Below are 130,855 nucleotides of genomic sequence, written 5' to 3'. Positions count from 1 at the left end.
CGGAGTGGCCGCATCTGCCCCTTCCCCAGTCATTTTGGCATTTTTCACCAGACTTAGGGACGTTGGGTACGGCTTGGCGCTTCTGGAAGCCCGACAGTGGGGATTCGAGGCTCAGAGGAGTTTTCTCTGCAGTCCCCCTCATCAACCTACCTACTAGGTACCTGGGCGCTGATACTGGTGCTGGGGAGCTGGCTTAGGGCCTTCGGAGCCTCGAACCCGCGGACTTACATTTATGGAATATTTTATGCTTTTCAGGCTGTCTGCATGTGCATTATCTCTTTTAATAATCGCTAAATTCACTGAGCTCTTACTATGTGTCGAGTGTTTTGCATCTTTTATCTGCAAGCTGGATGAAGGAGGCAGGTTTAGAAAGGTTAAGTAACAAGCACAAGGTCACACTGCTGATTGGGAGTGGATCTAGATTCTATTAGCTTCGAAATCCAAGCTATATGTTACCTCACACTACCTCCAACAATCTTAGTGTCAAAGACATCAAACTCTTACCTGTGAGTAATTTGCAGAGTGGTTCTACCCATTTATTCGTGGGAGTTTCCAACCAACCTGGAGATGGGACAGGGATTTTATTGATGAGACTGAAAGTCAGGGGGAAATCTGTCTTGGTGCATTTTTGGAGATTGACAGAATTGGAACTCAAGCCACCTGTCTTCCAATCCAGTGCTTTAACTTGAATTCAAACCTGCTTGTGGAGGGAGCAGACTGGGGAGACACAGAGTCTGAAAACCAGGGGTCATCCCCCAAACTTTGATAGCTTAGGAAACTTACAAAAAGCAGGAGCTTGAAAAGAAGAGAGAAGAAGAGTGAGGGAGGAAACAAGAAGACCAACACTTAATGGATGGGTCAAGAGGGAGAACTGAGAAGAAACGTAACAGCAAAAGACATTTCTCAAAGTTATAAACAAATGTTAGACTAGGGGAAATATGGATCCATCAGTACATTAAAGGGGAAACAGTTCATTCATGTCAATTGATACATAAAAAATACTCGAAATATTCATCCGTTGATATTAAAGACTACCCTATAACCTGATAAAGGACATCCTCAAAAATCCTGCAGCACACATCACAATAATGGTGAAGTGTTGAAAGCATTTCTCTTAAGATGAGAAACAAGCCAAGGCTGCTTGCTCTCAATAACCCTAGTCAATGCAATAATGGAAGTTTAGCCAGTCCAATAAACAACAGCAACAAATATATAAGGATTGGGAAAAAAACAAGAATATCAGTATTTGTGGATGAAATTATTGTGTGTGTAGCAACCCCAAAAGAAAATTGAGATAGAATTGGTAAGTGAATTTAGCAAGGTTGCTGGGTACAAAATCAATATAACAAAAATCAATATACAAAACCTATTGCATTTCTAGCATCAGCAACCATCATAGAGCATAACTTTTAAAAATATTTGCCATTTGAGGGGCACCTAGGTGGCTCAGTCAGTTAAGCGTCCCATTCTTTTTTTTTTTTTTTTTAAAGATTTTATTTATTTATGTGACTGAGAGAGACACAGTGAGAAAGGGAACACAAGCAGGGGGAGTGGGAGAGGGCGAAGCAGGCCTCCCACCGAGCAGGGAGCCGGACGCGGGGCTCCATCCCAGGATCCCGGGACCACAACCCGAGCCAAAGGCAGACGCCAAACGACAGCCACCCAGGCGCCCCAAGCGCCCCACTCTTGATTTCAGCTCAAGTCATGATCTCAGGATTGTAAGGTTGAGCCCTGCGTTGGGCTCTGCACTCACTGGGGAGTCTGCTTGAGATTTTCTCTCTCCCTCTCCCTCTGCCCCCCTCTCAACACACATGCCTTCTCTCTCTCTATCAAATAAATAAGTAAATAAATCTTTTTGATTTATTTTAAAACATTTTATGAAAAGCTTTAATTAATTAATTTATTTGATAGAGAGCACAAGCAGGGGGAGAGGCAGAGGGAGAGGGAGAAGCAGGCTCCTGCAGGGAGCCCGATGTGGGGCTCGATCCCAGGACCCTGGGATCATGACCTGAGCCGAAGGCAGACGCTTAATGGACTGAGCCACCCAGGTGCCCCTAAATAAATCTTTAAAAATATTTGCCATTTGGTTACATGAACATATACATATATAAAAGTCAAGGTGTACACTTGATTTGTGTACTTTATGTTAGGTTGCGATAAACATTTTAATAAAAATATACCATTTGCAATAACAACAAAAATATAAAGTACTTGAGAATAAATTTAACAATAGGTGTGCAGGCCTTTGTGGATAAAATGATAAGGCTTTATTGAAAGATATTGAAAAAATTTAAATTAATGGAAAGAGGGCACCTGGGTGGCGCAGATGGTTAAGCATCTGCCTTCAGCTCAGGTCGTGATCCCAGGGTCCTGGGATCGAGGCCCACATCAGGCTCCTGGCTCAGCGGGGAGCCTGCCTCTCCCTCTGCTCATGCTGTCTCTCTCTCTCTATCTCTGTGCCTCAATTGAATAAATAAAATCTTTAAAAATTTTTTAAAAAAATAAATTAATGGAAAGGCATACTATGTGCTTACAGAGAAAGACTTGATATTATAAAGATGTCAGTTCTCTCCATGACCTTGGTGTTGGGCTAAGGGGAACAATAAGAGTTCCCCATGCCTAGTCTTGGTAGAGTCTCACCCATCTGCTCATCTCAGGAGCAGGCTGAGTGGAACTGCCTTTGGTAGTCCTTTACTCCTCCTCTGAGATTTCCTCCTGCAAGCTGGGGAGGATTTCTTACCTTTGAAATCACATTCCTGAAACCCTCATCCCTTCCTCCCCGTGCTTCTCTTTCTGGCTTGTCTGGCAGGTTCCTTTTTTCTTGCCCAGCCCTTTGCAAACCTCTCCACGGATGGCAAGGTGTACAGTAAAGTTACCTGGATTGTCTAAAAGATGTCAACCCTTCATCCCCCCATCCTACCCTAGCAAATTCTTGTGTTCACTCTCCGGGAACGTGTATTACTTGGGCCCTGATGCAGGTATTTTGCCTCTGTTACCTTCACCCACAAAATTGGTTGTCACCACCTTGATCCTCAGACCCCTTGTTCTCAGAGTAGGGTGATGATTGAACAATTCTGTGACTATGCTAAAAACCACTGATTTGTACACTTTTTTTTTTAATTTTTTTTTTTTTTTAAGATTTTATTTATTTATTTGACAGAGAGAGACACAGCGAGAGAGGGAACACAAGCAGGGGGAGTGGGGGAGGGAGAAGCAGGCTCCCCGCAGAGCAGGGAGCCCGATGCGGGACTCGATCCCAGGACCCTGGGATCATGACCTGAGCTGAAGGCAGTCGCTTAACCAACTGAGCCACCCAGGCGCCTTGATTTGTACACTTTAAAAGGTGAATTTCACTTCTTAAAACTATTATGAAAAGCTTTAATAGGTCCTTCAGTTTTCAAGTACAATTCATTCAACATTTCTGAAGTGCCCACTCATGTCATACCCTGTGCTAGGCTTTGATGAAGACAAACATAATCTCTTTCTGAGCTTCCAGTTTGGGAGTGAAGGGGAGACAGACAATAAAATATTACCATATGGTAAAAGGAAGACAAGTGCTGTTAGATCACCTTTCTCAGAAGTGAGGAGTTGAAGAAAGATTTCCAGAGAAGGAGTTCATCTCGGCTGTGAGCAATGAGATAAGTACGCATGCGGAAAGAGCAGCTTCCATCTTGACGGGAGTGGAGATGTGGTTACATGCCAGGAGCTGAGGTCCCAAAGGTTGGGTCTAGTTCTGTGGGTCTGAGAGGACCCAGCCAGAGGTGGTTTATTTCCCCCAAAATTGTTCTCCCTTTATCCCAGAGTGTTATTTGGTAACACAACCAAGACATAGATAGTTACCAGTTCTATTAGGGGGAGACCCACTCATTTCCACAGGAAGTCATGGGGAGGAGTAGGTTTTGTGGTTTATTCTGGAGAGGAAGGCCTCCAGTTTTTCCCAGAGCATTCCAGCACTGCGGTGACTCCCGGGTCCTTGTCTACAGGCTCTGGGGGAAAGGGTGCAGAGGAGCTCTCCAGGGGCCCTTACACACTCACCTCCTGAAAACACAGTGGAGGAGGAGCCCTATTCCAGGCCACTTGCCCCAAATCCACAAGTGACAATTATGGGTGTTTCTTCAGGCACAGAGATTTGAGTAGCCCGTGGTAGAAGAACATAACTACCATTAGGTCTGAGGTGCACTATCAACCTTTTGTCCTCCAGGGAAAGAAGTACTTGGAGTCGGAGAAAAACCTCCATATTGTCTGGACTGAGCAGGAAGTGAAGACCAGGCAATTCAAAGCGGTCCAGGGCAGGGGAGAGTACTTTTACATTTTGTACCATACAAGTACCTTACACAATAAGATAAAAAGAATGAAAAGAAAATGAATGAAATATGTGTCAAAATGGCACCCCCATACATAATTGCTGGGAGTATAAATTGGTACTTCTTTCCTAGAAGTTTAGGAAACTCCAAAATACCAACACCTCTTAAAGTAACACTCCAATTTAAGAATTTAGTTTAAGGAAATACTCGGAAATGCACACAAAAATTTACAAAAATAAAGTGCTGCCAACAACCAAAATTTCCACCAGTGGATGATTTATTTTTTAATTTCTTTTTTAATTTTAAGTAGGCTCTACACCCAGTGTGAGGCTTGAACTCACAACCCTGAAATCAAGAGTTACATGCTCTGGGGTGCCTGGGTGGCTCAGTCATTAAGCGTCTGCCTTCCGCTCAGGTCATGATCCCAGAGTCCTGGGATCAAGCCCCGTATCTGGCTCCCTGCTCAGCGGGAAGCCTGCTTCTCCCTCTCCCACTCCCCCTGCGTGTGTTCCCTCTCTCACTGTCTCTCTCTGTCGAATAAATAAGTAAACACTTAAAAAAAAAAAAAGAGTCACATGCTCCACCAACTGAGCCAGCCAGGCACCTCCCTGGTGGGCCCCTGGCCCCTCCCAGCCAGGCCCCTCTGCCTATGGATGATTATTAAATAGAAGATGACAAAGCTATATTACATGACGCAAATATAATTTACATATACTTCTAATAACATGTATCTATTACATATAGTATACGTATTGGGGCAGTGCCTCTTCTATGTGTGCTGTTGCCAGTGATCCAACCCCGGGCCCAAACAGACCTAGCACCGCCCTCAGGGAACTTAGAGTCAATTGAAGAGACAGACCTTAAACACAGGACCATACCATTTGAAGACTCTACAGTAACAGGTGTGGCATAAAAATAAATTATAAATTTTAAAAGACCGTAATTCAACTTTGGTTCAAATCAGTTACAAGTGACGTGATACCTAATGGGAAGCGTTGCAAGAAAAGAACTTCGTTGACATGAGGTCTTTCAGTGCAGCTTAGGTTCAGATATAGGTACAGACAGTAGGTATCAAGGTTACAACAGACCAGCATCTGGCCAAGGGGAAGAAGTTTTTTTGAAATTAGTTTTAGGCATGCTCTGTCTCTAGTCAAAGAGTAACTATTATTTTATTTTATTTTTTATTTGTTTTTTTCCATTCCATTTTAAAAAGTGGGATAAATGTGGAATTTAAGAAACAAAATAGAAGATCATAGGGGAAAGGAGGGGAAAATAAAACAAGATGAAATCAGAGAGGGAGACAAACCATAAGAGACTCTTAACAATAGGAAACAAACTGAGGGTTGCTGGAGAAGTGGAGGGTGACGGACATTAAGGAGGGCACGTGATGTCATGAGCACTGGGTTTTATGCGCAACTGATGAATAACTGAACACTACTTCTGAAGCTAATGATACACTATATGTTAATTAATTGAATTGAAATAAAATAAAATAAAAATAAATAAGTAAATAAATAAATAAAAGTGGGATAAAATCAGGTAGCCTCTGTGATAAGCTACTTCTTTATTTTATTTTATTTTATTTATTTGACAGAGAGAGATACAGCGAGAGAGGGAACACAAGCAGTGGGAGTGGGAGAGGGAGAAGCAGGCTTCCCGCGGAGCAGGGAGCCCGATGCGGGGCTCGATCCCAGGACCCTGGGACCATGGAAGGCACCATGACCTGAGCCGAAGGCAGACGCTTAACGACTGAGCCACCCAGGCGCCCCTGTGATAAGCTACTTCTAACTCCAGAAGTTATAACCTAAAATTTAAGGCTTTTTTTTTATTATTATTATAGGAAATTGCATTTGTCAGACTATTTGTTATGACAAATTGTGTTTGTTCACTTCAAGTTAAAATTATATTTGTTATATGAAGCTATATTTGCACATCAACCTTATGTTGATAGCCCCCTGTTGGAGACCTTGCCGATTTTGTTATAATCATATCTGCATATTATCTTGCCAAGTTAGATTCCAAATCTAGAGTTTCCCTCCTTGTGAGTTATTCAAGTAAAAAAAAAAATGGTATTATAGCACATTTGCTTTCAAAAACACATCATTGCTTCTGGATCCTCCACAAAGGAAAGCATTTAGGATGTAAGGTACATGAAGAAGTCCACCCCCCTTGCATATACACTACATTCAAAATTGTGTTTGGAAAAAAGAGGATGCACAAGAAAAAGAGTAGGGAAAAATAATCAAAATGCAAAAGTTTTCACTATTTTCAAATGTCATGTAACATGGTTATGATACCTAGTTACCCCGAGATGGAGGATTAAACCTTGCCCTGCCCCCATGATATCCGTTGAGATGTTTTTGAAGACACAAAGATTGGATGGGGAACATTGGAAAATTCCTGTTTGCATTATTCTACCCAAGGACTAATAGAGATTTTTAGTCCATGTGGTAATTATTCCCCCAGTGACTTTCCAGTTCTCAGAGAGATAAGAGAGCTCCTGACGTTAACTACAAACAGATGGCCGGATTCTCTTTTGCTATCTCTTCTTCTCCCTGCTCTTCCAGACTATCCAAACACAGCTAACAGCACAGATTTGGAATAGCAACGGAAGCAATATGGGGGATGAGAATGCCCCTGTGACACTGGGCCTGAGGGCACTTTCAGAGGCCAGGCACCATCTAGGCTCCATCTCAAACTGCTATAGGAATGTTCTTTTTCACGATGTGTCCGGATCACAAAATTCCACTACTACAAACCATATGGAATGAACGTCCTAGAATTTCTCATAATGGGAATTTTCATATCCAGACTGGGAAATAACTGGTCATGTAAGTAGGGTAGAGATTGGGCTAGAAGAAGGAAATGTGGCTTTCTATTTTTAAAGTCATTTCTTCGATGGGAATTGAAAGGTGTTAAATAAAAAGGGGGTGAATGCACATGGTCCTTGTCTTGAGAGGGGAAGAACTCCCTCTCCAGTCTCCAGTCCCAGTTGCCAAGGAGGCATCACTTACCACCACCACACCCTCCATCTGCATGGATAGGCCTCCCGGGAGATAGCCTCTCCCCAAGTAAGGTTCATTATCGCTCTGAAAAGCAATGTCAAAAATCCAGGGAAGATACACCCTTTAAAGTAGGTCTAAGAAACCATCATCTTCCTTTCTTTGGTCAGTGCTCCTCAGAAAAAATTAGTCATAAAAGAAATAAAAAAGTGTTACTACACTTAATAATGTCTTGCTTCATTTTTATGCAGGATGCAAATTCAGTGTAAGAAGCACTCTGATTAGTAACTGCTTCTTCAGCAAGGCAGCAGTAAGTGGTCTCCCTCCCCCTGGACTTTGAAATGCATTACCTGGTCAACTTGGGCCTGGGTGATGCCAAGAACATCAACATCCAAGGGTCTGGAAGTTGTAAGACACTGCACTCAAGTGTATCTAGTAGGGAAGGAAGTCCTGGAAGAGTTTTATGGAAGAAAATTGATTCTCGATCCTAGAGAAGAAGTGGCACAAGAAGCAGATAATATTCTGAAGGATGCTGATATCAATGGTTGTGGTTGATGATCCATTTGGGGCCACAACATACAGTGCTCTTATTCTGAGAGCAACAAAACTGGGAATCTCTTACTGAGTTATTCAAAACGCTTCCATAATAAATGCAATAGGCTGCTGTAGTTTACAGATGTATAAATTTGTAGAGACAATTTCTATTGTTTTTTTGGACAGACACTCAGAGACCAGAAAGCTTCTTCGACAAAATGAAGAAGAACAGACAGAACAGCATGCACACACTGTCCTTACTAGACACCGAAGTAAAGGAGTAGTCTTTGGAAAATCTCATCAAAGGAAGACCTATGAACCTCCTTGGTAGATGAATGACAACCAAGCAGCACAACAACTTCTAGAGATTGTTCAGAATCAAAGAATATGAGAAGAACCAGTGGTCACCAAGGGGGTGCTGTGTTAGCTTAGCCAGAGTTGGAACTGAGGGCCGGAAAATTGCAGCCAGCACTTGCAGCAAACATGTACTATGGACTTGCGAGGACCATCACATTCCTTAATTATCACAGGGAACAACATGCATCCGCTGGAGATGGAGATGCTAAGTCGGTTTTCCATTCTAGAAAATAGCTCAGGATCCCGAAGTGTTGATGGACTCTGAACATAGACATTTTCTATTGTTAGATGGTTAATTTCAGTCATATATGCCTCTACACATGTTCATATAACAAACTGAACAGTTCTTTTGGTTTATCTAATAAGTATAAAACAAGTGACCAAGAAGAAAGCTGTTGACTCAGCCATTAAAACACAAAAAAGAAGACTTTATTGCAGGCCAGTTGCGGCACGGAGCCAGGGGCACAGCTGTGCACGTGCCACACTGTGCTGGATGCTGGGCACACAGCAGAGACAGGACGGACACGGTCCCTGCCTTTTTGTTTGTTTGTTTTTTAAGATTTGATTTATTTATTTGAGAGAGAGAGCGAGTGCGAGCATGAGCAGGGGGAAGGGCTGAGGGAGAGGAGAGCCCAACTAGGGGCTCAATCCCAGGACCCCAGCATCGTGACCAGAGCTGAAGGCAGACACTTCACCGACTGAGCCACCCAGGTGCCCCAGTCCCTGCCTTTTTGGAAGTGCTCACCCAGTGAGGAGTGCAGATAGATGAGGCAATGACAAGAACTAAGAGATCATGGATGTGACATCCTCAGCACAGCATATACAGTAGTATGCATTCTCTTCCCTTTGGATGCCAGAATCTTGAGAGCACTAAGTGCAATGTAAAAATGCATTCACTTTGAGATTTGTATTTAGCTTTTTGAAGTTTTCCAAATCTAGTTAGTGAGCCCTTCACTAATTAAAAACAGGCTTCCATTCTTCAAAGAAAAATTCATATCTGATCTTATATTTTCTTTTTTAAGACTTTATTTTTAAGTAATCGCTACACCCAACTCACGACCCCGACATCAAGCGGTGCTAGCTCTACCAGCTGAGCCAGTCAGGTGCCCATTATATTTTCTTTATAAAGAAAGCCTTTAAAGAGGTACCTGGCTGGCTCAGTTAGTAGATTAAATGACTCTCGATCTTGGGATTGTGAGTTCAAGCCCCAGGCTGGGTGTAGAGATTACTTAAAAATAAAATCTTAAAAAAAGAGAGAGAGAAGTCCTTACATATGTTTGTTTTTTTTCTCTAAGTGAGGGCTTTAATGAACTGAACATTATTCGTGACATCAAAACCAAGCATAATATATATGAAATTATCATTTTAGGTCAAAAGAAAATCCAAGAGGAAGGGGGTGATGGCCGGGTACCCTGCGCCGCGGGCTCAGAACTTGAGCGGAATGACCGGCCAGTACTTGGGCTGCTTCCTGTCACCGTGCTTGTCGAAGCTCAGCTGCACGGCGGCCTCCATGGCCTGGATCTTCGCGGCACTGTCCCCATACAAGCGCTTCATCTCGGCCTTGCGCCGCTCGCCAGGCCTGCGGGACGGGGGCTCCCCCGAGCGGCGGGTGCTGTAGGACGGGCCGTGGTCGGCGTTCACGGAGCCGTCCAGGCGCTGGGCGTCCAGTTGCTGCTGCCGCCGGCGCTCTTCCCTGTGCCTCTTGGTCTGTACTGGCGCGGCCCCTCGGTGATCTTCTCCATGTTGCTCAGGTCGCCCTCCACGCCCCCATCTGACTCGGACTCCGCCTCCTCCGTGGCGGGCCAAGCTCGGCGTTGTCTTGGGCGGGCTGGTGGCTGCTGCCCAGGCCTTCTGGAAGTACAGAACCGCAGTGCGAGTCCGTGGAAGCCGGGAGATGGTCACGAGAGGGCCGAGGAGATTTGGCCTTGTTAGTGTAAGAGCTTTGGGGAAGAGCTGCAAGAGGGAAGGACCACGGGCAACTGAAATACGATTCCACGGCCTTCCTGTGGGCACCATGGTGGCTTCGCATCCAGGCCATCGCCTGATGATAGTGTCGCCAGTATCTTGCATATACTGGATGAAAAGACCAAGGCTCATTAGCTTTCCAGGATGCCACCTCTGCTGCCATCTCTGATTGTGGACGTCCAAATGGGCACTGGAACTCTTTGGGAGTGTCTCCTACTCTTGCGGCACATGTCTTCATGGACTGAACAGCAGCTTTCCTCCTAATGGGATGGCGGAGCTCGTGGGCTCGTCGCTCGCGGATCTCGGGCGGTGGGCGAGCAGGGGCCTATTTCCCGTGAGGAGACAGAAGGGGCGCGGGAGGGAGGGGCTGTTGCCCGGGAGACCAGACCTTACATATGTTTTTCTATCACCATGGCTTAAACGGTCCAGTGTGCTGCCCATGTCCATATGGCCAGACTTCTCCAAGGCAAACCCAGCTACAAAGCTTTTTTAAATTCCTCAAAACTGCGGGGCGCCTGGGTGGCTCAGTCGGTTAAGCCTCTGCCTTCCGCTCAGGTCATGATCCCAGGGTCCTGGGATCGAGCCCCATGTCTGCTTCTCCCTCTCCACTCCCCCACCCCGCATGTGCTCGCTCTCTCTCCTGCTCACTCTCTCTCTCTCTCAAATAAATAAATAAAATCTTAAAAAGAAAAGAGGGTCCCTATTGCCCCATAGAGGCACCAACATTTGCTATACCAGACTCATCTTTGCTAATTTGATGGATGTAAAATGTTATCTCATTGTTACTTTAATTGCAGTTTTTGTTTCTTCTTTGAGGAGTTGTCTTTTGTACTATTTTCACTTTTTCTGTTGAGTTTATTGTCTTTTTCATATTGATTTGAGGAGATTCTCCATAAATTCTAGATAGTAATTCTTAGTTATATGCCTACATATGATGTCTCCTATAACATGCCTTTTGTTATTACTTTAATTTTTGTAATAGCAATATATTCACCTGTATTTCAAAAGGCACACAAAGATAACCAGGGTTCTTTCAAAAGTTAAATACAGAATTACCATATGACTGACCAAACTCCAGCCAGGTTCCTCTAAACCCTTTCCATCTAGCCCTATAAAGACTTAAATACCAGCATCGTTTCTAACAGCTCAAGGCCACATCTGAGGATGACCCTTGCCCTGCTTAAAGTGCCTGCCTGAGAAAACTCAAGGCTGCCAAAGAACTTACTGTTTGTTCCAGCCAATGCCTGAAGGTATGCCCCTGCCTCCCAGCCTCTGTGGGAGGGTAGGAGCCTAACTTGGATAAGCACCAGTTAATAAACCCAAATGGATGTCACGTGGACCAACTACCCCGCTTCCTGCTTTTTGTAATTCTTCACTTCCACTCTACAAAGTCGCCACTCATCCCTCCTCCCTGTTCTCTCATTCTCCCTTTTAAATGCCCAATTACCTCTGTCCAAATCAGAATTAGTTTCATTCATGCTGGCCTCTCTTCCTTACTGCAACAGTATCCTACTGACTAGACTTTGTCCTTACCACTTTAAGTAGGGTCCAGTTTTGTGTACGCAACAGCAATTTTACCTGAGAAATAAAAGCGTATGTCCACACAGAAAATTGTACAAGAATGTTTATAGGCAGCACTATAATAGTCAAAAGGTAGAAACCCCCCAAGTGTCCATCAACTGATGAATGGATAAACAATTTACGATATATACATAGAATGGAATAGTAAGGATTCAGCCATAAAAAGGAATGTAGTGGGCGTCTGGGTGGCTCAGTTGTTGAGCGTCTGCCTTCGGCTCCGGTCATGATCCTGGGGTCCTGGGATCGAGTCCCACATCGGGCTCCTTGCCCAGCACAGAGCCTGCCTCTCCCTCTGCCTGCCTGCCACTCCCCCTGCTAAAACAAACAAACAAACAAAAACTTTTTTGAAACTTTGGTTACTTTGATGAACCCCGAAAACATTATGCTCAAGAAGCCAGACACAAAAGATCACGTATTGTGTGATTCCTTTTTTTTTTTTAAGATTTATTTATTTATCTTAGAGAGAGAGAGAGCATGAGCAGGGGGAGGAGCAGAGGGAGAGAGAGAAGGGAAGCTGACTCCCCACTGAGCAGGGATCCCAATGCTGGACAATCTCAAGACCCTGAGATCATGACCTGAGCCAAAACCAAGAGTGGGAGGCTTAACCGACTGAGCCATCCAGGTGCCCCTGTATGGTTCCTTTTTTTTTTTTTTTAAAGATCTTATGTATTTATTTGGGAGAGAGAGAGAGCGTGTGCATGAGCAGGGGGGAGGCAGAGGGAGAGGGACAAGCAGACACCCCGCTGAGATCATGACCCTGAGATCATGACCTGAGCCAAAGTCAGACCCTCAACCAGTTGAGCCACCCAGGGGCCTATGTGTGATTCCTTTTCATAAGATATATACAGTCTATAGGCAAATAGGCAAATCCACAGACATAGAAACCAGATTAGAGGTTACCAGCGGATGAAGTCAGGGGGAACGTGGAGTGATTACTTAATGGATATGGAGTGGTTTTATGGGGTGATGAAAAAGCTTTGGAAACTAGAGAAAGGTGGTGGTTACATAACATTGTGAATATGCTAAATACCTCTGAACTGTACATTTTAAAATGGCTAACTGTATGCTATGTGAATTTTACCTTTAAAAAAAAAGGTAACCATGGGGCGCCTGGGTGGCTCAGTTGGTTAAGCATCTGCCTTCAGCTCAGGTCATGATCCCAGAGTCCTGGGATCGAGCCCTTTCCCTGCTCAGCGGGGAACCTGCTTCTCCCTCTCTCCGTGCTGCTCCCCCTGCTTGTGCTCTCTAGTGCTCTCTGTCAAATAAATAAATAAAATCTTAAAAATAATTTTTTAAATTTTTAAAAAGTTAACCAATAAAAAGTCTCCCTCATAATCCTATTGTTTGGCTACTCTGTTATCCCTTCTCAGGGGTAATAAATGCTTTGTTGTTAACTTATAATGACTTATTTATTTTTATTTTATTTTATTATTTTATTTTATTTTATTATTTAATTTTATATTTGACAGAGACAGAGAGCACAACAGGGGGAGCAGCAGGCAGAGGGAGAAGCAGACTCACCCCAAGCAGGGAGCCTGATGCGGGGCTCGATCCCAGGACCCCAGGATCATGACCTGAGCCGAAGGCAGATGCTTAACGACTGAGCCACCCAGCCACCCTATTTTATTTTTAAGATTTTATTTATTTATTTATTTTAAAGATTTTATTTTTATTTTGCAGAGAGAGAGACACAGCGAGAGAGGGAACACAAACAGGGGGAGTGGGAGAGGGAGAAGCAGGCTTCCCGCGGAGCAGGGAGCCCAACGCGGGGCTCCATCCCAGGACCCTGGGATCATGACCTGAGCCAAAGGCAGACGCTTAACGACTGAGCCACCTAGGCGCCCCAAAAGATTTAATTTTAAGTAATCTCTACACCCAACATGAAGCTCGAACTTATGACCCCCAAATCAGGAGTTGCATGCTCTTCCGATTGAGCCAGCCTGGTGCCCCAAGAGAGTTCAATTTTAACACAGACAAATTTATCAATCTTTTCCTTTTGGCTTGTGCTTTTCAGGTATTTTATTTCAGAAATTCTATTTTATCCCAATAATCTACTGTCCTATATTTTTCTCTGAAAGTTTAAAAGTTTTGCTTTTCACATTTAGGAATTTAATCCAGCTGGGCTTCCTTTTTCTGTATGGAATGAGGTAGAAATCTAGTTTTATTTTATTTTTCATATGGATAACCAATTGTCTCAGTGCAATCTATTGAATACTCAATTCTATCCACAGAATAAGGACAGCGTACTTGTGTCAGTATATATGCATGATTATCCGTATCTATGCGTAATTATCATCTTTAAGCTTTCTATTCTGCTCCACTGCTCTATGAGTTTATCCCTGTATCAATACCAGACTGTCTTAATTACTAAATAATTGCTGTAATTCTTGACATATGGTAAGACAAATCTTCAAAGTTATCTTAGTTGTTCTTGGCTCTTTATTCACCCATATAAATTTTAGAATCAGCTTGTGAAATCCAGAAAAACTGTTAGTAAGGATTTTTATTAGAATTGCATTAGATTTACAGATTAATCTGGGGACAGTTGTAACATTAAATTGTAACATTAAATCTTCTCATCCATGAACATGGTGTGTCTCTCTGTTTATTTAGGTCTTCTTTAGCACCTTTCAAGAAAATGCTATAGTTTTTCTCAGAAATTTCTTGAATATTTTTGTTCAATTTATTCCTAGTTATCTTAAAATTTTTATTGTAATTATAAAAGGGCTTTTATAAAATTATATTTTCTTACTACCTGCTGCTCATTTAAAGAAAACCAATTGTTTTGCTTATTAATCAATTCTAATAATGTGTTGGGTTTTCTAGTAGACAATAAAATCCTTATAAACAATACAATAATTATTTATGCGTTCCCCCCTTTTTTATTGTCAGGTTAGTAGTACACACACACACACACACACACACAGCTTGGTTAGATTTATGAAAATCTTTTCCTTTTTAAAAAGATTTTATTTATTTGAGAGAGGTAGAGAGAGAGTGCGAGCAGGGGGAGGGACAGAGGGAGAAGGAGAAGGAGGCTCCCCGCTGAGCAAGAAAGCTGCTGCGCTGGGCTCAATCCCAAGACCCTGGGATTGTGACCTGAGCCAAAGGCAGACACTTAACCGATTGAGCCACCCAGGCACCCTGATTTATGAAAATCTTGTTTAGGATTTTCCCAACTGTGTTTGTCACTGAGATTAGCCTATAGTTTTCCTGTCTTAGACTGTCTTTGTCTAATGTTGTTAACCAAGTTATATTAAGTATTATAAAATAGTTTGAAAATATACTCTTATATACTCTTTCTCTTCTCTGGAGAAGTGTATGTTGTTTTTGTTTTAATGTTGGTTATAATTCTGTATCCAAGTAACAGTTTCATGGGGCACTTTTTCTTTTTTTTTTTTTTAAGATTTTATTTATTTATTTGAGAGAGAGCACGAGCCAGGTGAGGGGCAGAGGGAGAAGTAGACTCCCCACCTAGCAGGGAGCCCAATGCAGGGCTCGATCCCAGGACTCTGGGATCATGACCTGAGCCAAAGGCAGATGCTTCACTGACTGAGCCACCCAGGCACCTCTGGAGCATTTTTTCTACCATAAGAAACAATTTATACCAAACAGTGAACCCCTCAGCCCCCAACTCTTTAATTTTTTTTTTAAGTAAGCGTTATGCCCAAGGTGGGGCTTATGCTCATGACCTGGAGATCCAGAGTTACATGCTCTACTGACTGAATGAGCCAGGTGCCCCTAATTTAAAAAAATGTTTTTTAAGGCCCCCCACTTTTTTACTGGGTTGATTTCCACTCATCCTTCAGTTCTCATCCTTAGGAAGCTCTTTACTGCATCACTCTAGATTAGCTGTCCCTGTTCCATACTTCTCATAGCACATTTTATTTCCTCTATCATAACTTACTTCATATTTCATTGCAATGTCTTAATAAATGTTAATATTTTCAGCTGCATGAAGGCAGGGACCTAATTTTTTGTTAACCACTACTCCAGTTTTTTTTTTTTTAAGATTTTATTTATTTATCTGACAGAGATAGCGAGAGAGGGAACACAAGCAGGGGGAGTGTGAGAGGGAGAAGCAGGCTTCCTGCTGAGCAAGGAGCCTGATGTGGGACACGATCCCAGGACCCTGGGATCATGACCTGAGCTGAAGGCAGACGCTTAACGGCTGAGCCACCCAGATGCCCCACTACTCCAGTTGTTAGCACACTGATGGCACAAAGTTGGCCATCAATATTTGTTGACTAGTTACGTGAATGAATAAAAGAAATAGCCTCAAAATGGGACATGTATCAAGTTATCCTTAGATATGGGCAAATTTGAGCTCCCTATGAAGGCCTTCTGCTTCAGAGCAAGTAAAAGATAAGAACTAAGAAAGACCATACAGCCCCAGCTGTGGAAGTAGAGGTCTGTGGGTGGAGGCGGATGACCCATCCTGGACGCTCTGTGCAGAAGCCCAGTATAAAAAGATAGTGATAGCATGGACGTGTCAGCACCAGAGACCCCAGCATCACTGGAGGTCTGTTAAAACCCTGGGCATTTGGGGCGCCTGCGTGGCTCAGTTGGTTAAGCGTCTGCCTTCAGCTCGGGTCATGATCTTGGGGTCCTGGGATTGAGCCCCACATTGGGCTCCTTGTTCAGCAGGAGCCTGCTTCTCCCTCTGTCTGCTGCTCCCCCTGCTTATACTCTCTCTCTCTCTCTCTGTCTGATGAATAAAAAACAAACAAACAAACAAATAAAAAGACAACCCTGGGCATTCATCATGCCACTTGAGGGCCAAGTGCTATGTAGGGTCATGGGGAGATACTCTCACAGACAAGACACTGGGGATTGGACAGGGGTAGATTTCTCTTAATAGGAGAAGGAGTCCTTCAAAATATCAGTTTAAATTTATATATATATATATTTCACTGTGTGACAAAATTGCATCCAAACCTGAGAAATTAGATTACACTTTCAAAATTCCCAAAACCTCTCAAGTCAGAGATGGCTCACTGTCTTCTGTGGGGAGGTAGGGAAACCTCACTCACCATGTCCTCACCCATCTGACTCATGCTCAGTGACTATCATGTTTATTCTGCATCTATATGTCAATACTAGGAAGTGCCTTGGACAGAGGTATGAGAAATCTACTTACTGGAAAGACATGATATCCTGGGTATCCAGGCTGATCTGTCTCACATGACTTTGACTAGCTTAGTTAGCCCTTTGAGCTTCAGTTAGTCTAAATACACTGACCAACAGACCTCTAGACTTGCAGTGAGAATCATCAGGCTCTGATCCTAGATTGTGGTTTGTTCATTCATTCAGTAAACCTGCCTGAACACCTCCTGTGTGGGATATAATTGTTGGGTCAGTCCCTGGTATCTACCTAGACAGCTCTTTCCGTGTGACCCAGAAATCTTGATCTATAGAATAGATTTGAAGATTGATGGTTTAGGCCTGCTATTTACCAAATTTCCTTTTCATCCTTTCAAAGAAGAACAGGGGGGTGAAGGGAGCAGGTGCTTGAAAAGGCTTGTTTTAAGTGTGTAGGTTGATTAAGTCGTTGCGTGGGGTCACCATCACATAACATCTCTCCCTGCATAAAACCCAGGGAAACCCCAGGACTAGCCCTCCATCTGAGTAGCCTCTGATGCCTGGTCCTGACTCTTCTCTGAGTTGTATGGCCACAGGGCCAGACCAAAGCCATGTTCGTATTTTTTTTTTTAAGATTTTATTTATTTATTTGACAGAGAGAGACACAGCGAGAGAGGGAACACAGCAGGGGGAGTGGTACAGGGAAAAGCAGGCTTCCCGCCAAGCAGGGAGCCCGATGTGGGGCTTGATCCCAGGACTCTGGGATCATGACCTGAGCCAAAGGCAGACACTTAATGACTGAGCCACCCAGGCGCCCCCCCATGTTCGTATTTTTTACTGCTACGCCCAGACTTTCTCCGTTTTCACCATGGAGGCATTTAACTGCATTATCCTTTGAATCAGCTGACATGTATGTTAGAGACTTCAGACTCACACAAGACTTGGAAGGCAAGGTATCATAGTAAAGTAAAAGCATGTGCTCTGTAGACAAAGCTTGGATTCAAATCCAACCTCCAGCACTTACTTCTCTAGGCCTCATGGAGAAATAGGACTAATAAGAGTCCAGTATCAGTTTGGATGCACTCAGCTGCAATAAACAGAAAACTCAGCTAACAATAAAGACATTAAATTGTTTCATATTACAAAAAGGTCTAGAGGTAGGTGTCTGCTAAAGACCTTCAACTATATCATCCAAGACCTAGGCTTTCCTCATCCTCCATCATGCTTCATATGCTGGCTTTTTGGGTCCTCTGTGATGCTCCACTGATACTCTTCGCACAAGGGAAACTTTGCTCCTAAACTGCCTAAATTAATTTGGGAATATTGCTGTTTGGGGAGGGCGTGAGGAATGGGCAGGGGACAATGGTCCTGTGGTGGTTTAGATTGTTATTCCCCATTCTTTGCTTCCTCTTTATTTAAGTATACACTCATGCCCTTTGCTATGTGACTTTCTTGGGCCAATAGAATGTCATAAGACATGATAAAAGCCGATAGTTTAAACGTGCTTTTGTGTTGGGATGCCTGGGTGGCTAAGTTAGTTAAGAGTCTGCCTTCGGGGCGCCTGGGTGGCTCAGCTGGTTAAGCAACTGCCTTTGGCTCAGGTCATGATCCTGGAGTCCCGGGATCGAGTCCCACATCGGGCTCCCTGCTGAGCAGGGAGTCTGCTTCTCCCTCTGACCCTCTTCCCTCTCGTGCTCTCTATCTCTCATTCTCTCTCTCTCAAATAAATAAAATAAAATCTTAAAAAAAAAAAAGAGTCTGCTTTCGGCTCAGGTCATGATCTCAGGGTCCTGGAATCGAGTCCCGCATCAGGCTCCTTGCTCAGTGGGGAGCCTGCTTCTCCCTCTGCCTGCCCCTCCCCCTGCTTGTGCTCTCTCTCCCTCTCTGATAAATAAATAAACAAAATCTTTTTTGGGGCACCTGGGTGGCTCAGTTGGTTAAACGACTGCCTTCGGCTCAGGTCATGATCCTGGAGTCCCGGGATCGAGTCCCACATCGGACTCCCTGCTCGGCGGGGAGCCTGCTTCTCCCTCTAACCCTCCCCCCTCTCATGTACTCTCTCTCTCATTCTCGCTCTCTCAAATAAATAAATAAATCTTTAAAAAAACAAACAAAAAAAAACAAAAACAAAATCTTTTTTTAAAATGTGCTTTTGTGATTTGACTTGGCCTCTTACACCCCTGTGATGTGTCAAGAGAAAAGCAAATTCCAGATATCCACTGCCCCTTCAGCTTGGGCCCCAGATTAAATAACTGAACATAACCAGGAGCTTGAAGTTCTACCACTTCCGGTTAAGCCCAGCTTGGATAAGCCAAACCATAGTCAATTTCTACTACCAAAAGCATGAAAATAGATCGTTTCTGTTGTAAACCATTGAGATCTTGGAGCTGTTTGTTGCACAGCAAAAACTGACTATTGCAGGCCATTCTGAGGACTCCACCAATGTCTAAGCCCTTTAAAAGAATCAATGATCTTACCCCACAACTCAGAGATGTGGAGAAATAGTTTATTTGTAAGTAATGTGGTTTTTCTTACAACCTTCATCTACTGGGTAGCATTAAAAGCTGGAGTTGTTTCAGTGCAATACCATAGAATAAACAGGCTGTTCAGATACTTTTTAGTCTCTATAGGTAAAAATGCTCAGAGTCTCAGATCTCTCACAGGCCTTCCCTCCTCTCAGGCTTCTTGCCAAGTAGCTGTTGGGGGTGCATGGAGAGAGAGATGAAGCTTAAGTGATATCCTCAGGATGGGTATAAGAGAAGAACTGGGATCCTCATGCTCTCAGTGCGCCCTTTGGTTTCTCTGGTTTATGGGCCATGGTCATGTTCACCCTACTGGCCTTTGGCTAAAGTCACATCTCTCTTGTTTAGGTCTGATCTCACTGGTACTCTCTAGCTGACTCAACCTCCCATAGCTCTGCAAAGCCCAGGGGACCCCTTGAATTTCTACTATGTCCCTCATCCAGCCCCTGACCCAAGCTGTCCAAACTACATGCTTCCAATTCCCCTTTGCCAACTTCCTGCCACACCATGGCCCCATGACAGGCCCATGGCTCTCAACTGAATACTCATCACTGGGGAAGGACAACAAACTAGACCCTATCTCTCTGACAGTTCACCCTGCTTTGCCCACTTATCAAATTGGGCACCAGTTTGTGCCAACTTCAATGATTTCTTCTATTTGCTGGATATTTCTGAAGCCATTTCCCCAATTCCAAGTTAAACCTCTTTGATTCTTATCTCACTCTCACCTCCCAGCTATCTTCTTCAATGTCCAAGACAGGAAATGGCAGGCTTCTCTTTTTTCCTTTCATATATCCTTGGCTTCCTGACTCTAGTTGTCACTTCGGAAGACAGAGTTCCTTTTGGAAACAATCCTTTGATATAGGTGTGGTCATCATCATCATGGGTAGACGAGGAAATCAAAGACAATAGACTAAATTAGCCCCTCCTTTGGTAGAAATTTGAATCTAGGTTTGGATCTTGATCTTAAATAAGAACTAAGTGAATATAGAAAATTATTTGTCTCTCACAGAGTCTAGTTTTCAAGCCTATTGTCTTGCTGAAAAATCCTATTTTGAATTTCAATGCATATTAGCTTTTTCTTTCCTTTTCTTCTTTAAGAGGCAGGGAGGGTCAGAGGGAGAGGGAGAAAGAATCTGACGCAGACTCCACACTGAGCGCAGAGCCCGATGCAGGGCTCAGTCCCATGACCATGAGATCATGGCCTGGGCCCAAACCAAGAGTCTGACACTTAACAAACTGAGCCACCCAGGCGCCCCTCTTTTCTTTTCTTTTAAAAAAAGATGTATTTGTTTATCTTAGAGAGATAGAGCAAGGGAAGAGACAGAGTCCCTGATGAGCACAGAGCCCAAGACGCATGGGGCTCGATCCCAAAACCCTGAGATCATGACCTGAGCTGAAATCAAGAGTTGGATGCTTAACCGACTGAGCCACACAGATGCCCCTCTTCTCCTCTCTCGGTATTCCTGCTGAAACAATCTGAACCTCCTCACAAGCAGATTGATGCCATAACCAAATAAGGAGGAGGTCATTTCATTGCCAAGGGCAAAGAGAAAAACACATTAATAGTTTCTAAGGATCGAAGCCAACAGTGAAACTCATGCCAGCTCCCTGCTCTACTTGACTTCCCTACTCTGAAGTCCAGTGAAGTTTTGTCCAGCTCTTTGAGTGTGGACATGAACACATGTGTCAGTGTGTGTGTTTGCTTATGTGTGACAATGTTGAGAAAAATCAACTCTCCAATTATTCTTTCTTTTTTTTAAGATTTTATTTATTTATTTGAGAGAAAGCGAGAGAGAGAGCACACAAGCAGGGAGGAGGGGCAGAAGGAGAGGGAGAAGCAGACTCCCTGCTGAGCAGGGAGCCCGACACAGAGCTTGATCCCAAGACCCTGAGATCATGACCTGAGCCAAAGGCAGACACTTAACAGACTGTGCCACCCAGATACCCCTCCAATTATTCTTTCAAAACTGTTCTTATGCCAGAAGTCTGGCTTTTAAAACCCCAAAGCAAAAAATTTGACTCATTTATAATTGGTATTAACTATTATCATTCCTTTCTTGAGATAAAACCAGAACCCTTGTCTTCTGTGTTGAGAATAGGAACAGGGGTTACAGGAAAGATAGGATAATTGGTTATATTTTGAAGATCTTTTATCTCTAGGATCTAAGTCAATGGCAATAGAAAGAAGAGAAGGCAGTAATGGTGACCCAACCAAACTGCCACTGAGCTGTCTAGCCCTCTGGTTCCTCTTTCAACTTCCTTGAGCCATAATCCTGGATCCAATAACCTCTGAATGCAGCAAAATGAAGTCAAGATATTTTTGAGTCTTAACCATATGCCCAGCAGTATGCTATGTACTTTCATACACATTACCTCATTTTATTCTCAAAGCAATCCTTCAAGGTAGATATTAGCATTCTCACTTTTTAATGATGAGGGAACAGACTGAAAGAAGTTGAATAACTTCTCCAAAGCCTCACAGCTAAAACATGAAAGAGGTGGGATTCAAACCCTATCCCCTGTGATTTCTAACCTCATCATCCTTTCCTTATATTAAGGTACCTCTTGAGAGAATGTGCCAGTACCACATGGGGAGGATTCTATAAAGATGAGCATTTTCTTTCTTGTAAGAGTTTATTTTTAAAACAAGTATGAAAGTGAGTTTACTTAACCTGGCTTTAAACTAAAGGCATCAGATTGAAGCCACTGTTAAAAAAATATCACAAGTGGAGAGGAACCAATGTATTAGAGGGAGCTCATACTGGGATGTGTCAAAAAGCTACCCAATCTGGCAGTAATGTTTGGCATATTTCCCACTCTTGTTAGGCTTTTGAAGCCTAACAGTAAGTAAAGAAAACAATTCCTAGGTTCATATTTTTTTAGAGATTTTAAAAAATTCTAAAATGCATATTTTCTACCAGACCAGTCTATGCTTTTAGCTGCCCTGCATGTTTAGCTCTTTTTGAACACAGTCTAAATGTCATCAGACCTCCTTGGTGGGTAGAGGAAGTCCCTCAAACATCAAGAACCCAGAGTTCTTCTGGTTCAGTTTGGTTATCTATTGATGCATAATAAACTGCACCAAAACTTGGTGTCTTAAAATAGTAATTGTTTTATTGTTTCTTACAGTGCAGTGGGTCAGGAATTCTGGCAGGTCATAGCTTGTTTCTGATTCATGTGATGTCTGCTGGGACTGGAATGTCCATGAGGGCTTCTTCACTCACATGCCTTGAGCCTCAGCTTGGAGGGCTCAAGTGGCCAGGGGATGCAATTGCTCAACTGGGGTCATACATCTGAGGCCTCAATTCTCATTGTTCCTGGCTTCCTCAGTTTTTTATTGTGAAATCTCAGGGTCCTTCCCTCTCTGTGCAGCCTTTCCACACAGTCACTCCAGCATAGTAGACAGACTTCTTACCTAGAGACTCAAACTACCAAGGTTTCTTTAGGCTTAGGCTCAGAACTGGGTCATAGTCACATCCACTGTAACTTATTGGTTACATCATGTGACAGGGCCAGCACAGATTCAAGGAGAGGGGACCACATAATGTTGTGAATATGGGGAGGCATCCTTTAGGGGTCACCAATGCAGCAGACCACCATAGGCCTTGACCTATGTCAGCCAGTCTGGCAGAAATTTCCCTCCCTTGGTGTTTTTAGATGAGCCCACAAGAGGCATTATGTGTGTGTGTAAACATCAGCTGTAGCCACCATGAAGTATCTGCCATGTTCCTCCTCTCCTTTCTGGTTCAGTGCTCATAGTTTCAAAGCTGCTAAGGAAGCTTTGCTGTTAATACGACTGATACCCTACGGAAAATGCCATCAACCAATCCTCAGAATACCACATTAATGCTGGGGTGTGTGACAAACTGGGACAATAAGCCCTACAGAAGTAGGACTGTGTCTGGAGTCCCTGACATCTCTCAGGAAACAGCTCCTTCTGCTGATGAGCTGGGGCCTACGAACCACTGGCACTCAAACTTGTATTGGGGCTTGGGGTGATGGTGAGCAGACATCACATTATCCCTTTCTCTTTCTCATAGATACCAAGCAAAAGTTCAGTCAGTGCTCTCAAGCTTCTAAAGCAATAAAGAAAGACAGTAGAATAGGAAGACATCTTCACCAGCTAGACAAGATGCCGTTACTCACATAACTTTGTGATAATCTGAGAAGTTACTGAAGTGGAGTTCTCCCAGTCAGCTGGAGGTAAAATGTCACAAATGTCTGTAATAAAATAGTAGGTTATAAAAGGACACAGAAAGAATTCTGCTAAAGAATTCTTTTTAATGACCAAAATCACACAGCAAAGAGAATAGAAAAGGAGACAACAGGAAAAAAATGTTGGAAACTGGAAAGCTGAAAAGCAAGTGGTAACTAATTTAGCAGACCAGAGAGAGCTGGGGAAAGCAGAGCAGCAACCAAATTTACATCACAGCAGCTGCAAAAGGAATCAGTGACACAGTCACCTATGGAGGTGAGTATGGGGCCACTTAAGAAGCAGCTGAACCCCAATACCTCTCCTCTGAGAACAGGTATGTGATTTCCCCTCCCAAACTAGTAGAAGTCTAAGAATTTATATCCTAGAAGTTACCAAGTAGAGAGTCTCTAGACTAGAGGGCACCAGACAGCAAGGGTGTCATCCTAAAATAGGAGAATGTGAAAGTTTAGAGTTTTCCACTGAAAGTTGAGATTCACAGCCTTTTCCCCCACTTAGGTCACAGAACTCTGGCAGCCAGACTGGAACCCTCCAGACAAGAGATTGTCTAAAAAATATGACAAGGACAAAAGAAAAGACCTAAAAATGCAGATGGGTGTATCCAAGAATAGCCCAGGTAGGTCACTACCCCCACCCATATCCCCTGGGCAGTTCTACTTCAGTGTACTTCTGCTGACTTCCAAGTGCCAGCGTCTGAGTCTCCTTGCCTGTGGTCTCTCTCCAAAGCCAGGGAAAGCTACTCTGCTTAGGAATATGGCAGGCCAGAAGTGTTAGGGAATTAATAACCTCCCCACCGGGAGTGGCTCTCAATCAATGACTATCAGGATTTGTTGTATGAATACCCTATTTCCCTCACCCTTGCTTGCAATAATTCTGAGGTGTGTGTTTTACACCATTTTCTCAGAATTTCTCCATAGGATTAAGCCATAGTCATTCTCAGTTATAGCTAGCATTGTGGCAGCCTTCTCTTCTCTGTCTTAATTCCTTGCTCCCTACTTGTGTTTCCACTGAGTACTTCCATTAGAATACATGTCTCAGGGTCTCTTTTGAGAAAACCCAAACTAATACAGTCACATCAAAATTGAAAATGCCCGTGCAAATTGAATAGAACTTCTAGTCAGCTTTGTAGTGCCCCCTTCTAAATATAAAGTCAAGGATGACCAGAAATTTAAGAAAAAATTCTCTCTTGAAATATGGAGATCAAACAAAACAAAAATAAAATAACGTGGAGGAAACAAAGACTAAAAAGGGGGAAAAAAACTTACCAAAAAATCTATTATTAATATCTTCAAGAGAATTAAGAAATTAGATTCATGAAATAAGAACAGAAGATAATAAAAAATAGCATTCAGAGAACAAAACAAAGCTCTTGAAAATAAAAAAAAAAAGGGATAACGGAAATGAAAAACGTAATATGGAAGATAGACAAAAAGAAGATAGGGCACCTGAGTGGCTCAGTCATTGGGCATCTGCCTTCGGCCTGGGTCGTGATCCCAGGGTCCTGGGATCAAGTCCCACATCGGGCTCCTTCCTCAGCGGGAAGCCTGCTTCTCCCTCTCCCTCTCTTGCTGCTTGTGTTCCTGCTCTCGTTATCTCTGTCTCTGTCAGATAAATAAATAAAATCTTAAAAAAAAAGAAGATAAAAAAAAGAAAAAGAAGATATGAAAGATAAAGTCAATGACATCCCCCAGAAAGTAGAATAAAAAGAAAACAAAATGAAAAATGAGAGAAAAAGTATAAAAAATTAGGCAGTCCAAGAGGTCTAATATATGATTTGGGGAATTGTATAAAGACAGAATAGAGAGAACACTTGGAAGGATATCATCAAAGAAATAATTTAAGAAAATCTCCCAAACTGATGGACATGAGTTTCTAGAGTGAAGGTGCCTGGCATTTTAAAGGAAAATATGCCAGTTCCAGAGCTACATCATTTTAAAAATTCACCAGTGAGGACAAAGGGGAGATCCTAAAAACTTCTAGAGAAGATAAAACAGGTTTTATACAAAGGATCAAGTTCCAGAATGTTGTCCACTGGAAGCTAAAACACAGTGAAGCCATGGCTTCAAATTTCTTTTTTTTTTTTTTAAGATTTTATTTATTTATTTGAGAGAGTGTGCGAGAGAGAATGAGCAGGGTGAGGGGCAGAGGGAGAAGCAGACTCTCCACCGAACAGGGAGCCCAATGCAGGGCTCGGTCCCAGGACCCAGAGAGATCATGACCTGAGCTGAAGGCAGACACTTAACCAACTGAGCCACCCAGGCACCCCAGGAGATCTCATTCTTAAGAACTAGAAACTTTAGGGGCTCCTGGATGGCTCAGTCAGTAGAGCATGCAACTACTGATCTCGAGAATCATGATTTTGAACCCCACGTTGAAGGTAGAGTTTAGTTAAAAACAACAACAACAACAACCAACAAAACAACTGGAAATTTTAGCACTTGCCTTCCTGTCTGGCCTACACCAATAATCCTGATGTTACTTTTGCATATGGCCTGGACTCCTTTGCTACTTTATTCTTTTCCAGTATTCTTGGCAAAGCTCTAACTCTGCCAGCTCTGCCACTTACTCATGTGGCTGGCCATATCCAGGGGGAATTAAAACCACGCAACCATGCTGGCTGATCTCACTTTGAATTTATTGTAAGCCTCAAGTAGACCTCAGTGCTGTCTGACAATCATATTGCCCTTCACCCTAGAGTGTTCGACACCCAAGGAGTACACAGAGACCTTACAAGGGTCTGAGGGCATGACCAGTTATGAAGGTACCCATTTTTGCATTCTCTATTGCCATATGTCCTTTTCCCTAAAACTGGTTTGCCTGAGAACTTTTCTGCAGATTCTCTTTTCCCTCCTCCTCTTTTACCATTGCATATATGCCATTCTCTCAAGGTGAGGAAATGTGAAAATATCTGGGTTGTCAAACAGAAGTACAATTTGGAATATTTGGAATATTGTTTTTGAAAGAAAATGACTTTAATGATTGAGTAATGAATCCTTTAGCAAGTCAGGTGGTTTCCAATTCTTTGCTTTCAACAAAATTAAAAGAGAATATAATTGAGTTGTCAGCTTGAATATCATTAAAAATATTTTATTTTTATTTTTTTTATTTAAAGATTTTATTTATTTATTTGAGAGAGAGAGAATGAGAGACAGAGAGCATGAGAAGAAGGAGGGTCAGAGGGAGAAGCAGACTCCCTGCTGAGCAGGGAGCCCGATGTGGGACTCGATCCCGGGACCCCAGGATCATGACCTGAGCCAAAGACAGTTGCTTAACCAACTGAGCCACCCAGGTGCCCCTCATTTAAAATATTTTTAATGATGGCTCATTATGTGATTTTTGACATATAATTCAGAAGGGGTTCAAAGAAGTGAGTGTTACTGCTATAATAAAAGTATTTCCCTTCCCTTTTACTTATTTATGTGAACAAGGACTCTCAGCCCTTACTCTGATGAAAAAGAAAAAATAGAAAAGGAATTGATAACTAATGCTGCCTCATTCCAGCAACATGATTCAATGACACATGAACTAGTTGAAAACTCATTTTAAAGATTTTTATTTTTATTTATTTGAGAGAGAGAGAGAGCACATGAGGCGGGGGAGGGTCAGAGGGAGAAGCCGACTCCCTGCCGAGCAGGGAGCCCGATGCGGGACTCGATCCCGGGACTCCAGGATCATGGCCTGAGCCGAAGGTAGTTGCTTAACCAACTGAACCACCCAGGCGCCCCGGAACAATCATTTTAGAGATGCATTTTGGATAACATTTTATATTAATATTTATTAATTATCAAATTTTATGATATACTTATGTGATTTTCATCTGTTTGTGCTCCTGCTAATGGTTCAACCCAGAAGAAAAATTGAAACATTTAGAATGTTATAGTTAAAAAAAATAGAAGGAACTAATTTTTAAAAATATATTTTGTTGCAGAGAAATATAGGGAGATCATTACAAGACTTTCAGATATCACATTTATTAAATTAAGATAAAATTCTGTGGTGGAAGTGAATGAAATAGGAATAAAATCTCCACTGCTGAAGAAGAGTTTATTCATAACTTTTTTTTTTAAAGATTTTATTTATTTTTATTTGAGAGAGAGAGAATGAGAGAGAGAGAGAGCATGAGAGGGGGGAGGATCAGAGGGAGAAGCAGACTCAGCAGGGAGCCCGATGCGGGACTCGATCCCGGGACTCCAGGATCATGACCTGAGCCGAAGGCAGTCGCTTAACCAGCTGAGCCACCCAGGCACCCTATTCATAACTTTTTTAAAAACATGTTTTCTAAGTAGGTTCCATGCCCAAAGTGGGACTTGAACTCATGACCCTGAAATCAAGAGCCACATGTTCTATCCACTGAGCCAGCCAGGCACCCCTATTCATATCTCTTTTAAAAGGCAGATATTGGGGCACCTGCATGACTCAGTCGGTTAAGCATCTGCCTTTGGCTCAGGTCATGATCCTAGGGTCCTGGGATTGAGCCCCTCATTAGACTCCCTGCTCAGCAGGGGAGTCTGCTTCTCCCTCTACCCTTCCCCTCTGCTTGTGATCTCTCTCTCTGTCTCTCTCCCTCGAATAAATAAATTCTTTAAAAAAATAAATAAAAGGTGGATGTTGAATATCAAATAATGGTGGCATTTTAATTCTATTGGATACATTAAAAGAATAATATGAACAGTTTTACTTTATTTTTTAATTTTTTTAAAAAGATTTTATGTATTTATTTGAGAGAGAGAGAATGAGAGAGAGAGAACACATGAAAGGGGATAGGGTCAGAGGATGAAGCAGACTCCCTGCCGAGCAGGGAGCCCGATGCAGGACTCAATCCAGGGACTCCAGGATCATGACCTGAGCCGAAGGCAGTCGCTTAACCAACTGAGCCACCCAGGCGCCCCTGAACAGTTTTACTTTAAAATGTCAATATTTGGGACACCTGGGTGGCTCAGTCAGTTAAGCACCTGCCTTCGGCTCGGGTCATGATCCCAAGGTCCTGGGATCAAGTCCCGCATCAGGCTCCTTGCTCAGTGGGGAGCCTACCTCTCCCTCTGCCTGCCCGCTCCCCCTGCTTATGTTCTCTCTCTCTCTGACAAATAAATAAAATCTTTTCAAAAAAATCTTTAAAATGTCAATATTTATAAGGCATCAGAATTTTTATACTCTTTGTAGTTACTTAAACTCACAAGGGAAACAATTAGATATAAGGTAAAAAAAAATATGGAAAGGTCACATAGTTTTCCAAACTGTTTTAGGAAACGTGCAAGCAAAAAATTTGAAGACTGATGGACTAATCCTAGCACCATTTTTATACCCACACAAGAAGGGACTCTGGTGTGAGCTCCACATTTAAGAGGTCCCCACATGTCATAATACAAAAGGAGTAAGTTTGGAAAAGTTATATGGATTTCTCTGTTATTAAGGATCTGACACTTATTTCTGGCACAGTGTATTAGTTATCCATTACTGTATAAGAAATTACCCCAAAACTTAGCAGCCCAAAGTAGCACACATATTTATCTCATGATTTCTGGGGAGCAGAAATCTGGGAGAAGCTTAGCTAGATCCACTGCTTCAGGGTATCTCACAAAGCTGCAATCAAGGTGTTGCCAGTGGTCTCATCTGAAGGCTCATCTAGGGAAGGACCTGTTTCTAAGCTCACTCCAACAGTTGTTGGCAAGATTTAGTTCCTTAAAGGTTGTTGGACTCAGGCCATCAGTTTCTTATTGGCTGCTGTCCAGAGGCCACCCTCAGTTTTTTGCCATGTGGGCCTCTCCAACACGGCAGCTTGCTTCATCAAAACCAGCAAGAGTGCCAGCAAGATGAAAGTCATGTCTTTTATAACTCGATCTTAGAAGTGACATCCCAGGCTAAGTCCCAGGCTGCTCCAGCCACCCTCCTTTAGGGCTTGCAGCCTTGATGTCCTTCCCCCAGTATGCCCTGTTGTGGGCTTGGCTCCCGGGGCAGCCGACTTCTTTGCCCTTTGTGCCCATATTGAACCCCTTCCTGGGACTCTGGGGCATGTGTGCTGTTGCCTCTGTCCTCTCCTCTGCCTCAGAAAGCTCCAAAGCTCAGAATACGTCCCTGTTTGTGCAGCCAACTGTGAAACCTCAGGGACCCCGCATGGATGGCAATGTTGGGGCCCAGCTAACCCACCCTCTGGACAAGCATGAAGTAAAGAAAGTCTTAGACAAGTTTTACAAGAGAAAAGAAATTCAGAAACTGGGTGTTGATTATGGACTCAACGTTAGTCTCTTCCACCAAGCTTTCATAAGCTTTAGAAATTATATCGTGTGGCCTCATTCCCTGGATGTGGATATTCACATTATTTTGAATGATGCTTGCTTCAGTGCAGCTCCTGTGGATGATTTATTTCCATTTTTCTTGAGATGTGAGAAACAGGTATTTCCTGTGTTGGAATGTAAAGATGATCTAGGTAAGATCAGTGACTTAAAAATACCACCTAACTGGGGCGCCTGGGTGGCTCAGTCGTTAGGCATCTGCCTTCGGCTCAGGTCATGATCTCAGGGTCCTGGGATCGAGCCCTGCATCGGGATCCCTGCTCTGCGGGAGGTCTGCTTCTCCCTCTCCCACTCCCCCTGCTTGTGTTCCCTCTCTCGCTGTGTCTCTCTCCATCAAAAAAAAAAAAAAAAAAAAAAAAGGAATACCCCCTAACTGATACCAAGAAGTCAGAGCCATACAATGGAAGAGAATATTCCATTAAGGCCCACAAATGGTGGAAAGACTTACCATGAAATCCAGAAATACTTGCCAGCAAAATCTGAAGTATACTGTGGCCCTTCAAAATTACTGGCACATTGGGGTCCCTGGGTGGCTCGGTCAGTTAAGCATCTGACTTTTGATTTTGGCTGAGGTCATGATTTCAGGGCCCTGGGTCAGGCTCTGCCCTCAGCGGGGAGTCTGCTTGAGGATTCTCTCCCTCTCCCTCTGTCCCTCCACCCCCTCCCCACCTTGTGTGAGCTCTCTCTTTCTTTCTCTCTAAAATAAATAAATAAATCTTAAAAAATAAAATTACTGGCACATGTGATCTTCAAAAAGAGTAATACTGCTGTTGGTATATTACCAAATATTTGCTCTTTTTCTTGTTAATTTTGGGGGGCTGGGCAGAGTGAAGGTGGGAGGTGGGAAAGGACATATATTGTAATTTACCATTAATAAAAGTCCATTGCAAAAAAAAAAAAAAGTGCCATACCATCACTTTTGCCATATTCAGTTCATTACAAGCAAGTCATTAGGTCTAGTCCACACTCAAAGAGGGGGATTACACAAAGGCATGAACATCAGGAGGTGGAGATCACTGGGAGCCATTTTAGAAGGCTGCCTACTATACACAGCATGACCATAAGCCTAAACATCTGTTATAATTAACACTATTCAGGTTCCAAGGAAATGTGTTTCCATACCTCTTATCCTCTATCATTGACACAAAAGTTGATGGTGACCAAATGCTGTGAAGATTTATGGGTTGTGCTGTTGCTGACTCTAAAGATGGACACTTGTTTAGAATGCAGGGAGAATTTAGCAGTGATAGTGGTTAGGTAATAGAAAAGACAAATTAATGAACTTGTCAAATCTTCTCTCTCGGTCAGTATGAAAGCAATGTTTTCTCACATAATGATGTTTCATTTCCCAGTAGGGCCACAGTTGCACATGGTGGCTGAGGAACATTTTCCTGTACTAAACAATTCATATTACTCTTAGATTTGTATATATGTATATGTAGGTAGAACAAACATGACAAATGAAGTTACACTGGCAACTAAACAGATAGCCAATACTTGAAGTACATATAATTTTATTTTTATAAAAATATTTAAGGGGTACCTGGGTGGCTCAGTGGGTTGAGTGGCTGCCTTTGGCTCTGGTCATGATCCCGGTGTTCTGGGATCGAGCTCCACATAGGGCTCCCTGCTCAGCGGGGAGTCTGCTTCTCCTTCCCCCTACTCTTGTGCTCTCGCTTGCTCTCTCTCTCTCTCTCTCCCTCTCAAATAAATAAAATCTTTAACAAATATTTAAGAAGACTTAATTACAATTTTAAAAAGTTAAATTTTAGGGGCACCTGGGTGGCTCAGTTGGTTAAGCGACTGCCTTCGGCTCAGGTCATGATCCTGGAGTCCCTGGATCGAGTCCCGCATCGGGCTCCCTGCTCGGCAGGGAGTCTGCTTCTCCCTCTGACCCTCCCACCTCTCATGTACTCCCTCTCTCTCATTCTCTCTCTCTCAAATAAAAATAAATAAAAATCTTTTTAAAAAAGTTAAAATTTAAAAACCTTTCTATAATAATTTTAAATATTTATTTAGTATAACTTGCATTTTATACTTTATTTTTATTTCTTTTATTTTTATTTTTATTTTCCTCTTATAATTACCAAAGAGGGACATTTAATCCAGAATGGAGATAATCAAAGAAGGCTTCTGTAGGAGATAGTTTTTAATCTTTATCCTTTTACCTTTCATTTATCCCTTACCCTTTACTGTAAATACACTGGGATCAGCTTAACTGTGAAACTATTTCCATTGATCTGGCTTTCAATTTTTATTTTGTTTGTATCATAGTTTTCTTTCTCTCTCCCTTCCTTCCTTCCTTCCTTCCTTCCTTTCTTTCTTTCTTTCTTTCTTTCTTTCTTTCTTTCTTTCTTTCTTTCTTTCTTCCTTCCTTCCTTCCTTCCTTCCTTTTTTTCTTTCTTCTTTTTTCTTCCAAATTTTTATTTAAATTCTAGTTAGTTAACATATAGTGTAACATTTGTTTCAGGAGTAGAATTTAGCGATTCATCACTTACATATAACACCCAATGCTCATCATAACAAGTGCCCTCCTTAATACCTATCACCCATTTAGCCCATCCCCCACCCACCTCCCTCCATCAACCCCCAGTTTGTTCTCTATCTTTAAGAATTTCTTATGGTTGGGCGCCTGGGTAGCTCAGATGGTTAAGCGTCTGCCTTCGGCTCAGGTCATGATCTCAGGGTCCTGGGATCGAGTCCCGCATTGGGCTCCCTGCTCCTTGGGAGCCTGCTTCTCCCTCTGCCTTTCTCTCTCGCTGTCTCTCATGAATAAAAAAAAAAAATCTTAAAAAAAAAAAAAGAATTTCTTATGGTTTGCTTCCCCCTTCCTCCTCCTCTCTTTTTTTCTCTTCCCACACATTCATCTGTTTTGTCTCCTAAATTCCACATACGAATGAAAACATATGGTATTTGTCTTTCTCTGACTTATTTCACTTAGCATAATACACTCTAGCTCCATCCACATGGCTGCAAATGGCAAGATTTAATTCTTTTTGATGTCTGAGTAATATTCCATTGCATATATACACCACATCTTCTTTATCCACTCATCAGTCAATGGACATTTGGGCTTCTCCATAGTTTGGCTATTGTTGATAATGCTGCTATAAATATCAGGGTGGACGTACCCCCTTAGAATCTGTATTTTTGTATCCTTTGGGTAAATATTGAGTAGTGCAATTTGTAGGGTAGTACTGTTTTTAACTCTTTGAGGAACTTCCATACTGTTCTCCAGAGTGGCTGCACTAGTTTGCATTCCCACCAACAGTGTAAGAGGGTTCTCCTTTCTCCACATCCTCATCAACATTTGTTGTTTCCTGTGTTGTTAATTTTAGCCATTCTGACAGGTGTGAGGTGGTATCTCATCATAGTTTTGATTTGTATTTCCCTGCTAATGAGTGATGTTGAGTATGTTTTCATGTGTCTGTTAGTCATTTGTATGTCTTCTTTGGAGAAATGTCTGTTCATGTCTTCAGCCCATTTCTTGACTAGATTTTTTGTTTTTTGGGTGTTGAGTTTGATAAGTTCTTTACAGTTTTTGGATACTATCCTTTATCAGATGTGTCACTTGCAAATATCTTCTCTCATTCCGTAGGATGACTTTTAGCTTTGCTGATTATTTCCTTCATTGTGCAGAAGCTTTTTATCTTGATGAAGTTCCAATAGTTCATTTTTGCTTTTGCAGTGACATGTCTAGTAAGAAGTTGCTTGAGCCGAGGTCAAAGAGGTTACTGCCTGTGTTCTCCTCTAGGATTTTGATGGTTTCCTGTCTCACATTTAGGTCTTTCATCCATTTTGAATTTATTTTTGTGTATGGTGTAAGAAAGTGGTCCAGTTTCATTCTTCTGCATGTGGCTGTCCAATTTTCCCAACACATTTGTTAAAGAGGCTGTCATTTTCCATCGGATATTCTTTCCTGCTTTGTTGAAGATTAGTTGACCATATAGTTGTGGGTTCATTTCCGGGTTTTCTATTCTGTTCCATTGATCTCTGTGTCTATTTTTGTGCCAGTACCAGCATTTTATACTTCAGTTTGAATAGATGATTTAAACATTAGAAAAATAATATTTGAAAGCATGAGTATAATTTTAATCTTACATTAATTTTACATCTGTATGCAAATATATTCAAGTAATGTAAAATTTGAATATGGTTGCATTTAACTTTTAAATTCTTTAACCCATTGCCATCAATAGAACACAGATTATGTGAAAATCTTGATTATAACAACATAGTGACTTTGCTAAAATAAAGATAAATAAAATTCACTTTATTTATTTTAAGGATATTATTTATTTTTTTTAAAGACTTTATTTCTTTATTTGACAGAGAGAGACAGAGCGAGAGAGGGAACACAAGTGAGGGAGAGGGAGAATAAGGCTTCCCGCTGAGCAGGGAGCCCGATGTGGGCCTTGATCCTGGGACCCCGGGATCATGACCTGAGCTGAAGGCAGATGCTTAACGACTTAGCTACCCAGGCGCCCCAGGATTTTATTTATTTATTTGAGAGAGAGTGAGAGTGAGTGAGAGAGCTCAAGCAGGATGAGCAGCAGAAGGAAAGGGAGAAGGAGGGAGATCATGACCTGAGCCGAAGGCAGACGCTTAACTGACTGAGCCACCCAGGTGCCCCTAAAATTCATTTTATAACATATATATTTTAGGGGTGCCTGCGTGGCTCAGTCAGCTGAGTGCCCGACCCTTGGTTTCAGCTCGGGTCATGATCTCAGGGTCGTGAGATAAAGCCCTGTATTGGGCTCTGGGCTCAGTTGCGAGTCTGCTTGAGATTCCCTCTCTCCCTCTCCCTCTGCCCCTCCCCTGATCTCTCTCTTTAAAATAAATAAAAATTTTAAAAAACAACATACTAATCTGTAAATAATGCATATCTTTATTACTCATCTGACCATATCTGATCCACCAATAGAATACCTAGATACATGTGATAATAATTAAATGTAGTCATTTTGATGTTTTTCTAATTGTGTTGTTTTATACATTTTTTAAAAAATTTTGTTATGAGGGTAGATTTGTCAAGGTATGAGTAAAGAACATTCTTAACAATCCATTAGCCTGATTAATGGCTTTTTAAAATTTAGACCTATGATATGTAAGCCTCTATTTTTACTCTTGCATTGGGACCCTGCAAATGTCTACACCTTCTTTTCTCTCCCTGGTGAATCAACTCCCTGGTGCTCAGCTGATTGTTACTTCCTAGTTCACTGAAAAACAGAAGCAACAGAAGAAAACTTTCTCCACTTCCCACTACATCTCCCTACCTACCTACATTTCTGCCCTTAGATTCTGTCTTCCCTCCAGGCACCAAATCTAAGTGTCTATCCAAGTCCACCTCCTCTACTCGTGCACTGAAACCCAGGCCCTCTCATTCAAGGATACCACTCCTACCACTCCTACAATTACGACTTTACCCCCTTGTCTCCCTCTCTTACTTAGTCATTCCTATGAGCATATAAAAACACTAGAATATACCCATTAAAAAATCCTTCCTCTTGATTCCACATCTCCTTCTACATTATGCTGTATTTCTTTCCTTCCCTTTAGGGCAACATTCTTTGAAAGAACTGGCTGTGCTCTTGTTCTCCTCTTACTCACCTACCACTCTCTCTTGAACTCTCTCCACTTCTTCCATCAAGAGGAGGATTTATGAGATCTATATCTCCTCCCTATAAATCTGAACAGGTTTGTGACTCTCTTGTAACCAATAAAATGCAATGAAGCCATGCTGTCTGATTTCTGAGGCTAGCTCTAAAAAGTGATGCACCTTCTGCCCTTTTCACTGCAACACTTGCTTTCAGAGCCATGAGGGCCATGTAAGAATTCTAACTACCCCAATGTTACCATGCTGTAAAGAAGCCCAAGCTACATGGAGAGGACTTGTGTAGGTATTCCGGCCAACAGCTCCAGCAGAGATACAGCTGACAGCTAACATCAACTACCAGAAGATGTCTCCAGATGATTCCACCTCAGTAGTTAAGTCACCCCCAGTCTTCCCAGCTGAGGATCCAGACATCACCAAAGACAATCTGTCCTTACTGTATCTTTTCTGAATTCCTGACAGCATTCCACAAGCATAATAAAACGGTTGTTTTATACCACTAAGTTTTGGGTATTTTAGGCGGCAATAGTAACTGGGACAGTGTGTGTGTGTGTGTGTGTACATATATATGTTCATATATTTCCTTGCTTGGTTTGTGGACAGGGCCTAGAAACAATGGCATCTCTGTAGCAGTAAGGACATCTAGCACCTAGATCTTGGTTTCCAAGTGCCATCCTGTTAGAAGAAGCCAGAAGAAGACATGGTTGATTCCTAGGCTGAGGCAGGAAAAGTACAAATTGAAAGCATGGACAACCTTTTGCAGAGAAAGTAAGGAAGTGCTCAAATAATGTTAAGGAGATTTCAGAAGGACAAGGGATCCAGCTTGAAGGGCTATTTCATTTGCCAAATTTGGGGTAATTTGTGCATCAAAATAATAATGATAGTAACCTATTATAATTCATTAAGTAAAATAGAAGTCCACAGGTTCAGACAATAAATATGATAGTAATGGATTACAGTTTATTGAGTAAGATAGGAATCTATGAGTCCATAGGATATCAATGGATGAATAAATGAGGAAGAAGGGAATGCTCTCTTTTATAGCAGATTGTTGACTAAAAGTTGAAGAAGAAATGATGGAATTAAAAATCGGTTTTTAATAAACATTATCATGGCAGTTATTCTAATGGGGGCTATCAATGGATGCTAAGGCAGATAGATGGAGATCTGATGATGTAGCAGATACTTAGGAATTACAAAGAGACAAGTGGTGAGTTTATGGAGGAGAAACCTGCCAAACTGGGTTGGTAATACAGGGGTAAGAAGGGCTCACCTCCTGCACTTCCTGATGTGATACACTGAAAAGGACAAAACATTATTTTTCTCCTGCCTTTATGTGCCATTTGGGTTGAAGGACATCTTGCAGAAATGAAAAGCCTGTGCTCTTTACTTTTTTTTACGATTTTATTTATTTACTTGAGAGAGAGCTATCAGAAGCGGGGCGGGGGGGAGGTGGGGAGAAGCAGAGGGAGAGGGAGGGGAAAGAATCTCAAGCAGATGCCATGTTGAGCATTGAGCCCAATACGGGGCTTGATCTCATGACCCTCATATGACCCTGAGATCAAGACTTGGGCCGAAATCAAGAGTTGGATGCTTAACAGACTGAGCCACCCAGGTGCCCCTGGGTACTAGAGTTCTTGATACTTTCCTGTAAACTTGAAATTGTTTCAAAATTTTTTTAAAAATCCCATGAATAGGGCGCCTGGGTGGCTCAGATGGTTAAGCGTTTGCCTTCGGCTCAGGTCATGATCCCAGGGTCCTGGGATCGAGTCCCGCATCAGGCTCTCTGCTCCTTGGGAGCCTGCATCTCCCTCTGCCTCTCTCTCTCTCTGTCTCTCATGAATAAATAAATAAAAATCTTTAAAAAAAATTAAAAATCCCATGAATAGACATTACAGAAGACCTTGGTGCTGAACCTGTCATGTGGAAGGAAAGATAAAAGTGTTTGTATAGCCTTACTGTAAACTTGACTGAGACATAAGTGAGGGTATCAGAAATTAATACATTATATTAACATAGCACTTCACAATGTACAAAAAATGAAAATAAACAAAAAAAACTCCTTATGTCATTTGCCCCTTATAACAATTCTGTGAGGCAAGAGATTTATCAATTTTATAAAAAAAAAAAAACAACTGAAGGAAGTTCAGGTGACTTCCCCAAGGTCACACTCACAGACAAAAGATAAACTGAGGCATATTAAAAATTTTAGGCATTTATTTGAAGAAAAACAGATTGGAATGGGGCAGCACCAAACCAGAAGTGCTTAGTCATGCTCTGTAGACAGGAGCCAGGGGAAAGACTTACACAGATCCAGTGCAGAAGTGAAGAACGGCAATTATTTGGCCGGCTATATAGCTTAAAGCCTAGTTGGCTGTGACTGTCCTAAACGTTTTGATTTCCTAACCTTGAAGAATTTACAGATTTAGATTTTGATTTGCTAACATAGGCCACCACGCCATCAGCGCCACCTCAGTCTAATGGCCTCTTTGTTCAATTAATTTAACACATGTGCTCACTTGGGCAGCACGCACACTAAACAAGAATTTAACACACCTCATAAGTAATTAGTTTGACCCCATAGAGTTTTTTTGACTCTTAATGCAACCCTCCTGTGGCAACAGCAAACAATAACATAAGTTGACTGTAAACAAAATTGTGACGACTTGTGTACCTTTTTGGGAGTGAACAAAGTCTTCCTATTAAGGTAGGTAAGAGACCCTAAAGGCTCCAGGTATGAGGTCCACTACCACACACTGCTTCCCCGGCTAGCTACTCTATCCCCCACTGCCCCACTTATCCCAGGGGGTCCTCAGGGACATGGGCTTCAATTTCTGTCATGGACCTTCCAGGCCGTGCCTGGGGAACAGGGCCAAGAAATGGCCTTCAACGCTTGCCTCGACGACAACCTCCTGGACGACATTCCCAGCCAACAACTCTTTCTCAGGACCGCTCACTCTCCTTCATTATTGCCCCAACACTTAAGTCCCAATTACTCACTCTGGCCCCGCTGACCAATCACGATCTTTCTCTTTTTATAGACCTTCCCTTGGGCTCCTGCGGGTGCGATTATAGCTGTCCTGTGGAACGCAGGGCCCGGAAATTAGGAAGAGAGCGGTGTGGCTTTCGCCATCGCATGCTCAGCGGCCCGCAGACTTGGGGGAGAAGTAGTCCTGTGCAGCCTCCAGCCCGCCACTGCCCTTTCCCACCCACCTGGGTTAGGAGAGCCCTTCCCTTAGGCCTTTTCTCACCACCCACTGTAAAGCTGGAATGGGCTGACAGTGGCTCAACCGTAGCGTACTAGCTAGCTCCGCTTGCTCACTCTCTATCTGTAGGGCCCCAAGACGTCGGGCCCTGAGCCCAGAGACCTAGAATGACTTCAGCAGTTCCAGCTTGCCTGTCTCTGTGTTGGGCCTTCAGTTGCCAGGTCCCAGTTATAGTAAAGGCGGACGGACTTTATGAGTCATCTAGTCCAGACCATTCACATTGCACTCCATGATTATATGATTGTTTCAAAGGCTCAGAGGCTCTTCTCTCCTTTCTCTCTCTTTGGTGGGGGAATTAGGGTCAAGCCCGACAGGTGCAGGGCTTGCTGCTGCCATGCCCCTTAATCCTGGTGTCGCTGAGCAAGGGCTTCCCTCCCAGCCTCCCTGATCCAGTCAGCTGTCAGACTATGATTAAGTATGGCGGATGAGGAGGCTGATGTGGCTGAGGAGGCTGTGTTCCTGGCACTTGCCCAGGGTCCCTGTCCTCCGAGGAGTCCCCTGCGCTGGGCGTTAGACAAGGCCTTCATTATCTTCCTGGCCCTCACCCTCACACTCCTGACACTGGAGGCTGTTCGTCCGCTGCTGTGACTGCTGCCATGAACAGAGTTTGGGGACCGGCCCCTGAGAACACCTTAGAAGGAGGAGCTGGAATTGCGACCACCTTTCCCATGAACATTCTCTTCCCCTGCTACAGAGGTGAGAGGGGAGGAAAACCGGACTGTTGGGGGCTATGGAGGGGACACTGGGAGAGCTCAGAGCCGCTGTCTTAAATTTTTTGCACCTACACTCCGGAAAATCATTTTGAAAAAGTTTGTACTTCTCACATATTTGTAAGTAACCATCTAAAATTTTTCATTATAAACTAAAATTGTTTCAAGGATGTAATTTCTGGCACATTGAAAACATTCACATTTAAAAATAAAACGGATCACCCTTTGAACGTCCAGAGTGACTTGATACTCACCACTACCCATTTAAAAATAGATAAACTAGCTCCTAACAATTGGGATTATTCCTTTCCTTCTTTCATGACTCTCTTTTCTCCTTGAACACCTATTACCAGTCCACTTCCCCAAAGACAATTTTAGGCTTTTATACTTGAAAATCTTTTATTGACCAATCTATCATACTTCCCTGCATATGCATATATTTTAATTGAGATGAAAAGTATTTTTCTTTCTTGTGACCATAGACCAAAAAGGTTTTTAAAAAATTTCTTCTGTGCTATCATTATAATTATTATGAGAACAGAACTGATTAAATGGCAAAGATTGCACACATTTTTAAACATGGTTAAAAATTAAAAGTACATTTTTAACGAGATAGGAGAGGGGGTGTTTATGGTACCTTGATGAAAGAAATAGGCTATGTGTGTGTGTGTGTGTGTGTTTTTAAGGTTTTATTTATTTATTTGAGAGAGTCAGAGGGAAAGTACGAGGCTATTTGTTTGTTTTTTATTTATTTATTTGAGAGGGAGTGAGAGGGAAAGTAAGACCTGGGGGAAGGGGCAGAGGGAAAGGAAGTGGGAGAAGCAGACTTCTCACTGAGCAGGGAGCCTGGATCGTGACCTGAGTCAAAGACAGGCCCTTACTGACTGAGCCACTCAGGCGCCCCACTATGTGTTTCTTTATTTAAGACAAGGTAAGATTTCATGATTGACAACCACAGCCATACCTCGGAGATTTGCAGGTTCAGTTCCAGACACCACAACAAAGCAAATACCGAAATAAAACAAGTCAAAGGAACTTTTTTGGTTTCCCAGTGCTTATAAATGTTTACACTATAGTCTATTAAGTGTGCAATAGCATTATGTCTAAAAAAAAACCAATGTACATACCTTTATTTAAAAATACTTTATTGTGGGGCACCTGCATGGCTCAGTCGGTTAAGCATTCGACTCTTGATTTCTATTTAGGTCATGATCTCAGGGTCATGAAATAGAGCCCCACATTGGGCTCTGTGCTGCGTGTGGAGACTGCTTGGCATTCTCTCTCCCCCTCTCCCTTTGCCCCTCCCCACCCAGTCACACACACACACACACACACACACACTTTCTCAAAAAATAAAGAATAAAATAAAAATACTTTATTGCTAAAAGATGCCAAGCATCATCTGAGCTTTCAGGGAGTTTTAATCTTTTTGCTGGTGAAGGGTATTTCCTAGATGCTGATGGCTGCTGACTGATCAGGGTGGTGGTTGCTGAAGGTTGGGATGCCTGTGCCAATTTCTTAAAATAAGACAACAAGGAGGTTTGCCGCATCAATTGACTGTTACTTTCACAAATGACTTTTCTGTAGTTTGCGATGCTGTTTGATAGCATTTTACCCACAGAACTTTCAAAATTAGTCAGTCCTCTCAAACCCTGCTGTTGACTTATCAACTAAGTTTATGTAATATTCTAAATCCTTTGTTGTTGGGCACCTGGGTGGCTCAGTTGGTTAAGTGTCTGCCTTTGGCTCAGGTCATGATCCTGGAGTTCCAGGATGCGAGTCCCACATCGGGCTCCCTGCTCAGCGGGGAGTCTGCTTCTCCCTCTGACCCTACCCCTCTTGTGCTCTCTCTCATTCTCTCTCTCCCCAAATAAATAAATAAAATCTTAAAAAAAAAAATCCTGTTGTCATTTGAATAATCTTTTTTTTTTTTAAAGATTTTATTTATTTATTTGAAAGAGAGAGAATGAGAGACAGAGAGCATGAGAAGGAGGAAGGTCAGAGGGAGAAGCAGCCTCCCCGCCGAGCAGGGAGCCCGATGCGGGACTCGATCCTGGGACTCCAGGATCATGACCTGAGCCGAAGGCAGTCGCTTAACCAACTGAGCCACCCAGGCGCCCCGTCATTTGAATAATCTTAATAGCATCTTCACCAAGAGATTTCATCTCAAGAAAACAATTTTTTTTTGCTCACCCATAAGAAGAAGCTCCTCATCTGTTGAAGTTTAATCTTGAGATTGCAGTTAGTTCAGTCCCATCTTGAGGTTCCACTTCTGATTCTAGTTCTCCAGCCATTTCTACAACATCTGTGATTACTTCCTCCACTGACATCTTGAACCCCTCAAAGTTATCCATGAAAGTTGGAATCAGCTTCTTCAAAACTCTTATTAATGTTGATATTTTGACCTTGTCCTATGAATCACGAATGTTCTTAATGGCATCTACGTTGATGAATCCTTTCAAGGTTTTCAATTTACTTCCCCCAGATCCATTAGAAGAATCACTATGTATGCCAGCGACAGCCTTATGATACGTATTCTGAAATAATAAGACTTAAATGTCAGAATTACTCCTTGATCCATGGTCTGCAGAATGGATGCTGTGTTTAGCAGGCATGAAAACAATATTAATCTCATTGTACATCTTCATCAGAGCTCTTGGATGACCAAGTGCATTTTCAATGAGCAGTAACAGAAAGGAATCTTTCTTTCTGAGCAGGACAACTTAATAGTAAACTACATTGTCAAGAGATGTGCTGTCATCCAGCACATCTTTGTTGTTATTTATAGAGCATAGGCAGAGTAGATTTAGCAAAATTCTTAAGGCCTCTAGGATTTTTGGAATGGTAAGTGAGCAATGGCTTTAACTTAATGTCCCCAGCTGCATTAGCCCTTAACAAGAGAGTAAGCCTATCATTTGAGGCTTTGAGGCCAGGCACTGACTTCTCTCTAGCTATGAAAGTCCTAGATAGTATCTTCTTCCAATATAGACTGTTTCATCTACACTGAAAATCTGTTGTTTAGTGTAGTCACTTTCCTTAATTATCTCAGCTAGATCTTCTAGATAACTTGCTATATCTTCTACATCAGCACCTGCTGTTTCACCTTGCACTTTTATGTTATAAAGATGGCTTCTTTCTTTATACCTCATGAATCAACCACTGTAAGTCTCAAAATTTTCTTCTGAAGCTTCCTCACCTCTCTCAGCCTTCACAGAATTAAAGACAGTTAGGGTCTCTGAGAGTTTGGCTGTGGCTTAAGGGAATGTTGTGGCTGGTTTGATCTTCTATCCAGACCACTCAAGCTTCCTCCATATCAACAATAAGGTTGTTTTTCTTAACATTCATGTATTCATTGGAGAGGCACTTTTAATTTCCTTCAAGAACTTTTCCTTTGGGGGCGCCTGGGTGGCTCAGTCGGTTAAGCGACTGCCTTCGGTTCAGGTCATGATCCTGGAGTCCTAGGATCGAGTCCCACATCGGGCTCCTAGCTCAGCGGCGAGCCTGCTTCTCCCTCTGACCCTCCCCCCTCTCATGCTCTCTCTATCTCATTCTCTCTCTCAAATAAATAAATAAAATCTTTTTTTAAAAAAAAAGAACTTTTCCTTTGCATTCACAGTCTGACTGCTTGGCACGAGAGGCCTAGCTTTCAGCCTATCTCAGCTTTCACCATGCCTTCCTCACTAAGTTTAATCATTTCTAGCTTTTGATTTAAAGCGAGAGACAGGTGACCCTTCCTTTCACTTGAACACTTAGAGGCCATTGTAGTTATTAATTGGCCTAATTTCAATATTGTTGTGTCTCAGGGAATAAGTGAGGCTGAGGAGAGGGAGAGAGATGGGGGAACAGCTGGTTGGTGGAACAATAAGAACACACAATATTTATTAAGTTCACTGTCTTATATGGGTGTCATTTGTGGTATCCCAAAACAGTGACAATAATAACATCAAAAACCACTGATCACAGATCACCATAACAAATATAAAAATAATGAAAAAATCTGAAATATTGCAATACTTACCAAAACGTGACACAGAGACACAAAATGAGCAAATGCCGTTAGAAAAATAGTGCCAATAGGGGCACCTGGCTGGCTTAGTCCCTAGAGCACACAACTTTTGATCTTGGGGGTTGTAAGTTTGAGCCCCACGTTGGATGTAGAGATTACTTAAAAATATTTTTTAAAAAAAAAAAAGAGAAATGCTGCTGAAAGATTTGCTCAATGCAAACCTTCAATTTATGTAAAAAAAAAAAAAAGCCCACAATATCTGTGAAGCACAATAAAATGAGGTACATCTGCGTACTTTTTTTTTTTTTTTAAGAAGGAGAAAGTCTATTATAAAAGGAGACGGGAAGAAGGAGAACCCCTACTGCAGGCATTTACTCAGTAAGACCAATTTTGCGAAAGTTGAGCATCTGGAAATTAAATTCCTCTATCTCCTAAGTCTGAGTACTCTCTTGGAGAGTTTTCATGTTCCCTAATTTGAAGACTATAGGTTTAGACACGGTGTGGGATTCTTTAATGGCAGGGTGGGTTTGAGGTTCTGGTACTCTGAGGGCTTAGGGATATAAGGACCTCTGCGGTCCTAGAAAGTGGCAAGATGCTCACCAATTGTGGAATGTGAAAGTTTGCAGGAGACGGGAATCTCCGTGTTAACCGGTCTGACTTCCCCATAAGCTCATATTTGGACCCAGCCTGGCCTCCACTAGTCCTTCCGGCCTTCCTGTAGTTGGGTGAGATGGGGGTGCGGGCGAGGCGGGCGTCAAAATCAGTTTCTTGTCTGTTCGTTCTTTCCTCAGCTCTCCCAGAGGAAGAGGAGACGAGTCGACACCCAAGGTATTTTACAAGTGTCATTTCATCTGACAGCCCTCACAGCGGCAATTTGCACAGATTCTCCTCAAAGCTCCCGCCCCATATCGCCGTCCTAAGTCTCTGGAGCTCCTGGACAAAGCACGGCCTCCAGGTCATCACTGCCCGCACGTCGGGGACCCCCTCCAGAAAAGAACGGACAGCCACCTAGGTCCCACCTGCTTGGTCATTAGTTCCGCGGAGGCGTTTAAAGAGAAATCAATAAGAATAGCAACAATAATAACACATTTGTATAGCGCATTGTGCTATTTGTATTTATGTGTTATGATTTCACGCTTGGGAGCTGTAGGCACCTGGAAGTAGAAGTAGCTGCTGGACAGCGGCAAGGGAGCGCGCAGCCAGCAGAAGGGAAGGGGCAGGCGCAGTAGATTAAGCCATGGAAAGGGTACCTGGCAGGTAGGAAAGCAGCGCCGGAAGGCTGGTCAATGGCCCAGCGGAAGGAAGAGGGTTTTTTTTTTTTTTCCCTCTAAAGAGACTCTCGCTCTTCCCTGCACCCCTGCGCAGTCTTGGAGGGCCCAATTCCTTAGCTGTCCTGTTCCGTTCCCCCTCCCTTACTTGGAAAGGTGGCTCAGTCCTTCCCGCACGCGACCCGCCGGCGGTTGGGCCGGATGCAGGAAGTTTCTGATTGGCAGAGTCGCAGAAGCACCGGGTGAAAAGAGCTCAGTCGGCGGCGCGCCCGAGCTCGGGCCTAGCCAATACCGTACGGCAAGATGGCGTCCCCCAGGTACTTTGGGACGCCCCGCGGGGGACAAGCCCGCCCTCTAGTGGTCACAGGAAAGGGGGCCCCCGACCGTGTGGGCGGCACTGGAGGTGGGGCGGGCTTACCTCCACTTCCGGCCGCGGCCGGGCCGGGCGCCGTACGACAATATGGCCGCGTCTAATTGGCTGTAGGCGGAAACTCTGCGACTTCCGGTCCAGAGAAGGGCCTGCGGTGGGAGGGGGAAGGAAGGCGGAGGGAACCATGCGAGGTTCTGAGATCAGCAGCGAGGGTCGCCTCGAGAGACCGTTTCTGAGGTGGGGGCCGGACCGTGCGGGGAGCGAAGGCGGGGGCGGGAATGTCGAGGGAGAGGTACTGGGGAGTCCCGGACGCTGAGTCTGAGGGGCAAGCTCTGGTACCTTCCTTCCAATCCCTGAAGGGGAGTGGGGCGGCCGGGGGGCTGAACTGGGGGAGGGGGACTTGGCGGGAAGCTCATTCAGGGGAAGGGGTCGGACGCGGGGTTGGGATCTGAGAGGAATCGGGAGAGTTCAGTGCTGGTCTCGCAGTCGGTTACAGGTCACAGAGAAAGAATGGGGGAAATCGGGTGGGGTGAGAGGGAGGGGACTTGAGGTGAGATCTCTCCAACCTAACGCCCGGGTTTGAGGAGACCCGTCAGAGGGTGGAGTGTGAGGATAATTCAAGGAGGAGAAAGGGGAATGGATTGTTGGGAGGGAACCTCCTTCGCCTCAGAGAGTCTAGGAGTTGGGGGTGATTCTTTAGGATGAGGTGCGGGTGTGGATTTGACGTGTTTGAGAGCGAAAGGGGGAAGGCTCGTGAGGTGGTGCTGACGGGGGTGTGGTGTCTGTGCGAGGGAATGTCGAGGAAATCCAGAGTGCAATGCGGGAGATGGTCCAGGGGTTGGGAGAATCAACTTGGCAAGTATGAGAGATAGTGGGGAAAACGAAAGAGACTGGATAACGACAGGAGGGGTGGAGCTGGGGGTGGGGAACTTAAGGTTTTCAGGTGGTTTGGGGCTCCCGTAGTAAAAGGCCAGAAAAGCGTCTGGTACTAAGAGTTGCTGAAGACAGGCGGTGAGGACACTGTTGGGCAGGGCAGGGTGTTACTGAAGCCCAAGAAGACTGGAAAAATGTGTGAGATGAAGGGATGGGCTGTGCTGGAGGGGCTCTTTCTGAGGCCCCATCCCCTTCCAGCAGGAATCCCGAAATCCCCAACACTTCCTCCCTCCGGGGGATTTGATCCCCCATGGCCACCGCTAACAGCATCATCGTGCTGGATGATGATGACGAAGATGAAGCAGCTGCTCAGCCAGGGCCCTCCCACCCACCCCCCAATCCGGCCTCACCCGGGGCAGAAGCCCCTGGCTCCTCCCAGCCCCATGGAGCTGGAGGAAGCAGTAGTTCTGGCGGCAAGAAATGCTACAAGTTGGAGAATGAGAAGCTGTTTGAAGAGGTGAGCTTTAGGGGAGAAGATTCTTGTGCCCCAGGGAGGGGGATGGCTGACTGGCTCTCCTGTCCTTTCTTCCCCACTAACCCCGCCTCGCCTTCTTTCTCTCAACCCCTCCCCTTGTCTCTTTCCCCCTCCCTTCTTCTTCTGAACCCTCTAGTTCCTTGAACTGTGTAAGACGCAGACGGCAGATCACCCTGAGGTGGTCCCATTCCTCTATAACCGGCAGCAGCGTGCCCACTCTCTGTTTTTGGCCTCGGCGGAGTTCTGCAACATCCTCTCTCGGGTCCTATCTCGGGCCCAGAGTCGGCCAGCTAAGCTCTATGTCTACATTAATGAGCTCTGCACTGTTCTCAAGGCCCATTCAGCCAAGAAGAAGCTGAACCTGGCCCCTGCTGCCACCACCTCTAGTGAACCCTCTGGGAATAACCCTCCCACAGACCCCTCCTCGGACCCCACAAATGCCGAGACCACTGCCTCTGAGGCCCCAAGGACCCGTGGTTCCCGGCGGCAGATCCAGCGCTTGGAGCAGCTGCTAGCGCTCTATGTGGCAGAGATCCGGCGGCTGCAGGAAAAGGAGTTGGATCTCTCAGAATTGGATGACCCAGACTCCACATACCTGCAGGAAGCAAGATTGAAGCGTAAGCTGATCCGCCTCTTCGGGCGGCTGTGTGAGCTCAAAGACTGTTCTTCCCTGACGGGCCGTGTCATAGAGCAACGCATCCCCTACCGTGGCACCCGCTATCCAGAAGTTAACAGGCGCATTGAGCGGCTCATCAACAAACCGGGGCCAGATACCTTCCCTGACTATGGAGATGTGCTGCGGGCTGTGGAGAAGGCAGCTGCTCGGCACAGCCTTGGCCTCCCCCGACAGCAGCTCCAGCTCATGGCTCAGGATGCCTTCCGAGATGTGGGCATCAGGTTACAGGAGCGACGCCACCTTGATCTCATCTACAACTTTGGCTGTCACCTCACAGATGACTATAGGCCAGGTAGGGATTAGTGAGATACCTATCGATATAACCCTTATATGTCAGATGTTTGGTGGAGAGGGCATCTCTCTAGTCCCGTCTTCTAGGGTTTGGGCTGAGTACTCTGACTTTATGTCTTCCCATGTAGGCATTGATCCTGCATTGTCGGATCCTGCCTTAGCCCGGCGCTTGCGAGAAAACCGGAGCTTGGCTATGAGCCGGCTGGATGAGGTCATCTCCAAATATGCAATGATGCAAGACAAGAGTGAGGAGGGCGAGAGACAGAAGAGAAGAGCTCGGCTTCCTCAAGCTACCTCTTCCCACACTGCAGACCCCCCGAAAGCCTCCTTGGATTCTGGCGAGGTATGGAAGGGATAAACCCTTCAGACAGACCTTGTCTTTCCCCTGCACGGGCCAGCAGGGATTTCAGGGTCACTGAGGGGGAAGAGTGCAGAAGGAACACAAGAACCAGACCCTCTGGGGCAAGGGATTCCTTAGAGAAACTCCTTTGTCCCCCAGGGCCCTAGTGGAATGGCATCCCAGGAGTGCCCTACCACCTCCAAGCCCGACACAGATGATGAAGATGAGGAAAGTGATGAGGAAGAGGAAGAAGAGGAAGAGGAGGAAGAAGAGGAGGAAGAGGAAGAAGAAGAAGAGGAGGCCACAGATTCTGAAGAAGAGGAGGATCTCGAACAGATGCAGGAAGGTCAGGGGGATGATGAAGAGGAGGAGGAGGAGGAGGAGGGAGCAGGTATGTCAAGAACAATCCCCTCGTGTGTCAGTTCCCTCTACTCTGTTGGATGTGAACCACCTGTTTGAGACCCTTCCCTTCCTCCTCTTACTCTCAGCGGTATTCTTTCCCTGAGTTCTCATGCTACCTCTCCCCTCTTTTCTTCTTTTCCAGGTCAGGATGGAGACAAGAGCCCCATGTCCCCACCACGGATGTCCACTGAAAATAATCTGGAACCTAGCAAAGGAATCAGCAGGTCTGTGGGGGAGCAGCAAAACAAAGGACTCATGGTGTCACCATCTTCACTGTCAGAAGAGCCCTTGGCCCCCTCCAGTGTAGATGCTGAAAGCAATGGAGAACACCTTGAGGAATTACCCCTGGAGGAAGAGAGCCCTATGTCTCAGCTCTTTGAGCTAGAGATTGAAGCCTTGCCCTTGGATACCACCCCTTCCCCTGAGGAGAGGGACATTTCCTCTTCTAGGAAGCAATCAGAGGACCCCCTCACCACTGTCTTGGAGAATGGAGCAGCCATGGTCACCTCCACTTCCTTCAATGGAGGGGTCTCTCCTCACACCTGGGGAGATTCCTGTCCCCCCTGCAAGAAGTCTCGGAAGGAGAAGCAAACTGGAGCAGGGCCATTGGGAAACAGGTAACAACAACAATAAGGAGGAGGAGGACGGAGGCCAAGGAGAGATTACAGGGGGCTTTCTGAGAGGAATATTAAGGAACTGGGTCTGCTGGGAGAGATTGTATGCTACCCCTCCACCCTCAGGCTCTCCATACCCCCTTACATATTTGTGTTTCTGTCCCCAGCTATGTGGAAAGGCAAAGGGCAGTGCATGAGAAGAATGGGAAGAAGATACCTACCCTGTACAGCCCACCTTCTCCCCTGACTTCCATGGCCCCAGTTGCTGATTCCTCGACGAGAGTGGACTCTCCTAGCCATGGCCTGGTGACCAGCTCCCTCTGTAGCCCATCTCCAGCTCCGTTGTCCCAAACCCCCCATTCACAACCCTCCCGGCCTGGTACTTACAAGGTAAGAGGGGGAGGCAGTTTTTGCCTAACTTAATTCTCTTTCATTGTTTAGTTTCAGGTGTTCCATCTGAATATTACACACACCACATCCTCTCTCTTCCTTTTTCCTCACCCCTATTTTTAATCTCTGATAAGTCCTTCTCTCTGCTTCTCCTCCCCTTATATTCCAGACGTCTCTTTCTGACTCTGTCTCTCACTCCCCTGCAGATGAGTGTGGCCACACAGTGCGATCCAGAGGAGATCATCGTGCTCTCAGACTCTGATTAGCCGCCTCTCCTCCCACTCCCAGCCTCCAAAATGTTTTGGGATAGTATTTGGAGGATGGTGGGAAGCTGATGACAGAGGAAGGGATTGACTGAGCTAATCCCCTTTTGGTGGTGTTTCTTTTAAAAAAAAAAACAAAACAAAAAAACAACAAAAACTTAAGTTTTACACAGAAACATTAATAAACAATAAAGTTCTTTTCTTATTGTATCCTTGTCTTTTCCTTGTCCTTCTATGCTCACCGCTCAGCACCAGCTGTTCTCTGGTTCAGGGTTACCCTGACTCCTGGCTACCCCTTGGAGCTGTCCTTTGTAGCCTGTCCTTAGATTGCCTCTCTCGGAGTTCCCTCGCCCTCAGGCCTTCCCCTTGCCCTCTGCCAGGCACTAAAAAAAAACGTGCTTCGGCGTCGGGAATGCGCTTTACTTTCTCACTTTGAGCGGTAGGAGTAAAAAGGCCAATCAGGGGCCGATTCAAGGTTATTTGGCCAATCCGTGCCTGGAGGAAGGGGGCGGGGCTCCAGGGGGACTGTCAGAAGCTGGGAGAGCCGGGGGATTAGATCCCGCAAACCCGCTAATGGCCACAGTTCAGGGGCGGAGCCTAAGCAGTGATGGCCAAGACCCTTGGCCAATGGGAAGGGCAGGCTTACAGAATTAAAGGGGAATGAGTGCTTCGGCCGAACCACCAAGCCCTGAGTTCTTTGGCGGCGGAAGAGGCCTGGTACCTTTAAGGTGGAATGAGACAGCTGTTCTTTAAAGGAGAAGTTGCCGAGTCGGCCGAGTATTGCCCAGGGGCACGGGCGGGGGTGCCCGCCTGTCCCTTTAAAGCCGGAGGGGCGGGAGGCGGAGCGGAGGCGGAGGGCGGAGGGAGTCGGCGCAAGATGGCGGCGGGAGGGGCCCAGGCTGCTGCTCTGGCCGCCGAGTGAGGGGCGGGGGGGCCCGGGGGCGCGCGGCCCGGTAAGCGGGGACGCGCGGCGTTGGGGGGCGCCTTCCGGGTGGGAGAGGAGGTCGAAGTAGCGCTTGGGGCGGAGCAGAGGGGGGCGGGGTCCGGTGTGGGCGGGGGTAGACAAGGGGCGGGGCCGAGAGGGCCACGGGGGTGGGCCTTGAAGAGGCGGGGCCGAAAGGGCCAAGGGGCGTGTCTTGAGGGGCGGGGCTAGAGGTAAGCCGGGGGGCAAAGGGGGCCTTGGCTCGCGGAAGAGCTTGGGGGGTGCATAGCCTAAAAAACACATGGGGGGGGATGGTTCTCAGTACAGGAACAGACTTGCCCCCTCCCAATAAAAGGATGAAAAACACCAAATAAGGGAAATGGAAAGTCAGGCTCTCAGGCAAATGGGAAATTACGAGGAGAGGCACTCCACTCCCCAAGAGCACCTTATTTCTCTAATCTCCAAGGAAAGAGCACTGGATTTGGAGTCAGGACATCTGCGTTTGCTGGCACTGCCACTTACTGGCTGTGTGATCTTGGATAATCTCGTAATCTTTCTGAGCCTCAGTTTGCTGTCTGTCAAATAGGGTTGAGAGGGATACCTACTTTACAGTGTTGTTGTGGGGAATTACTCAGATAAAGGGTGTGAACATGTTTTTAAACTGTAAAGGGAAGGGCTGTGTCATTATGAGATGTTACCACTCTTCTCTCTTTTTCTTCCCAGAGACCCCCCCGGCCGCCCTCCTCCATCCCTTGTTCCTGTGGCTGGGGGGGTACCCCTCCCTCCACGCCATGGAGCCATCTCCTCTCTCTCCCAGTGGGGCAGCACTCCCCCTGCCTCTATCACTGGCCCCACCCCCACTACCCCTGCCTGCAGCTGCAGTGGTACACGTGTCCTTCCCTGAGGTGACCAGTGCCCTCCTGGAGTCCCTCAATCAGCAGCGGCTACAGGGCCAGCTCTGCGATGTGTCCATCCGAGTGCAGGGCCGGGAGTTCAGGGCTCATCGTGCTGTCCTGGCTGCCTCCTCCCCTTACTTCCACGACCAGGTGTTACTCAAGGGCATGACCTCCATCTCGCTGCCCAGCGTCATGGACCCAGGTGCCTTCGAGACTGTCCTGGCTTCGGCTTACACTGGCCGCCTCAGCATGGCTGCTGCTGACATTGTCAACTTCCTCACAGTGGGGTCGGTGCTCCAAATGTGGCATATTGTGGATAAGTGCACTGAACTCCTCCGAGAAGGCCGGGCCTCAGCCACCACCACCACCGTCACCACTGCTGCAGCCACCTCTGCCACTGTCCCTGGTGCTGGGGTCCCATCAGGGAGCGGGGCTACCGTGGCGCCTGCCACCATGGGCTCTGTGCGCTCCCATGCCTCCAGCCGGGCCAGTGAGAATCAGTCCCCCAGCAGCAGCAACTACTTCAGCCCCCGAGAGTCCACTGATTTCTCATCTTCCTCCCAAGAGGCATTTGCAGCTTCTGCAGTGGGTGGCGGGGAGCGTCGTGGAGGTGGCCCGGTATTCCCAGCCCCTGCGGTTGGCAGTGGGGGGGCTACCTCTGGGAAGCTGCTGCTGGAGGCAGATGAGCTCTGTGACGACGGCGGGGATGGGAGGGGTGCTGTGGTTCCTGGGGCTGGGCTCCGGCGACCCACCTATGCACCGCCCAGCATCATGCCACAGAAGCACTGGGTATATGTGAAGCGGGGTGGAAACAGCCCAGCACCAGCACCCCTGGTTCCCCAAGACCCAGATCTGGAAGAGGATGAGGAGGAGGAAGACCTGGTGTTGACCTGTGAGGATGATGAAGATGAAGAGCTGGGGGGTGGCTCCAGGGTTCCCGAGGCCGGAGGACCTGAGGCTACTCTTAGCATAAGTGATGTCCGGACCCTGACTGAGCCCCCGGACAAAGGAGAAGAGCAGGTCAATTTCTGTGAGTCTTCCAATGACTTTGGCTCTTATGAGGGTGGGGGTCCTGGGGCAGGGCTTGATGATTCAGGGGGGCCAACCCCTTCCTCCTATGCCCCCTCCCACCCTCCGAGGCCCCTGCTTCCCCTGGACATGCAGGGCAACCAGATCCTGGTCTTCCCATCGTCTTCATCTTCCTCCTCCTCCTCACAGGCTCCAGGCCAGCCACCAGGGAACCAAGCCGAACACGGGGCAGTGACCCTGGGGGGCACCTCGGCAGGGGCCCTGGGCATGCCTGGTGGTGCCGGGGGGACCCCTGGAGGGACAGGCAGTGGGGATGGGAATAAGATCTTTTTGTGCCACTGTGGGAAGGCCTTCTCCCACAAGAGCATGCGCGATCGGCATGTGAATATGCACCTCAACCTGCGGCCCTTTGACTGCCCCGTGTGCAACAAAAAGTTTAAGATGAAGCACCACCTGACCGAGCACATGAAGACACACACAGGCCTCAAACCCTACGAGTGTGGCGTCTGCGCCAAGAAGTTCATGTGGCGAGACAGCTTCATGCGCCACCGGGGACACTGTGAGCGCCGGCACCGCCTGGGCGGGGGCGGGCCGGGACCCGGGGGACCCGCCCGGCCAGCCTTGCCACCCAAGAGAGAATCCCCCGGAGGGGGCGGGGGCAGCGGCGACGAGGCGAGTGGAGCCACGGCCCAGTCCAGCCGAAGGGTCTGGTCCCCACCCAGCGTCCACAAGGAGATGGGCTTCGGTGGAGGTGGAGGAACGAACTGAGGGGGCAGGCTCCCAGAGGTAGCTTTCCGGATGGAGGAAACAGGGAGCACGAGCCAGGGGCGCTGTGGCCCTCAGGTGATCTCCCACCACGCTTAATGTCTTCCGTATCTCTGTGGACTTGTATATATTTTGGGAGAGGGGCCCGTGTTGCACCATCAGCCGCCCATTCCATTCCTTAGCCACTCTCCCACGACGTATCCCCGGAACTGAGTCTTTCCTTCCCCTCAGATGCGTACACTGAAGCCCCAGCTCCAGACTGGGGCACATATGGTCGGGGGAGGGAGAGGGGGCCACGGAGCATCTTGGAGTCACAGGGTCAAGGGTCAGGTGGTTGTAGTCTGTACATGAAGTCTGTGTTAGTGTTGTTGTGGGGACCAGGCCTTTGAGTCCCGCCCTTGTCCTAGAACCCACCCCACCTCCCTAAGGACGTGCCCTATATTTCCACCCTCATCCCTCCTATCCCTCCTTGGGGGCCCCCCAACTGGATTCTCACTGCGGAGGGAGTGAAGACGAGGGAGTAAGTCGTAAGAATACAAGGTTTTTATTTTAAATCTTATTTTTTTTAAATGGTGATTAAAATATTTATTGGTCATTTCATTCGGCTTACCAACAGCCCCTCTGTGTTTGCTGCAGCCCGGGCGCAGGTGGGGGAAGGCGGAGTAACCGAACTCTGGGAAGTAGAGTCTGGGGGGCAGGGCACGGAGGGAGGAGGAGCCTAGGGTTGGGGAGGGCCCCGGGACTGGGTGGTGCTGTGTGGGCCAAGAGGGCGGGGCGGGGCGGGGCCCAAGGTCCCCAGACCAGAAGCGGAGATACCGTTTCGGGATCCCTACCCGGCCAGTGCGGAAACCACCTGCCGCTCACGTGCCCTCACCCAACCAGAAAGGGGACTTCCTCCACCTCTCCTGCCGGCCTTTCAAGGAAAGTGAAAGTGAAAGGGAGAAGTGGAGGCTTCGGGGCTGAGCAGATCGCGGCGCCATGAAGCCCCTGTATCTGCCCCTCACCGTGGCTTTGGGTGAGCGAACCCCCAGACTCTTTGCCCAAGAACAAGGGGGAGGAGGAGGGATGTGAGCCCACCACGCGCCGGACGCTGGGGGGCGGGTCGCCTCCTCACTCGTGCCCCTCTCCCCCAGCCTTGGTGACCGCCGTCTCGGCGGGACCCGCGGTGATAGAGTGCTGGATGGTGGAGGATGCGGGCGGGGGCCGCCTGACCAAGAAACCCGCCGCACTGCTGCTGCGCCAGGGCCCGGGGACCCCACCTCCCCGACCGGACCTCGAACCCGAGCTCTACCTCAAAGTGCATGGTGAGTCATCCCGGACTCGCCCTCAACTCTGTCACTTCCACCGAAACCCCCTCCTCTTTAGGTCGCGCTGTGACCTCGGGCCTCAGTTTCCTCCTGTAAGATGAGTCTGGATTACCTCTAAATCTCTCACTACTGGGTAGTTTGTGCATTCGGGATTCCCTGGACGCTGCCCTCCCCGCCCCTTTCCTGGCGGTGACTGCAGCAGCAACTCCCTTCTCCCGGCTCACAGACCCCGCGGGAGCACTCCAGGCTGCCTTCAGGCGGTACCCCTCGGACACCCCCGCGCCACACTGCGAGCTGAGCAGCTACGTCCCGCTCCCCGCTTCGGCGAATTGGGCCAGGGGCCTGACCCCCGAGCAGAGCTGCCCGCGGTCCCTGGACGGGACTTGGCTCATGGTCAGCATGTCCAGCCCGATCTTCAGCCTCTCCAGCCTCCTGACACTACAGTCCGAGCCTCATCCCGAGCCTGCTCTCATCACCTTGGCAACAGGTATCGGGGAGGGGGGTGGGTGGAGAGGGGTGGGTAGATTCTAAGGGTCTAGATCAGCCTGTGACTCGCGCTGTGAACTCGTTTGCCCAATCGGGGCTTAGTTTCCTTATATGTAAAGCGAGGCGGTTCGCCTAGGATTGTTTAATTGATCTTAACGGCTTCTTCTAGCTCCTGCCCAGTTTCAAACAAATAAAACAATCACAAGCCTGGGTTTAGGGACGGGGCTTCGTGCGGAGGGCTGAGCTTTGGAGAAAGTCTGACTTGCCTGACACCGGACCTTGAGAAACTTGTAAGGGGTTGGGGCTGGGAGGGGCCCAGAAGCAGGAACTTTTTTTCTCCTCTCTTCCCAGATCTGTGTCTTGCTAGGTAGACACTGCCATCGTTAAGGTTTTCCCTGTTTCAGAAACCAGCGTCCAAGCCCCACATCCGGAGCTGTGGCACTTAGCAAGGCAAAGGCTCTTGCACTCCAGCGCGTTGACCTTTCTTGCCAGCCCCTTCCCTATGACTCGTGAGGATGCGCTGATTCTGTGCTCACCAAATGGTGGGCTGGATTGGGCGGAAGAGACAGTGCAGGTGGCCTGACGGCTCCCACTGAGAGCATCGCTTATTGCATGGTGCAACGCTGTTTGACGGGCAGGGATCTGGCACTTTGCTGAGCTGAGGCTTGAGGAGGGAGTGGGCGGATAAAGCAAGAATGGGGTACCTAGGGGCTCACCATTCTTGCAGCAGAGGGTGGGTAGGATACCAGTAGAGTCATTGGCTTCCTTCAGTCTTGTGAATTTTAAGTTTATTTAAAGTTTATGTATGTATATATGTATGTAAGTATCTCTATACCCAATATTGGGCTCGAACTCAAGACCCTGAGATCAAGAGCCACAATGCTCTTCCAACTGAGCCAGCCAGGTGCCTCTTGTGCGATTTTTTGTTAAAAAAACTGGCAGGCCAACTCCTCCCTTCTCCCTTCCCCAGGACCACCTTCCAGCAACCCCCTCCCTGAGAGTGAATCACCCACTGGACCAGGGAAAGGGACTCAGCACCCACCCATCACCTCTGCCTCTGCTGCCATTCTAAGTTCCCAGGCCCCATCCTAGGCAGGGGTGGAGGCAAACTGCTCCTTGTGGGGCTAGTGGCTCTCTCCAGTGGGGAGGAGTATTTCCCAGGGCTGCTGGCTCCACCGAGATGGGGGGTGAGAAGATGCTTTTCTCTCTGAGTCAGTTTTTCCAACTATAAAATGTGGATGCTATTTCCCATCTGCCCTTCCGTTGTTGTGACTCTCAGGGGAGGCACTTTGTTAATTTACTCACTGGTTCAATACTTATTAACACCAAGGAGAAATTAGGGCCCAGTTGGTTCTCAGTCCAGGCTGCAAATAAGAGTCCTCTTGGGAGTTTCTAAAATATACTGAATTGTCCCACTCCAGGCGAATTAAATCAGAATCTCTGAGGTGGCCCTGGGCACTTTTAAGGGTCAGGAAGGTGATCAGATGTAGATTCTGCTCTCAAGGTTTTCGGCAGATTTGTCATGGCTAATTGTGAAATAGAGCAGAAGACAATTTGGGCCATGAGAGAAGTGTAGATAGGAGCCATGGAGGGCCCAAGTGGGAAGATTTTTTGCTTCTCATAGACCCCTGGGGGTAAAAACTAGTTATTGTGCTCAGTCTTCCTTTTCAAGCATTTCTGCTTGATTGGGGATTGAAGAAAATGAAAGTTGTTGTTTTAACGTAAGATTTAAAATGAATCCTTCTAGGGGTACAGATCATTGGTAATTTTGCTAATATACATTTATACAGTATTTCCTAGCAAATACTTTAAAATGTTTGTTGACAAATACACTGTCCTAACATACTTTGTGTGTATGGTTTTTTTAATTCTCATTGTTCTTTTAATACATTGTTATGGAAAATTTCAAAGACACATAAAAGTAGGGAGAATGGTCAAATGAACCCCGTAGACCCATCCCCCACTTGTGTAGTTAGTAGGTTTTACCACATTGTTTTGCCAACTCTCCTCCCACCTGTTTTCTTTTTCTGAAGTGTTTTAAAGCATATACCAGGCATCATATGATTTTACTCATAAGTACTTCAGTAAGCATCTCTATCAAATAAGGACTTAAAAGAAACCATCGTCATAACAAACAATAATTCTTTAATATCACTTAATTCCTAGCCCATATTAAAATTTTCCCAATTTCTCAGTGATGTTATTTTACAGTAGATTTGCTTGAATCAGGATCGAAAACAGGTCTCTCTATATATTACATTTGGTTTTTGCATCTGCTTGGGTTACCATAACAAAATATCATAGACTGGGTGTCTTAAATTTATTTTCTCACAGCTCTGGAGGCTAGAAATCCTAGGTCAAGTCTAAGATCAAGATGCTAGCAGGGTTGGTGTCTGATGAGAGAGCTCCACCCTTGTAGTCGCACATGGCCACTTCTGGCTGTGTTCTCACATGGAGGAGAGAGAGGGAACTCTGGTGTTTCTTCCTCTTCTTAAAAGGACACCAGCATATCAGGTAGAGCCCTGTGTTAATTATCTCATTTGACCATGATCACCTCTTCACAGCCCCTATCTCCAAATACAGTTGACCCTTGAACAACTGTGTGTGTGTGGGCGGGTGTGGGGGGCAGGGAGGCGGTTATAGGCGCTGACCCACCCCCAGCAGTCGAAAATCTGCATACACGTGACTCCCCCAAAACTTAACCACTTATAGCCTACTGTTGACAAGAAACCTTACCCATAACATAAACAGTTGATTAACACATATTTTATATGTTGTATATATTACATACTGTATTTTTATAATAAAGTAAGCTAGAGAAAAGAAAGTGTTATTTAAAAAATTAATCGTAGGAGAAGAAAATATATTTGTAGGACTGTACTGTAAAAAACCCCTGCCTATAAGTGGACCCTCGCAGTTCAAACCTGTGCTGTTCAAGGGCCAACAGTATAGTCACATTGCGGGTTAAGGCTTTAACAAATGAACTTGGGCGGGGGGTACCACAGATATTGAGTCCATAACAGTTTTGTCTCTTAAGTCTCCATTATTCTATAATTGCCCCACACACCACCCGCCCCCATGCTAGTGGCTTGTCACTTGTCCTGTATAACTTTCCACATTCTGTATTTGGCCAAGTATTTCTTCATTGTGTCATTTTCCTCCTTGTTCCTTTTTCTTCCATACTTCCTATGAATTTGATATAGAAACTTGATTAGATTTGGGTTTAAATTTTTTCAGTAATGCTTTATAATAGTTGTTACCATTCAGTTTATTTTATTTTTTTAAGGTTTTCTTTATTTGAGAGAGAGAGAGTACACATGCACAAGCAGGGGGAGTGGGAGAGGGTGAAGCCGGCTTCCTGCTGAGCAGGGAGCCCGATGTGGGGCTCGATCCCAGGACCCTGGGATCATGACCTGAGCTGAAGGCAGATGCTTAACTGACTGAGCCACCCAGGCGCCCCTACCATTCACTTTATTAACAGAAAAGCAAAAACCTATGTAATGCAAGCTGTAAAAACAGTTACTAATTTCCTTAGTGTTCTGGCCCTGTTGTATTTACATTTGTATTTCTCAGAGTCCAGTTTGTGGGATGCAGGTCTAAAATTGCTCCATCAACTGATATTAAAGAGCAGTGTTAGGTTAAGGGTTAAACTGTAAAACCTTCAGATTTTGTTTATTAATCCTGTGGATTGTTTTTAACAATTCAAAAGTATGTTTCTGGATTTTGATAAACGAAGTGAATTGCCTACCTTTTTACTTTATTGAACAAAAACTGTCCCATGTGGTTGAGAGAAGTTTAACCTTGTGGGGCTCAGAAACTAGGATTAAAAATTACATAATCACGGGGCGCCTGGGTGGCTCAGTTGGTTAAGCAACTGCCTTCGGCTCAGGTCATGATCCTGGAGTCCCTGGATCGAGTCCCGCATTGGGCTCCCTGCTCGGCGGGGAGCCTGCTTCTCCCTCTGACCCTCCCTCTCATGTGCTCTCTGTCTCTCTCATTCTCTCTGTCTCAGATAAATAAATAAAAATCTTTTAAAAAAATTACATAATCACAAGAGAAGAAAGATTACTTTTATGTGAAGGACCGACATTTCTGGGAAGAAGGAGCAGTAGAACTGATCTTGAGGGACATGGAGTATTTAGATATTTGGGAGACAATGGGGAGGGACCTGAAGGAAACTTATGACCATAGCAAAGAAAGGCCCAATGATTAGAGTTTCTACTAGCCATGAGAAAGGGATTCTTTGGAGCCAGTTCTTAGGGTGCAAGAGAAGTCTGGAAGGGTGGATTGGGGGCTGGATTGTCAAGTACCCTGAGACCTGGGTTTTATAGGTAACAGTGAATCATCAGAAGTTTTGTGTGTGTGTGTGCACGCACACGCACGCCGTTTTCCCAAAAGCCTGCTATTTTACTTGATTCTTACAAAGTTAGGCAAGGATCAGATCACTGGACTAATGAGAAAAATATAGATGAACGATTTTCCTGAGATGCCCAGCAAGTTCGTGAGGATGATGATGGTGGTAATGGAAATAGCAACACCTAACATTTATTGAGCATTTTCTATAGCCAGGTACTGGCATTTTATTGGCATAATCTCATTTATTCCTCTTATAGCCAGGTCCTAGCATTTTATTGGCATAATCTCATTTATTCCTCTTATAGCCAGGTCCTAGCATTTTATTGGCATACGTCATTTATTCCTCTCAACAACCATCGGAACAAGGTACTGATATCATCTCCATGTCACAGATGAAGAAATCTGAGACAGGGCACTTGGGGAACTTGTCCGAGAACCGCCAGCTTGTAAGAAGCTGGGCTGGGACTTGAGCCTGGCTCATTTAGCTCCAGCCTGTGCCTTTAGTCGCCGGCTTCGTAGGTAGCTGGGTTTTTTAAACAGGTACGTGACCCGATCAGACTTGTAGCCACACCCTGTGGCTCCAGCATGGGATGAATTGAAGAACAGGGAGACTGAGGATAGGAAGACCCGAGAAGAAGTTGTAATTGTCCTAATGTATGGTGGTGAGAACTTGAGCTGGAGACAGAGTGGGATCTCTTTGAAAGACTGGTGGGGACAGCACATGGTATGTTATATTTGCCAATTTGCTCATCTGTCTCCCTTACTAGACTGTAAGAAACTTGAGGGAAGGGACTCCCTGTTTCATTCACCGCTCTGTCCTCTACCTTGAACATCATAGGTGCTCAGTAAATATTAGTTGAGTGAGATAATTAGAGGAAGGAGTCTTAGTGACTCCCAAGTGTTTGCCTTCAGTGTTTGGGGGGGCTGCTGGTGATCATTCATCAAGGCAGGGGGAATGGGCATTGGAGCTGGGCGAGGGAAGGATGCAGAGATACTGTTGAGTTGGGGCATGTTAAGTTGGTCTGGCAGACGGTTAGATGTAATCACTGCAAACACTTTGGTGGACTTACTGTATTCTGGGCACTGTTCGAAGCACCTTTCAGATATAGGTGTCCTTGTTTTTTTTTTTTTTTTTTTTAAGATTTTATTTATTTGACAGAGAGACACAGTGAGAGAGGGAACACAAACAGGGGGAGTGGGAGAGGGAGAAGCAGGCTTCCTGCGGAGCAGGGAGCCCGATGCGGGGCTCAATCCCAGGACCTGGGATCATGACCTGAGCCGAAGGCAGACGCTTAACCATCTGAGCCACCCAGGCACCCCCACAGGTGTCCTTGTTATCCAGAATCCGGAACTGAATAAATCAGGGTAGCAAGAGGCACTAAATGATTTAACCCTTGTTACAACCCCATGAGATAGGTACTATTATCATCATTATCTCATTATTTAGGAGGTTAAGCTGAGCCACGGCAACGTGAAACAACCGGCCCACCAGGCCATATAAATAGCGGCATAGTGGGGATTAACCAGGGTGGCCAGGCTCCAGGCACTTAACTAGCATATCCCTCCTCAGTAGAGCATAGAGGTCTATGTTCAGGTCTAGGCTAGAGCCAGAACCTTCCAGAGTCAGTAAGCGCTCTGTACAGCACCAGAGGATTGACAGCCCTGAGTCATCACAGTCTTCTCGAGGGAACCAAGAAAGGCCTGGCTCTTTAAGGGTGATGCATGGAGACCAGACTGGTTCAGGCTGTGTCAGAAGTGCACTCAGAGCCCACTGTCCCCAGAACTTGAGTGGGCTTTGTGCTCAGACCAGCCTTCAACGGCTGTGCCCACTCACTGGCCCTATTCTAGACCCGTCTGCTCACTCTCTGGGTCCCACGCAGGCCCAGAACAAAGGGGATGTGCAGGGAGGACTAGAAGATGGTGAGTATCAGAAAAGGAGGTGTCCTCTGAGGGGTGGGTGAATTCGAGTTGGGTCCTCCCTATAACTCTATTTCTCTGTTTTTTTCCCCTCTTTCTTTCTGTCCCTCATGCCCCTTCCACTTCCTCCTCTCCTCATCTTCCCCAGCTGTGCTGACTGTCCTCACCCACACCCCCACCCCTCGGATCCAACTGGGACAAGATGTTCTGCTGGACTTGAACTTTGCCTACATGCCCCCCAGCTCTGAGGCCGCTACATCTCTGGCCCCCGGTCCCCCTCCCTTTGGGCTGGAGTGGAGACGCCAGCACCTGGGAAAGGGGCACCTACTCCTGGCTGCAACTCCAGGGCTGGGTGAGCAGATGCCAGCTGCCCAAGAGGGGGCAGTGGCGTTTGCCGCTTGGGATGATGATGAGCCATGGGGTCCGTGGACTGGCAATGGGACCCTCCAGCTGCCTGCAGTACAGCCCTTCCAGGAGGGCGCCTATCTGGCCACCATACACCTGCCGTACCTGCAAGGGCAGGTCACCCTGGAGCTTGCTGTACAGAGTGAGTTGGGGTACAGGGGCCGCTACGGGTAAACGGTGGGCACTGGGATTATGGTGACACCATGATGGCAGAGGGATGGGGGAGAAGATGGTGCTGGGTGAGTGGTGGGAAAGATTGGGGTCCCTGGGAGTCAGAGGGGCAATGGGTGGAGGTCCCTGGGAATCTGAGTGGCTGGGATGAAGGTTCCCGAATCTGAGGAATAGGGGATCCCTGAGAATAAGGGTTTTAGCATGGGGTTTCCTGTGAAGCACCAGTGGGGAGACGGCAGTTTCCCCATCCTGGAAGAAAAAGCCCAAACCCACCTCAGTTTGGGGAAAGCCATAGGGCAAACTGAGGGTCTCTGAGGGAGGACAGATGTGGACTGATTCCCCCCCTGCTCCTTTCCTATTTTCTCCCCAGAGCCCCCCAAAGTATCCCTGATGCCGGCACCTCTTGTATGGGCTGCCCCCGGGGAGGCACCCCCTGAATTGCTCTGCCACGTGTCCCACTTCTATCCCTCCGAGGGCCTGGAGGTGAAGTGGGAGCTCCGGGGCGGCCCAGAGGGCAGCTTTCAGAAGGCTGAGGGGCAGAGGTGGCTCTCTGCCCTGCGCCACCACTCGGATGGCTCTGTCAGCCTCTCTGCGCACCTGCAGCCCATCCCAGTCACGGCCAAACACCATGGGGCACGCTATGCCTGTCGCGTCCACCACCCCACCCTGCCCGCCTTGGGGCGCAGTGCCGAGGTCACCCTGGAGGTGGCAGGTAGGAGTCAGAAGGATGGAGCAGCCAGGGGTGGGCACCTGGGAGGATACTACTGAGTTCACTCTCCAACTCCCCCCTTCCACCTGCCAGGTCTCTCTGGACCCTCCCTAGAGGACGGCGTGGGCCTCTTCCTGTCTGCCTTTCTCCTCCTTGGGCTCATCAAAGCGCTGGGCTGGGCGGGTGAGTGTGACCCTCCCTGCCACAGTGACAGTCCCTGCCTACTCCCAGAAGCCTGACACCTGTCCCTCTTCTGCCCTACCACTCCCTCAGACCATTCCTTCTCAATCTCTCTCCGCAGCTGCCTACAAGTCCACTTTGAAGGATTCAGAGGAGAAGGTAACAGCTCTCCTTTTCTTTCCATTCTCATTTGAGCCCCTCCCTGTAACTCCTCACCCAAGGATTCCTCAGCCAAAGTCCACCCTGGATTTGGAATTCACACAGACCTGGGTTAACTCCTGCCACCTTGAATATTCTACTTAACACCTCAGTTTCCTTGAGTGTACGGATGAAAAAAAGTACTTAGGCAAAAGCACTCCACCCAGTGTCTGCCAGGCAGAAAACTGACAGAAACTGTTAGCCCCGTTCCTCTGCCTCCCTCTGTGCCCACGAGGGTTCATTTATCTCTGGACTGATCATGAGCATGTCACCTGGCTTTCTGAAACCCGGAATTCCTCACCTCCTTTTTATTTCTCTTCCAGAAAGCACAGTGAGGGCACTCGTCACCATCATCTCTGGCCTGAGCTACTGCAGTAGCGCCCCCAAATAGTACACCATCATCCGCTCATGCTCCCTCCAATCTCTCTCCACAGAGCAGCTGGAATGCTTTTTCAAAGGACACAAACCTATAGCATTTCCTTTCTTAGAGCTCTAAGGCAGTGGGTCTCAAAATTTTTAAATCTCAGGACCGCTTAAAAATTGTCAAGAACTCTAAAGAGCTTTTGGTTATGTGGGTGATAAACTATAGATATTTATGCTACTGAACTTAGTAAGTTATGCTACTCACTTAGTAAGTTCTAGTAGCATAAATTGCTTAGTAAGCAAGCCCGCGTTCCATTAGCTGGGAGGACAATGATGTCAATAGACAGCTTCTGGAAAGCTCCAGTGTACGGTTTTTTTGGAGAGAGTGAAAAAGGCAAATAACATCTTAGTATTGTTATGAATGGCCTTAACTTTGCACACCCACCGAAATAGTCTCCAGGACCTCTGGGACAAGGGCCACACTTGGAGAACCAGTGCTCTAGAAGCCAAATCCATTTCTTGTCCTGGCCTATGCATCTCCCAAGCTGGAGCCACTGCTTGCCTCTTCAACCCCACCTGGTGCCCTCCAGCCCTTCCCTCAGTGTTCTCCACACCGATGGCTATTTCTTTTTTTCCAATGCTCCCACCTTCCCTGGTCTGTTCCCTTTGTCTGGTCCACCCTCGCCCTTCTTAGGCTCCAGACCAGGTCAGCCTCGTTATTCCCTCAGACCGCCGCGTGTCCCTCTTGTGCGGTTCACCACAGTTGTATTTAAGTGATTGTGCGAGTCGTTGGTAGATGCCTTTCTCCCCTCCCGGGCTGTCGGCTCCTCAATGGCAAGAACGTGCCTGTCTGTCCACTGCTGTGTCCCCGCTGGGGCACAGGGCCGGGCGCCCACTGGGGGGCGCTCAGCACAAGAAATCAGTCCTTTTTTCGTCCTAAGTATGCAAAAGCAGGTGTTCGACCAAAGAACTACTGGACGAAGGAAGCGGCAGCTGGCCTGGGGACCTCCGAGGGGGAGGACCGTCGGCTAGACCGACGCGGGAAGCGGATCTAATCGTGTGGGAATAAAGTTGTGTTCCAGTGCTCCCCAGAGCGTGTCTCATTCTACCCCACGGGTCCCCTTCGCAAGCAAGCACACTCTTACAGCCACCTCTGGTCCCTTACCCCCGACCTCTCAAACGCTTTGGCGACACCCAACCCTCCGGAAAAGTCGGGGTCGAGCGCCACTAATGGCGGGCAGCATGCCCTCTAGCAGCGGGCTTTCGTGGGGATGGGGGGCGGCAGTAAGCAAAAGGGAGCGTACGTACCAGCGCCCGGCGCCGGAAACCCGGGAGGGCCGAATCTAGAGCCGGAAGTGGCGGCTTCCTGCTACGCCCCCTTACGAGAGGGCCGGAACGCCGCGCTCCTCGGAAAACGCGGAGTGGATTCCGGTCCGCCACACGCGTGGGTGTGAGTGGGGAGCGTAACCCCGCGGGGTGGAGTAACCGATCCCACTCGGCCTAAAACGCTTCCCACGCGAGTTTTAGCCTCAGTGTTGTGGGGTGGAGGGGAATGTCAAATTCGGCTCCTGTCCTCCCTCGGGAGCTGGAGACTGGAATCTTTATTCTAATTCAGTGCGGGGCTACGTGGGCTCCAGGATCCCCGCGTAGGGGGCACCGAGGACATAGGAGCTGGGGACCCTGGCTGCTGGGTCTCGGCCGCGGGGCGTCCAGCGCTCTTCTCGTCCGCGGCCCTGGCTCCTGTCCTCACTTCCTTCCCTTTTTGGCTCCTGCTGTCGGAGCGGGCGGACGTGGGGGGGAACGGAAAGGGCGGGAGGGCCCGGGAGCCTGGCGGGGGGGGGGGGTAACCGGGGGGTGCGGAAAAGCCGAGGAGGGGACTCGGTCCAGGGACTCGGTTGGGGACTGGAGACCGACGGGAACAGCGGCCCGGGACCCGCGCTGCTCCCACCATTCCCGAGCAGGTCAGAGCCAGAGCACCCTGTGACCCTGCCCGTTCCCGTACTCGTGACCCCATCCCCAAAATGCACCAGGGACCCCCATATTCTACTCTTGTGTTGCTCCCCCACCCCAGGACTCCCATACGGTCACTTAGGCACCCACTCGCGTCCCTCCCCTCCCCGATCCCCCCGCGCCCACCTGACTCTCCACCTGCCCCCCTCCGTTTCTCCCCAGGCGCCCCCATGGCCCGACCCCGCTGATTCCTTCACTCGGCCATGCTCCCGCGGCCCCTGCGGCTGCTTTGGGACACGAGTCCCCCCGGGGGAGTCGTGCTGAGCAGCTTCCGGAGCCGAGACCCCGAAGAGGGTGGGGGCCCAGGTGGCCAGGGCGTGGGCGGGGGGCAGGAGGAAGAGGAGGAGGAGGAAGAAGACGAGGTGAGACTCGAGTGGTGGGAAGTCGGGGAGGTATACATTTCGGAGACTCTCCACCTTTCTCTCGTGTCTCTGTGTCCCTTCATCTCTTCCTCCCAGCCTCAGTTATTTCCGCGCCTCTTGCTGGGTGTCTGCCTGTCTCCCCGCTGCGGGGAGTCCCGGAGTTTCTGTGGTTCCCCGTGGCAGTGTGACTCAGGACCTGCCCGCAGAAACCTTTCCAGTTCCTGCCAGAGCGCCTGGCTCTCTGTTCTGCGAGTCTCTGGCTCTCCCTGCTTCGGCCAGATTGTGCTTGCCTCTCTGGGCATCGTGTCTTGATTCCTGTCGCCCTCCTTGTTTTTGTTTGGCGGGGAGGGGTTTGTTTCCACAGTAACCGGCTCCTCTGACTCTGGGATTGGGGAGGGAACCCTTCGATTTCGTGACCCCTCCCCCTCTCCCGCTGGGCAACGAGTGGAGGCGGGAAGCCCAGGCTCTTGGACTTTGGAGGGATCCCAGGCCGAGTCGGGGGGAGGGCGCCTGCTTTCCTCCGGGACTAATGATGGTGGCTAGAAGCAGGATTTGGGGCCTCAGGAGGGGCCAGAAATTGGATTCGGGGCCCCGAGGCCCTGGACTCCTGGGTCCAGAGACTGGGTGAGGGCAGGGTGACTGGCAGGGCTGGTTTTTCGGGATCGGTTGGGGGAGGGGCTGGGGCCACGTGACTCTCCCAGTCGGCTGGCGGGGGGCCCCCCCCATCATCCCAACTTCCCCTTCTCCTTCCTGTACTGGGATTGGAGCCTCCACCTTGAGGGGGGTCTCCCAACATTGGGGGACCAGGGAAAGGGGGCTAAGGGGAAGGACTAACTCTTGGGGCTTGGTCAGGTCCTGCGGGGGAGGGCGGAGCTTGCGGCTGTGCCTGTGACTGGGGTTCCAGCTTCTCAAGGTCTCTGCCTCTGGCTTTCTGCCTCTCTCGCTTCCCCCTCCTATCCTTTGCACCTTACTTCTCTGCACTGTTGGGGTTCAGCTCTGGGGGAAAGGGCTACAGCGGTCTCCAGGCCCAGGGTTCCTGCATTCCACCCGCCCCTCTACTGCCACCCCCTCAACTCCACCGGGCCCTGAGGCGGCTTGGAGGGGGCTGTCTGGGCCCCAGTGGGGGAGACCTGGGGTCACCAGCCCCCCCCACCCCTCGCACTCGCTGGTACTGTCCCCTGCCACCACAGGTGAGGGGTACAGAGGGAGGAGTAGGGCCTGGGGGTGGGGGACTGGGAGCAGTGGGGGGTGGTGTGGGACTGCCTGACCTCCCCTTCCTTGCTCCGCCAGGCCCCTGTGTCTGTCTGGGATGAGGAGGAGGATGGTGCCACCTTTACTGTCACAAGCCGCCAGTATCGGTCTCCTGATCCCTTGGTGAGATCCTCACTTTGGCTTCTCATCTCTGACGCATCACCTCCCAGTGCCTCTTCATCTGGCCAACTTTTTGGCCAGAGTGCTAAGTCAGAGGTCTGGAGACCTGAAATCTGCTGTGTGACTTAGGTCAAGTCTTTGGCCCTCTCTGAATCTTAATATAACAAGCTTGGACCATCTCCTAGGTCTGGGATTTTCCCCAGAGCTCTAGGGGCTGAGTTGAAAAAAGGGTCGGTGACTTTCCTTCTGTCTCCCCCAGGCCCCCACACCTCCCCCGCGTTCCTCCAGAAGGCTCCGAGCTGGCACTCTGGAGGCCCTCGTCAGACACCTGCTGGATGCCCGGACATCAGGGGCTGACATGACCTTCACATCAGCTTTCCTGGCCACCCACCGGGCCTTCACCTCCACGCCTGCCCTGCTAGGCCTTGTGGCTGACAGGTCAGGGTCATAAGGGACCAAGGGTTACAGAGGTGTCTGGACTTTTCTAGAGCCAAAAAAATCCCACCAAAATAGTCAGAGCCACTGGGGGTTTGGAAAAAAATGGGCAGATAGAATCTCTTCTCCTTCCCAGGCTAGAAGCCCTTGAATCTCATCCTACTGATGAACTAGAGAAGACAATAGGGTGAGTGACCCCTGGCTGTTAACCTCACAGTTCTCTCTGGCTGAGCTGCGGCTTGATACCTGACTCCTGGCTGATCCCCTTCTCCCAGGGTAGCCATCTCTGTACTGTCAACCTGGTTGGCCTCTCACCCTGAGGATTTTGGCTCTGAGGTCAAAGGTCAGCTTGACCGGCTTGAGAGCTTCTTGCTTCGGACCGGGTATGCAGCAGGGGAGGGTGTTGGGGGGGGCAGCGCTGACCTCATCCGCAACCTCCGGTCCCGGGTGGACCCCCAGGCCCCCGACCTTCCTAAGCCCCTGGCCCTCCCCGGCGATCCCCCTGCTGACCCCACGGATGTCCTGGTGTTCCTCGCTGACCACTTGGCCGAACAGCTGACCCTGCTAGATGCGGTGAGACCCTGACCTCTGACCCCGTGCCCCCTGCCCCCTTACTAACCTCTCCCTGACTCCAGGTCCTTTCCTTGCTTCCAACCCTTCCTGATCCAGCTCCCAGCCTCCTCTGTCCACTCAGTTTTGACCTTTCCCCTGTTCACCTTGATTGTTACCCTGCAAACCCCGTGCCCCTTTGGTTCCTTGGCCACCTGAGGTCATCACACCCCTGATATTGGTAGGCTGACCTCACTTGACTATGAACCTTAACCTCTGCCCTCTGCCCTGCAGGAGCTGTTTCTCAGTCTGGTCCCCTCACAGTGCCTGGGGAGCCTGTGGGGTCACAGAGACCGGCCAGGACATTCCCACCTCTGCCCGTCTGTCCGAGCTACTGTCACACAGTTCAACAAAGTGGCAGGGGCAGTGGTCAGCTCTGTCCTGGGGGCTACCTCAACTGGAGAGGGGCCCAGGGAGGTGACCATTCGGCCACTCCGTCCTCCCCAGAGGGCCCGGCTCCTGGAGAAGTGGATCCGTGTGGCAGAGGTAAGATAGAGGCTTGGCCCCGTTGGGGACCGTGGTGTGGAGAGAGGTCCCAAAGCTCAGGCCTACCTCTGTGACCCCTGCAGGAGTGTCGTCTGCTCCGAAACTTCTCTTCAGTTTATGCTGTTGTGTCGGCCCTGCAGTCCAGCCCTATCCACAGGCTTCGAGCAGCCTGGGGGGAAGCAGCCAGGTGGGGAGGATGGGGCACTGGCTGGGAGCTGAGGGCTGGGAAGAGGCGTGAGGGCGAGCCTGGCCCGTCCTTAAGGCTGCTGCCCTCCACCCCCCAGGGACAGCCTCAGAGTCTTCTCCAGCCTCTGCCACATTTTCTCTGAGGAGGATAATTATTCCCAGAGCCGGGAGCTCCTCTTGCAGGTGAGGCCCTGTTCGCTGGTGTTCCCAGCCATCCCTGCTCCCCGCCCCACACCCATATCTCCTTTTTCTGTCACCACCAGGAGGTGAAGCTGCAGCCCTCTCTGGAGCCAAATTCCAAGAAGGCCCCGAGGTCTGGCTCCCGGGGTGGGGTGAGTGACTAGCTGGGGGGTGGTTGTGAAGGAGTAAGGAGTGTGTGGGGGGAAGTGGTCTGAGGGATGGGAAGAGGGGGCATGGGGTGTTTCCGAGGCAATGGGATAGGAAAGTGCAGAGGGATGGAGAGCCCTCAGATCAGGGGTGGGCGTCTGATCCTGACCTCTGACCTCAGGGTGTGGTCCCATACCTTGGCACCTTCTTGAAGGACCTCGTGATGCTGGATGCAGCCTCCAAGGATGAACTGGAGGTCAGTGGTGTGTGTGTGTTCATGTGTGCACTGTGATGAGGGAACGAGTGGGCCTCAGGGTCAGACAGACCTTTCAGAAAGGTGCTACAGGGCGTCAGCACTGAACTCCAGGGCTCGAGCCAGATTGCCAGCATTCTGGTTCTGTTACTTGGGCAAGTTGCTTAACTTCTCTCTGCCTCAGTAACCTGTAAATGGGAAAGCAGCGACCGTGTCTGTGCCAGTCTGTTATTATGAGAGTTAAATGAATTACTGTTCAGCAGGTGCTTAGAGCATGCCTGAAATGTAAACCTATAGCATTCATTAAAGAAACAGATACTGGGATCTTGGGGAAATTCCTCATTCTCTCTGAGCCCTAATTTTCCCAGCTGTGAAATGGACACCACTTGTACCTGTGATATTCCATTTCAAGGGTGAGGTAGAGTGTTTAGGGCAGGACAGGGGTGAGGAGGAGCCAGGGGAGGGACAGAGGACTCAGAGGGCTAGTGGGTGAAGTGTGTGTGAGTTGGATGTGGATGGGTGTGTGCTCTCTGTGGCAGGGTTGGGCTTCACCCCATCCCCCTTATTCTTGCAGAACGGATACATCAATTTTGACAAGCGGAGGAAGGTGAGGGGAGTGCCTGGGCCAGATGCCAGGCATCCCTAGCCATGTCCCAGGATGGGGAGACAGAGGGGAAAGTCGGGGGTCCCTGAGTTTTGGCTCCTGCAGTCTGTGGGCTCCTTCCTAGGAGTTTGCTGTCCTTTCTGAGCTGCGGCGGCTCCAGAACGAATGTCGTGGCTATGACCTCCGACCTGATCCCGATATCCAACAGTGGCTACAGGGGCTCCGGCCACTGACAGAGGCTCAGAGGTGACTGGCTGGGTGAGGTTGGGACTCCAGGGCTGGGGCTGAGTGTGGGGATCAGTGTGTCACGTCCTGACCTCTGCCCATTGGCCCTTTTCACAGCCATCGAGTGTCCTGTGAGGTGGAGCCACCTGGTACCAGTGACCCTCCTGCCCCGCGGGTGCTTCGGCCAACGCTGGTCATCTCACAGTGGACAGAGTGAGGGAGTCAGCGGTTGGGGGGTAGTGTTTTGGGGAAGCTACTTGGGAGAAGAGCCCTTCTTCCTCTGACCCTCCCAATCTCTTGCCCCTCTAGGGTTCTGGGCTCTGTTGGGGGACCCACCCCCCTGGTCTCCTGGGACCGGCCCAGTGTGGGGGGAGATGAGGTACCTGGAACCCCTGCCCCTCTGCTAACCCGGCTGGCCCAGGTGAGCTCTGTTCCTGACCTCTGACCTTAGCACTGACCAGGCCTTTGTGAACATTTCTGCCTTGACCTCTCTGCCTTCATGCCCGTCCCCCATGTTGTTTGTCCCTAGCACATGAAGTGGCCATCTGTCTCATCTCTGGACTCTGCCCTGGAAAGCACTCCATCCTTGCGCAGTCCGTCTGACCCCAGCCACCTCTCTCCCCCAGCCTCCTCTCCTAGGCCTTCTCGAGGTCACCGCCGCTCCGCTTCCTGTGGCTCCCCACTCAGTGGGAGTGCCGAGGGGGCCTCCAAGGGGGCTGGATGTGGGGGTGGGGGGTCTGGGCCAGGGGCCTCTGATTGCCGAATCATCCGAGTCCAGATGGAGCTAGGGGAAGATGGCAGTGTCTACAAGAGCATCTTGGTGAGCAAGCTGCAGGCTGCAGGGTGGGGGTGAAGGTTGATGCCTTGTGGGACTACAGATGTTGTCTTAGGTTTGAATAGTCAACTGGGAGGATGATTATAGTTTTAATTTTGATCTTTGGTTATGGCCGCTATTTTATTTAAAAAAATTTTTTTATTTCATTTTTGAGAGAACGAGCATGTGCACATGCGCATGCTTGTGAGCAGGGGTGGGAAGGGGCCGAGGGAGAGGGAGGGAGAGAATCTTAAGCAGGCTCCACACCCAGGACCACAGAGCCCCACGGGCTCGATCTCATGACCAAGATCATGACGTGAGCCGAAACCGAGAGTTGGACGCTCAACCAACTGAGCAACCCAGATGCCCCTCACCTGTTTTATTTTAAAGGCTACTTGGCATTAGCTGCTGCACCTTGAATTTTGGTGGCCATATTAGATTGTTAGAACCCACAGCAGTTTCTTCGTAGGGAAGCAGCCCTATTTCACTGGATACCGTGGAGTCCCGGGAGCCACCATATAGGGTTTCCCTGTTCGTTCTGAACTGTTTGACATGGTAACCGTGTTTGGTTGGGATCAGTGGTTAGAGCTGAAAGGATGGAAAGCAGAGGTGATGGCCAATTTATTGCTCTTTTGGTCTCCTGTCTTACCAGGTGACAAGCCAGGACAAGGCTCCAAGTGTCATCGGTCGTGTCCTTAAGAAAAACAATCGTGATTCTGCGGTGGCTTCAGAATATGAGCTCGTGCAGCTGCTCCCAGGGGAGCGAGGTCAGAGGCCATGAGGGAAGGCAGACTCGAGAGGAGAGTGCTGCCCACCCGTGGAAACACTTCCACGTCTGGGTGGTTGTGGGGGGAATGGCCGTGTCTGTTCCTGACACTCCCTCTCTGAACATACAGAGCTGACCATCCCACCCTCGGCCAACGTCTTCTATGCTATGGATGGAGCTTCACACGATTTCCTCCTACGGCAGCGGCGAAGGCCCTCTGCTGCCACACTGGGTCTCACCAGCAGCCCTTCTGCCTCAGGAACTCCCCCAAGTGAGGGAGGAGGGGGTTCCTTTCCCAGGATCAAAGCCACAGGGAGGAAGATTGCCCGGGCACTGTTCTGAGGAGGAAGCCCTTCCAGCTCAACAGGACTCCTGGCGGCCATACCAGATGTGGGTAGCCATCCTGAATGGTGGAGGTCATGTTGCACTGGCAAGAAATTCAGAAAGGTGGCCAAACACCCCGGGGCAGTGAAGTGCCACTGGCTTGCCAGACAGCTGAGAGATCCAGCCTTGTGGGAACTAGTAATCTTGGTAACCAAGTTGGATACCTGTGTATAGCTCCCTACTTTCCATGAATGCAACACACAGCTGGTGCTAGAAAAAGGAATCAATTCCTGATTCCTGGCCACATCCTAGCATGCCGAGGGCCAAGGAAAGGCCTACAAGGAGGAGGAGAGGAAAAGCCTAGAGGCTCTGAGCCCTGGAGAGAGGGGATGGCAAGAAATCGGTTCAAGTAGGGGTTCCTGTCACTGTGACAACACTAAGATAATAAACCAAAACACTACCTAAATTTTACTCCCCTGTCCTGTCCTTGCAGTGCGTATGGTCTAACTGCTGGGAGTGGGGGTAGGGAGATGGCTGAAGGTAGACGTCAAGGAACAAGAAGGGGCCCAGGGTTTTCTATCCCTGTTGCTGAAAGCAAGGTGTTAGTGAAAAGTTTCCTCACAATAGTGTATTCCTCCCCAGTAACCTCTCCACCCGGGTCCCTTTATTCGCTCCTAAGTTTTTCTCCTCAGTTGTCACAGACCCACATCGAGTACTAGTCACCTAATTAAAGTGATCAGTCTGAAGAACAACCCCTGGTTGGAAATTTGTAAGAAACAATTCTAGAACAAAGAAATGGAAGACAAACTTTGTGGATAATGTGTAAACTTGGAAGACTTAAAACATCACAAAGCATTCCATGTTGGGATTTTAAATCCGTCTAAGCTACATTCAAACAAATTCTAGAAAGAGACCGACTTAAGAGAGATGCCAGGGCTTTTTGGAGGATGACAAGAAATCATAGCAAAGAGGGTCACCACATTTCATCTTGGGGTCTCAGTTTATATTACTGTGAGTTCTGCAATTAAACCAGCCTTCCCAACAATTGTGTTGTAAATGCTCTTCTCATGTTTCCTGAAAGGGTGTGCCAACCAAGATAAGGAAGAATTAAGGGTTGTATATACAGGCAAGAAGTAGGTTTGAAACATTTCAGATTTTAGTCTCAGGAAAGAAGGAAGGATTACTCTGCTGCAGAGAGATTCCAGTTACAAGACCTTGGACCTGATAGAGTAATATACGTGGTGTATAAATAAAGTGGAAGGGGCCCAGGGAACGGATGGAGACAATTATGACAGAAAGTGGCTGGTCAGAAAACAGCCAGGTGTTTTCACATTTTATTAGCTACAGTATAGACCCTAGAGCTGCCTCATTCCCTCCCCTCCCCTCCCCCCCCACCAAGGGGTCAGGCCTTCCCAGAAGCCCCTGCCTTGGCTGCCTGCGCCCGCTGGAACTCCTGCTGCAGCTGAGCCAGGGTCTCCCTCTGTTGCTCTGACTGCCGTTCGAGGTCCCGGAGCTGGGATTCATATCGCTTACTAAGGAGAGGGAAGAGACACAAAGAAGCAAATAAGAAATTCATGGGACTTACTACTGAGGGTGTTGAAGGCAAGGAAGAGATTGACGGAAAACCTGAGATCTGGGAGAGGCTCTGGAAGAATTAGACAAGAGGGGATACTCTGGAGCTACTCTATAATGGCTCCTCAACCCCTTTACACCAGCGGTGTCAGGTGCATTGCAGGTTGTGGAACAAAGACTCACATTTCAGCTGTGATATAGTCCAGCCTCTTCCCCACGGTCGCCCGAGCCTCTCCCAGCTCCTGTTTGACCAGTACAGGACCCAGAAGTTTAAAGACCACGTTGGACCCATCTAGCAGGGCTAGCTCCTGATGAAGGGATGGGACATACGTGATCAGAACCAGAGCCAATACAGGTCCCTCCTCGCCCCCACAAGTCCTCTCTCACCTCCTTCACGATATTATTTTCTGTTAGTTGGGCCTCAAGCTTCTGCCGCCCCGACATGGATTTACTCAAGTCTGGGGGTTGGGAAAAAAAAAGGCTTGATTAGAAACCTCAAATGTAGGGCCTGATGCCCATCCTAGTGAGAAGAAAATGGAACTGAGGAAGTAGACAAGGATGCGGCGGCAGGTCAGTGAGTGGGGAAAAGCACAGATGGGGAAGGAGCGGCACGCGGGGCCTCGGGTGGGGCAGAAATCATTATCTTGGTTTGGCTTTGGGCTGTGACTGAAGGGACTGGGGCGAGGCCGCACAGACCCTGCTCCCTTACCCTTCTGTAGCTGCTGATATTTCTCCACTTCTCCCTGTAGCTTCTTCTGGATTAGATCGGCCATGGCGGGGACGAAGGCCTGCGGGGAGCGGGAGAGGGGCGCTGGGTGGTACCCGAACTCCCCTCTCTGGCCTGGCCTGCCGAAATGATAGCACTCTTGAGAGGCAGCCTCCCGGGGCACCGCAGCCTCACTCCGTCCCGGAGAGCCCTCTACCCCGGCCCCAGGGGGTGGCGGGCGCAGCAAGACCCCCAAAGCCCTCAACCGTAACCCAACCCTACTCACGTTCTCCCTTCACTATTACTAAACCTGGAAGTAAACAAAGAATGCTGGGAAAAGACGGCGCCGGAAGCTGTCTTCTGACGCATGCCGGGAACTGTAGTTTTGGCATGTTTAATGACAGCTGTTCCGCCAGAAGACTGGACTCGGGAGGTTTTAGGCAAGACAGGGAAACGAAGCCGGAAGGAGAAAGCGCACCGTTACTTAGGCCCCAGCTCCAGACTACTTTTCTTTCATTGCTCGGGCATAAGCCGCTGCTTCGGATTGCGGGATTAAGGCCTGCCCCGCCCCTCGAGAGCGTAAGCCCTCACTCAAGATGGCGCCTAGAAGGCTTCGGACCTGGTAGGCGCTGATTGGATAAAGGGCAGGCGGACTTCCGGGAGTTTTCAAGGGGTCTGTGGGACGGCTGAGAGGAGTTTGCACGTGGATTGTAGTTTGGGTGGGCTAGATGGAAACAGCCCCCAAATCGGGCAGGGATGTCCCACCCAAGAAGGACAGACTTCAGACCAAGAAGAAGGTAGAGACGTCTCCTCTCTAGGGTGGAAGGGAAGTTTTTAGCTGCGGGGTCCGGGGGAGGGGGGGCGGGGCGCGGGCTACGGAGTCTTAGAGCTTCTGATGTGCCCGTAGAAACCGCGGAGGTACTGGGAGGAAGAAACCACTCTGACCGCTGCGGGAGCCTCTCCAGGCCCCCCTGGTAGCAAGAAGAGGAATCGTGAGCTCCGCCCCGAGAGACCAAAGAACGCTAACATCACCAAGAAGTTTCGGATCTCCAGGAAGCCTCACCTCCCGAAGAAACCCCGAGAACGGAGGAATCTTGAGCCTCAGCGGAGCGTGTCCGGGGTGAGCCTGGGAGCTGATAAGGTGGTGGGGCAAGTCGCCTTATGCTTTACGGGTGCGAGGATTGGGGTCAGCTCTAGCCTGTTTGCTAATTGTTTCCTCCTTCCCCAGGCCCAGGATCCATTTCCAGGCCCTGCCCCTGTGCCTGTGGAGGTGGCTCGGAAGTTCCGTCGCATTGACAAATCCAAAAAGGTGAGGACCAGCCAGAGAGTGGGGAGAGGTTGTAGCCGGGAGTATATGAGTGAGTTGGTTGGAGGGGAGGCTGTGTGGCTCTCCTGGGACCCCACATGATGTCTGGTTCTTCTCCCACTTCTCCCCCCACCAATGACGTTATAGCTGCCACATTCGAAGTCCAAAACCCGAAGCCGACTTGAGGTGGCTGAAGCTGAGGAAGAGGAAATAAGTATTAAAGCTGCTCGTTCTGAACTACTGCTTGCTGAGGAACCTGGGTAAGTGGACCCTAATGTGGACCTCCCCAGGTCCTGCTTTATGAGGCTTTTCTTTGTCATTTTCATGTTGGTACATCCGCTGCATGTTTGGGAGTTTACTGCAACTCCAGCACTCACTCCTAGGTTTCTGGAAGGGGAGGATGGGGAGAACACAGCAAAGATACGCCAGGCTGACATTGTGGAGGCTGTGGATATTGCAAGTGCGGCCAAGGTGAGTCTGAGTTGAAAAGGGGCCACTGGCTGGATTGGTGGTACAGAGCAAGATGGAAGTGGGGACTAGAAGAGGGAACAACTGAAAGGAGCCACTTCCTTCTTGATTTTTTCCCCCACTTTTTCCTTTCTCAGCACTTTGATTTAAACTTGAGGCAGTTTGGACCCTACAGACTGAATTACTCCCCAACTGGGAGGTAAGGCTGGATATCAGTCTGTTGAACTAGGATGTGGTTCATTTCCTTAACCACTTCAGCCACGCTCTCCTCAGCGGTACCAGTGTATGTTCAGGCTGATGATGTGGGGAGGGTCCTGTGATTCGCTTGCATGTGAGGGTGAGCATATAGAGGAGGGGCCAGTGTGGGACAGACCTCAAATGGTCTGAGTCAGGGTGCTTCCCTGCATTGACACTCTACCTGTCCCCTACTTCCAACAGACACCTGGCTTTTGGAGGGCGCCGGGGTCATGTGGCCACGCTTGACTGGGTAACAAAGAGGCTCATGTGTGAGATCAACGTCATGGAGGCAGTGCGGGACATCCGGTCAGTGGGGGTGAGGCATCCCCTTCCGACTGAATGACTGCTCCTTGACCCCCTTTCCCACTGACCCTCCCCTCCCCTCCTTCCAGGTTTCTGCATTCGGAGGCACTGCTCGCTGTTGCTCAGAATCGCTGGCTTCACATCTATGACAACCAGGGCATCGAACTCCACTGTATCCGCCGCTGTGACCGAGTCACACGGCTGGAGTTCCTGCCTTTCCACTTCCTCCTGGCCACGGCTGTGAGTGGCTGAGGAGCACAGGGACTGGGTGGCAGCCCTTGAGAAGACGGCTTCTTCTCTGGGATCCCAGTAGAAGGACAGAGGGCAATCAGGACTCATTCTGTCTCTCTCTCCCTCAGTCAGAGACGGGGTTTCTGACCTACCTGGACGTGTCAGTGGGAAAGATCGTGGCAGCTCTGAATGCTCGGGCTGGACGGTTGGACGTCATGACTAAGAACCCTTACAATGCCGTCATCCATCTCGGACACAGCAATGGTTGGTCTCTAGCTGAGCTTTGACTCTCTGACCACCCTGACCTGCTTTGCTTCTATTTGTACTTTGCAAGTGTCTTCAGGTTGCCCCTATCCCTCCTTCTCGTTACCCCTTGGCCTTGAGACCCTGTCTTTACCAGATGTAATCACCTTAGCGCCTATTAGTAACTTTGGTTTCTCTCCCCTGACGTCCAGGTATCGTGTCCTTATGGAGTCCAGCCATGAAGGAGCCACTGGCAAAGATCCTCTGTCATCGGGGTGGGGTCCGGGCTGTGGCCATAGATTCTACAGGCACGTAAGTCACTTGTTTGGTCACAAGGTGCTGGGGAGGTCAAAGCTGGGTAGAAAGATCTAGAAGGCAGTGTCCTTTAGTAGGAGCACAGACTCACAGTCAAGCTGCCTAGGTTTAAATTCTAGTTGGGGCGCCTGGGTGGCTCAGTCGGTTAAGCGTCTGACTGTTGATCTCAGCTCAGGTCTTGATCTCAGGGTTGTAAGTTCAAGGCCTGCATTGGGTTCCACCATGGGCGTGGAGCCTACTTAAAAAAAGTAAGGAGGTAAATAAATCCTGGTGTTAACCACTGACGGGCCATGTAAGCGTGGGCACATTTCATAACCTCTGTGTGCCACACACTTTCCTTGCCCCAAGGGTAGGGATGAGTATCTCGCTCAAGAGTCAGAAAGCTTTCTCTGTGAAGAGCCAGATAGTAAAGATTTTAGGTTTTGCTGGCCAAGAGGCAAATTTGAGTGTATTGTATAGATATTTGAGTAAAGAGAAAACAAAGCATCACGATTTTTTAAGCAATAAAATTCAAAATACAATAGTTCCCGAATATAGTATTTTTGTAACACGGGTCTACTAATGGGAAGAATCGGATACCTTGTTTTGAGGATAACATTTTGCTCAACTGAGGTTCAAAGTTAGTGTTCTAAATCAGCAAACCCAGTTGTAGACATTTATCTGTTAACGTTGATCTGTGGAGAGATTTTACCTATTTTGTCTTTGAAGACATCTTTCACACACATGATGAGATAGGTGGCAGGTTATAACCGTGTCACTGTGAGTTGTCGTGCGCCCACAGTGGTGTGAAGGGATGACACACCACACGTGATGTCGGTCTTGACCGCTCTCCCGGGCTGTTGTACAAAAGCAGCCACGGAAGCAGCCAGTGAACCAGTGCGGTTGTCCTCCGATATGACTTCTTCTGTGGACGCTGAAATTTGAATCTATGTAATTTTCACCTGTTTCAAAATATTTTTTGAATTTTTTCTGGGCACTTAAAAATGGCCAAACCATTTGGAGCTTGAGGGCTGTCCAGAAGTAGAGGGTGGGCCGGATTTGTTTGGCGCATGGGCTGTAGGTCACCAAGCCTGGGGCTTAGTTCGTAAAGCCGTCCAGGTGTTAACGCGAGTTAAGGCATGTGGAGTTTAGCACGGTGCCCGGGGAGTATGGAGCACCGCGGTTCACCACTGGCGTCATGGAAGGTGATCGTTCTCTTCAGGCTTGGCTGGTGATGTGAGGGGTAGGAGCGGTGGGCCTGCTCTGAATTTCTGCTCTTCGAGAGTCTGCAGCTGGCCCGCTGTGCTGAGGGGGGTGTGTGTGTGTGTACCTGGTGCGCTGTGTTCCACACAGGTTCCCTCGAATGGGAGTAGTGGGTGTTCCTCTTAATTCCTTTCTTTGTTAGGCACTCACGGGCACCTGCTGCGGGCAGGGCTCTGGGCTGAGGTTCTGGGGGGGTGGGTACAAGGATGAAGGGGCCATCGAGCCTGCCCAGGTGCAGTATTCCACTTTATGTACAGAGACAGGGGACTGTAGTTTATGCAAATAATTAGCCAGGAGATGCATTTAGTTTCTGTTGAGTTGTCTTCTGTCACCCCAGACTTAATGTGTCCATCCCGGGATAGGTCACCCCACTCCCAGATTCCTCCTTGCTTGCTCCCTTTCTGCCACATTTTCCTGTCAACCAGAATTTGACTCGACACCTCTAGCTACACAGCCCCATGATCTTCAGCCATCAGTAAGGGCGGGAACCAAATTGCTGTTTGCTGTGTGCTTCCTGGGTGCCCAGGCTCTGCTGCTTGCTTCGGCGACATCACTTCATTACTGCCCATGACCCGCTGTGAAGTCCCGGCTGCTGTCCCCCGGAGGGCCCTCTGAGGTCTGTTTCTCTCCATCCTCACTGTCTCCTGTGAACATGCACGATGCTCGCAGCCACTTTCCAGCCTCTGGTTCTTCCTCCTCCTGGCGTGTCCTGAATGCTGTGGGCAAACTGATCTTTCCCACAAGCTTCTTTCCTCCTTTCACGCTGCTGCGTGGGGATCTTCTTTTTTTTTTTTAAGATTTTTTTATTATTATTTATTTATTTGAGAGAGAGAATGAGAGAGAGAGAGCATGAGAGGGGGGAGGGTCAGAGGGAGAAGCAGACTCCCTGCTGAGCAGGGAGCCCGATGCGGGACTCGATCCCGGGACTCCAGGATCATGACCTGAGCCGAAGGCAGTCGCTCAACCAACTGAGCCACCCAGGCGCCCGCGTGGGGATCTTCTACATGAGGTATAAACTACGTAACTTTATTTCTAAGTGGTTTTAAAGAAATTCAGGAAGAACAGCCTAGTAGTCACCAACTTATAAAAATCTTCTAGATGCTCAGCCCCCGCCTTGTCCTCCCATAGTTGTATCTTTGGGGCCAAGTGGTTTGTCTCAACTGTTTTTAATCCGTATTTGTGCCAGCCTGGCTTTAGGAGAGTGCTTTCTTTGGGCCACTGAATCTAAGTGTGGTTTGCCTGCCCTGGGCTGCTTCGGTCTGGTACTGCTGTGCCCAAGGCCTTAATCATTTAGTTCCCTGAGATTTGGTCAGCACCTTAAGAACAGCTCTGCTTGGGCACCTGGGTGGCTTAGTTGTTAAGCGTCTGCCTTTGGCTCAGGTCATGATCCCAGGGTCCTGGGATCGAGCCCCGCATCAGGCTCCCTGCTCAGTGGGAGGCCTGCTTCTCCCTTTCCCTCTGCTGTTCCCCCTGCTTGTGTTCCTGCTCTCGCTATGTCTCTCTCTTTCAAATAAATAAATAAAATCTTTAAAAATAAACAAACAAGGGCGCCTGGGTGGCTCAGTTGGTTAAGCGACTGCCTTCGGCTCAGGTCATGATCCTGGAGTCCCGGGATCGAGTCCCGCATCGGGCTCCCTGCTCAGCAGGGAGTCTGCTTCTCCTTCTGACCCCCCCCCTCTCATGTGCTCTCTCTCATTCTCTCTCTCTCAAATAAATAAATCTTTAAAACAAACAAACAAAAAAACAGCTCTGCTTATCTCTGGTCCTCCTCAGGACCACCTCAGGCCACAGGGGCTCCAGAGATGAGGCTTACTGTCTGCTTAAGAGGCATTCTGGAAGCTTGCGTTAGGATTGGATTGGACTCTCAGAGCTAAACTGTTGTCTGCAAGTTTAGAAGCGTGGAAGTGTAGCCTGGATGCCCTCTGGTCAGTGGGCTGGTATTTGTGCAGCAGATCCCAAAGGTGGGTATGTGTGGGGAGAGAAGCCAGCATGTGCCCTTGAGTTGTGGGTTGACTGAAAGGTGTGACCCTGTGTCCCAGGAGCCCTTAGTAATTCCTGGCTAGCACTGGTGGTCCTTCCATCTGCTGGAGCTGGGGCCCCAATCGTCTTGTGTCTGGAGTGGAATCCAGCTGGGCCCCTATTCAGCTCCATCACAGGGCTAGTCCCTCTCATAGGAGTCCCTCAGTCCCCTTTTCTGGGGTTCACAGCCAAGGCTAAGTAGAGAGTCCGTGGCCTCTTACATCCCCTGGCTTTGCTGGTCTCCCTTCAGCCTTCCTCTCTGAGGAACAACTTGAACATGGATAGAAACTCCCAGCCTCTAAAAACAAACAGCCACAGTGCATGATTCCTCGAGAGCGTTGCTCTCCCTTCTTCCAGGGAAACACAGGATGGGGCAGGGTCCTCCAGCGCATTACGTCATTGCTTCCTCAGCCTTTCTCAGCTACATACAGGCTTCAGCTTATCTCTCATTGCCGGAGAGCAGTGTTGGGGAATCTGGGTCCTCAGTCTGAGTTTAAAGAGCTCCTGCGATTTGTTCCCTCATCATCCTGCTGACCACATGTCCCACCAATCCCGAAAACAGACCTGTTTCCATCTCATCTCCACACCGTGATGTTCATTCATTTGTACCTGCTATATGTTTCTTGTGCTTCCTCAAGAATGACCTTGAATGGCTCCAATCCCAGTTTTATTATGAAGTCCTCCCTGACCAGTGCTGTCGGTCCTTCTCTTTGCTGAGCCACCGTGCTCTGTGTGGGCGCGGCGGAACATATCATTTCAGTACAGATGGGCGTGTGCGCTCTTCCCTTGATTAAGAGAACAGACACTGAAGAGACTGGCCTGACTTGGATTCTAGCTTACCACTCACCCTGATCTCCTTTCTCTGAGCTTCAGTTTCCTCATCTGTAAAGGGGAAATAAAAATTGTTCCTCCCCAACAAGACTTCACGCTTGCACTTGGCCACAGCCCTGCTCAGTAAGCCCATGCAACACATTAATTGCCTGCTCCCTCTCCACCAGGTACATGGCCACCTCTGGCCTCGACCACCAGCTGAAGATCTTTGACCTACGAGGGACATTCCAGCCTCTGAGTGCTCGGACCCTGCCCCAGGGGGCAGGACACCTGGCCTTTTCCCAGCGGGGACTGCTGGCCGCAGGCATGGGTGATGTGGTCAACATATGGGCAGGGCAGGGCAAGGCCAGCCCACCCTCCCTGGAGCAGCCTTACCTCACCCACCGGCTCTCAGGCCACGTGCATGGTCTTCATTTCTGCCCCTTTGAAGATGTGCTGGGGGTGGGCCACAATGGCGGCATCACCAGCATGCTGGTCCCTGGTGAGTGGGCCAGGGGATGGGATCCGTGTGAATGAACTCTAGGTCAGTTTTGGGTTGGCTCAAGACAGCCAGGAGCAAAGGGCTTGGTCGGGCTGGAGCTGCTTGACTGGGTTCTGTTTATGGCTCCATGCTTCTCCGTCCCTCTAGGGGCTGCTGAGCCCAACTTCGACGGCCTGGAGAGTAACCCTTACAGGAGCCAGAAGCAGCGCCAGGAGTGGGAGGTGAAGGCCCTGCTGGAGAAGGTGAGCATGAGCCAGTGTGTGGTTTGGGCTGGGGTTGGGGAAAGCTCCTCATGCCCCAGGGGTCTTGGGAAGAGTGGGATTCAGCAGCCCCCTGGCCTCCGTCCCTCTGGGTCACCCTCCTGTGGCTCCTGACCCTTTCCTGTGCCTCTGTGACACCTCCAGGTACCTGCAGAGCTCATTTGTCTGGATCCACGAGCCCTGGCAGAGGTTGATGTCATCTCTCTGGAGCAAGAGAAGAAGGAGAGGATAGAGAGGCTGGTATGGAGCAGACCCCGGTGCTCAGGCCCTACTCCCCTCCACATCCTCCCCTGTGCCATGTCCCCAGAAGTATGGCACAGCAGATGGGGGCTGCCACAGTTCCTGGCCTCTGACAGATTTTACCCTTGTCCCCCTCCCCTTAGGGCTATGACCCTGAGGCCAAGGCTCCCTTCCAGCCAAAGCCAAAGCAGAAGGGCCGCAGCTCAACAGCAAGCCTGGTGAAGAGGAAGAGGAAGGTCATGGATGAGGAGCACCGGGTAAATGATCATTGGGCGGTGGGCTAGGCATCCCACGGGCCGCACCCTCCTGCTAATGCTTCTGCCCTTGCCAGCCTGCCGCTTCTCACCTTGCCCCCATCTCCCCACCCAGGATAAAGTCCGGCAGAGCCTTGAGCAACAGCCACAGAAGCAAGAGAAGGCGGTCAAGCCTCTGAGGGCCCGGCCATCTGCCCTGGACAGATTTGTGCGCTGAGCCATGCTCCAGGGTGGCCTGAGAACAATCTCTCCCCACAATTGCCTGTGGGGAAATGACCCTGTTCCTTGGAATAAGGAGGGGGCGGTGTGCCCCTCCCCAACTGGGGAGGGACAGCTGGCTCCTGGGCTGGGTTGGTATTAAAGAAGATGGCTTTTTTTTTTTTTTTGGATAATGTGTCTAGATCTTTCTGGGGACCTGTTCCCCTCCCTTTGCCCAGCACGGGACTACTCTAGGATCTGAGGGGGTCATGGTATCCTGCTCTACCCCCACCCCGTATCTTATCACCATGACCCTAGCCTTGTTCTTTAGGGGCCTTCCTCCTCTCTTTCCCATGTCCCTGGCGGTGTCCTTCCCATCCAGCATGGTCTGGCAGCCTCCAGGCTCCCCAGGTTTGCATTCTGGGACTCCTGGTGAGGACCACGCTGCACTCGAAGAGGTAGAGAGACAAGTTTATTGAGGAGCTTGTGCCCCTCCTCTGCCATAGCTGGAGAGAACAACCCCAGGAGTGTTTGCTCTTCCTGGTGACCATCATTGGGGCTGCCAGGCCAGGCCCCTAGATTTCTCCTGTATCCCTCCGTCTTTAGTGATAGAGGAAACTGGTCAGCTGCAGCCAGTCAGGGCCCCCTGACTTCGGCCTGGGCAAGAGAGAAGGTTGTGGGGGTGCCAGCTAGACCCTCAACTCCTCACTCCTGTGGCCCCAGGCAGTCTCAGCTGTGAAGCCAGGCTATTACCCGACAGCGCAGGATGCCCAAGATTTCCTGGAGCCAGGAGCAGAAGGGTGCAGTCCTTTCCCCATCAGAGCCGCCCACCAGCTTCCAGGCTTCCTGCATCTTCCAGGGGTCCAACTTATGGGATGTCAGCAGGAATTTCCCATAGCAGCACCGGTCCAAGGGGTAGTGGGTGGCCCCAGCCAGCTTAACACAGTGGGTTGGGGTGAGGCCTCCTCTTCGGGCACTTACCCCCACAAAGACATCCTCCAGTGGCAGAGAGGGTGCCCGGCTGGCTACTTTCAGGATAAGCTGCACAGCAGAAGCTGACAGCACGTACCCTGTGCCAGAAGCATAGGGTGGAAAGGGGCCCCAGGTGGGAGGCCACTGCTCCTCTGATATTTGGTGCTTGCTCCCTGGTGTCCGAGAGGGGTGCACCCGCCAGTGCACACGGCCCAGGTACAAAAGAGGCATTGGCTGGTTCCTCAGGATGGACGCTTCTTCCCAGTCTTCATCTCCAGCCTCAACCTCTCTCAGAGGCGGTTCCTTGCCCTTCTCCCATTGTTCCCAATGGCCCCCTCGCCGAATCAGCTCTGATACCAGTTCAGGGACGTTGACAAACACATCATCGTCCGTCTTGAGGATGTAGCGGGCCATGGAGCAGTGTTTGTTTGCCCAGTTCAGCCCGCTGAGGGTCTTGAGAGTAAGGTTCCGGTAGGAGTCCCGGAAGGCCGCCTGCAAGATGTCCCCCTGGGCCGCTGCCTCCCGCACTAGATCGATGTCGTGGGGTTCCCTGGTAGGATGCCACAAGCCTGGCTCTCCCAGCAGAAAAAGAGTCTGCACCCTGAGACCCCGGGCCTCTCGCAGCCCGCCCCACGAAGCCCGAATGGCATTTCTTTGGTTCAGGTTCTCTGGTGCCGTGCACACAAGGATGAGCAGGAAGGGTGGGGCGCCGGGACCCCTGCACGCCTCTTCATTGGGGATCAGAAGGCGGGGCAGGGCCAGGGGCGGCCCTGGGGAGGCCGGAGCCGGGCGCAGGGAGGCCAGCGAGAGGCTCAGCAGCTCCTCCCCGATGCCCGAGGGCCCGAAGAGGGTCCAGATAATCACCAGCAGCAGGACGGCAAGGAGAAGGCGCCGGAAGAGGCTGAGAGGCATGGTGTGGGGTAATCAGAAGTGACCTGGAGAGAAAGATGAGGGCGGTTAGTGAGCGGACGCCCCAGGTCTCCGTGACCTGAGTCCCTAACCGGCCAAGCCTGGGATGGAGCGGGCGGCTAGTGCGCGCGGCCAGTACCGGCGCTGAAAAGCGCCGAGACCCGGGAAGCGGGGGGGGGGGGGGGGGGGGGGCGGCGGGGGCGGCGGAGCGCACAGCCAGAACTGCGGGGAGGTTACCTTGTCGGGGCCCCGCCGCCCCGAAGCTCGGCTCCATCGTGGGGTTTCGCGGCGGCACTAGCCGCCCCTCCCCCGCCCGCGGTGGCGGCTAGGTCCCGCCCCCCTCCCTGGGAGGGTGTAGGGCCGCACGCACACCCGCCTCCCCGGAAGCTGCTCCGAAGCTTCGCGGCTGCGGCGGACGGAATACGGCAGGCAGAGCACCGGCGGCGGGAGCGGAACCTGGAGCAGTGTGCCGCAGTCGCAGGGCGAACGCAGAGCAGCCCGCCAGCCGGGGCCAACTTCCTTAACCACACACGCGACCCCTCCCTCTGCTGCAGAGCCCAGCTCTTCCGGGTCAACGATTTAGAGGTCTTCATCCGTACGGGTTGCTCACAGCTTCCCGGCCTCGGCGCACCCCCCCCCCCCCCCGCCTTTTTCTTAAAGAAACCCGGCGCGGCGAAGGGTGTCAAGATCTGAAAATACTCCCCGGGCCATCAACTGCTTAGACTCAAGGTACCCACACCGACCAAGCTGTTGGGCACTCCAACGCCCTGGGGCCTTGGTTGTCTTGAAACTGCCTTGGACTCCCCCCAAGGGGGGGGGGGGGTCTTATCTACCTCTTCCGTTAGAGGGCGGGCACCACAGGGTTGCTTCAGGTAGGCCGGGGAGTGGTAACACCATTGCGCCATCGCTTTAGCCCAGACGGGGGCAGCTAGTTTGGGAAGCTGAGTGAGGCAATCAACCAAGAGAGGAAAACCACACACGGGCCCAGCGTGATAGCTTTCCCTATCAGGGTCCCCAGAAGAATGGAGAGAATCACACAGAAGGAAGCCTTAGGTGTATAAACTATTTTATTAACAGACAAGGCCTACAGATTTATTTCTTCTTGGACACACCCACGGTGCGGCCACGGCGCCCTGTGGTCTTGGTGTGCTGGCCTCGGACACGAAGTCTGCAGGTGAGAAGAGTCACAGGTTATACACAATGCAAAGGAAATGTCTGGAAAGAGAAAGCAGAGCATGACAAATCTCTGGGAGTCTAGGGGCAAGGCAGCAGAGGAGACTCCCACCCCTACTCACCCCCAGAAGTGGCGCAGCCCTCTGTGGGCCCTAATCTTCTTCAGTCTCTCCAGGTCTTCACGAAGTTTGTTGTCCAGACCATTGGCCAGGACCTGGATTTGGAAGAGAGGGTGAGTAATGTTTTACCCACTGACCTCCTACGACTAATTCTAACTAGACACCCTGCCTCTTCCCTAATCTCTCCCATCTCAGTACACACCTGGCTGTACTTTCCATCTTTCACGTCCTTTTGTCTGTTCAAAAACCAGTCTGGGATCTTATACTGACGAGGATTCTGCATAATGGTGATCACACGTTCCACCTAGCAGGCAGGACAAAGGTCAGATACATACAGAGGGCTTCCCTTCGAAGGCAGGCCCAACCCACAGCCCCCCCCTTCCTTGTCCTCACCTCATCCTCAGTGAGCTCTCCGGCCCTTTTGGTGAGATCGATGTCTGCTTTCCTCAACACCACATGAGCATATCTTCGCCCCACACCCTGAGGAGAGGTTTTGGAATTTGGGGTTGAGTCTGATTATTTTGGTTCCCTTTATAGCCCCACTATTCAAAAAGCACACAAAGGTTGGGCCTGCAACCACCCAGTGCATTACTTTTCTAGATACAAAACAGAACCATTAAACAGGAGAAAAAGTTTTGCTCCCCCCCACCCCCGCCCCACGGACAGTTCTGAAAAAAAGCAGTGTCTTTCCACACTGCTCAGCATATACAGCTGTCAGATGTTGGCTGTTAAAGACACTGCAGCAGCACCCAAGAGCAGTACGTTCTCATCTCTGCACTGTGGAAAACCAAAGGCTTGATGCTCTCAAAGCTAATACAGCACCAATGCAGCAAGACTAGGGGCTTCTGGATTAACATGGTAGATCAAGGGGTAGGACTGTGGTGCTCTGGGTCTCTAAGGGTCATAATTCTTTGGGCAGGTCACCCCATCACAATGATCACTTTTCCAAGATCACAAACTTGGATTTGGTCAGTGCCCCGAGATGACCAGGCCACAGGAAGCTAAGTGCCCAAACCAAACTGAAAAGAACTAATGCTTACACCGGTGGCATTGTATCAGCACCAACACCAGCACTCCTTGCCACTTGAACTCATGAAGCAAACATGTGAATAGTGAAGGATGATGTGCTGGGTTAAATAGTGTCCCCCCCAATATGTCCATCTAGAATCCCAGAACATGACCTTATTTGGAAATAGGGCCATTGCGAATATAGTTAGTTAAATGAGGTTACATGGGATTACGGCAGGCCTTGAATCCAATGCCTGGTGTCCTTATAAAACGAGAGGACAGAGTGGAAGGCCATGTGATAGGAGCGACACAGCTAAGGAAAACCAAGGACTGCCAGTAACCACCAGAAGACAGAATTCCCAGAGCCTTCAGAGGGAGCATGGCTCTGCTGACCCCTTGATTCTGGATATTTGGCCTCCACAACTATGGGAGTAAGTTTTTGTTGTTTTAAGCCAACAAGTATGTGGTGACTTGCCTCAGTAGCCCCAAGCAATGAGAAGATATTTCCTGTGTGCAAGAAGTGACCTAGAGGGACGCCTGGGTAGGTTAAGCGTCTGCCTTCTACTCAGGTCATATCTCCTGGTCCTGGGATCAGGCCCCAGGTAGGGCTCCCTGCTCAGCTAGGAGTCTGCTTCTCTCTCCCTCCCTCTGCCCCCACCCCCAACTTGTGCATGCTCTTGCTCAAATAAAAAAAAAAAGTGACTTAGAAAATCAAATTATCAGGTTGATTCAGAAGAGATTGTCTTGGGACACTTGGGTAGTTCATTCAGTTAAGCGTCCAACTCTTGGTTCTGCTCAGGTCATGATCTCAGGATTTTGAGATCAAGCTTGCCTTGTGTTGGGCTCCTCTCTCTCCCTCTGCCCCCTCCGCTCACGCATTCTCTCTCAAATAAATCAATCTTAAAAAAAAAGAAACAACCCCACAACCCCACCCCCCCAACCGAACAGAAGAGATTAAGGTCTCAAATTTAAATATTTACAGTTAAAATAGTTATGTCTAAGATTTACTTTTAAATGATACGGAATATAGATGAAACAGGATTTTTAATTTTTGCTAGATGATATTTCATAAGGGCTAATTTTCTTCCTTCTACTTTTGAATGTTTAAATTTTTCCATAATCAAGTTTTTAAAGAGTTGCTGTTTTAAAGTAGGCTCCATGAGCCCAATGGAGGAGGGGGTGGGGCCTTGAATTCATGACCCTGAGATTAAGACCTGCATTGAGATGAAGAGAAAAGACAGATGCTTCATCGACAGACGCACCCAAAAGCCTCTGGCTAAGATTTTTGATAGCCCTGTTTGTGGGCTGACATTGACTTGCCACTTTCTAAGTTAGATCCCTTTTCTCATCCAAGGAGACCACGCCCGTCTTCTCCATCCATAAAAGTATACTCAGGGGACCATCACTCATCTTTGTGGTCCAAGGGCCTTAACCATATAATAGAAAAGTTGACACCAACTTAGGATTACTCTTGGAAAGTATTTAGCAGAGTTACTCATGGGACAGGACACAAATTCCTCATAAACAAGGCCAGTGGGTACCTTCCAGTGATTATGCCCAACTCCAACTCCTTCCTCCCAGGTTTCCAAACAACCTGCAGAGGGTGGTATCACCCTGATTTAGAGGAAGGGCAGAAGACCAGCCAACCTTAAAGAATACCCATAGCAAAAGTCTACAAGTAGAAACAAACAATTAGGAAGGAATCATGGCATAGAATAATCTTATAGGGTCTGTATTACCTCTCAATATCCTCCTGTGCTTACTGTCAACTTCCACTCCATTCTTCATCCTTCCCCAGCCAATTAATCTCACTTACCTCTTTAGCCACATCTTTTGAAGAATCCCGTCCCCATACCATACTTTCTTCCAGTTTCCAAGTAGTACCCCTCCATTCTGGATCCTTAACAAAAGACCCTCTCCTATTCAAGCTTTAGTTCTCTCACCAGAGGAAGAGCTAGCTAGCTGCATTTGCTGGCTCTCCACACAATTAGCAAAAAAATCTCTGTATCATCTATCTCTAGGGATAACCTTTCCCAGTGATAAGCAAAGCATCAGGATCCCTAAGAGACTTATTACAGAGTTCATTAAGTACTTTAAGGTCCTTTGGTTCAATTGTTTTAAGTGGACTACAAAGACTTTGACATATATTTAATGAAAGTAAAGACTTTGACATATATTTAATGAAAGTAAATACAAAACCAGTTAATTTCAAAGAGGCAGAGAGAAAGGGTTTAACACAAGCATCCTACTGACCATGACCATCTTTTATACAGGCACCCCTTGTTTAACTGCACTATGCAGATATCGTTTGTTTTGCTTACAAGCTGAAAGCCTGTGGCAAATCCGGTGTCAAGTCTATCAATGCCATTTTTCCAACAGCATTTGCTCACTTTGTGCTTGTGTCACATTTTGGTAACTCTCAGAGTATTTCAAACCTTTTCATTATTATGTTATAGTGATCTGTGATCACGACTCCTTGAAAGCTCACGATGATTTGCATTTTTTAGCAATAAAATATTTTAAAATTGAGGTACGTACTTTTTTTTTTTTAGACATAGCACTATTACACGCTTAATATTAACTACAGTGTAAATGTAACTTGCATATGCACTGGGAAACCAAAACATTCCTTTGACTCACTTTATTGCCTGGAACCGAACCTGTTACACAGACCTCTGAGATATTCGTGTCTGTATTCACTACCCCATTTAAACCTCATAGCAACCCTTAAAAAGGTACTAGTATATTTTACACTGCCTTCCTAGTTTCACATAAAAAAAAGGGAAGCAATCTTTTTATTTACCATTTAAGAACAAATGAAAGATGTGCTTCCTGCAATAGAACATGAAAAACCAACGGAATCTGATCAATCTTGTGAACCAAAGCTAGAAAATACAGTTTTGATCGAACAAGTTATCTATACAGTATTTGTTTTCTTTAAATTCTTTGAAACCAGGCTACAGTATCCCTGGATCCATTCCCTAACACTGTATGAGCACCTATTATGCACCAGAAGCTGGGGACTGAACGAGATAGAACTGTCTGTGCCCCCCGCCCCCCCGTAATCACTGGCAAAAACCACATTCAGCCATATCCACAATTACACGTATTAACAACAAAAAAAAAATACGGTGGAATAAAGACCCCCCCACTGGAAGGCTAGTTCGTTAGGTTGGTCAAAGAACACATCCAAGCTTGTGCTCACCGACCTAATGCATACAATGAGCCAAATACCGGTTCCCATCAACTGGAAATGCATTTCATTCACCTCTGGCATTGGAATAAATGCCGTGCTTACGATGTGGTGATAGCCCCTTCCACTTCCCAACTGTAGGTTTCTTCACACTTGGGAGTCTGTTGGCATTTCTACCCCCCACATGGACAATTACACAATTTCTAGGTCATACAGATTTCACAGGAAGGGTTGCTGTTATGATGCACTGCTGTAGGCGACAGAAACCAAACTTAGAATGAACCTCACTGGAGGACCATGGCTGATGGTCCAGTAAAATTTTAGCGAATTCTAGTAGACGAGCCAACCCACTCCCCATCCCCTAGGAGAGAAGTATCTTGGCTTGACCTGACTGGCTTTCATTACTTACCTTTTGGGGCAATTGTGGTAAAGAATTAAAGGAACTAGTCACTCTTTTAACCATTATTTTACCCAGCAGCTAAGGTGATCTGGTTGGAACAGGTTTCCTCGACCTTGCCTCACTTAAGCTGTCTTAACAACTCCAGTTTCATTTATATGCTCCAGTCCTTACCCTACTTTACCTTAATTGCAGTGATGGCAAAGGCTATTTTCCGCCGCCCATCGATATTGGTGTTGAGTACTCGCAAAATGTGCTGGAACTTCTCAGGGATCACTAGAGACTGTGAGAGATAGGGGGAGAAATCAGGCACTGTGAACTACCATCAAACAGTAACCTCAAAGAGGAACGCCAAGCTTGTCATACAGGGAGCAACGACCCCCCCCCCCCCCCACTTCAGTTTTCTCACAACAAACTCGTCAGTCTTGCACGCAGCAGAACACGAAATGTTCAGGCTCGGGAAAACGCAACCTCTGGGAGGGGGCAAATGTTCTGCCCGTTCCCACACGTACACTCTGAGTGGCGGGAACCTGCTGTCCCCATTCACACCCAAGACTTTTAATCGCTTTCGAGCGCCCTGGGAGCGACTCTGCCTCTGGCCCACTCCCCAGAACTGGGTGTCTTCAGTCCTTCCTTCCCAGGGGTGCGACTCAAAGATTCACACAGAATGTTGCAAACCCCCAGAATAGGGCATTTCTAGCCCCCTAACAGCAGACTTTCCGTGTCCCAGTTCCGATGTCGCCGGATCCCCGCACTGGTTCTAGTCTTACCATGGCGGCGGCCCCAGCGGCGGCGTGTAGGCCTCCTGTGGAAGAGAGAGCGGAAGTGACGTAGTATCCTTATATAGCTACCAGGCGGAAGAGGCGGGGCGACCATGCTGAAGCGCTTCCGAAAACCGCTGGTGCCAGAGCCAATCCGACTTCTGAGAATCTCTATTGGTAGCCACAACTTCCGGTGCGGTCTCTTTACTGATCGTAAAGTTCTTGAGAGTGAGAGCAACAAAGGTTCCGGGGTGAGATTGTGCGTAAGACGCCCAGTTCCCATTTGCAGCTGGGTGAAGTGGTTAGGCTGAAAGGGGAAGGCTGGAGTCAACAACCTAATTCAAATACTTGGGAACGGTTTCGCGCTCTGCAAGACCCTCTAAGATTTGTTGGTCCACCGCAGGGCGGACTCAACAGCGACTGACAGCTGCCGGAAGTGAGGCTGCGCGGAATGGCCGCTGCTGCGACCATGGCGGCCGCTGCCCGAGAGCTGATGTTGCGAGCCGGGGCCTCAGATATGGAGGAGGAGGAGGGCCCGCTGGTGAGAATGCGGGGCTTTTTCTCTTGCGGAGTCTTGTCCGGTGGTCCTCGCGTCAGAAAGGCCCGGGCTGAGTTTAGGCACAAGGGTGGGGGCGCAGCTGCTACCGGTGATGCTACCTGTGTGGCTTTCCATATCCCTTCTTGGGATCGGGCCTGAGTCTGAGCGGGAATCAGAATGGCCGAGAGTCAGGTTTCAGAGGCAGAATTTCGATTAACTTCCAGATTTTGCGGCAGAATATAGAGAAGCAGTGTAGTGTAAAAGTTAAGAACATGGCTTATAGTCAGATTGCCTGGGTTCTAATTCCAGCTTTGCCTCTTGCATGCTGTGTGTCTTTGGGCAAGTTGACCGACTTCTGTGTCAACTTTCCACACCTATAAGGTGAAAGAAATAATAAGACTTAGCCATATAGATCGTTGGTTATGATTAGATGAATGATGTATGAAAGATGGTACCTGGCACGCAGGTAAACACTGTTAGCTGACATTTCTAGAAGGGCTGGTGATCTCCACAGGGATTGTGATAGAGCTCCTAGGATAGCAGGAGTCTGGGTATCCTACATTCAACTGTAAGTTCTGCTCTGTTCTCTGCAACCCCTGATTTTTCTCATTGGGACACCTCTACTCTCTTGGTGGCTTGCAAGTCTCTTTGTCATATTCCCTATCCAGAAGCCCCAAGTAGTAGATTGGGTACAGTGTGAAACTCTTGGAATTTTTTAACTCAGTATCTATGGCTCCCAGTAAAATCCCAGCCTGTCCGCACCTTCCCCCACTCCCTGAAGGTATGTGGATTATCCCATTATATTTGTTCTCCCTCTCTCTTCCTTGTCCTTTCCCATTAACTTGTCCCTCTTCAGGGGAGTGGTCCTGGTCTTCAGGAGCCATTACAACTTGGAGAATTGGACATCTCCTCTGATGAATTCATCCTGGATGAAGTGGATGGTAAGCGATGGCACGAGGTGGATGCAGACTGCTTCTGATTTGAGAGGCATGGGGGCTGGAAGTAATAAGGCAGGGATTGGTGTACAGATGTTCATTTGCGGGAGAGGGCGCTGTGGAGCTGGACCCTTATGATAAACTTCTATTTCCAGTTCACATTCAGGCAAATCTGGAGGATGAGTTAGTAAAGGAAGCTCTTAAAACGGTGAGGCTTTCTGCTATACTGATCTGCCCCTCTGCTTACCCTCCCCTCAAAGAAGAAAAAAAGGAAACAGTCTCGCTTTTATAATATTACCCTAGTGTCTTATCCTCTAGTCCTTTGTTATCCTGTCCCAGTGTCTCTTCACTGCGACTTTCTCCTAACCTGTTGTGTTTACGTTCTCCCAGGGTGTGGATCTCCGTCACTATTCAAAGCAGGTTGAGCTGGAGCTACAGCAGATTGAGCAGAAATCCATCCGGGATTGTATCCTCCAGTAGAGAAAAAGGGTGATGTTATTAAAATAGGGGTTTTGTGGAGCATGGTGCAGGCAGCCCAGTAAGGGCTGACATCTTCTCTCTGAGGTTTCTGTCATCGCAGGGAAAAATTGGAGTGGTCCTGCAGGTCTGAGAATCTCCAACTTTATGGTGAGGCCCCTTGACTTTTTGTGGGTCAGATATCCAAGAGAGTGAGAATATAGCATCTTTGCACAACCAGATCACAGCCTGTGATGCTGTTCTTGAGGTTAGTAACCATGACCTGTGACCCCTAATAACCCTGAGCCAGATCATGGTCTCTGGTGTCATTCTTTAGGTCATCAGCCTCAGGTGGGGATAGTTAGATTCACTTTCAGGATGACCTCAGCAGCCTCTTTTGTTGTTAGTGCCATACTAATGTTACTTGCCAGTGACCTTTGGGGCACCTCTTACCTCATCACCTGCTACCCTCAGGGACTGATATTGAAGACTTCGCCAATAAACTTAGGTGGCACATTTGTCCCCTGCCAACCCTGTGGCGCTCCAGCAACATCTTCTGTCCTCCCCCCAGCGCATGGAGCAGATGTTGGGAGCTTTTCAGAGTGACCTCAGTTCTATCAGCTCTGAGATCCGGACACTGCAGGAACAGTCAGGAGCCATGAACATTAGGCTTCGAAACCGCCAGGCAGTTCGGGGAAAACTTGGGGAACTTGTCGATGGTCTGATAGTGCCCTCTGTTCTGATCACGTGAGTTGCCAGTTTGAAGAGTTACAATGTCTATAGCAGGTAGATGGCCTAGGGTGACCTCCCCTACTTACCACATGGGTTTCCGGCTTCAGGTCATCAAGTGCCTTCCAGAAACTGATGGGTGGGTTGACAACTCAACCTTGATGTATGCTTTAGGCATCCAAGATTAGGAATTATCCAGGGTTGGGCATTTATTGCGGGGGGGGGGGGAGGTGTTCAAGGCTTATGGGCATGAGACAGAGGGGAGGTTTCAGGAACAGAAAACTTTGTACATATATCCTGACTACATGATTCAGCATAAGAAGGGAGAGGCAACAGGCTGGATGTAAGGGATGGGGTTTGGGGTCTAGCAATGTCCAGGTCTCCCTCCTAACCCCTTCCACCCGTCCCTGCTACCTAGGGCAATTCTGGAGGCGCCAGTGACAGAGCCCAGGTTCCTGGAGCAGTTGCAGGAACTGGACGCCAAGGCAGCTGCAGTCCGAGAGCAGGAAGGTAGAGGGACAGCAGCCTGCGCTGATGTCAGAGGCATACTCGACCGGCTCCGGGTCAAGGTGAGGGGTGGGAATGATACCCCAGAGATTACTAGAACCAGCCTCCCTGACATCTTCAACCTGGGTTTCCCTGGCAGTGCACCCTGTAGCCCGTCCCGAAGAACTTCACCCTGCCTTTACCTGGCAGAGCTCATCGTCATGTCTCTGGGTTCCCCTGAAAATTTTCAGAAATACCAAAGAGGTATTCTCCACCCTCCATCCTCCTATATTTAACATGTGGCACTTGCCCTGCTGTTTCCCAAACAGTCATAAGGTTGCAGCTTAATGCTCTGTATTTGGTCCCCCCCCCATCTAGGCGGTGACGAAGATCCGAGAGTTCATTCTTCAGAAAATTTATTCCTTCAGAAAACCAATGACCAACTATCAAATCCCCCAGACGGCCCTGCTGAAGTACAGGTCACTGCCCAAAGGAAGCGCTCAGGATGGCCTCTGAGCTGTCGAGCCGCCCGTATAGTGTTTGCTTTCTTGGGGGAGGCAGGGAGACTGACTTGTCCCCGGCACCCCCCAGGTTCTTCTATCAGTTTCTGCTGGGCAATGAACGAGCAACAGCGAAGGAGATCAGGGATGAGTATGTGGAAACACTGAGCAAGATCTACCTGTCTTACTATCGCTCTTACCTGGGGCGGCTCATGAAGGTGCAGGTGAGGCTAAAGAGAGAGGCATTCCTAGGCACGTGGTCTGGGAAGAGGGACCACACCTGGTCAAGACTGGACAGTGGAAAAAAATTTTCTTATCACACCATGGGAAGAGATGGTTACCAGTTCTCTCTTCTCTTTTTTCCTAGTACGAGGAAGTTGCTGAGAAGGATGATCTAATGGGTGTAGAAGATACAGCAAAGAAAGATATCCTAGAGCTGAGGAACCCACCTACTAGTCCTTGACAGTGAGGGTGCCTCAAAGACACTGCTTTTTGCCTTTTTCTCTGGGGCCTAAACCTTTGAGAATGTGATAAAGGCTATGGCCCCCCTCCCCAGAAAAAGTCACATGCCTTTTTGACACATAGTTTTGCATATGATGTCAGGGAGGGTAGAAGCTCTCTGAAGTCCATTCCCAGGTGTCAGGGGGGTGGGGCCCTGGTACTGGGAAGGAGGGACATCTAGGCTGTGTCTGGCTGCCTGCAGTTCCTGAAGGTACTGAGCCTATGTGTTTGTTACAGTTGTGATCTTATTGTTTTCCCTGACTCTGACCCTTCACGATTCTTCTCGAAGCCTTCCCTCCGCAGCAGGAACACCATCTTCACCCTGGGGACCCGTGGTTCTGTCATTTCCCCCACTGAACTGGAGGCCCCCATCCTGGTGCCCCACACCGCCCAGCGGGGAGAACAGAGGGTAGGAGAAGGAACAAGAGTCAGTCATGAGGGGATGCCGAGCATGGGTGGGGGGAGGCCAGACCTCTAGGCAAAGCTCCCCACCCTGCAGTCCCCTGTATCAATCCCCTTAGAATTGGGAGTGGCCGCCTTGGGTCACCCAAGTGTTCTGTGATGGGAAGAGGGTTGAGACCATTGACTTCAGGACAGATAGAGGGCGAGACTGGCTGAGGGGAATGTCATGAGGCAGGTTGTGGAGGTGGGTGGCATAGTAACAGCAGGTGGGGGTGGGTTCTTCTCTTGTGCCCCTCATCCCCCTCCCCATTTCAGTACCCATTCAGGGTGCTCCTTCACAGCCTGTACTTGGGTTAGATGGGAAGGGCTCCTGAGCTCTTATTACCCAGGCTTGTTGATCTTTCCAGCGATATCTACGGGAGTCAGTGTTGGGGGTCCATCCCTTCTGTCTCTCTTTTTCACCTCTCCCACCCTAGTATCCATTCGAGGCCCTCTTCCGAAGCCAGCACTACGCCCTCCTAGACAATTCCTGCCGTGAATATCTTTTCATCTGTGAATTCTTCGTTGTGTCTGGCTCGGCTGCACACGACCTCTTCCATGCTGTCATGGGTCGCACACTCGGCATGACCCTGGTAAGATCCCCAGCTCCTGTGCTCTTGGATCCCTTTGTCCTCAGTCCTCTGCAGCACCAGGGTGGGGTCATAGCTCTGGTGATACCGAAACCAGGACCCCCTCATTCTAAAATGTCTAAGCCTAGTACAGAGTATATGAAACCCTCAAAGTTTGGGGTCCCTGAGGCTACCCCTACTATTGACCCACACCCAGGCAGTAGCATCTGAAAACTAAGGGCCCCCGAAATGGTGCTCAGCCTTGACTTCTACTATGATGGGCTTGTGAGCATAGATCCTGATGGGCAAGGCAGCAGGACCACCTGAGTGGCCAGTGGACAGGGAAGGAGGGGGCATTTCCCGAGAACTCACTCCCTTCCCTCCCAGTGCTGCATCCCCAGAGGAACACGTGCATTTGTCCATAGCCAGTGGGGACAGAGTAACAAACATCCTTTTCCAATACTCTGTCCCTGAATCATAGAAACACCTGGAGTCTTATCTCACGGACTGCTACGATGCCATTGCTGTTTTTCTCTGTATCCACATCGTCCTCCGGTTCCGCAACATTGCAGCGAAGAGGGATGTTCCTGCCCTGGACAGGTCACTGAGCTCTGGTCCTTGATGCCCTTGAACCCTTGGTCTTACATGACCCTGCCCTGACCCTTGGGCTGCTACTGACCTGACACCCTGACTTTTACTCCTGTTCATCTGCCTGGGGACAGTACTGCTTTCTGACTCATCTTTCATACCAGTCCTGCCTCCCCCAGCCCTCAGCTGTTAATTGGGTTCCCCTACAGAAACCCGACCACCGCCCCCCCACATTTCTTTTTGGCCTTTTAAGTTTTCATTTTAATTCCAGTTAGTTAACATACAGTGTTCTTCTGTATTTGGTGTATGATCAGGTGTATGATACAGTGATTCAGCAATTCCATGTGTCACCCAGTGCTTATCATGATACCCCCCCCATTTCTTGCCAGCTGATCTGTGATTCTGATTAAGCCTGCAGGTACTGGGAGCAGGTGCTTGCCTTGCTGTGGCCACGATTTGAGCTGATCCTGGAGATGAATGTCCAGAGTGTCCGAAGCACTGACCCTCAGCGCCTTGGGGGGCTGGATACTCGGCCCCACTATGTGAGAGAGGGCAAGGGTAACAGAGGGGTTCCTGAAAGGCAGGGCTCTTAGCTTCACTGTGGGCCAGGTTCCCAGTTGTGTTGTGGGCCTGGCTGGATACTGGGCACACTGTGTGTGGGGGGCAGTCTAGGGGCAGGGTGACTCGGGCCCCGTTGGGTAGAGGGATTGGGGGTGGGAGTCACAGAGGTTGATTGGCTGGCTCCTAGGGACTTGGGAGGTTGTGTTGGTTGGGCGAGGGGGCCGGTGTGATTTTCTTCCCACTTTCTCTGCCCCAGATCACACGCCGATATGCAGAGTTCTCGTCTGCTCTTGTCAGCATCAATCAGACAATTCCCAACGAACGGACAATGCAGCTGCTGGGACAGCTACAGGTGAGGGTGGGCAGGAGAGACTTCCCGGCGGCTAGGCTGCGGCAGTGGCCTGGAGTGTGACGAGGGCCTCCTTGTGTGATCTCTTCCTTCTGGCTTTTCCAGGTGGAAGTAGAGAATTTTGTCCTCCGAGTGGCAGCCGAGTTCTCCTCAAGGAAGGAGCAGCTTGTGTTCCTGATCAACAACTATGACATGATGCTGGGTGTGCTGATGGTACAGACACCATGTCTCCCTTCCTCCCTTCCCAGAGAGTCTGGCTGCCCCTACTGCTCTGTGAGCTCCGGGAGGACAGGGATGATGTTGGTCTTGTTCATGTATTATTCTTGGTGTCTGGCCCATTGCCTGGCCAAGTACAGTAAATGTGGAAGGAAGAGGATATCCTGAAGTGAAGGGCTGCTTCTCCCCACACTTGAGATTTCCCTTTGTCTTCCCTTAGGAGCGGGCTGCAGATGACAGCAAGGAGGTTGAGAGTTTCCAGCAGCTGCTCAATGCTCGGACACAGGTAGGGAAGTGGGGAAGAAGAGAGGGACAGTCTCGTGTGCTATTTTCAGTTCTGTGAGTGTGTGTGTGTGTGTGTGTATCTGTAGGGAGTAGCACTTAGAGGGCTTCAGGTACACAGAATTGGAACTATTGGTCTGCTTTATTTTCTTTTGTGTTTTTTTTAATGATACGCGTGCCCCTGAACACCCCACATACCTTGGCGATAACCAGCATCAAACAATGAATTCTTCCTCACCCATTTCCTTGCCTGTCACTCTTTTAAATCTCTCGACCTAATATTGTGTGTACCATGCTCTTGCTTTTAAAAATACGCCTTTAAGTATGGCAAAACGATGATTACTTAGTTTTATTTATTTCTAAGATTTTTAAATTATTTATTTATTTACTTTTTTAAAGTAACCTCAATGTCCAACATTGGGCTCAAACTCACGACCCCCAAGATCAAGAGTTGCAGGCTCTACCCACTGGGCCAGCCAGGGGCCCCCATTTAGTTTTATTTTTGAGTGACATAAAAGCAGTCACAGGATTTTTTTCATGCATAATTTTTCCAACATTGTCATATTATTATATATGGCTGCAGCTTATTCTTTTTCACTTTATAAAATTTTATGTTGTGTGAATATAACGTATTCTGCCAGTGGACATTTGGATTATCTAGTTTTTTGCTACTGTGAGAATTGTTTTGTGAACAATTACGTCTCTTAGTGCATGTAGATGGAGATAAGTTTTATAAAAATTTCTCTTTGAAGTCAGCATTGGCTTGTTGCTTATAGGGTTTGCCAGCAATCAACTTTATGAGACACTGCCAGATTGTTCTCCTAAGTGGTATACCAGTTTTTCCCTTACCAGCAATGTGTAAGAATTCTCACTGAGCAATATTTTCTCCAACACATGGTATTATCAGACTATCTTTACCATTCTGGTAGGTATTTTGTTGGGGGTCTTTATATGCATTTTCCTGATAACTAATGAGATTGAGCATCATTTCAAATGTTCAAAAGTCATACAGATTTTTCTTTTCCTGTACAATATCTGTCATAGCATTTGACCTTTTTAAAATTGGGCTATTTGTATTTCTTTTTGATTTAGAAGAGCTTTTTTATATTTATGAAACCAATCTTTTGATAGGTTGCAGATATCCTTCAGTGCTTTATTTATTTTTTATTTTTATTTTTTTATGTTGTTTTATGGTGGACAAATTCTTAATTTTAATATGATTGACTTTACTGATCTTTTCTTGATTTTTCTGTCTCATTTAAGAAATCTCGTATTATCCCAAGGTCAGAAAAATATACTACATTTTCTTCTTAATGTTATAGAATTTTGCTCTTTTATGTTTAAGCTCTAAATTTACCTGGAATTGGTTTTGTGTATGATGTGAGGTAGGAATCTAATTTAATATTTTATATATAGATAGTAATGGGCATAGAACCATTTATAGAAAATCCCTTTCTTTCTCCACTTGATCTACAGTGTGCCTCTATTACGTAGAAAACTGTAGAGATGTATGTCTTGCCTCTGTTCTATTCCATTGATCAATTTGTCTAACCTGCAGTGCAGTTTTAATTATGCTTTGTAATTATGCAAATTCTACTTTTTTCAGGAGGTTCTTATTATTGGCCTCTTGATTTTTCATATAAATTTTATTGTCAGCTTGTAAATTTTCACATTGAAAAAACTTTAAGGATTTTGATTGGAATTGCATTGATCAATTTGGATCAGTTTGGAAAAATTGATAGTTTGTGATATTGAAACTTCTCATCCATGAACATGGGCTTCCCATTTTTTAAGATATTCTATAATGTTTTTTGATAACCCCTTTTTCAGCACAAAGACATTGCAGATCTTTTGTCAGTTATTCTTAGGCAGGTGTAATATGCAGATTTCACCCCCTAGGGGTGAATAAATCCTCTCTAATCCTTTGCCTTTAATTTCTTACATCTTTGATCTCCTACTGTTCTGGCTAGGATCTCTTTGACAATGTTGAGCAGTTGAGTCGAAGGGTAATACTGAGAACCCCTATCCCGTTCCTGACTTTAAAGGGAATGCTTTCATCATTTCCCCATTAGGAGTAATGCTGCTGTGAGTGTTTTCGTTGATGCCTTTTATCTGGTCAAGAAAATTCTTCTCAGTCCCTAGTGTGCTAGGAGTTGTTACTGTAGTTATTCCTATTAGGAATAAATCCACATTTATTTAGGAATAATTACTAGGAGTACTAGGAATTACTAGGAATAATTACCACGTTTTTTCTTTCTGATTGTTCAGGCTTTCTGATCTATTCTTTTGGAATTTGTCCTTTAAATAAACTGTTGATACTTAAATATTATCATTTGAGAAAGAAATTTTCTTGTTGTTTGAACTGCCAATAGAAATGCTATTGGTTTTTGTATATCAACCATATAGCCAGCCACCTCCTTAACTTACAATTCTTTTTTTTTTTTTTAAAGATTTTATTTATTTATTTATTTGAGAGAGAGAGAGAGAAACAGCATGAGAGGGGATAAGGTCAGAGGGAGAAGCAGGCTCCCCGCTGAGCCGGGAGCCCGATGTGGGACTCGATCCCAGGACTCCGGGATCATGACCTGAGCCGAAGGCAGTCGCTTAACCAACTGAGCCACCCAGGCACCCTTTAACTTACAATTCTAATAACATTTCTGGAGATTGTGTGTGTGTGTGTGTGTTTCTATATAGACATGACAATTTTAGTTCTAACTTTCTAATCCTTAAGTCTTTAATTTCTTATGTCTTTTTCTTACTGTACTGGCTGGTACCTCCAGCATAAAGTTGAATAATTGAGTAGAAGTGATGATAGTGAGAACCTTTATCTTTTCCTCATTTTAAAAGGAATGCTTTCATCATTTCCCCAGTAAGAGTAATATTGCTGTTTTATACATACCCTTTCTCAGGTTAAGAAAATTTTTTATAGTCTTGTTTTATAGGCTTTTTATAGATACCCTTTCACAGGTTAAGAAAATTCCTTTCAATCCCTAGTATGCCAAGTTATTATTATTACTGTTTTTCATTACATATCAGTAATTCATTTTTTTAAAATTCCAGTATAATTTAATGTGCAGTGTTATATTAGTTTCAGGTGTACAATATGATGATTCAACAAATGTGAACATTTCTCAGTGCTCAAGATAAGTGTACTCATAATCCCCTTTATTTATTTCATCCATCCCCCACCTGCCCACTCTGGCAACCGCCAGTTTGTTCTCTGTATTTAAGATTCTGATTTTTGGTGTGTCTCTTGTTTTACTTCGTTTTCTTTCTTAGATCCTACATATGAGTGAAATCATACGGTATTTGTCTTTCTCTGGCTGACTTATTTCACTTAGCATTATACCTTCTAGATTCATCATGTCATTGCAACTGTCAAGATTTCATTTATTTTTGTGGCTAATATTCCATTGTATGTACATACCACATCTTTGTTCATCTATTGATGGATACTTTGGTTGTTTCCGTATCTTGGCTATGGTAAATAAGGCTGTAATAAACATGGGGGTGCATATGTCTTTTCAAATTAGTGTTTTTGTCTTCTTTGGGTAAATACCCAGTAGTAGAATTACTGAATCATATGGTGATTCTATTTTTAATTTTTTGAGGAACCTCCATACTATTTTCCACAGCGGCTGCACCAGCTTGCATTCCCACCAACAGTGCAAGAGGGTCCCTTTTTCTCCACATCCTCACCAACAGTTGGTATTCAATTCCTAGTATGCCAAGAGTTATTATTTATTAAAATCATTGAATTTTTTATTAAGAATGTGTGTTTTTTCTGCAATGGTTGAGGTAATTATATGGCTTTTGTTCTTTACCAATTTTATGGTTTATGACATTTGTAGATTTTAGAATGTTAAACAATTCTGGATTTGGTAATTCATTTAGAATTTTTGCTCCTTTGTGCATAGGTGATATTGGCCATTGATTTTCTTTTCTTGTAGTATTCTTGTATGGTTTTGGTACCAAAGTCATACTGGATTTGTAGAAGGAGGGGGAAAGGAAGTGTACCATTTTTGTTTCTATTCTGAAAGAGTTAAGATTAAAATGATCTCTTCCCTGAAAGGTTTCGTAGAACTTGCCAGCAAAAGCATCCTTGAAGATTTAAAACAATGGAATTCCCTCATATTACTGCTTTTATTGAATTTTGCAGGTTTGAATATGTAGCATTTTAAAAATAATTCAGTTCTAAAATAATAATAAAAATAAAATAATTCCATTCTAAGAATTTGTATATTTCAGTTATTTATTTCTTCTTCGCTCCATGAGGTTTTTTTTGGAGGAGTGTTTAAAATTTCCAGAAGTAGTTTTCGTATTTATCTTTTTGTTATTAATGTCTAATTTAATTGCATTGTGGATGGAGAACGTGGTTTTTGGTGCTGATTTTGGAAGTTTGTTTAGATTCACTTGTGGCCTAGTTACATGATCAGCTTTTGTAAATGTTCCATGTGTGTTTGAGAAGAACATGTATTCTTTAATTGCTAAGTGTGGAGATCCAAGCCTTTTAATTGTATTGTTCACATTATCTACATCTTTACTGATTACTTTGTGTGGGCTTGACTTATCAGTAGTTGGGAGATATGTTTGAAATTTATAGATTTGTCACTTTTTCACTGCAGTTTATCAACTTTTGCTTTTATATAGTTTCAGCTTATTTTATCTAAATTCCTAAAAGGTTAGAATTGTTAGATCTTATTGGTGACTTGAAGTATTTGTCACGATAAAATGACCCACTTTAGCTCTAATAATTTTGTCTTAAAGCCTGTTATGTCTGATACTAACATAGCTCTGTTGGCTTTAGTTTGATTAATATTTGCCTGTTAACTTATCTCCATTCTTCTACTTTCAGCCTTTTTATGTTTTTACATTTTAAGTCTTTTATAAATTGCATATAGCTGGAACTTTTAAAAAATTGGGTTATCTGCCTTTTAACTTGTGATTTAATCTGTTTATTTTTATGATGATTAATGTTACATTTGGACTTTTTTCTACCATTTTTAGTTTTCTTTTTTTTTTTTAAGATTTATTTATTTAATTTGAGAGAGAGCATGAGAACGCACAAGCAGGATGGGCAGAGGGAGGAGAGAGAATCTCAAACAGACTCCACACTGTGTTTTTTTCTGACTGTTTGGATTTCATATTCCATTCTTTTAGCATTTGTCCTTTAAATACTTCTTTGCATATTTAGCTTGACATTTAAACTTAATATTTAACTGCTCTCCCAAACATGTAGACTTTAAAACATTGAAAATACTTTAATGCTCCAGTCATTCCTCCCTCTTCTGCCTTCCATGCTATTAGTGACCAGTATTTTATTTCTGTTCTACTTTTTTTTTTAAGATTTTATTTATTTATTTGAAAAACAGAGGAAGCACCAGTGGGACTGGGGAGCGGAGGGTATAGGGAACAGGAGAAGCAGACTCCCCTCTGAGCAGGGAGCCCTACACAGGGCTTGAACCCAGGAACCTGGGATCATGACCTGAGCCGAAGGCAGACACTTAACCAACTGAGCCACCCGGATGCCCCTCTGTTCTACTTTTAATTGTTGCCATTTTATAGTGACAACTTTTATCTGGATTTCCATGCATGTTTCCCAGTTCACTGTTCCTTTTTAAAATTCAAATGATCTTTTTGGGGTCATTTTTCTTCTTCCTGAAGTAATCTTACAGAAATATTTCGGTGAAAGTTTGTTGGTAGTAAACTTCATTTTTGTTTTTATATAAATGCCTTTATTTTATCTTTGTTAGAAAAAGATAGTTTTGCTGGCTTACTGTCACATTCTAAATTACTTTCTCTCAACATTTAGAAACGGCAGTCTGTTCCTTCTGACTGCTCTTAAAAGATCCTCTTTTCTTTGGTATAATGAAGTTTTACCACAGTATATTTAGATGTGGATTTCTCTTTATTTATCTTGTTTGGTATCTTGTGTTTCCTGGGTCTTTGAATTTATCTTTTTCATTAATTTGGGAAAATTGACAGCCTTATTTTTTTTCTAAGGTTTTATTTATTAATTTGAGAGATAGAGCAAGAGAACACAAGCAGGGAGAGGGGCAGAGGGAGAGGGAGAAGCGGACTCCCCGCCGAGCAGGGCTCGATCCCAGGACCCTGAGATCATGACCTGAGCCGAAGGCAGACGCTTAACCTACTGAGCCACCCAGGTGCCCCTCACAGCCGTATCTTTTCAATGTTGTTTTTTCTCCATTCTTTCTTCTTTCTTTCTGGGGTTGGGTTAGTTTTAGGTTAAACTTTCCCATTCTTCTCTCTTAGTAAAATAAACATGTAAGAAGACCAGAAAGAAAACTTGTCCTCGCCTGCAGTTAGGTGACCAGAGGAAATGTCAGCTCTGCCTTCAGAACTGCAATTCCCTTAAACCAGAGGGCTCTGCTGAGAGCAGCTGAGGTGCTGTGAGATTGGCCAGAGAGCCACCTGCCATCAGTGCTCTCAGTCCTTTTTGCTGGGCTGCTTCTTGATACTGTGTGTGGGAAAGATTGCTGGCCAAAGCCCAGTGCACTGTTTCCCTCTGGTCAGCTCTCAGCTATCAGAATATTCTTTTTTAATTTTTTTTCCCAAAACATTCTCTTTTAGTTGATAGCATAAAGAAAGCTTCCAAGTCTAGACCACTGCTGTCCAATAGAAATACAATATGTGCTACAAATAGGAACCACTTGTAATTTCAAATTTTCTAGTAGCTACCTTTCAAACAGTAAAAAGAAATAGATGGAATGAACTTACTGTATTTTGTTTAAGCTGTGTATTCAAAATATCATTACTTCAACATATAACCAATAAGAAGTTGGTAATTATTTAAATTTTTTCCCATATGAAGTCTTAGAAGCATATAATATGAGACTGGGGAGACATTCCCAAGAATGGATCTTATATATTTTATGCTTATATTTTATGCTTACGGCATATTTCAGTTACAACCGAAGGTTGTAACCTTTTTATTTCATCTCTATCAGCACTCATTGCTTATCCTTCCGTGCCTGCCCCCCAGTTATTTTTTTTAAAGATTTTACTTATTCATTTGACAGAGAGAAAAAGAGAGCACAAGCAAGGGGAGGGGCAGAGGGAGAGGGAGAAGCAGGCTCCCTGCTGAGCAGGGAGTCCGACCTGGGCCTCCAGGTGATTGATAGCTACATGTGAGTCATGGCTACTGTGGTAGACAGGACAGTTCATTGCTCTTAGCTGAACTTCCCTTTGCAGTACACTCCCTGTGCCCCCCACTGTTACATTGTTAAGAGTGGGTTATTGCATTTGGGCAACTGGAATAGGTTGAATTTGGTTATTTAATCTCTGTTCAAAGTGATATTACAAATGAAGATCCCTCAATTATAGAAAGATCCATTCTTGGGAATGTCTCCCCAGTCTCATATTAATTACCTGATGTCCTTCAGTGGATGTAAATGGATGGTTTGTGGGAAGAGTGGAAAACTTTTTTTTTTTTTTTTTTAATTTTTAGAGAGAAAGAGAAAGTGGGGGGTGGGGGCGGAGCAGAGGGAGAGAAAATCCCAAGCAGGCTCCACCCTGAGCCCCACACAGGGCTCTATCCCATGACCCTGAGATGGTGACCTGAGCCGAAATCAAGAGCTGGACACCTAACCCACTGAGCCCAATGTGGGGCTTGAACTCACAACCCCAAGATCAAGGGTCACATGCTCTACCGACTCAGCCAGGCACCCCAATTTTAACTTTTTATTGTGGGAAAATTTTTATTTTTTTTTAAAGATTTTATTTATTTATTTGACAGAGAGAGACACAGTGAGAGAGGGAACACAAGCAGGGGGAGTGGGAGAGGGAGAAGCAGGCTTCCTGCCGAGCAGGGAGCTCAGTGCAGGGCTTGATCCTAGGACCCTGGGATCATGACCTGAGCCAAAGGCAGAGGCTTAACAACTGAGCCACCCAGGCGCCCCTGTTGTGGGAAATTTTGAATGCACATGCTAATATAGAGAATGGCATAGTGGACCCCCCAGGTGCCATCCCCCAGGGGTGGCACCCCCAGGTACCATCACAGATCCTCTTCAGTCAGTAACTACTCGTGGGTAGTTTTATTTCATCTCTATCAGCACTCATTGCTTATCCTTCCGTGCCTGCCCCCCAGTTATTTTTTTTAAAGATTTTACTTATTCATTTGACAGAGAGAAAAAGAGCACAAGCAAGGGGAGGGGCAGAGGGAGAGGGAGAAGCAGGCTCCCTGCTGAGCAGGGAGTCCGACGTGGGCCTCGATCCCAGGACCCCAGGATCAAGACCTGAGCCAAAGGCAGACACCCAACCAACTGAGCCACCTAGGCGCCCCACCCCCAGTTAATTGGAATTAAATCTTATACATCATCACTTCACCTGTATCAGGATGTGTTTTAAAAACCACAACATATTACACTTTAAAAAAATGATCTCACTTAAAAGAGCTAGTATTCAGATTTTTCCAGTTATCTCATAAATTTTTTTAAAATTTTTTTTTAATTTTAAATTTTTTTTAAAAATAAATTTTATTTATTTGACAGAGAGCACAAGTAGGCAGAGTGGCAGGCAGAGGGAGAGGGAGAAGCAGGCTCTCCGCTGAGCAGGGAGCCGGACGTGGGGCTCGATCCCAGGACCCCAGGATCATGACCTGAGGCGAAAGCAGTCGCCTAACCAACTGAGCCACCCAGGCACCCCTCTCATAAATGGTTTTTATGGTTCAAATCAGCACCCATGTATGGTCCATACATATGTCTCTTTATAATCTATAGAGTGCCCTTCCATCTTTGCTCCCCTCCTCAGTATTCTTTCTGTGGAAGAAACAGTCACTGAGTCATTTGTCATGTAGAATAACATACAGTCTGGATTTTGCGGATCACATTCCATGGTGTGGCTAAACTGTTTCTTTTCCCCATAAGTGTGTAGGTAGATGAAAAGGTTTGATCAGATTGCAGTTGGTTTTTTTTTTTTTTTTTCCAGGATAATTGAGAGCTAGTAGTGTGTACTTCCATCAGGACACATAATGTCTTTTTGGTTCCTTTTCTGTCAGTAGCCATCGGTGCTCACTGCCTACATCCATGAATTAGATTTCTGTACCTCTCAGTGTCTAAAAATTTTCCATCTCCTTATCTCTCTGTGCTTCATTCTAAGTTATTTCTTCAATTATAAATTTCAATTAGGTGTTACCATTCTTTGGGTATTTCTAATCTGCTGTTTAACCTGTTGACTTTTTAAAGTTAAAAACATTTAAAAATTTTAAGTCATTTCTTAAAAATTTCATTTTGTTTCAAGTCTGTCCATTCCTAATCTTGAGTCGTCATCTTTGTGTCTATATTTTTAATTCTTTGAACGTTTCGTACAGAATGCACAACCACTATATATCTGACAGTTCTGATGTTGGCAGTCTTTGGAGGTCTGAGTCCATTGCTTATTGTCTCCTGCCTCTCATAGTAGTTTCCTTTCTTATGTGTCTGACGATCTTTGAGGTCATTGCTCGATCTTAGTCAGGGGGAGTCATATGGGCCTAAAATGGGGTTGAGAATATTTATCTGTCAAGAGGATTTGCCTCTGCTTTTGCAGTGGCTGAAAGATGCAGTCCACCTCCATCTACATCAGTACCCCTTTGAGGCTCTCGCGAGAGACCTAGGCTCCGCGTCTCCACTTGTATCTGGCATCAGGCTCGGTTTCTAGAGAGCAGAGTTGCCATGGCCATTTGCCTTCTGGCAGCCCTGCCTCTCCCAGCTGCCCACCCCTCTGGTTCCGGCCCTGATCCCAATTTCTCGTTACTCTGCTTCCAGCTCAAGTTTAGTTTTTTGGTTTTTGTTTTTGAAGAGGGGAGACTCCTTGGAGATTTCCCCCACCTCTTGTGAGACCAGTGGTGTCTTCAAGTATATAATTTGCTCTGGGAGTATTCTGAGGACCTGGTCTGTCATGATGCCGGAAGTGGGGAAATCTGTTGACACCAGGACACTTGACTCTGTGTATGTGTGTGTGTTTATTTCTACAGGAATTCATTGAAGAGTTATTGTCTCCCCCTTTTGGGGGTCTGGTGGCATTTGTGAAGGAAGCTGAGGCTTTGATTGAGCGTGGACAGGCTGAGCGACTTCGAGGGGAAGAAGGTATGAAGATGGTGTGGTAGTGGTGGGGTCAGTGGTAAGGGGAGTGGAAAAGAAAAATGAGAGGATGCAGATTCCACGGGGAGGGGTAGAGCAGAAAAATGGGGTTGGATGCTGAGGAGGGCTGTGCCTTGTGGAGGATTTAGGGGTCAAAGATCACCTAGCCAAGTCCTCCTCTGACACCCTCCCTCCTTCCTCCTGCCATCAGCCCGGGTTACTCAGCTGATCCGTGGCTTTGGTAGTTCCTGGAAATCATCAGTGGAGTCTCTGAGTCAGGATGTGATGCGGAGTTTCACCAACTTCAGAAATGGAACCAGTATCATCCAGGTGACTTGTAGCTCCCGGGCCTCACTCCCCTCCCAACTCCCATCACTAGTGGTTTTCCCTGGGCTCAGCATCGTCCAGGTGACCCTTGATCTTCAATATCCAGCATGCCCAAAGTTCTGGATGAGCCCTAGCCTGATTGCTAACATCATCTTTAGCACCACCACCCCACAGCCTGATCCTTCCCTGACTTTCTCTGACCAGGGAGCTTTGACCCAGCTGATCCAGCTCTATCATCGCTTCCACCGGGTGCTCTCTCAGCCCCAGCTCCGAGCTCTCCCTGCCCGGGCTGAGCTCATCAACATTCATCACCTAATGGTGGAGCTCAAGAAACACAAGCCTAACTTCTGATGTGCTGGACCCTGGGATCCACCAGCCTTCTCTATGGACTTCTGCACCCCATCCCAGACTCTTCACCTGGGGTTTCCTTACCGGTTTTCCACTTGCCTCCCAGGTCCTTGACATGCCTCACCCTGCCTTCATTCTCCGGACCCTGCCTCATCAGGATAAGCTGGATCCCCTTGTTTTCAGGTGTACTGAAACCTGGGACCACTTCCTCCTGGGCTTCCAAAACAGCCTTTATCATTTTCCCAATTTCACCACCCCTCACCCAAGTTCTCTTCCCCCAGTAAAACCTTCACTGTCTCAATATCTGGTTTACTCAACTCTTGTCATCATGTCCTGAGGCGCAAAGCCTCAACTCGTGGAATTGGTGGCAAGGCAAGTCATTTTTTTTCCTTCACTCAGTGATTTCTTTTCTGTAGCTTTTTGACCTAAGATCTCAGAAACTTGAACACTAACCAGTCCCCTCCTGGCTTGAGAGTTACTCCAAGCCCAGTCTGCAGAAAACAATAAATATTTAATATGACATAACACTCTTTTCCCATCTCCTTCCTCCCGGGACTTTCAGGTGGCCCCCATTTCTGCTCCAGGGTCACCTTTTGGCTGTGGCTACCTCCTGGGCTTACCTCCCTTCTGGTGGGTGTCCAAAAAGAAGGGGTACAGATAGTAACCTTTAACCTCTAGCTGCTTCAGGCCAAAGAAATGGCTGCATTGGTTTCACGGAGGCGACTAGTTCATAAGTAACCAACTTGATGGAGGAAGGTGGCCTCTGGTTAAAATGGCAAATGCCTCAAAAAATAAAATGGCAAATGCCTCAAGGGCTGGGAACATGGCTGTGCAGCCTCAGGCACTGTCCCACAGGCTACCTTGGTTCTCCAACACGGGCTTTCCTTGCATCCCTCCCCACTGAGCTGACCCTGGGACTGTCTTCTCTCCTACAACATCAGCTCTTAGCTCCTCTGGTTGTGGCTGGCACAGCCCTTGCAGGGGTAGGACAGGGGCAGCGGTAGGACAGGTTTCCAGAATGCCTATTTCACCCATTTCTGTGTTTTGACTTGGAGCCTTCCTGCTGCACCTATACACCTCATTTGAACTCAGACTCTAGACCGGAGAGACACGGAGGCGCCTTTAAGTCTTTAGGGGAAAGGCGCACGCAGTCCGGAGAAAATGATAATTTGGGGATGTTTCCTTCTCCCCTATGGCCTGAGCATTCCTTCCCAGGTCCCAACGAGTTACGGAAGGAAAATGAATTCTGCCCCCCGCTTAGGCCCTCTGGATGCGGGCTCAGCCGCCGAGGCAGGGAGGGGAAGGGTCTTCAAAGGCGCCCCGAGTTTGCCAAGCGCTGGGTCCGGGTCCGCCCCGCGGGAGGGCGGTGAGAAGGAGGTGGACGCGTCGGGAGGCGGAGTTGGAACGGCCCTGGCTGGCAGGCTTTCCCGATTGGCTGCCACGGGGTGGGGGCGTGGCGGGAGGGGGGCCTTCTCCCGCTCCTGCCTTCTTTGGGTTCCGCCCATCTCCGAGAGCCGCGCTCTGATTGGAAGCCAGACGTCAGAGCTGCTTCCTCTGCTTTGAGAGCCTTGGCACCCGAGGCCCAAGTGCCGGGGGGTGGGGAACTGGGTGTTGGAGGGGGAGGGAACTGTGGGCGGCTCCTGACTGGCCCAGACGCCTCAGGGGCGGAATCAGGGCAGTGTCCTTAATTGACCTCAGCCGGCGTCACGGCCACTCAACTCTCTGCTCTCGGCGTCCTTCCAGTATTACCCTGCCTGACTCTGCCCCAGACATTCCCTGAGGCCTGCGGCGCGCTGGGTGGTGGTGTGCTGGGCTCCGAGGGCCGCAAGCTCGCCCCAGGAATCCTCTGTCCCTCTGCCTTCCTTTCTCGCTTCTCATTCCTCGCCCACCTACCCCCTCCCCCAGTTCTAACTTTCAACCTTGGGGGATGCAGTTCTCACATTTGACCTGACTCCGGCCTCAGCGTGAGGTGCACAGGAAGAAGGTTCGCTCAGGGTTTGGGACCTGGGATAGGGGAGGTGCACGCTGTTTTGACAAAGAGCAGTTTCCCCACAGAAAGGGGCCTCTGATACTCCGCGAGGAAGACTTCCTCAAGACAGGCGACTTAATCGAAAGTCAACAATGCTCCTATGGGAGAAGGGCTGTGCAGGCAGGCGCTTTGATTTTAGCACAGGCCGCTTCTGTCCATCCCGGAACGCAAATATTCAGACGACCGATAAGCGCGTTATTTTGCAGGGCTCACTGAGGGGCAGTGCTGGAGTATGGGGAGGCTTGTTTAGGGAACCGGAAGGCATTCACGTTTTATTGTAGCGCACAGTTTTCGGGGACATCGATCTCGCCGGGGATCCCTAAGACGCTTACCCAGCAGTCTTTCAGGACCCGATGCGACAGAATTGCGTGAAAGGGAACCGCGATACCCATATCGACCTCCAGGGGGCAGCATCGACCAGGAGATGGAGTTGTTCCCAGCTACTTAGTCTTGTGGCGGCGGTTGCGAAGCTTCTCCCAAGCTTCCATCACTGAAACAATTGAAGGACTTTTCCTTCAGCCTATCCCCGGCCCTTTTAAAAAAGATGTTTTTAGGGGCGCCTGGGTGGCTCAGTCGTTAAGTGTCTGCCTTCGGCTCGGGTCATGATCCCAGGGTCCTGGGATTGAGCCCCACATCGGGCTCCGTGCTCCTCGGGAAGCCTGCTTCTCCCTCTCCCCGTGCTTGTGTTCCCTCTCTCGCTGTGTCTCTGTCAAATAAATAAATAAATAATCTTTTTTTTAAAAAAGATGTTTTTAGAATGATTTTTTAGAGAGATTTTATTTATTTATTTTTTTGAGAGAGAGTGCATGCGGGCCGAGGGAGAGAATCTTAAGCAGACTCCACGCCCAGCGTGGAGCCCAAGGGTGGGGGGGACCTTGAACTCATGTCCCTGAGATCAAGAGCTAAGCCTAGTTGGGTCTGATGCTTAATTGACTGAACCACCTAGGCGCCCCAAGATTTTGTTATTTTTTAAGTAATCTCTTCACCTAAGGTGGGGCCAAACCTACAATTCTGAGATCAAGAGTTGCAAGCTCTATGGACTGAGCCAGCCAGGTGCCCCAGCCTAAAAACCCTTTGGCGTAGATAGAATCTTATGATCTCCAGCCTGAAACTCAACTTCTGGTGAACATCACTGCCCCTCAAATTTCTCCAACGCTGCTCAGGGATCTCTGTCTTTTAAAGAAATAGCATGCCCCTCTATTTCTCTACCTCTGTACCCTTGGCTTGCCCTCAGTTATTTCTTACCAGGGCTCTCTGGGAAACACTTAGTGTTTAACAGCTCTATATCTGCGCCCATTCCAGCATCAATTTCAGGACTATTGAATGAGGACAAAAGAAATAAGGGACGTCCTCCTTCCTCCTCATCCTATTATTGACCCACCCACCCTCCACTTAAGAAGGGTGGCTTTTTTGATTTCAGGAAATCAGTCAAAAGGGGAAGCAGGAAAATTAGCTGAATTCCAACATAGGTTTGGGGTAAATGTTCAAGGAAAGAAGGAAAAAGCAAGCCCAAGACAAACTTTGAGGGGGAAGAATAGATGTCAGCTCTCTTCATCCTGGGAATAATGGGTACAGCAATTCATGTTACATTTTGGAGTTCCCTGAGTCTTTCAGATACAGTATTCATTAAATCAAAGCATATTATTGATCCCCTTCTGTGTTCTATGATAGGCACTGAAAGGATTCAGCAGACTAAATCGAAGTCCTTGATCTCATAGAGTAGACCTTTCATCTCACTGAATTCACACACCTTCCCCGTGAGGAGGTGTTCTTTCTGTTTCATATGCTTGAATAAGTAAATGAGTCCCAACAGCACACAGCCACTCAGTGGCTTGAAACTTCTCTGTCCACACTCACCTCTTGTTCCATGACTCCAGGCTGGGAGCTGTGGGACTATGTCAGTAGCTGTCTGTAGAGAAATAACAAGTTAATTCTAAGAAGTAAGAGTAAATTATTGGAAGACATGAAGGAAAAGCTGAACAGGCAGGCTTTGGAAAAGACAGAAGCCAGGACAGTTCCAGGATCTAGGTAGCAGGGACAAAGGGTCACGAGGCTCACAGGCAGGGAGCAACATGGTCTCCTGGCCTGGCTCCCTTTCCACTCAGACATCGCTGGTTCCCATGCAGGGCCCTTAACCAAGATCCTAAAGCTCTGTGAATGAGGATCGAGAAAAATTACATTTTATTTTCACTAACCTTGAACTGACATTTAGCATCTCCTCCGATGAAAAGTGTAAGCGACAAACGACAGCAGAATTGGCAGTACCTGTGACTGTCATCGATAGAAATCACAGATGTTTTTATATCACATCACCTTCCAGTTGCAGAAATTTCAAAATGTCATGTGTGCTCATCATTACTTTTTTTTCTTTAAGGTTTTATTTATTTATTTGACAGGGAGAGAGAGAGAGCACAAGTGGGGGGGCGGCAGGTAGAGGGAGAGGGAGAAGCAGGCTCCCCGTTGAGCCCTCATTATTACTTTATAGTTATGATAGTAGTTATACCTACACTGAATCTTATCATCTACCACACATTTTTTATTTTGATAACTGTGTTTTAATACAATTGTTTTCTTTTGTAATCCTATGTATTTTATTTTATGCAGTTGACACTCCATAGACTTCATCACACAGCCAAAGGGGTTCCAAACATAAAAAGGTTAATAACTCCTTGAGCTCCGATGAGATGGTGTAGTGTCCTGTTTTGTATTATTTTACAATCGTAGTAATTGGGAAGGTTTTCTTTGTGTTTAAACAAAATGCCCATATTTTCTTGTCTCCATTATTACTCGGTCCAATTATCCATTCATTCATCAAATATATAGGAAACACCTCTCCTGTACAAAGCTATGCTGCTCAAAACTCTGCTAGCGTGTGCAAAATAATCCTCACTTGCCATGGCTTCTCCCAATCTGGGAGAGGAGCTGGACTATTGACTCACATGCGCCCCCGGGCGGCAGTTTACTGACCGCAGGGCGGAGGGAGGGAGGGTTGCCCCGGTGCAGGCAGCAAGAGGGTGCGTGCTATAGACAATTTTAAGATAATACTGAAACTCACTTTTTTGTTCCCATGCACCAACCATTCTGCAACAGTGTTAGTGACAAAACACTCGTCCCTGTGGTGCTGCCCCCTTCCACTTCACCCTGGTTGGTTGGCCATTGCACACACGGGAGTTTAACGGTGTCCAGGTTACACACACACACTCCCACCCCCAGAGCCTTTTGAGACTTCCCTTTCTCTCTCTCAAACTCCCCATCCCAAATCTCACGTCACAACCCTCAGGGATCTGCAAACTTCTGGACGAGTCTACTTCAGGGCGAGCATCCAAGCCGCCTGTGAGCCCGGTGTCCACTCTTCCTGAGTGACAATAGTGTGACTGCCACATATCAAGGGCTTACTCTGTACAAGGCACTGCTTTTGCCCCCACTTTGTCAAATTTCTTCATTGGATGTTGCTTTTTCTATTTTATTTTATTATTTTTTTAAGATTTTATTTATTTTTGACAGAGAGAGAGAGCACAAGCAGGGGGAACAGCAGAGAGAGAGGGAGAAGCAGACTCCCTGCTGGAGCAGGGAGCCCAATGCGGGGCTCGATCACAGAACGCTGAGATCATGACCTGAGCCGAAGGCAGACGCTCAACCGTCTGAGCCACCCAGGCGCCCTGCTTTTTCTATTTTATTGGTGCCATCTCTTTACTGTTTCTTCGCTTTGCTGTGTTTGAGTTTGATATGCTAACCTTTTTTTAGTTGTTAAGATGAATTTCGAATCATTGGTTGTCAGCCCTGTCTCCTTTTCTAACATATGGACTCAATGCTTTAACTTCCCCTCTAAACACTGTTAGTCGTGTCTCACAATTTCTGATATCTTTGATCTCTTTCTATTGTTACTCAATTCAAAAGATTTCCTAATTTCTATTGTGGTAGCTTCCATAATCCAAGGATTATTTAGGAGTATATGGCTTGACATCTGAGCAGTTCAGTAGTTCAGTATTTTCTTATTTTATTCTTGATTTCTACCTCCTGGAAAACATATACTGAATGGTTTCAATCCTTTGATTTTTTTTGAAGCTTGTTCTGTGACATAGCATGGGGTAATTTTTAGTAAATAAAATTTGATATACAAAAGAATGTGGATTCTTTCGCTGTTGGGGGAAGTGTTCTATATTTGTCAAATAGGTCATGTTAATTGTGTTCTTCAGATGTTCAATATCCTTACTGATTTTTCCTTGTGGTTTTTTTTTTTTTCTATCAGTTATTGAGAAAGGTTTGCCAAAGCCACTCACTATGAATGTGGATTTTTCTTTTTTTTTCATTTAATTTTGTCAAATTCTGTTTGTGTATTTTCACATGCTTTGGATATATATGACACTGGGTTTGGGGAAGGGAAGGCGTCATGAGTTTATATCCTATTGTCTCTAAAATGGAATTAGGATCAGAGTTCAACTTTAAGTTCAGGATCTGGATCAGAGTCAGAGGATGTTGACACTGCTCCTGGGAGATAGCTACAGAGATGATCATGGAGTGTTCAGGCTCTAGGGCTCTTACCCGGGTACCTGCAGAGCCTCGGTATAGATCACCTGTAGGAAAGGGAGAGACAGCAGCTCCTTAAAGGGAATATGGATAGGCCAGGCCTGGGGCTAGTAGTCAGGAGGTGGGAGATTCCCCACGTCTGCACAGAGAAGACTTGAGAAGATGTTGTTTTCCCATTTATAACCCAAGATCCTATGGAGGACCTGACTATTAAGGACAGGACGGGTCAGTCCTTGGCCTCTGGTTGGCCTCATTAATAGTCCAGGATAAGTCCTGCAAATTTAGCATCTGTAGGCATTGTCACCAGCTCTTCCCTATGCCCCTGTGCTTGAGCCCTTTGGCAATTGCTTTTGACACCACCTGATTTCTTCCCCATCTCCACTTGTATCTTATTCTTCAAGAAATCTCTGGGTTTCCTGGTTACTCCAAGGTTTGATTAACTGCCTTGAAGCCTTCCCTCGTTCCAAGCTTCTTTTTCCTCCTTTACTTTCTGAAGACTTCTAATCGTTTTACCCGGAAGATGTCACTGTCTCCATTTTTATTTCTGAGTTTTCTCTGATTCTTTGCTCTGCAGCCCCAGGGCCTCATCCAGGACCTGCAGAGGGCAGACACCTAGGCTGAGCTGCTATAATTGTGGTGTGGAAAGTTGTCTTCTTGTGGTCTTTGCACTTCTTTTTTGAGGCAGCATATTCTTCCTTCAGCTTGGCACTTTGCAACCTTGACATGAACTTTGCAACCCCCAATTTGCATTTTTACCTGAAAACTTTAATGCAAGATTTGCAGATCCCCTCTTCAAGTAACAGCAGAGCCCATATCCTTTAAGATCTCTTTGGTTGTCTTTGCAAAGCTTGGTATCCTTGAGCTCCTTCCAAGGATCTCTCATAATAATGCAGGATTTGGAAAAGTTGTATCAATTCATCCACTGTAATGTTTGGAGGCAAATCAGACATAAAATACATTTGTGTTTCTATCTTCTTCAACATGAAACCATCTTGATTCTTCCTTTCTTTTATCTCTCCCCTTTTAGGATCAGTGGGTTTGGGGTTTTTCTTTGCAGAAGTTCCTCTGCATCCCTAGCGTTGATACCTTTGTACAATTCCAGAAGGGCTAGACTTGCCATCATTGGAGAAACCATAATTGGCCTGATACGTAGCAATCTAACCTTCTGTGATCTCAGGGAATGAAGCCTTCTCATCCAGATCCCACTTAGAGGAAGTATCAGCCAGCTGCTACCCGAAAGAATCCCTTTTTTCACTGGGATTTCTTGGTGTCTCCATATAATTCTTGCATTCCCACCTGCTCATGAAACTCGTCCTTCCCATCCAAGTGGTTGCTGCTTGTGTTTTCCACCTAGCACAGGGGCAGGGTCCAAGTGGGTGAGGACGCTGGGGCGCCAGGCCTGGGAGCCACCACCAAATGTGTGTGAGACAACTACCCAGACATTTAACACTTGAAGTCATTTAATGCCCACAGTAGCCCTGGGGGGTCGGTACTCTAGTGATCTCCATTTTACAGAAGAGGCAATGGAGGCCCAGAGAGACCTTGTCCAACGTTATAGACAGCTGGAATGTGACAAGGCTGGGATTTGAATGCGGTCAGCTCTGCTCTATAGGCCACATCCTTTTTTTTTTTTTTTTTTTTTTAAGTTTATTTACCGGGGCCACCTGGGTGGCTCAGTTGGTTGAGAGTCTGCCTTTGGCTCAGGTCATGATCCCAGGGACCTGGGATCAAGCCCCAGGTTGGGCTCCCTGCTCAGCAGGGAGCCTGCTTCTCTCTCTCCCTCTGGCCTTCCCCCTGCTTGTGTTCTCTCTCTCTCTCTCAAATAAATAAATAAAATCTTTTTTTTAAAGTTTATTTATTAATTTTGAGTAATCTCTACACCCAACATGGGGCTCAAACTCATCACCCCGAAATTGAGAGTCACATGCTCTTCCGATTGAGCCAGCCAGGCTCCCCTAGAGACCACATCCTTAATCACCACTTTTTACCTCTTCTGAGAGACTAAATGAAATCCAGCCTGCCTCCTAACCCTGTTTTGATCATTTAAGTGAAAATGTAAATGCCCTAGCCTACCTACTCCATAACATTGTTGTCTCCATGACACTGTGTACTCTGCTCCTGACCCAGCCCTCCACTTGCCCCCTCCCTAAGCTACCCTCATGCCCTCTAATAAACTGCAGACCTCCTCATACCCTTGACTTCTTAGCGTACTCTCTTCACTTCCTGGCTTTAGCTGAAATGTAGCTCTCCCCTGGGGGCACTACCTCCTTTGCTGTCTTCTGAAATAAGAGCTGTTTATTTTCTTTTTTTTTTTTTCCTAAGATTTTATTTATTTATTTGAGAGTGAGAATGAGAGAGAGAGAGAGCATGAGAGGGGGAGGGTCAGAGGGAGAAGCAGACTCCCTGCCGAGCAGGGAGCCCGATGCGGGACTCGATCCAGGGACTCCAGGATCGTGACCTGAGCCGAAGGCACTCGCTTAACCGACTGAGCCACCCAGGCGCCCCCCAATGGTTATTCTCTTAATGTAAGCATGGCATTGTGGTTACATAGGAGAAAGTCCCCATTTTTAGGATGTGTATGCTGAAGTATTAAAGTGTGAAGCATCATGATTTCCTAAATTTTCACGTGGCTCAAGAATATGTATAAATACTGGGGCACCTGAGTGGCTCAGTCAGTTAAGCGCCCGACTCTTGGTTTCGGCTCAGGTCATGATCTTGGGGTCATGGGATGGAGCCCCGCGTCGGGCTCTGCACTCAGCACGGAGTCTGCTTGAGAGATTCTCTCTCACTCTCCCTCTGCTCCTCCCCACTTTGTGCTCTCTCTTTCTCAAATAAATAAATACATAAAATCTTTTTAAGAAGTATATAGATAGGGTGCCTGGGTGGCTCAGATGGTTAAGCGTCTGCCTTCGGCTCAGGTCATGATCCCGGAGTCCAAGGATCGAGTCCCGCATTGGGCTCCCCGCTCTGCGGGAAGTCTGCTTCTCCCTCTGCCTCTCTCTCTCTCTCTCATGAATAAGTAAATAAAATATTAAAAAAAAAAAGAAGTATATAGATATATAAATATTTGTATGTATGTATAAATGAGAATTGTTAAATCTAAGTAAAGTAGTGGATGCACAAATGATAATTATACTATACTTTCAACTTTTCTGTATTGAAACTTTTCATAATAAAAAGTTGGGGGAAAATTCTCTATCCCCTCACTTCCACTCACTCCTCAGCCCTTTCAGGTGGGTATCCACCTCTCTCATGCTGCTCAACTGCTTTTGCAACGGCTTCTGTCATTAAATCAATTTTTTCATTTTCCCCTGCTTGAATTCCCACCAGTAGTCAACTGTGTTGATCAATTCTTTCTTGAAACATTATTTTCCTTTGGTTTCCAGGACTGAGCACTCTTCTGATTTTCTTCCTCTCCTTCTGGCTGCTCCTTGCTTCTTTGTGGGCTCATCCTGTACTATCTGGCCATAGTGGAATTCATCAAGGGCAGTGAGTCCCGAACCCCTCTTCTTGTGTTATATTCTCCCTCCAGGGGACCCATCACACCTGACCCATGGCTTCAACTGCTATCAGCCGATCACTCTCAAGTTTCTATTCTTTCTCTGATCTCCAGTCTTGTGTCTCTGACTGCCTACATGGCAACCCTACTTGGATGCCTCAAAGGTACCACAAACTTAGCATATTTGGAACTTGATCATGATCTTGCCCACAAACAGTATCATCACCATATCCAGACCACAAGGGCCTAGCCCTGGCCACATACTTTGGGGGCCCTTACTTATCACACACTACATTTATTAAATGACACCCAGGCACTTGGGATCTGGCCCTCAGTGCTGGCAACAGCACAACCTGAAACCCTGCACATCTGCTCTCATAATTAACACTGTTTGGGCCCTAGGGAAATGCTTCTGCAATCTCTTGCCCTGCATCCTGGAAACAAAAGATGACTACAACCGAATCCTGTGAAAGTTTAGGCTATGCCTCTGCCAGATTCGGAGGTGCACGCTGGTTTGGTGTTAGGCAGGATTTAAGTGGCAGAAGCACTTAGGTAAGAGAAAATGCAACTTAATTAATTTGTCAAATATTACCTCTCAAGTGGCATGATAAAGTATCATTTCCCAATAGTGTTGAGTGTCCATTATTTCTTGCTTCTCTTTGTGTTCCAGAGGTATTGATTTAGGTTGTGCTGCATTCACAATAGTTGCAAATGACAACTGAGGAACATTTTGCAATATTAAATGATTTTTATTACTGTTAAACTTGTATGCATGTAGGTGTAGACAGAACTTCTGTGAGGTATGACATTGATTTTGTTTGGTAAGTGGATGAACATTGAATACTAGATTATAGTTTGATTTCTATAAAGCTATCTAATAAGGATTTTTAAGGTAAGCAAAAAAAAAGCTTTATTTAAATTAGTTTGATTTAGAATATTAATATTTATTAATTATAATTTTTATTTTGCCTTTTTCAATACATAATTTTGAACATTTTAGAAGAAAATAACTTTTATAACGTCTACTAAAATGATTTTTAAGTTTTTTTTACATTTACGTATTTTGGTAAAAATACATTTACATTTTGTAAATGTTGGCTATAATCATATATATATTTTTAAACCATAGATCATTGAGAACGAGTTTGAAATTATGACAGAAATAGAAACTACTGAAATTATGATATAAGTAGAAACTATGGGGCACCTGGGTGGTTCAGTCGGTGGTTAAGCTAACCGGTTAAGTGTCTGCCTTTGGCTCAGGTCATGATCTCAGGGTCCTGGGTGAGCCTGTTTCTCACCCTCCCGCTCCCCCTGCTTGTGCCCTCTCTCATTGTCAAATAAATAAATAAAAATCTTTTTTGAAAAAAGAAGTAGAAACTATGAATGTGGAACTCAAAGAAAAATGGAACATCTTCAAAGAAGCAATCTACTGAAATTTTTATTTTTATTTATTATTTTTTAAGATTGTATTTATTTGACAGAGTGAGAGAGACAGCGAGAGAGGGAACACAAGCAGGGGGAGTGGGAGAGGGAGAAGCAGGCCCCCTGATGAGCAGAGAGCCTGATGCAGGGCTTGATCTCAGGACTCTGGGATCATGACCTGAGCCAAAGGCAGCCGCTTAACTGACTGAGCCACCCAGGCGCCCCTCTACTGAAATTTTTAAAAACTGAGAAGAGGGACACCTGGGTGTTTCAGTCGCTTAAGTGTCTGCCTTTGGCTTAGGTCATGATCCCAGGGTCCTGAGATCAAGCCCTGCATTGGGCTCACTGCTCAATGGGGAGCCTGCTTCTCCCTCTCTCTCTGCCTGCCACTCTGCCTATTTGTGCTCTCTCTGTCAAATAAATAAATAAAATCTTAAAAAAAAACTGAGAAGAGTACAAATGGAGGCCACATGTATCTTCATTGTTTTGATCCATAACTAAATCAGTAAAGAATATGAAGTTGTGTGAATTTTATTGACCTATTCAAGTTGTAGATTTGATAAAATCATTTTTCTCAAATTCATAAGCTCAACAGGGAGATTAAGTCCCTGCAGCTTCTATTCTTTATTTGTACTCTGTATCCAGACCCCTCACATGTCAGGGTTCTCTCTCTTCCCCTTGGGAGGCTTGCTCCCCAGGAACCCAGCCATCAGGGGTAGGAGGCCACAGCCTCAACTAAGGTTTCAACCAACTGCCAGCATCAGCTGTCAGACATGCAGATGAAAGCCTTCAGATGATTTCAGCTCCCAGCCATTCAGTCACTTCCAGTGCAGTCCCCACACATTGTAGGGCAGAGACACGTGGCCCCAACTGTGCCCTGCCCAAATTCCTAGCTGTAGAATACATGGGATAATGCATGGTTATTGCTATTCTAAGCCATTAAAGTTTGGGTACTTTGTTACACAGCATGGGTAACTAATACAACCTCCTCAATTCAGTGCCATCAGCTCTACTTCCTGCCCTCCTAATGAACCTGCTCTCACTAAGGTTGAACATGGTAGATCTTCCCTTTTCCAACTCTAATGGACATTTTTCATCTTCATTTTGTTTTTTCTTCCCTGGAGCATTTGACCTTATTGACTACCCTTTGAAGTTCTTTTCCCTGCTGGTTTTTGTGAAACCACTCTCTTGCTCTCTCTCCCTCTCATTTGTCCTTTTACCTCTCTTCCTGGCCTTTCTCAGGCTACTTTCCATGACTTGGTCCAGGCCCCCTTCTTTCCTTATCTGCACAGTTCTTTAAGGCACTCTCATACCATCACTATGCTGGTGACTCTGAAATGTGTATTTTTAGCCCCCATTTCTCCTTTAACCTTTACTCCTAGATATCTGTCTCATGAATCTTTCCATCTGAATGTCCCCAGTTGCTTAAAAATTAATGTTTCAATTTAAACTTATTGTGCAAGCATTGAATATTCCCTAATTTGAAATTTGTCTTTTCTTCCAAACCTGCTCCTTCTTCATTATTCCTGGTTTCAGTAGACAAAATCACCAACCACCCGGTTGCCCAAGCCAGAATCCTGGAAGGATCCCCAGGCCACACTCTTTCTTGCCTCCCCCCTCCCATTCCCATTCTAATAACCAAGTCCTAGAGAGTTTACTGTCTAGCTAATCAGAATAGCATTACATTATGAACCCTGAGGCCACTGCCTGCCTACCTACCTCTGGCCTTTCCCCAGCCCTGGGCACCATGTGCCCACCCACTTCACAAATGAATCACAAGTGCTCCCTGGGACTTGGGGCCTCTGCTTAGGACATCTCCTGGTCATTCTTGACCTACTCCCCCAGTCTTGCTTCTTTCCAGCTCCCAACTCTAGCTCCAACCTTAATCTCATCTCTGGACTTCTGGATTCCAGGGCTAGAGCCAATTTCCCCCAATGGATTGTGACATGGCCTTCAGTTCTCTATATGCTTCAGAGATGGTCTTTATCCTACTTTCTGCCCTTGAACCTAACCCCGAATCAGCCACTTGGCCAGCTGTGCTAGTCCCGATGAGGAAGGAATGCAGCACTGCTCCCGGGTGTCCCCACCCAGACCTTTGAAGATGTTTCTTTACTGGTCTTCTGCTTCTAGTTTGCCATCTCCTCTAGTCCATGCTCCTCCCAGCTGCTGGAGGGATGCTTCTGAAGTGAAAACCAGAACCTCTCACTCTCCTACTCACAATTCCTTGATGGCTACCTCTCCCCTGCAGGTAAAATCTCCACTTGTTCACCTGGCACACAAGGCCCTTCAGGATCTGACTTAAGATATGAAGTAGGGTGGAAAGAACACAGCTTGTACAGAGTGGCTTTGAACCTTGGCTCTGCCATTTTTTGGCTCTATGATCTCTGGCAAGTTACTCTGGACCACGACTTCCTCATGTACAAAATGAGAGAGGGATGTTTTGAGGACTCATGATTTATATGATTTTGTGAAGCATGTATCACTGAGCCTGGCACATGGTAAGTGCTCAAGAAATGTTAGAGATTGTTCTCTACCTTCCCTCCCATCTTTGTGCTTTATGTTCCCATCAGCAAAACTGACTTACTTGGGGGTCCTTGATTATGCACACTTTTCATCATCCACGCTGTGTGCATGCTTTTTCCTCCTTCTGGAAAGTTTACCACTTACCGTCCACTCCCCCTCCACAAAGAAAGCCAATGTATGCCTTTTTTAAGAATTAGCTCAAATCTCAAATGCTATGGACCCATCTCTGACTCTTCTAGGTAGAGTGAGATCTCTTTTTTCTAATGCTGCCTGTTTTAGTTATCTATCCCTGTTCCATAGCCACCCTAATATTTAGCATTTTAACAGAAATGTATTCTCACAATTCTGCAAGTTAATTGGGCAGCTCTGCTTCAGTTAGTGTTTGGCCGGGGCACTGGGGTGGTGGGATGTCCCAGCCTCATCACTTGGCAAGCAGTTGACACTGGCTGCAGCTGGAGCTCAGCCACTGCTGGCATCTATGGGCTTCGGGTCTGCCTCATATGGTTCTCTCAGTGGCTGCTCGGGCTTCCTCACAACATGGTGACCGGGTCCCGAGGAGGCACGTTCCAGGTGCCAAAAGTGGGACCTGCAGATCTCATAAGACCCAACCTCAGAAGTTACACGTTCACTCCTGCCACATTCTGTTGGTCAAAACAGGTCACAGGGCCAACCCAGACTCCAGGGAAGGGGGGATAGACTGGACGTCGTAATGGGAGGAGGGACAAAGAATCTGCTGCCATCTTCAATCCCCCATGCTCCCACTGCACTCTGTCACTCACCTTTATTGTAGCTCTAATTACAGTGTACTTTTAAGACCTGCTCCTGCATCTGTCTCTGTGCCAGGCTCCGTCTCAGAGCTCAGAAAATGGCAACCCACTCAAGTATTTCATTTGGTTCCCAATGTGCTTTTATGATTCTTTTGAATTAATTACAACACTTAAAAATGGAGAAATTTTATTAAAAAATTGGGATTTATAGTTCTTTTAGAAAAAAAAAGCTTTAAATGAGGCAATGCTAGCTTTGAATTCCTACACGGCAACACCCGACCAGGAGCTGCTGCCTCTCCAGACAACCTTGCACCCAGGGCGCCTGGGTGGCTCAGTCAGTGAAGCGTCTGCCTGTGGCTCAGGTCATAATCCCAGGGTCCTGGAATGGAGCCCCAAGTTGGGCTCCTTGCTCAGTGGGGAGTCTGCTTCTCCCTCTGCCTCCCCCCCTACTCTTTTCATGCTCACTCTCTCTCTCTTTCTTAAATAAATAAATAAAATCTTAAAAAACAAAACCTTGCATTTGGCACATTACCTGCCTGGCCTTCACAGAAATGTGAATTTGCCACCTTCAATTTTAGTTCCTTGAAGGCAGAGTTTGGAGCATCTCAGACACTGGGCACTTTCATTGCCAGGTAAGGTTTTGTTGTTGTTTTTTTTTTTAACTTATTTTTAAAGATTTTATTTATTTATTTGTCCGAGAGAGAGAGCGAGCACAAGCAGGGGGAGCAGCAGGCAGAGGGCGAGGGAGAAGCAGGCTCCCCGCTGAGCAAGGAGCCCGATGTGGGGCTTGATCCCAGGACCCCAGGATCATGACCTGAGGCGAAGGCAGTCGCCTAACCAACTGAGCCACCTGGGTGCCCCTTATTTTATTTTCAAAGATTTTATTTTTAAGTAATCTCTACACCCAATGTGGGGCTCAAATTCATAACTCTGCTATCAAGAGTCACAAGCTCCACCGACTGAGCCAGCAAGGTATCCCTATCAGAGTTATTTTAATTTTGCTGAGTTAGTATGTGTAAAATTGTATCTCACGGTTTTGATTTGCATTTGTTCATTACTAATGAAGTTGAGCATCTTTTCTTATATTTATTGGCCATTTGGTTTTCCTTTTTGGTGACTTGCCTATTCATAGCTTTTGCTCATTTTCTCCTGCCTTGTCCTTTTCCTAGTGATCTGCAAGAGTTCTATATAAATCCCAGATACCAAACTTTCGTCGATCATATAGGTTGTAAATATTCTCCAAATCTGTGGCTTGTATTTTTATTTTGTTGTGGTGTCTCTTATTTTATAAAAGTTAAAAAAATTAAAGATATAGTCATATGTGTCTATATTTCCCTTTATTGTTTGTGCTCTTTGTATCTTGTTTAAGAAATCCTTCCCTACCATGATATCATCAGTATATTATCTTACAGTTTCTTCAAACAGTTTAAAATTTTGTTTTTCACATATTTAAACCACCTAAAATTGGTTTTGGGGTATGTTGTAATGTAGGGATCTATTTTTTTTCTATTTGGATAGCCAATTAATTCAAGACAGTTTAACAGATAGTCCATCCTTTTCCACCAATTTATGTCACTTTTGTCATATGCCAAGTTCTCAAGTCTTTGAAGGTCTGAGTCCAAGAAGTTCTACTCTATAAAAATGGTCTATTTATTTGCCCATGTGCCAGGACTATACTGTTTGATCACTCTGGCTTTATAGTAAAGTTGTGATTATGGTACAGCTAGCCTCTCGTATTCTTCCATTTCAAACTGGTGTTGGCTTTTCTTGGCTATTTACTTCTTTATAAGAATTTTAAGGACAGTTTTTTTTTTCTCTCTCTCTTTAATGACTTTATTTATTTGACAGGGAGAGAGCAAGAGAGCCACCTGGGCACCCAGTTAGCTAGAGTTTTTGAAAAATAATAAATTCCTGGGGTGCCTGGGTGGCTCAGTCATTAAGCGTCTGCCTTCGGCTCAGGTCATGATCCCAGCATCCTGGGATCGAGCCCCACATCAGGCTCTCTGCTCCACAGGAAGCCTGCTTCTCCCTCTCCCACTCCTGCTTGTGTTCCTGCTGTCACTGTCTCTCTGTCAAATAATAAGTAAAATCTTTAAAAAAATAAATAATAAATTCCTGTTAAACTTTATCCAATGTGTTCTCTGTACCTATTGGGACAATCTTTATTTTCCTTTTAATATGACAAATTGTACATATCATTAATAGAATTTTAAAGTACACCATCCTTGTGTTCCTGCAATAAAGCCTGCTGGTCACGCATACACACACACACACACACACACACACACTTGCACAAACTCCACCAGATTCAGTTTGCTAATATCTTATTTAGGATTTTAGTCTTTCTTTTTTAAAGATTTTATTTATTTGTTTGAGAGCGAGAGAATGAGCAGTGGGGAGGGGCAGAAGGAGAGAGAGAAGCAGACGATGCAGGCTGATCCCAGGACCTGGAGATCATGACCTGAGCTGAAGGCAGAGGCTTAACTAACTGAGCCACCCAGGCACCCCTAGGATTTTAGTCTTATAAGTGTAATTGTCCCTCTTTTTCTGTTGTCTGCTACAGTTTGTATAAGTAAATGAAAAAAAATGGTTTTTGATAGTTGGCAAAATAGGGACACCTGGCTGGCTCAGTCTATAGAACATGTGACTCTCGCTCTTGGGGTCATGAGTTCAAGCTTCATGTTAGGTGTAGAGCTTACTTTAAAAAAAAATAGTTGGTAGAATAATACATCTATAAAACCATCTAGATAGGGGTGTGTGTGTGTTTTAACTTCTCATTCCATTTATTAGAATTATAGATCTGTTCAGGTTTTCTATTTCTTCTTGAGTCAACTTTGTCCACTTTTCATATGATTTCCCCACCTCTTCAGGACCAAGACCTCATCTCCCATCTTTTGGTGGCTGGTAAAACATTTTTAGTTCATAGAACCAATTCTTTCCCAGTCCCCTTCTAGCAACCATTGCCATGGTCAACTTATTATCTGGCTTTCAGTTTTCTTTGTTTCTAGCACTTGGGATTTTATTTTCCTTTTGAGAACTCAGTCATGTTTACTTTCCCCCCCATATTTCATCCAGTATTTCCAGGTGATGGTGCGTTTAGATATTCTAAGTCCTCCATCTTGCTTGATTCTGAAGTTGTTCCCATTTTATAGATAAGAAAGCTAGGGTTCAGAGTGATTTAACAGCCTGTTGAAGATTGCACCACTAATACTTTTAACCTAGTAATTGAACCCAGATATTATGGTTCTAGATCCTGTGCTGTTGCCACATTATTCCATGCTGCCTTCTGAAGCCAATGAAGCAAGACCAGAAAGGGACATTGCAAAGCTAAAGGGAAGGAGGGTCTCATAGGCAAGATGGAGGAGGCCTGAGATGAAGGTGGAACTGTGTAGATGGACAAAGCTAGGAAATATGGAGGAAGTAATGGTGTTAAGAAAATGGCATATGGGATTCCTGGGCCGCAACTGTTGGAGGGAGAATCATGGCCTCAAACCATCCTCTCTGAGATACTGAAATATGTAGCCCTCTAGCCAGATCCTGTCATGCATGCATCCATTAAACCAATATTTTAACTCAATATTTATGGAGTTCGAGGTCCCCTGTGTATGACAAGAGTGAGCATCTGTAGTCACGATCCCTGCCCTCAGGGAGCTTACATCCTTCAGAGAGACAGACCTCCATCAAATTATGAACAAATGTTGAACTGCAACTTTGCCAAGTGCCTCTGAGGAAAGGCACACCTTGGTGTGGGAGCTCAGAAAAGGGGAATCTGACCCAGGAAGGAAGGGCAGGGTACCTTTCCTGAGGATGTGGCAGAGACACTGAGATCTGAAGAATGAAGAGGAGCTAGCTAAAAGAGAAATGGGAGAAAGAGCCTTTCAGGCTGTGGGCCCAGGCTGCACAAAGTCTCTCTGCAGGATGAAGCGCTGAGTGGACTGGAAGTGGAGCCCTCCCACTGGGAGAGTGGTGGGAGAAGAATCTGGAGAGGCCGGCAGAGCCACACCTGGCAGGGCCTTAGAGGCCAGGTTAAGGACTTGGGTTTTTAACCTAAGATCAGTGGGAAACCACAGAGTGGGTTTAAGCAGAGTGCCTGAAACAATCAGATTTGCATTTCAAAAAGGCCTCTTAACTCAGGTGTGCCGTGTGTCTTAGAGAAGGCCATTGTCAAGCTCTCCAGCTACTGCAGTGATTCAGAGTGGAGCCAGATGGTCCAGATGGTGGCTGGACCAGGGAGGTGGAGGGATGGAGAAGAGGGACAGACTTGAGAGCTATCGTAGTGGATACAACTGATTGGAGTAGAGGTGGATTCAGTACTGAGATGCTCACCACAAACACCACTACATCACATCCTTCGATGGCAAGGGCCACATCATATGCCTGTTTGTAATACCCGGATCTCAGAACAGCCCTCGTTAGGTGGTGGACTTGGTACGCACTTCCTGAAAAGGTGAAACTGACTAGCGGTCTCCCAAGTGATCCTCTTACCTCTAACTTTCTTTCATTCCTTCTTGAAAAAATCAAGTGTCAATAATCAGCCTCTCTGATACATCCATAGGGAGAACTCTGACAAATTCTAAAGAGTATACTTTGGGGGGGAGTTTATGCAAGAACTAAGGTCTACCTTATCCTTTAACATGAACAGTAACAGGGGCACCTGGGTGGCTCAGTCGGTTAAGCGTCTGCCTTCGGCGCAGGTCATGATCCCAGGGATCCTGGGATCGAGTCCCACATCAGGCTCCCTGCTCGGCAGGAAGCCTGCTTCTCCCTCTCCCGCTCCCCCTGCTTGTATTCCCTCTCTCGCTGTCTCTCTCTCTGTCAAATAAATAAATAAAACCTTTAAAAAAACAAAACAGAACAAAACAAAAAACATGAACAATAACAATAATCTTACTGCGAGTGTTGTCCAAGGAAGGAACTCCCCCAACAGAACCTTCTAAAAGGGTGAATGGTAACAGCACCCTCGTCAGTGCCCGGCTGGGGTCAGACTGTTCAAAACCATCTGCCCAGCACAAGAAGAGGACATTAAGCAAACAATTTTATGGAAGAAGTGCAAATAGCCAGACATGAAGTGTTTATCTTGGAGCTTGACAACATGGGGCGGGGGTGGGGGTGGGAGACACAAATTGTAGAAGAGATGAGTGGTCTCCCTGGCGACATTTGTACCTGAAGGCGGTCCTAAGTTTTTTTGAGATGTCTGTTGTGTGTATTGTCTCACACAGTCCTTTTTTTTTTTTTTTTTAAGATTTTATTTATTTGAGAGAGAGAATGAGATAGAGCATGAGAGGGGGGAGGGTCAGAGGGAGAAGCAGACTCCCTGCTGAGCAGGGAGCCCGATGTGGGGCTCGATCCTGGGGCTCCAGGATCATGACCTGAGCCGAAAGCAGTCGCTTAACCAACTGAGCCACCCAGGCGCCCTCACACAGTGCTCTTACTTTGTGCTCAGATGCATGATTTGCTATGGTTTGGGGACTGAGAAGCCTGAGCAAGGGAAAAGTGGGAGATGTATGGGTAAGGGAGAAAGAGGCTCCTTTCCTTCTCACCCCTCCACCAAAGACTTTCTTCTTCCCTTCTCATCCATCCTGGCCCGGTCCCACCTCCTCTGTGAGGCCCTACCCAACCACCCTACAGGTTCCCAGAGATCCCCTGCTCCAGAGGTGTGGGGCCCCTTCTGCATGGGGCACTTGCCGTTCACCCTATGCGGAGGGAGCTAACTCTCATGGAGCATCTACTGCAGTGCTTCTCTGTCTTGGTGCACATCAGAATCACAGGGAGGGTTTGTTAAAACACAATGCCCCACCCCCACCCCCTCCGGAGTTTCATGTGTAAGGACCTTCCGTTTAAGTGTCAGGGTGAAGATTTACTCCCAGGTCTCCTTGACTCTAGTAACCTTTCTTTCTCTGCCTTGCTCCTTTGCATAGTTAGTTATTCTCCTGCATGTATCTAGTTCCTCAACAAAACAGTCAAGTTCTTTTTTGTATACTTTGTATCTCCTGCTTTGTCTAACCTATATCTGCGGGCTTAATTGACAGGAGACTGAAGGATTTGGGCAACTAACCCAGGGAAGCTCCCGGTGCAACAGAATCTGAGCTGCTCCCCATCCCACAACACCTCCTTCTCCCAGCACTAGGGAAGGAGAACACCTGGTCAAGGAGGGTAGTTATTTTTCCTTCCTGCGCAGGTAAGGGAGACGCCTAGGGCAACAGTTTGGTACAGTTTGGTATGTCTCCCACATGATGTCACCGAAATAAACACCTGTTTATCTTCGAAGTTCAGTCATGTAGGCAGCAGAGAGGGGACAGCGGCAGAAATGTGAGAAGTGGAGAGGAGGGGAAGGTGGGGTGGTGTTGACTGGGGAGCCGAGGAGGGAGAGATGGGCCATAGGAAGGGAGATACGGGTACCAGGGGCCGCTGGCTGTTCCAGGGTTAAGGGACAGGGCGGGGAACGGAGACAGAGAGGCTGCGGGTCGGTCAGGCCTGGAGAGAATGAAGAAAGTGAGGGGGTGACGCTCCCGGCAGCCCCTGGAACCAGAAGAGAAGCCGGGTTCATTCCGTACTCTCCAGTTCCCACCTCGGTCTCCTTCCCGACTCCTCCGCGTCTGTTTCTCTCTCTTTTGAAACTCCGGGAGCAACGCCCACCTTCCTCCCGCCCCAAAGTCCCGGGAGCGCCGCAGCCGCTGGATACCTGGGGTTGGAAAGGAGGGGAGCCAGGATCAAGGGTTCTGGGGAGCGGGTATAGAAAGGGGGCTCCTGCAAGGGTGAAGTGGGTGTTGTCTATTTCTGCAGGGCAAGAGGGCT

General features: G+C 47.3%; 10 protein-coding genes, 1 long non-coding RNA gene and 2 pseudogenes across 24 annotated transcripts; 8 read left to right on the top strand and 5 right to left on the bottom strand.

Annotated features, from left to right (window-relative positions):
- The first annotated feature begins 7,325 nt into the window (after positions 1-7,325).
- Positions 7,326-8,462, top strand: LOC123836928 (diphthine methyl ester synthase-like; annotated as a pseudogene).
- LOC123836926 (gem-associated protein 8-like) lies at positions 8,030-10,798 on the bottom strand (annotated as a pseudogene).
- A 28,326-nt stretch (positions 10,799-39,124) lies between these two features.
- SMIM40 (small integral membrane protein 40) lies at positions 39,125-44,548 on the top strand. The gene is made up of 2 exons (XM_045866699.3): positions 39,125-39,429; positions 44,241-44,548. The coding sequence occupies exon 1, from the start codon at positions 39,151-39,153 to the stop codon at positions 39,319-39,321; it is 171 nt and encodes a 56-aa protein (XP_045722655.1). The 5' UTR covers positions 39,125-39,150; the 3' UTR covers positions 39,322-39,429; positions 44,241-44,548.
- Positions 44,549-44,896: 348 nt separating this feature from the next.
- On the top strand, positions 44,897-49,681 carry DAXX (death domain associated protein). Of its 4 annotated transcripts, none has more exons than XM_045866695.3 (8): positions 44,897-45,034; positions 46,219-46,477; positions 46,632-47,463; positions 47,591-47,805; positions 47,962-48,193; positions 48,347-48,821; positions 48,986-49,208; positions 49,415-49,681. In XM_045866695.3, exons 2-8 carry the CDS (start codon positions 46,271-46,273, stop codon positions 49,472-49,474), a joined length of 2,244 nt encoding a protein of 747 aa, XP_045722651.1. In that variant the 5' UTR covers positions 44,897-45,034; positions 46,219-46,270; the 3' UTR covers positions 49,475-49,681. The 4 variants fall into 4 exon arrangements, with proteins under 4 accessions (XP_045722651.1, XP_045722653.1, XP_045722649.1 ...); XM_045866697.3 differs by lacking the exon at positions 44,897-45,034 and adding an exon at positions 45,169-45,324 and having other exon boundaries at positions 47,962-48,148; XM_045866693.3 differs by lacking the exon at positions 44,897-45,034 and adding an exon at positions 45,169-45,324.
- A 624-nt stretch (positions 49,682-50,305) lies between these two features.
- Positions 50,306-53,683, top strand: ZBTB22 (zinc finger and BTB domain containing 22). The gene is made up of 2 exons (XM_045866692.3): positions 50,306-50,424; positions 51,117-53,683. The coding sequence occupies exon 2, from the start codon at positions 51,185-51,187 to the stop codon at positions 53,084-53,086; it is 1,902 nt and encodes a 633-aa protein (XP_045722648.1). The 5' UTR covers positions 50,306-50,424; positions 51,117-51,184; the 3' UTR covers positions 53,087-53,683.
- A 191-nt stretch (positions 53,684-53,874) lies between these two features.
- Positions 53,875-64,263, top strand: TAPBP (TAP binding protein). Its single transcript, XM_045866689.3, has 8 exons — positions 53,875-54,098; positions 54,217-54,387; positions 54,617-54,877; positions 61,298-61,696; positions 62,096-62,437; positions 62,528-62,617; positions 62,736-62,773; positions 63,136-64,263. Exons 1-8 carry the CDS (start codon positions 54,062-54,064, stop codon positions 63,145-63,147), a joined length of 1,350 nt encoding a protein of 449 aa, XP_045722645.1. The 5' UTR covers positions 53,875-54,061; the 3' UTR covers positions 63,148-64,263.
- On the bottom strand, positions 57,005-64,612 carry LOC135365548 (uncharacterized). The gene is made up of 2 exons (XR_010413591.1): positions 64,484-64,612; positions 57,005-58,062 (listed from the first exon to the last, which is right to left on the bottom strand). It is a non-coding gene; the product is annotated as an uncharacterized LOC135365548 (long non-coding RNA).
- RGL2 (ral guanine nucleotide dissociation stimulator like 2) lies at positions 64,525-72,413 on the top strand. 4 transcript variants are annotated; one of them, XM_064597459.1, is made up of 18 exons: positions 64,525-64,625; positions 65,348-65,547; positions 66,838-66,921; positions 67,178-67,356; positions 67,490-67,540; positions 67,629-67,926; positions 68,197-68,448; positions 68,532-68,635; positions 68,733-68,817; positions 68,898-68,966; positions 69,143-69,217; positions 69,789-69,821; positions 69,943-70,064; positions 70,161-70,256; positions 70,353-70,464; positions 70,573-70,863; positions 71,510-71,624; positions 71,754-72,413. In XM_064597459.1, the coding sequence occupies exons 2-18, from the start codon at positions 65,389-65,391 to the stop codon at positions 71,963-71,965; spliced, it is 2,337 nt and encodes a 778-aa protein (XP_064453529.1). In that variant the 5' UTR covers positions 64,525-64,625; positions 65,348-65,388; the 3' UTR covers positions 71,966-72,413. The 4 variants fall into 4 exon arrangements, with proteins under 4 accessions (XP_064453529.1, XP_045722644.1, XP_064453530.1 ...); XM_045866688.3 differs by lacking the exon at positions 64,525-64,625 and adding an exon at positions 64,982-65,136; XM_064597460.1 differs by lacking the exons at positions 64,525-64,625; positions 70,573-70,863 and adding an exon at positions 64,982-65,136.
- Positions 72,414-72,937: 524 nt separating this feature from the next.
- PFDN6 (prefoldin subunit 6) lies at positions 72,938-74,581 on the bottom strand. The gene is made up of 4 exons (XM_054505817.2): positions 74,229-74,581; positions 73,907-73,977; positions 73,703-73,827; positions 72,938-73,479 (listed from the first exon to the last, which is right to left on the bottom strand). Exons 1-4 carry the CDS (start codon positions 74,290-74,292, stop codon positions 73,350-73,352), a joined length of 390 nt encoding a protein of 129 aa, XP_054361792.1. The 5' UTR covers positions 74,293-74,581; the 3' UTR covers positions 72,938-73,349.
- A 199-nt stretch (positions 74,582-74,780) lies between these two features.
- WDR46 (WD repeat domain 46) lies at positions 74,781-83,038 on the top strand. Its single transcript, XM_045866685.3, has 15 exons — positions 74,781-75,022; positions 75,133-75,345; positions 75,454-75,534; positions 75,679-75,791; positions 75,915-76,002; positions 76,137-76,198; positions 76,438-76,542; positions 76,629-76,779; positions 76,899-77,034; positions 77,226-77,325; positions 81,588-81,901; positions 82,049-82,143; positions 82,306-82,401; positions 82,545-82,658; positions 82,771-83,038. The coding sequence occupies exons 1-15, from the start codon at positions 74,954-74,956 to the stop codon at positions 82,870-82,872; spliced, it is 1,839 nt and encodes a 612-aa protein (XP_045722641.1). The 5' UTR covers positions 74,781-74,953; the 3' UTR covers positions 82,873-83,038.
- Positions 83,039-83,312: 274 nt separating this feature from the next.
- Positions 83,313-85,341, bottom strand: B3GALT4 (beta-1,3-galactosyltransferase 4). 2 transcript variants are annotated; one of them, XM_045866686.3, is made up of 2 exons: positions 85,105-85,341; positions 83,313-84,760 (listed from the first exon to the last, which is right to left on the bottom strand). In XM_045866686.3, exon 2 carries the CDS (start codon positions 84,735-84,737, stop codon positions 83,583-83,585), a length of 1,155 nt encoding a protein of 384 aa, XP_045722642.1. In that variant the 5' UTR covers positions 84,738-84,760; positions 85,105-85,341; the 3' UTR covers positions 83,313-83,582. The 2 variants fall into 2 exon arrangements, with proteins under 2 accessions (XP_045722642.1, XP_054361789.1); XM_054505814.2 differs by having other exon boundaries at positions 84,972-85,109.
- Positions 85,342-85,783: 442 nt separating this feature from the next.
- Positions 85,784-91,520, bottom strand: RPS18 (ribosomal protein S18). Its single transcript, XM_045866687.2, has 6 exons — positions 91,395-91,520; positions 90,809-90,907; positions 86,420-86,506; positions 86,229-86,330; positions 86,030-86,121; positions 85,784-85,902 (listed from the first exon to the last, which is right to left on the bottom strand). The coding sequence occupies exons 1-6, from the start codon at positions 91,395-91,397 to the stop codon at positions 85,827-85,829; spliced, it is 459 nt and encodes a 152-aa protein (XP_045722643.1). The 5' UTR covers positions 91,398-91,520; the 3' UTR covers positions 85,784-85,826.
- A 53-nt stretch (positions 91,521-91,573) lies between these two features.
- VPS52 (VPS52 subunit of GARP complex) lies at positions 91,574-109,812 on the top strand. Of its 7 annotated transcripts, XM_064597462.1 has the most exons (21): positions 91,574-91,644; positions 91,789-91,926; positions 92,780-92,864; positions 93,014-93,066; positions 93,249-93,324; positions 93,515-93,582; positions 93,886-94,061; positions 94,462-94,612; positions 94,908-95,008; positions 95,121-95,253; positions 95,397-95,454; positions 95,806-95,939; positions 96,409-96,564; positions 97,022-97,140; positions 97,547-97,670; positions 97,946-98,041; positions 98,144-98,251; positions 98,475-98,540; positions 108,510-108,621; positions 108,827-108,945; positions 109,397-109,812. In XM_064597462.1, exons 2-21 carry the CDS (start codon positions 91,837-91,839, stop codon positions 109,625-109,627), a joined length of 2,256 nt encoding a protein of 751 aa, XP_064453532.1. In that variant the 5' UTR covers positions 91,574-91,644; positions 91,789-91,836; the 3' UTR covers positions 109,628-109,812. The 7 variants fall into 7 exon arrangements, with proteins under 7 accessions (XP_064453532.1, XP_045722638.1, XP_064453533.1 ...); XM_045866682.3 differs by having other exon boundaries at positions 91,576-91,926; positions 109,147-109,812; XM_064597461.1 differs by having other exon boundaries at positions 91,601-91,926.
- The last annotated feature ends 21,043 nt before the right edge of the window (positions 109,813-130,855 follow it).

This window comes from Mirounga angustirostris, unplaced genomic scaffold (assembly GCF_029215605.1).
Source record: "Mirounga angustirostris isolate CCGP_5_RB_7025 unplaced genomic scaffold, mMirAng1.0.hap1 SCAF_8, whole genome shotgun sequence".
In the NCBI taxonomy this organism is placed as follows: Eukaryota; Metazoa; Chordata; class Mammalia; order Carnivora; family Phocidae; genus Mirounga; species Mirounga angustirostris.
This window is presented reverse-complemented; position numbering and strand designations above follow the sequence as displayed.

Excerpts from the sequence above, each read along its gene's own strand:
- SMIM40 (XM_045866699.3), top strand. The coding sequence starts at position 39,151 with ATGGCGGATGAGGAGGCTGATGTGGCTGAGGAGGCTGTGTTCCTGGCA.
- DAXX (XM_045866695.3), top strand. The coding sequence starts at position 46,271 with ATGGCCACCGCTAACAGCATCATCGTGCTGGATGATGATGACGAAGAT. Across the intron at positions 46,478-46,631 it reads ATGAGAAGCTGTTTGAAGAG|TTCCTTGAACTGTGTAAGAC; the intron begins GTGAGCTTTAGG and ends TGAACCCTCTAG. Across the intron at positions 47,806-47,961 it reads CCTCCTTGGATTCTGGCGAG|GGCCCTAGTGGAATGGCATC; the intron begins GTATGGAAGGGA and ends TTTGTCCCCCAG.
- ZBTB22 (XM_045866692.3), top strand. The coding sequence starts at position 51,185 with ATGGAGCCATCTCCTCTCTCTCCCAGTGGGGCAGCACTCCCCCTGCCT.
- TAPBP (XM_045866689.3), top strand. The coding sequence starts at position 54,062 with ATGAAGCCCCTGTATCTGCCCCTCACCGTGGCTTTGG. Across the intron at positions 54,388-54,616 it reads GCTCTACCTCAAAGTGCATG|ACCCCGCGGGAGCACTCCAG; the intron begins GTGAGTCATCCC and ends CCCGGCTCACAG. Across the intron at positions 62,618-62,735 it reads CAAAGCGCTGGGCTGGGCGG|CTGCCTACAAGTCCACTTTG; the intron begins GTGAGTGTGACC and ends CTCTCTCCGCAG.
- RGL2 (XM_064597459.1), top strand. The coding sequence starts at position 65,389 with ATGCTCCCGCGGCCCCTGCGGCTGCTTTGGGACACGAGTCCCCCCGGG. Across the intron at positions 67,927-68,196 it reads AGCTGACCCTGCTAGATGCG|GAGCTGTTTCTCAGTCTGGT; the intron begins GTGAGACCCTGA and ends TCTGCCCTGCAG. Across the intron at positions 70,465-70,572 it reads TGCTAACCCGGCTGGCCCAG|CACATGAAGTGGCCATCTGT; the intron begins GTGAGCTCTGTT and ends GTTTGTCCCTAG.
- PFDN6 (XM_054505817.2), bottom strand. The coding sequence starts at position 74,292 with ATGGCCGATCTAATCCAGAAGAAGCTACAGGGAGAAGTGGAGAAATAT. Across the intron at positions 73,978-74,228 it reads ATATCAGCAGCTACAGAAGG|ACTTGAGTAAATCCATGTCG; the intron begins GTAAGGGAGCAG and ends CCCAACCCCCAG. Across the intron at positions 73,480-73,702 it reads GACTATATCACAGCTGAAAT|TAAGCGATATGAATCCCAGC; the intron begins GTGAGTCTTTGT and ends CCCTCTCCTTAG.
- WDR46 (XM_045866685.3), top strand. The coding sequence starts at position 74,954 with ATGGAAACAGCCCCCAAATCGGGCAGGGATGTCCCACCCAAGAAGGAC. Across the intron at positions 75,535-75,678 it reads GCATTGACAAATCCAAAAAG|CTGCCACATTCGAAGTCCAA; the intron begins GTGAGGACCAGC and ends ATGACGTTATAG. Across the intron at positions 76,543-76,628 it reads GAGGCAGTGCGGGACATCCG|GTTTCTGCATTCGGAGGCAC; the intron begins GTCAGTGGGGGT and ends CCCTCCTTCCAG.
- B3GALT4 (XM_045866686.3), bottom strand. The coding sequence starts at position 84,737 with ATGCCTCTCAGCCTCTTCCGGCGCCTTCTCCTTGCCGTCCTGCTGCTG.
- RPS18 (XM_045866687.2), bottom strand. Across the intron at positions 86,122-86,228 it reads AAGATGGAAAGTACAGCCAG|GTCCTGGCCAATGGTCTGGA; the intron begins GTGTGTACTGAG and ends TTCCAAATCCAG. Across the intron at positions 85,903-86,029 it reads GGGCTGCGCCACTTCTGGGG|ACTTCGTGTCCGAGGCCAGC; the intron begins GTGAGTAGGGGT and ends TCTCACCTGCAG.
- VPS52 (XM_064597462.1), top strand. The coding sequence starts at position 91,837 with ATGGCCGCTGCTGCGACCATGGCGGCCGCTGCCCGAGAGCTGATGTTG. Across the intron at positions 95,455-95,805 it reads AGAAGATACAGCAAAGAAAG|GATTCTTCTCGAAGCCTTCC; the intron begins ATATCCTAGAGC and ends CTGACCCTTCAC. Across the intron at positions 96,565-97,021 it reads GCACACTCGGCATGACCCTG|AAACACCTGGAGTCTTATCT; the intron begins GTAAGATCCCCA and ends CCTGAATCATAG.